We start from the raw sequence: 126,156 nt of genomic DNA on the forward strand, positions 1-126,156 counted from the left end.
CTTGCCTGATAAATTAAATTGCTTACACAAGTAGAATCAAATCCAGGTTTCTGGGTTATCCAGTGGAGCTCTTTTGCAATGCTGGTCTTAGGAGAGGGGTTGCAGAGATGTCTTAGCTCACACCCCAGAGCTAGTAAGACTGCAGGTGATTCAGACATTGAATTTTCCAACTTGGACATTTCTAGGTAACCCAGAGAGGATTCCCAAGGCAAGGATGGGTTTCTGCAGAAACAACCTTACACACTGCCCTCTCCAAAGCATAGCCGTGTTCAACAACATACGTACTCGCTGCCTTTGGCACACTCTACACAGCCTCCCTCCTCACTCACAGATGTCTCAGCAAATTACCTTGAATGAGCTGGAGCGGCCATCCTGGTGAATAAGAGAGTCCAAACTCAAGGACCTGGGAGTCCTTTTGCACGTCTAGCGTTGTGTGTCCCTGCTGGGGATACAGTGCAGATGCTGCAGGATAGCATCCCATGACCTCAAACAGCCTACAAGCACAAACCAAAAGCAGTGTAAAACCTACTTAAGACAGAGTTTGTGTAAGATTTCACTGTCCCCAATTCAGCAGCCAGCCTTGGCCTGCAGCCTCCTGCCCCCAGGTCAAGTGCCAGGGAGAAGTCAACACACAGGGTCCGGGGTGCTGAACTCAGAGCACAGGGACCTGAATTTCTTGCTGCCACCTGCTGTCCCCTGCCAGCAGGGCAGGCCCTGCTCAGCTCTCCCTGCCAGCACTGCCCCAGGGAGCCCCAGCCTGCACCTGGGGGAGCGAATAGCAGGACTCATTGCCCCCCCCGCCCCGAGCCCCTGCCCCCTGTGAAGCACTAAAGGGACCCAAAGCCTGGTTTGTCCACCCAGAGGCACTAACAGAGAAACCAAAGTAGTGACTTGTGTGTCCTAATTCTCCTGGTCACATGCTCCAAAAGTACAGTTGATGGAGTTGTCCCTGATTTTCCACCTGGCAGGAGGAAGCCTGCTGACTCCCACCTGCCGCAACCTGGGGCCATTTGCTCCCACTGGGAACCCAGAGGTTGTTTTGTGCATCTTCCATCCACAGCCCAAGAGGGGCTTGAGGACGAGCCAAGAGACATCCCAGGGGGACAACCCAGGCTGCCACTGCTGCAGTGAAAAGCCCTAAGGGCCAGTGGGAAAGGCCGTGCAAGTCCCCGCGCACTGCAGCACGAGCCAAGGCGAGACTGGCACAAAGGCAGCAGGAGCCAAAAGAGGCGTTTTATTTGCAATTCTTGAGCAACAGAGGCTGAGGAGATGCAGCATGTGCACAGCTGGGAAGAGATGGGGAGTAGGTAACACAGAAAGATCCATGTGGCCACTACAAGAGCAGTTCGAGCAACGCACAGAGAGCAACTTTATTGCTAGGCTAAAATTGTCCTTCTGATGTGTTTCCAAGGCCACTAAGATGGGACTTGCTCATATTTGCTCTATAGCTTTTTCTAGGAGAAAATTTAGCTTCTTACAACAGCAGTAGGATATGCAGGGACACTCAAGGAAGTTAAACTCAGTTTGGTGTTTCAAGGGGATTTGCTAACCGGCATCACGCCCCACTCACACATGCCTTTTCAGAGCTCAAGTGGCCTGTATTTGACTGCATTCAGCCTGGAACTGTGCCCACAAAGGGGCTTAATGCAGTTTCACCAATCCACTTTATAGCAGCACATTTACGTAATTCAGATTAACCTCATGCTATCCCCTGTGCAGAAAAGGTCCTGTTTTACACTGGTGTAAACTGGGGCTCAGCCAGCCTTGGCCGGGTGCGGTGCAGCAGAGGATCGCACTGCAGGCAGCCAGGAAAGACAAACACATCCGATTCATTTGCCAGGCCTCAGAGGACATGGGAGACGGGAAGCAATTCAGAGACAGCGTCCAGGTATGCATCCAGGTGGATGCTTACCAAGGGCTGCTCCTGACCAAGATTTGCCTGACAATCTCCAGGTCAGATTGTCTTCATTTCAGTGAATGCCACCCCAAGACCAGCCATTGCCAAAGCTCAATCCCACGCCGAGCACTTCTGAATGCAATGCTCTCCTTGCTCCAGCTGGCCTTCAGTGCCACATGAACACACCATCAAGAAGACAGTGTCAGACGTTCACCTTACAGCAAGTGACCCTTAGCCCTGGGAAGCAGTGGCCCACCTTCGCTGCTAGTTAGGACAGGCCAAGGGAGCTTCCTCCCTGCTAACTCAGCCCACCACCGGGAGAGAGGGAAGACAAGAGCTGCAGACACAGAGGAAATAATAATTAAAAAAATAAATAAAATCTATGCCTGCTACTTTGAGACAGCAAGTTTCCTGTTTCAATTGACAGAACAAATAAGTTGAGGAGTGGGTGCCAGGAAGCATTTCAGGTGACTAGGTGTCTGGTCCAGAGAGGCAAATCAGTTAAAATGCTGCAGAAGCCTGACAACAGCAGAGCTGCAGGTGCTTGGTCCTGAACAGGACCCACTCAGGACCCTGCTCGTTCCTCCATGGCAGGCTTTTGTATTTCAGATAAACACAGCAACCCAGGATTGCATCAGCCGGGCTGTGCCTGGCACAAAGGGAATTCCGGACTACACACGACCTAAAGCCATTTTTGCATCCTCTTTATTTAATATTGTATCTTTTATTTATAGGCAGAACCACAGGCCCTGAAAGGAACCAGGAGAGGGAAGAGAGGCAGAAGTCTGTTGGGAAAGGTCTGTAGAGAAGTAGTTGAAAAATGCCTTTGCGGCAATAGCTGCCCGATCCTTCACTGTCCTCACCTCCTCACTCTCACCAGATTCCTGGCAGAAACCAGTGTCTCCTGGCCCCACACAGCCCAGCAGGCAACACCTATGCACGGGCAGGTTATTCCCACAGCCTTGGCTCCACACAATGCAACAACCAGTCGAGTGACATTCCCCTGCAAAGTGCGGATTTGTGTGAGGACAAGGGCAGGCACGTTGGCTGTGCCTGTGAGGACCAATGCAATCCCCAAGGTCAAGCAAGCTGCATGGGTACACTGCAGGGGCAAGCTGCTCCATTTCACCACTTCACTAGTAAACCAGGAAGAATTGGCAAGAAAACAACAGGGAAGTCAAAGATCTCGGGCCTCATGCATTCATCATGTGCAAGCCAGGTGCACAAAGCTACCTTGTACCAAGCCCAAAGCTACCTAAATAGCATGAAAAAATTCCATTTTACAGCAATCAATCTACCAGACACCTGTCTATAAGAACTCAACCAACCTTGCTCTGAAAGCTTCTCTGCTTTACAGGCCAGCAGCACAGACATTTGTGGTTGTTCTGTTCTGCTGGCACGACCAGGAGCCAGAGGTATGCTTGTGTTTCTCTTGCTCCTTTGGTCAACTCCCTGTTAACAGAGCAGGTAAGAACAATATCTGCCAGGTGAACACGCCGTCAGCCTCTGCACCCACCGTTTCCTCAGACCTCAGCAGTGAAACTTGGTCTGTACTTGAAAAGGACACAAAGCACAATGCAGTGGTTATCGGCTTGGTCTCTATGTTGCATAGCCCTGGCTACAAAGCTGATTCAGGGTTATTGGCAGTCTGTTTTGCAAAAGGTAAATAGACTCCTCACTGAGCTGCAAGGACAAGTGTGGGCAAGTTTCTGAGCTACTAGCTAAATGAGGAGCTCTGGGCAATTTGTTTTTAGGGCTTTGCTGTGTCAGGGCAGACTCCCACCCTCCTTGGTTCAGGAGCTAACCTCCCAGCTGGCAGATCTAAGCGCAAACCTCATACACAACTCAAAGCAGGCACAGAAGAGGATGACACTGTTGGAACACTGATCTTCATGGTTTTTAATAGGAACCAGGCCAACACAGGGTACAGGCAGTCACAGAATGACTGGGGAAATGGGAATATCAGCACCTCGAGTAAAAGCTAGAAGCAGCCTAAGTGCTTGCAAAATGGCTTAAGAGCAGCTTCACATGGAAAGTTACTGCTTCTAAACCAGTTTAAAGACTAGCCCCTCTCAAACATTGGTCAGTTATGAGCAGCTTATTGGAGGTAGCCTGCCAAGGCTGTTGGGATGGCAGCATGCTACAAGAAAGAAGCAACTGTCCCCTTGGAACATAAAGCCTGACCCCACACACATACCGTAGATGAACTCATGCCATCAGGGTTTCTGAACTGCTCTGTCCTCAGTATGAAAGGAGGTTTATCCTTAGCCAGGCGTTCTCCAGAAAGGTCTACAAAGCAGAGTTCCTGGAAAGCTGAGTCTGTTTTCAGCAATCAGAAATGGAGGTTGTGCTGACAGTTTCAGGACAGGACCTACCAGTCATTCCTTCCTGCTAGTCTAAAAGAGTAATCAGATTAGCTTCTGTTGTCCCTGCATCCCCAAATATCCCTGCTCTACTTCTTAGGAAGTTTCAAAACGTGCAGAAAACAGAGAGATGAACAAGCTTTGTTTGGAAGCTTTGGGAGATAAAAAGGAAGAGCTCCATTTCTTTTTTTGCAATGACAGGGTCAGCAAAGATGCAGACGCTGGAGGTAATTACAGGGGCAGGTTGAAGCAACACTCAAACATAAATGGTGTGTTATAGCCTATGCTGGAGAAACCAAGAAGAGCAGGGTCACACTTAGCTGTGAACTTGGTATCCATATCCCGAAAGACGTGGGGAAGTATTGTCACCTTATGGGGGAGGTGGGGTGTGGGTTATTATTAGATGAAAGCTATAGCTGAAAAAAAAAGGAAGACTAGAGAGAGCTTTGAAGTAAGTCCTAATCTGAAATCCTGTGGTTAGTTCTCATTAAAAGGACACAAAAAGGAGGAACTAAAGGCACAAAAAGGATGCTTAAAAAGGTACAGACAAGTCTTTGTCTATATAGCAACAAAAAAAACCTCCACAGAATTACTGGGCAAGAGGAACATATTTAAGTATAACTAAAATATTCCAGTCTGAGCTCTGTCCTCAGAACTCGGGATTTTGTTTTGATTTAAAGCACCCCGCAAGAAGATAGGTAAGTGAGAATTAAAAGCTCAGCGAGTGGGATTCCCACCTTAAACTAGTGAAGTTTTAGGTTACCGTGTTTCAGACAGAAGCCATGCAGTAACTTCAAAAAAGATTACCCAGGTCACTGTCTGACCAGGCTATTTCTTAGACACTCTTCTGAAGCCTTTCAACAGGATGCTTATCTAAAGCACACTGATTTAATCTGATTTAGGAGTTCCACTGCTGTGGTTAACAGAAAATAGAAGCATAATCTATATTACATGCAAATCCGTGCCATTAAGTTTAAAACGGCCAGAAGTTTACACTTAGATGATAGAGGAAGCATCAACTAATACAAGTTGTGCTTCCTGAAATACCCAGTCTGCTGCATTAACAGCCTAAGTGACAGAAAAATCATGAGAGGAGAGTTTTCGCAAGAAAGCACTCCAGCTAGTAACTTCTGGGGGCTTATTTGACTACTACACACTTACATTTGAGTGGAGCACAAACATCTGCAATTTAGTTTTCTGACTAGCTTGAAGAAAGAGGAGACCATAAATGGAAAGAAGAAAAGGTGGCAAGAGAAAATAAACAAACAGGTAATGGCTTATGTAAAATTGAATAATTACATCCTGTATTCTGCAGCAACTGCCAACATCAGTCATCCCCCATGCTACAAGCCCATTTCAGTGTTTCGTTCTGAATACTACTACACTACCCCTGCCAGGACTAATTTGTATTCCTGGATCCTGGATGCTTTGGAAAAGAGGGTTAATTATCTTGCCTTTTTAATAGCTGCTGGCTCCCTGGCACATTCCCGCAGGAGTACTCATTCCCTTGCATGAAGACCCACTCAGTCTGCAGCTGCTCCATGATCACGAGAGAAGGAAAAAGTTAAATAAATCATGCCAGAAATTAAGACTTCACATCAGCAGCTGCAACAGTCAAGAGGAAGAGCGGAGAACCTATGTGAATTAATGTGTGGCTCCAGCCCAGAGAGCTGGCTATGAAAGGCCAGAACAGGAAGGCTTGGCACAGGACAGATAGCAAAGCCTTTTGAACACAAGAAAAAGGACTGAGGTTATTTCCTTTAGAGGGACATGGCCAAAGCACAGCACAAGTAATCTGGCTGCTTTAGGTTCCTCCACATCCTGTGGGAATTACAATCCTTGGAGAAAGAAATCTTCTATTTTTAACAGGGAAAAAGTATTACACATTAGGAGACTTAATGGAACACAAATATTTTGTTCTTTTAACTTGATGATACAACTGTCTAGAAATGGAAGCTCTTAATCCTTTATCAGATCAGATGCTTTAGCAGTAGAACCTGGGGGCCTCATCATCCCAAACCCTGAACAGCTATATCTTTCATCTTATTTTCATCTCAGACTATGCCCCCACCAGCTTTTGCAAGGAACCTGAATGGCATGCTAGAAAAACCACATTACCGCATCAGCACATCTGATCACCCCTCTCCACAAGTAAAATTTTAATGTTGCAACTGAAAAGATACTGTCTTACTACTCGCTTAGCATGCACAAGGTTTAACAAGTGAGGAAAAAAAAAATGGAAACCCCTTGTTTTACAGGTGACGAATGACGCCAAGTATTTCTCAACTCAGACTTCCCTGGTGAATACTACTAACATTTTTCACATTCCAGTCTACTCCCAGACCATTCCTTACAGAAGCAAAGGTAGGCTGGGAAGAGTCTAGATTAATTTAAAACATGTGGTCTTAACAATAAGAACAAAAATAGCACAGGCTAGAAGAAATGAAGGCAGTGAAAAACACCTCACTTCTAAGACAGGATGGCCTTAGGTGAGATCCCGCGTACCAGACCACTTCATCCAGCTGTGGTTTCATGTCCACCTCTCACCCTTGTCAGCCCCACAGTCCGGGAGAGAAATGCAGGTCTAGTGCACCGTGCTCACCCTTGTTCCTTAGTGCCTTCCTTCCAGAGCTCGCGCAGCACCACTTGTCCCTTGCTTAGATAGGATTCTCCATTCACTCTTGAATTTCACAACACATCAGGCCACACGACATACTTCTCCAGTGCTGTTATTCAGCAAGGCCTTTCTCACCGGACTTAGAGCAACACGACCTATGATACCGGACAGCACCACAGCATCAGCAGCTAACCAACACACGGGAAACACTCTGTGGAGCACCAGACTGCTTTTCCCTTTACACTTTTCCCTTTCTTCGGGACTGTTGCTCCCAGGGGACCCAAATCAACAAGGTTTGTTTCCTTGAAGCTGACACATTTTTGCCACGTATTCAGAGGACACTATCAGCTCTTCTATGACAACATGCCAGAGCATTGCTTGGTCATAGCGCCAGACACGCAAACTGATACATGAAACCACCACAAGGCAATTTTTACAGCAGGACTCTTAAGTTACCTTTTATACACCACATATGTGAAGGTGGGAGGCTCCCAACTGCAGCACAGCTGCATCTAGTCTAAGGTCAAAATCAGAACAGTAGTATTTTGTGCTTTAAGAACTCTTCACAGGAAGCTGAGCCCATAACTAGTGGTTTATTTTCCCAAGCCTTCTTGCACACTATTTCTGGCCAAAGCCATGCCAATGCAAACAAGATTATGTTTGAGACTACTACCAGCTCTGTAATTGCCAAAAGGGAATAAACCACTAGACTGGGTAGACATAAAAACCTGGAATAGCTAAAAAACCCACTAGTAGCTACAGATGTGAGAATACCAGGTATTTTCAAAAGAGGACACAAAAAAGTCCCAAGGATGTTTAGATGTTTAAACATATCCCAGAAGGGAGGGGGGGAGGGGGGGGATGTGAGCAAGCGTGTTCATGTTCCCAGACTTCAATGTATTATTTAACAGAAGAGACTGAATGTCTCCTGCTAAGCCATCATAATATTCAAACAAGTTCAAGCACTGTTCACAAGAAAACACACAGCAAGAAAAGGAGCAAGTTGCATTTAATTACAACAAAGAGGGTTTCAGCCAGTTACAAGCCAGCTTACCCCAAACATTATCCCTCACTAAAAGACAGACTTAGTGACACCATGTTAAGTTGTATCATTCCTTTCATAAAGCAGGACACCCAAACACTTCCTGAATGGTTTCTTTTAAATCTTTTCTTATATCACCCTAGCGATACACTCTATCTTGCTGTGGTGGTATAGAAAGTCAAAAAGCAACTATTCCCACTTCTTGCATATAAGGAGAAATAAATATAAACAAGGATTAGAGTGTCATGAGAGAAGACGAACAGATCTTCACCTCAATATATCATTTACCTCCAATGAAAGGTGATCAGTTAGAAAAAATAAACTTAAAAAAAACCCAACAAAAAACAGAAACAAAAAAAACAAAGAGTGGAACAGACATGAAGATGTGTGAATGGCAGCTGCTTACAAGCAGGAAATGTGCATAGCAATGTTCACTATTTTGCTTGTATGGCTTATGCAAAAGAGACAGAAAAAACTGCACTGAGAGACCTTAATAGTTTAATTTTAATCTAACAAGTATAGCAATACCACTGCCAAATGATAAGACAAACTTCACTCCCCTTGGAGCAACGAACTCTTCACCTGCCCCACTGTTCTGGCTCTATTCTAAAGAGCAAGATCACAGGTGAACACAGACCTCATTTGTAGAAGGAGAAGACCAACCTCATTCCTCCTGAGGACAAGCATCCATTCTTGTAGGCCCAAGAGAAGACATTATTTTCTTTTTACAGCAAAACACCAACAAGGAATCTTTCCTGTTCTCAACTTTTACATGAAGATGATGATTATCTTAAGGACAAAGAAGCCTGAACAATTTTTCGGTCTCCTCTCTTTTGTTCCCCACATGGCACAGGCTACTCATTTTGCATTTGGGACCTTCAACTGGTATCAAGTCCTCTCGGATACACCTGGAACTAGTCTGTCCTCTGATCTGGGCAGCCACAGGAAAGACGCCTTTCACCTGAACAACTTAGGCACTGAATGCTGTGATCCACTGAGGACACTGAAACATTAAAGTGCTTGCTTTTTTTTTTCTTTTTTAAAAACCTGAATGCTTTAAGGGTCACTAATCCTACATCCCAAACTGGACCAACAGATAACATACTATTTTTAATGCTCAACTACAAACAACTTGACTTCTGAAACTACATTAATACAAATAGCAATGCAAGTTATGACAGAAGAAACAGGTTTCCACAGAACATTCAAGTTGATGAAAGAGAAATGAATGACTGGGAGAGACCTTTTACAGTTAAAACACTAGGCAGCACAGAACATTTCACTAGTACCCAGGACTTCGGTTGGCAAGTAGCAAGATATGGCACATAGCCTTCTACGCTGGAGCTCTCTGGAAGCAATTTCTGGGGGAAAAGCACTGAGGCTGAAAGAGTATTAGAACCCCTAAAACGCAAGTCAGTTTGCCACCTACCAGAGAGGAGGCTAGTATTATTCCAAACCCGATGCAGAAAGAGCTGCCAAAGAGCAGCTGTCCTTCAGTTCCCAGTTCAGACATAATAGAAGCCTGATTTGAATACCTGAAATACTCATTACCTGAAGCATGAACAAAATGGAGGTAGACAGGGCAAAAATGAATCATTGTTGATGAGAAAACCTGAAGGACAGCTGACACATTTTCCCTTGTATGATATGGTGTATTTGCCTTGAAATGAAGAATGGGGAAAATCCAGTCTGTATTTAAAGACATGTGCAATGCCCACAGTCTGTAAACATACTGCAACATAATCTCTCAAGGACAAGCATACTGCACAAATAATCTTGCATAAAGGATGAATATGGATAAAATCTGCAAAGACAGAACAAAGAACTTGTACGATAAAATATCTGATAAAATAACTTCTCTCTGATCACTAAGAGCAGAACTAAAAGGAGCCCTGAACACTTTGCTGCAAATTCAGAAAGGGGAACAAACACAGAGCCTAGGACAACGGCTCCCAGACTTCCCTGCTTGGGTTCCCATTTCTGGGGGTTTAGCCCAAGAAAGACGCAACTCCAGCTCTAGAAAAGAGAACAGAGGTTTCAAAGTACTGGGACAAAACAAATCACCTTCCTCACAATGAAAGATTTCTCGCCTCATTAATTTCACATCATGTAATTAGTTACATTATCTGAATCCTACCTAAATTACCTCAGTTTAAGTGAGAAGCTAGCCAAGTCTATTCACGCTATGAATTCTTTCATGGTCATAACAGATGTATAAGATAAATCAGACAAAAGAAAACATCGAATTAACTGTCCAGGTATGAGAGAGTATGGTGGGGCTTGCTTTTTGTTTTAACTATTTTTACCACCGTGGTTTCTATGCGATCAATCTTCTCACATATCCAACTTTTACCATTTAGTATGTCATAACCACTATTTAAAAAAAAAAAGTCAAGAGGATATGTTAAACACCAAAGATTTAAGTTTAAATTATGGAAAATGAGGATGAACACATTGATACAGGCTTGCAATTTTAATTTTTAAAAGGCCCCTACGGTGGGACTAGCTAAGATGGCATCATGCTAATGCAAATGGAAAATAGTTTTTTAAAAAAAAAAAACAAAACCACTTTAAATAAGTATGAATTCACACCATACACGTGTACATACTTAATTTTCTACGTTAGCTTTGTTTGAACTGTAAATCAAGTCTATACTACTAAAAATTCGGTATGTGCAACATTAACCTGATTAAAGCATTTTATAAATACAAGCTTTTTAGTATTGCAACATACTTCACTACTTAACATACTGAAAAACAAGTTCTACATTTAAAATTCTGATGTAATAGTTCTATCTGCCAATTAAGACTACAAATGGAAAAATACTTGCTAATCTTTAACATTATTGAAAATGCAAATATATTTCATTTTTGGAAGAAAACAATCTTGTTTATACTACTGGTGCTTCTTTAGACATTTGAAGATACTACACTAACAAAATACAAACTTTGTAGTAAGCTTACAACACGTACTTCTCAGAGGCAAAAAGAAAAAATCTTTTGTATTTATGAAGGAACATCCATTTATTATAAAACAAGATAAAAGATATTAGAATTAAGTTGAAACAAGGCAACATTAGAACGACCACTTTAGAGCTTTGTGAACGAAGTGTAGTTTTAAACTTGCAAATCAAGGTGAACGTAGCTCTTAACATGCTGTCCTCTTCTCTATAAATGGGATGAAGTAGAGAAGCAAAGCTTCAAGGTATAAGGGTTGGAGCCATCTGTCAGGAGACAACATATAACATACTCAGGGCATTTTACTGAGCATAGCTCTCCCGCTGATCAAGATCACCCTGCATAATCTGACAAGTTTACGAATTCTGCAGATTTAAGGCTCACACCTCCCAGCCTACCCCCGCAGACAGCAGATGACCTGTAAGTAGGTGTTATTGATAAGTCTACCAGCATTTTTTAGACATAAAAACAAAGTGATGGATCTGGTCACAAGGGAACGTAGACGGAATTCCAAAAGTTGTACTATACACAAGAAAGACTTGACTATTATCGCTGCCCCTCTTCCTAGCTGAACTATTTATAAAAGTAGTATTTAACAGGCGATTTCAAAGACAAAAGGCATAGATATTTAAGGAAGTCAAGACTTAGAATGTGGCATTTCTATCAGAGACAGAGTGGCACTGGGCAGTATTTACACGTGTTTGAGAGAAGAACAGCAGGATGTCCAGCACACCCTTCAGGCTTCTCCAGAAAGCAAAGTATAAACCAACCCCCCTCTATTTGGGAAGGCTGCCAAGACTGAAGGATGGCAGCACACATTTGCCTCTCAGGTAATGGGAGATGTGTCCTCCTGGTTCAGCCAACCTCAGACAATCTTATTACAGCAAGTCTTAACCAGCAGTCCTTGTTTTAAAATACAGTCTTTTCCTGTGATAGCTATATTTGATTATACGCTAGGGTTTGCCTTTTTCATGTTGAAAGAGTAAGTTCTTCTGCTGTTATCACCTCTCCAAACTGAGATAAATCTGAAACTGTGCACAGTATGTTATCAATAGTATCTTAAAAAATATTCTGCCCTGGAAATAATCTCAGTCCATTATTGAGAATATGGACAAAAGCAGGGCGGGGTGGGGGAGTGGGATAGGAAAGATGTAAACTGTTAACACTTGACAGGGAGACAAATTCATAATAGTTTGGAGAAGGTAGTTTAAAATAATATCCAACACTGTGCTGGATTCAAAGTTATGTCTGTGAACACCCAGAAAAATTCCATTTAATCTAGTAAACTGTCTTAATTGTCCAGTGCAGATCTGTCTTATTGTGTACTTGTTTAGCAGGTGAACTCCTCCTCCATTCTTACTAGTTTGGAGCTAAACTCAGCTTGGCCTCACAATATCTGATTGAAAAGAGAACACACTACCGGAGCAGTTAATTCAGAGCAGTAAGCTGTGTAATTTAAAGAATCTTTTTCCCAAAGACATTGCAGATTTCTCTGCATTTATTGTGAAAGATGTAAAAAACTTCAGTAGGACATTATCTGTTAGGTTTGATTTTGATGACAGTGGCTTTTAATGCTTTTCCTGCCTGCCTTCTTTTTATCCCAAACCAATTTTTTCCCCATCTTTCCATAACTTCAAAGTTTCAGAACATATTTTGAGTTCTACAGGCTGACTCAAAAACTAAGAGAGAGCGTCATTTAGAAAATAATGGAACCTAAACTAGAAATTAAATACCATAATATATATAGTATTCGTATACTGTAATATATATATAGTACAGTATATGTGTGTATGTATACAAAATACAGCATATATACATATAATAAGAATGACACAGTTTTTAGCTGCAGACTGAGCTGCTGAAGCCTCACCTTTTACAAAGGCAATATCAACATGAAAGAAAACAAGAAAATTTATAGCAGTAAGATCAGTAAAATTGACTTACTTGGGACTCTTATCTGGTAGTGATTAAGTACAGTGAGAGCTTCCACTGCATCTGTCTTACATTCCCATTCCAACAGACCAGACAGTGTTTTGGCAGAAGCTGTCAAAATGAGAAATAAAAAAGGGAAGGAGGGGATCAGTAACATCTCCTGACAGCGTATGCTCTTATCAAAACTGGAATTCTAATAACTCCCGCAAACAGGTCAAAGTTTACTTACGTTTTGGATCAAACACTTTGTATTTAATAAAGCTGAGAACTTCATGATCCTCACATAACTGTCACAAAAATAAAATAAAAGGTAAAACTCCAGTAAAAATGCACATAAACACATTAGTAAAAATTCCAAGTTCCTGGAAGAGATACACAAAAAGGAAAATACTGACTCTTTAAGAAAGCTTCCAAGAATTTATGGCAAATTATTATTTTAAAAATATGTTTAGATTGGTAACTCCTTATAATACCATTCTATAGCATGCAAAACAAGGCTCCTATATCTGTGCTGTCCCACGATAAGTATGATTTTATACGCACAAAAATTGTTAAGGGTACTGATATCACTACTACCTCAAACAACATATTTAAATAAAAGCAAGTTCTTTTTGACATTCCCACTTCAATGCAGTAGCTCAGTTGTACATACAAGCACTCCACTCATCAATCAGAGTTAAACTGCAGACAGCTTGAAAAAAATATATTTTTATTGAACTGAAAAAGAACTCACTGAACTGTCATCAGTTTTACCACTGCCTCCACTTGTGAGGCCCAGTATTGCATGTTTTAAGTATCCAGACTTCACTTAGGACTCAACTGTGCAAACTGTTCCAGGTGCATGCTTTTCTCCATTCCAAAACATCCTAGCAGTCATTAGAGTAACGATCTCAGGGAGCCAGTAAATCTTTTGCGAATTGTAGTCCTAACTTTCCCTGTATTTGGCTTTGTGCGAGTATTTTCCCCTTCCTCCACAAAAAACGCATTAAGCTCCTCAACTTTATTTCCAAGATCTTGTTTCTCACAGAAAAAAAATTTAAAAAGAAAAAATGAGAGAGTAATGCCAGAATTGTGAAAACATAGCAGCTTCTATATACAGAGGCTACAAACCTATTTCAAAAACCAGTTCTCTTCCAGCCACTACGCTGTAACTATCCCAGTTATTTCTTTTTAAAAGTAGCACAGTGTAAAGCCAGGATGGAGCCCCAAAGCACTATATGTCACAGTCGTTCCAACTGCCTACCTTTACAAATGTTTCTTCAGTTACACACAAGGGAACATTATAATAATGCAGCACACAAGAGGGTGGTTGGATGATGTTCTTAGATGCTTGGCCAGCACTGGTGAAGCGATTATTCTTACTCATTGCAAAATCCTTGTAACTACTTGTGCCATCCTCCAGTTCAAATATCTGGCTTGGAACTACTGAATGCTGCTTGGAAACACTGGGATTTAAGGACATATATAGTTAAAGTTTCTTAAATAATTAAGACTTGCATACTTTGCACAGAGATTATTGATCTAACCATAACAGAGCTGACATTTCTTTACAACAATTTGAAACAGAAGGAGAACAAGATGGGCTGGATTTGACACCTTCCTTAAAAAAAAAAAAAAAAAATATATAGAAAGGATGGATAAAACACATTAGGGAATACAGTTTATTAACAGCCAATCCATGTAATGCCCATATGCTTTATTAATATAAATAATAAATAAAATTATAAATAGTAATAAAAAAATAATAGTTGCAAATTGGAAATCATAACTCCAACAATGATAACAGAACAATGGGATATTGTCTGTTTGCAACCTCATTCCACTGATAGACTACTAATCTGACAAAACATATTTACCAGACATTAAGTCTCTTTCCAAATAACTTGACATTGTTGAGATGTGTGACAGCTCTTTCCACAGCATACTCATCACCCATTTCAACCAGTGCCGTGCCTGGAATAGTCTTCATAAATTTCACCTAAGATAGATAAGGGAAAAAAATGACATTGCAACAAACAGCCCAACCAAGAGTTTTAGAAGTTATTAGGAAATATTTTTAGACCATCTCAGCCAGGCTTTTACCAAAATAATTAAAATGACTATAGTAGTTTCCAAGTTTCTAATTATGCCTTACCTTCTCAATGTTTCCATACAAGCAGAACAGGTTGAAGACCCTTGAACAGTTCATCTTTAGCTGATGCAACCCACTAACCATGACAACTGACCCAGAAGGATTTCCACCATGCATGTAAGAGGAGGATGCCTGGGGCAACGGATAAGCAACAAGTTCTGGAGTGTCCCGAGATCCCATTCGGTACCGGCTCGGCAAGGGCAACAGAGGACCATGTGACCCTAAAGAGATGAAAGACCATGCTTTCATATCTTTTGAAACAAGTTTCACTACTTAATCACGCATTAAAGCCCACATACGTAATGCATATTTAAGGGGGGGGGACACACACACAATGTTACAGCAGTTTCCATTTATTCTTTTTGTAATTAAAAAAAACCCAAAACCCAACAAAAAAAACCTTTCTATTCTCTTTAATGTTCCAAGCCTCTTCTTACTTTACCAGACAAGAAGGAAGGAGCTGTTTCATGGTATTGTTTTTACACACAAATGAAAAAAGGTATTTCAGTAATTATAAAAATAGTTATCTTCCCTGCACCATACAAAATATTTGAAAGAAGAAATATTTAAAATAAACCTTCAGCAATATTGCCATGTCTACTTAGAGAGCTACATGACATCAAGAAAGAATATTACAACATAGGGAAAAGAAACCAAAAGGAGTGAACTTTTAGCCAGAGGTCAGGAGAGGGGATGACACAGCTCTTTTCCAGAGACAAGAGATGAAGTCAGAAGACTGCCTTTCTACAGACAGCTCATGTGGAAGAAACAGGAATACTGAAACCCCTGCATTAATGCAAAATGAAGTTGTCCTATTTTCTACTACAGGTAAAGTGACAAGTTTCATTGAAATAAACAGTTTCTTTTTTTTTTTTTTTTTTTAAATGACGAGACATTACTAGTATGCAATACTTCTGTTTATAGAAAACATCAGTATTAAAGATCAAGGAGAGGATCCCTGTTCTTCTGAGACAAAAAAAATGTGAAATTCACATAAGCCAAGTATAAAAGGAACCTTTTGTCCTTTTTTTCCCCAGCAAAGAGCAGTAATGAGAGGGAGACAGTGGTATAGGAGGAGACAGCCACATTACTTAAAGTAGAAGGGTATATCAGAAAAATGAAAAAAGAACATCAGTGAATACAAAGTGGAACTTGGAAATTCTGGAGATTTGAAGAACCTTTGGAAAGAGTAGGTAGAAGGTCAACCTACATTGTAAAATATCATAAATATATTTGCGAAGAAAAAGGCAAGACAAATCACATTGCATCTGAGAGTTAAGAGAGTAAGTAACTAGAAAAGTCACATCTAACTGGGAACATGAGTTTCTCAGCCCTGAGGTCTTGGTCCAACACATGAAAGTGACAGCAGATCTTCATTTACAGATAGCACTGGTAACAATTGCAGCACTTTATAGCACTAATTCCAAAACATCATTCTTATACAGTCACGTAGCTATACCTTTTCAGAATTAGCTAAAATAGAAGAAACACAAAGCCCACAATTCACAGCTTTGCACGCAAGAACATCAAAGAGCTCTGTGTTGCATCAAACCATTGATCAAGCTATGTTTCTAGAAGAAAACTACTTTCCCAGTACAGGTGTCATTTTCCATCCATTGCTAGGGTGATGGCAACTGAAAGGAAACATTCTTCCAAGGAGTAAATTTGTAGAGCTGGATACTCTCCGTGAAAGGAAGAGGTACAGCAATAAATGCACATAGATTTCAGTGAATCACCAGCATTTTCAGAACGTGGACTGACAGCACCGCACGTACAGCACAATAGTGAACTACTCCTGCTGTAGGGGTCCACAGTTAGGCATTGATTGAATATTTAGAATTCCACATAACATGTAAAGAAATCATAACCACCTGTCATCCTATGTTACTTACCATAACCATCATGTCTAAATGATGATGGGTGCTCTCCCAAAATAGCTTGCCTCTGGCGGCCCTTCCCTCTGTCTAATATGTGGGAAGGGAAAGAAAACAGTTTAGTATGCACAACTATGCACTTGATTTCTCCAGTTAAGACACAAAGCTTCTAGTTAAGAAGCAAAAAAGTAATTTGAGTCCTTGTTAATTTTATAAGCGACTTCTCATTCATTATACATCTAAAACCACAAGCTGTAGCCCTGGGACACCAAAATTAAGACTGCCATCTGTATAACAAATTGCACTTAAGTTGATTGGGGGCAGTAGCCAATGAGGAGATGCAGACATTTAAAGTTTATGGAAATACCCAATAGTTTTCCTAAACAGACACCACACATTAGTATAGATAACACCATACAGCAGGATTTACCTATGTGTCTCTTAAAACAAATTTGAAATGCAGTACTTTTGAAAGACAGTACCTGAATCATAATATTAGCTTCAACAGCAACACATTTTCAAAGTGGGCTTCTTTCAAGAAGTTTCAGCATAAGCCAACAACAACCTGTATTACATGGTTTCATAATCAGTAAACAGAGAGCATTACATATGTGTACATATATATTTACAGAACACCTACTGATTTATGGGCGTGCTGAAAGGATTGTACATTATTGCATTATCAGCAGCACATAACAGTTCAATTGAAGAAAAACATCACTGAATAATGCACTTAAACAACGGTCAATCCTTTAAGAAAACCCAGTTCTCTAGGATATAAAGTTAAGCAAGGAGTCTACATTACTGGAGGAAAGCAGTGCATCACAGCCAAAGCTGTATTTGCTAATCAGATCCATGCTGCATGACAAAGAAAATCTAAACTTCCAGATTTCTTTGTGGTAAGCAACAATTGATTTCTCACAATTAAAAAAGCCACATTGAAAAGATGGGGCAAGGCATTTATCAGTTTACAACAGTTACCAGGAAATTTAAGTATGACTGCTGAAAATGGCAACTCCAGCCCAAGGCAGCTGGAGGTATTCCCCCTGAAAAACAGGAACTATTCGCATTAGACAATGCAACAGTGGGAGATGAAAACACGAGCCCTTTCTGCTCAGGATTTTGAGGACAGGTTCCAAGTCAGATATTTACTTTGGCAATAAAGCCTGAAGAGAGAACAGTGCTGAATGCCTTCAAATATGTAGAAGAAAGATTACTTCTGTCAAGTTTTGTTTTTCTCTTCCCTTTTCAGGGTAACAGCTCTGGTTCTTGGCTCTAGAAAGCAAATGGGCAGTCATATCAAGTATTTTGAGCATTTAAACTGTATGCAGTAATCATCTTTCAGAAAAATCAAGTTTATAATTCCAGTCTGTGGAGCTAAATCCTTTGAAACTTCACACAGTAAAGGACCATATTCTTCAAATAAAGAATTCTGGGAGAACAGTTTGACAAATATTTCCTCCTCGTGATGGTGTAGTCTGCTGCTCTCTCCTTGCCCCATACTTGTTCCTTCCTTGAACAAAGTCCCTCAATTGTGCCAGTACAAATACTTGTGCAAACGGGCACTGAAACATGAGAACTGATCTTTGTTAAAAATAATTCTGAAAGGAAACATTCTTTATAATCTAGTTTAAGTTTGGGGTTTGTTGTTTTTTGGTGTTGTTTTTAAAGCAGATGCCTGAGTCACTGCATATGCTGATACTACCACCAAAAGAAATGCTCCAAACTACAGTTTGAACTTCCTGGCTAAAAGCAAGAAGAATACTAGAAGTCAGGTGTTTTTTTTGGTTCAATCTAATGCAATATGTGTTCATAGCAGCAGGCACTTTTTAGGAAGTTTACTTAAGTGAAGAAATACTATGGGGAAGTCCGTAATTTGTTACCATAAAGAACTAAAACCAGTTCTTTAAAAAAAAAAAAACAACAAACAAAAACACATTAGCAAAATGCATTTCCTTCCTAAGATTGGGTGGGGGTGGAGTGTGAAATTCTGAAAGGATGTATTGGCATGCCTGTCCTCAGAATGAAATTCCTTTGGGCTAAGATCTTGTTTGCTGCAGTCAGATCCCTACAGTTTGGGTCACATTAAGTTCAAAAGCCAAACAACGCTGCTGCAAGAGTAAGTTGAAACACAAATACGAAAACTCTCTCTCTCTCTCTCAAAACCAAAAAAACCCCCATCCTAGATTATCTTATGGGCAAAATTGCTCTAGATGCCTGTTTTCTCAAGTACGTTTCAGTGTTCATTCAACAATTTATATTCCCATTTTCTAGATAAATGAATGTGGGCCACAGTAAATGAAAAATCATGCTATATACAATATAGCATGATATATAGATATATATAAAACACAAGTCTAATTCTTCTCCTCTTAAGGGTAGTAGAGTGATGTATAAAAAAAAATACAGACAGGCTGCCAATGTAACAAAAGGAAAAGAGAAGAGTAGGGTGAGAGTTCTTGAGAAAGACCAAGCCATACCTATCCTAAGTTTTTCATTTTCCACTGTTTTCTCTAGGTTGGGGAACATTTAGTTCATACAGCCATATCCATCTGCAGACCAATTATATGATGTAATTAGATGCACAATGTTACAAGTCAGCCTCCAAACACTGCAATGATCAAAATTAATCCTTCAGTTTTTTCAATTTCAAACCTTCAGATATTTTTCTTGCCCTTGAGCTTCTTCAAAATTCCTTTTATAACTCAGGAATTTGAGGAAAAAAATTGAATCCTGATACAAACAGTCATAATCTACAAGCTGTAACCAATACTGTAGCTCCCTTGTTAACTTTTTACAAGAACTTTATTTTGAAAATTCAAGCCCTAAGCTTTTAGTTGTACAACAGTTTCACAAGCCCAGCGTCTCTGCAGAATTACTTTGAAAGTGCATTATCACTTGAGACAGCCAAAGCCCTCGTTCTCATATATCCTTTGGTAAGTAGATACTCTACCTTGGACACATTGTCTTCACTTTTCTAACTTTACATTGCACACATTGTTGTACATAAGTTACTGAACACTGCACTCAATAGTTACAGATTTTTTTTTTTTTTTAAATAAACACTTTACAGGAATTAGGCTACACAGCAGTTTGTCTTTACATATATAGTCATAGTTTCCACTGACATGAGTTAAGCTCTGGTAATTTTTACAGCTGAGCACTTAAGAGACAGCATGCCTATACCAATTATGAGTCTCCCTATTTTAATACTTAAATATAACTGAGGGGACCTATCTGATATTGCACTGCTCAGTTCCAACTATCTACAGATAAAGATTGAATTTCCCTACTACTAGACAATATTTACACTGTTAAGACTGAATGCAACTCTCACATACAGCAAGTAATAAAAAGATTACAACGTCAATGATATCAACAAGAGAGGTTCTTAATTTTGGAGGTTCTCAATTTTTCAGTTGTAATTTTAAGGGAAATAAGACCAGCATACATACAAACTTGAACAGAATGGGTACAGTCTATCATGTTATTCATCCCATAGAAATCTGAAGTACTGAAAAGTGTCCTCCTTTAAAAACTTGTGGTGGTGGTGCATGCAGTATGCAGACAAGGTGAATTGCAAGTCTGAGTTTTTTCAGAGGGTTTTTTTGTCTGTTTGTTTGGTTTTTTTGCTGATGCCGATGTGGTGCATGATGAAGTGTAGAGTCAGCCTGCTGAAGTCCTCTATCCTTCTTAATGCCTCGTCCAACATAGGGGAAAAGAGTCCTTTCGAAGGAGAAGCAGTGTGCAAGTTTGTAGTTTGTAAGGAATAGTCTGTACCAGGTTTCCTCTCCTCCAAAGAGAGAGAGCTGCTTGGAGAAATGCAAGTCCTTGAGAACTGCGAAGGTGCTTGCAGGTGTGGGCTCCTTGTTGAACTAAGTGGCTCAAGCACACGGCAGTAGGGGGCACTAGGGCTCAGGGTTACTTTCCTGGCTTGTGAACACAGCCTTCAGCAGCACTGGCTTGCTTTGAAATGACTATTGCGATACAGCCTGACCACGTATAAAGGATTGTCATTAGTATAGTCAAACATCTACAGCGATAACATATGAAAACCTACCTCGTCGGCCCAGATATGGCTTAGTGTAGTCCCAACTATCGTTGTCGTTTCTAATGACATTAAGTCGAGTTGGCTGTTCAAATAAAGTAAAAGTGAAAAAGGTTGAGTCTTGATTATATATACTTTTCTAGTAAAATTAAAAAAGAAGGTCCAAGCATTACCCTTGCATATTCAATTTTTAGTGTGCAGCATCCTGCATAGATATCTGCTCCATTCAGTGCAGCCTTCGCCTTCTGGGCACAGAACACTGATTCAAACATACACATCATGTTAAGGATTTTTTTTCCCCAGGTGCCTCATTCATGTCCCTTTCTTCTGATATGGCTTTATTTTTGTAGCCTGCAAATACTTCACTATTGTATACCTTACAAGAACTCTATACAGACTTTAATATAAAATTAACAACAAGTATATATGGGTTCAACTTATGTTAAGCATCTGTTTTTGAGATGTAAGCAGCATATGATGAGACCATTCATAAATTAGTAAGTTCTTCAGTGTGGATTATATAGATGCACGCTTTGTTTATGCTCTAAGCTTATGCTGTTTGGAAGGGGATATTCTGGTGGATTTAGTAATTCTCATCAGAGGATGCAGAAAGTTACCAGCAAGCCTTGAGAATATTTGAAGGGGAAGTTTGAAGGGAAAGTTCAAGCTGCATCGTTTTGGAAGAGATTAGAGCTCGGGGGCGAGAAGGCGTGACTCAAGACAATGCATCCCTTCTCACAGCTTGCATTAGCTAGAGACTTGTGGGTAGGGTGAACATGAACTCAGTAGTTACTTTACAGCAAAAAGAACTAAGAAAGAGTACGCCCTGTTTAGCTCGTTAGCCAAATAAAACCACAGAACTAAGAGAGATACTTTGAATGAACAAATAATCATCTTGCATCAAAAAATACAAGCAGATTGCTTTAAATCCACTGCTCAAGGCAGATGCATGCACCAGGCTCCGATATGTAGGTTATTTCACATCCTCTACACACTCCAAGATCAGTTCTATGACGAGCAGAAAAATGTACCTGAGCCTTGGCTCATGGCAACCCGTGACCTCATACATATTCAATAACATACGGTGTCAGAAAGCCTGAACCTTGCAGCAGACCAGACACTTTGCACCATCCTTTGATATAATTTAGTGTAATTTTGGAAGTAGTCTGTATCAACAGCATATCTCTTGTGTTTTACCACATTCCTGGAGCCCAACTTCTTCCTAGGTGATGTAGGTTCACTGTGGAATTTAAGACTGGTAAAAGTTAAGCTTCCCAGACCTCTAAGAAATTGTTTGACACTGTCTAGAACTGTGGGAGCACATCCGCAAAAGTAATGGGTACTGCAAATAGCATTGAAATTTGAAAAAAATTTTTAACTTTTCAGACAAGGCTTGTCTTGAAGCTCACTTTTTTCCCCTCCCCCCCCAAACCGTTCACGTACGCTGCTGCATCACTTTGCTCACATTTGTGAATCTTCTTTCAATTGCTAGTTGGTTTTGTTTTTAATAAAAGGCATGTTGCAGAATTTAATTCAAATGACAGAAATACAGTAGATTCACAGTATGCGCAGGATCCTTCCCACAACTTCCCTGATCTTTCACAAGATGCAGAATAACCCCCAACTGTACAAGTCATCTGATCCAGACAACACTGCCTGCCACAAACTCGACACACTATCATACTAAGTCAAACTACTGTCTGTTAGCACATGCGGTTGAAGTCTTCTACACAGATAAACAAGCAATTAATTTGCTTTTATGGAAGTTAGGGTAATTCTTTTCACCTGGCAAATCATCAGTGCAGCCACCGGTTAAGTCATGTTACAGAACTGACCCACTAATAAAGCCTGCCACATAAGTAGCATCTGAAATCACAAAAGAATTTCTGAGATTTTGGTACAATTTTGTCCAGATAACAGCTCAGAAATGGAGGGTAATCAGTCTCCAGGAAGAGGGCTATCAGAGTTTTATAAACTAAGGCACAATCATATCAGACTTTGGACTTTGCAAACCACAGTAACACATTAACAACTCTGAACATTCATCCCATGTACAACTTAATGGTACAAATACAGTAAACAGTCGGATAACAGAGCAGGGAATTTCCTCAACACATGATAAACAGGTCAAGGAGGCCTAAGTTGGTCTCGTGCTTTATTTAAGTCAGAATAGTAAGACAAGCAGTATATATCAGAACTATTTTAGAAGAGTCTGAAGAAGTCAGACTGCACCTCTGCAATCCCTTACCCATTTCTTGAGTATCAACACAGGCAGAAGCCATGAAACTTTTGTGTATAACGCACTGTCAAATCTATGACATATTTCATGTCTGCAATTATTAGCCTTAGGGCCACCTATAAACATGGTTATCAAGACTATTGTTGACAATGTCATTTTCCTATAAAGATGAAATGTGTAAGTGCTATTTTGCCTTATAGACATATAGAAATTAGAAATTACCACGTCTTAGATAGAAATTAAAAAAAATAACTTGGTCTCAAAGTTACACAGTATTTTTCTGACATTCCCATGTTAAATCCCATCTGCAGTCAAGAATCTACAGAGAGAAAAAAAAATATCACACTCAAAAAGGATATTCAACCATAGCTTGTATTCCATTTCTCTTAAAGATAACAATGCGCTGAACTTTTCCAACAGGGTTGCACACAGTATACAAGACATCCTAAGGAAGAAGAAAAAAATACTGTAGTCAGATGTGAAATTTCAAACACTTTAGGTGCACAGAACGTTTTTTTGCATTGGCATTTAAATGCCAAAGAGCAAAGAAAAGGCTTGTTCACTTTTCATTTATAATTTTGCCTATACAATTTATACATTCATGATTAGCATTTTTATGGATTAATATAGTACAGGCAGTCAAATTTGAAAAACAGGAAAAAGCTTTTATAAGAAGTGCTCATGCAAACATTAGTTTAACAAGTATCTTCAACTGTGTTAAAACCCAGTAATTGCATCCATGGCTCAAGCTGTGCTTCCTTTTAAGCATGCACTGCAGTATTTTACCAAACCAAAGAGAGACAAAGTGATACTGTAGTTATAGCACATTTCATTTCATAAGAATCTAGCAGCTGAGGGTTTTTTTAATTGTTCATGTTCATTTTCAGAAGAGTAACCAGGGGTAGTCCATTATGTAAGCTTAGGTAGCTTAGCAAAAGGAGAATTTCAATTGTATTCACCTGAATGAAAGTCAGTGCAAGTGGTTGCTGTGCTTCTCCACTTAAGGCAGAGAAAACTTCTGACAGGAAACACTGGATTCATGCAAACTCATTGTTAACACTCTGCTTTCACCAGCATTTGTCTATATTACAAGGAACCAATAAAATTCAAGACCATCTTCAATGCTGCAGGGGAACCAAACAGTAAGGAGAAAAGCTCGCCTTACCACACATCAGGCCAGGCTTATGACGTGGTACTAGGAGTATCTCAAACAGTCAATTACACATAACAATTCAGACATCATGGTACCAGAAACTAGTCTCCAGCATGAATCCGGCCAAGAAAAATAAGTTTATTTTAGAGTGATTATACACCCATATTTAGAATTCCCAAGACTCAGGCTTGAGAACCTGAACAAACAGGAACTGCGATTTCTTGAAACAATTAACTTGTTAGATATGATCAAACACCTGAAAGCACATAAGCTTTCCTAGACAGGCAGTTTCATACCTAAACCTAACAGGCAAAGGCACCGACATCTCGATGAAACACTTTACCACAATCTGTTTTTCCCCTCCTTTCTTTATATCTAAACCAAATACTTCCAAAATGCTCATTCCAAGATCTTAGTGTACAGCCTCAGATTTATTTCGGGGACAAGAGGTAGAAGGGGGAAAGGAAGTACAGAATCATAAGATCATTTAGGTTGGAAAAGACCCTTAAGATCATCGAGTCCAACCGTTAACCTAACACTGCCAAGTCCACCACTAAACCATGTCCCTAAAGGAGGTATAGTATTTATTATTATGTTCTGCAGAATAGCAGAGCAATTGGGAGGCCGGGGGGGGGGGGGGGGGGGGGGGCATGCTGGATTTCTTAAAAACAAAACAAACACACCCCCACATACCCCCCCACCAAGAAACTAGAGAAAGAGGATATCTTATTGCTGGCTACGGCTGCAGTGGTGTAACTCCTGGCTTACATAAAGTACCATAAGCTTTAATATATGGCTATATTACCACTAAAAAAAACGAACAAAAAAAATCCCACAACAAACAAAAAATATTGTCCATGCTCAGGGGCCTTGTTCCAGACACCCCAGTGAGTGTTTTGCACATATAAATGAATGAAGCAGAGGAGACTGTCAACCTTAAGATTTTGAGAAGATGGACAGACATTTTTAGAAAGGATTGAAGTAGCCTGAACCCCTAAAAAATAAGATTTATGAGATCATTTATAGGTATATTTTCTATGCACACTCAATAGCACAAACAGATGCCCTCCATCTCCTCTTGTTTGGGAGAAGAGAGTCCTGAAAGCTTTCCAGCTCCAGATGACATTAATTTTCAGGGATATGACTTTCTTTCACAATTTGTCTCTCAAAAGATTTCTTCACATCCACTTAATGAAAAAAAAGTTGTCTTTCAAAATGTAAGCTCTACTCAAAACACCATCAGTGTCGTTAGCCAGCAGGCACACACACAGCTTGATTTTTTTTATTTTTTTTTTAAGTTGAGCTACTTTAGATTACCAAATTCATCGAGTGATTCAGAAGATATAGTAACGTGGGATATTTTAAATAAAAAATTAACACTAGCATTATATACGTACTAGAACATCATAAAATAGGAGGTGCAGCAACCGAATCTCGGAAGTTGATAGTTAAGTTTAAAGCATTTCAATTGCCAAGGCACATACCACACCTTCCTCATGCGCGTACAGAAGGTTTAGAAGGTGAGTGAAAACTAAGAGGCGACAGCAGAGGCACAGCTGAACAGACAGTAATGACTGCAGCAGCAGGGGTCACTTTGAGAAGGTCTGTCTGTTCTTACAGACAAATTTTTCTGTTCTTACAGACAAATCCTTGACAAAGTTCTGCCCACAGATAAGAAAACTGGGAAACAGAACTTCAAAGACCTAGATATGACACCTTAGGCAAAACTTTTTCAAAACACCACCCCCCCACCCATCACAAAGGGGTGGAAAGCAATTGGGAATTAAATACAGTTAAGGTGCCCTTCTTACCCTTCACTGCCACACCCCTCTAAAAACATTCTGCTAGGAAAGAAGCAGGTCACAATTGTAATGGAGGAAATAAGCTGCAGCAAAATTTTAGAACAATTTAGCTTCTTCCACAAGATGCCCTTGAGCAGACCAATTTCTCTGCAAAAACTGTATCTTGTTTTGAAAGAAAAGCTCTTAAGAACTATGGAACAGTTTATTGGAGTTATTCAGACTTGCCACTTAAAACTGGTTGCAATTTTTCATCTATTTTGTCTAACTATAGTTCAAATTTAAGGAGAGAAGTGTTGAAGAGGAAAAGGTGGTATTAGGCTTTGTGGTTTTGGGGATTTTTTTTTTGGGGGGGGAGGGGGGGGGGTGTTTTGTTTTAAGAATGCAGACTTTGCCTGAGGCATTCTTAAGTTAACCATTTCTTTAAGCCGTTGGCCAAGTGCAAAATTTTTCTTTTTCTCATCACATTCCCAGCTGTTGTGGGTACAATTGCTCTTCCCAGTTGCTGTGACTCTACTAGTCTATCTTCAACGATCTCTAACGCTTGCAAGTGATTTTGGAAATCTGTCTGCTTCTAGTGCTCATTAGTATACTCTAGACAAACAGTTGGGGGCAGCGGGAAGGAAGAGGCTGGGGGCGGGGGGGTGTGTGGGGGAATGTTGTTTGTTTTGTTTATTTTCAAAAAGGAGCTACTGTGCTAGAGGCTTCATCCTCAGAATTTCCATGAAACTCTCCTAGCCCAGAACAATGTTTCTGCTACCAGTTTCCTCAAGCATCTACATTCAGCTCAGCTGCTTATGCAAGCCAAATTTAAAATGCATGAAGGAAACGTAGTTTCCAAAATTTATATTATAGTCACATGCAAAGAATACTTTAACTTAGTCCGTGGATTTGTTCACACAGCTCAAAGCAGGTATATTTTTAAACACTGATGAAAAAGCAACTCATACCTTGCCATGCTTTTCTATAAAGAAAACTGACAGGAGAAAGAAAATTCATCATCCACTAATGAGTCAACAGGCAAAAACCTATCAATATTCACAAGCAAAAAGCATGATATGGAACTGACTGCTTATAGTTATTTCAGGAATACTAAGTTTCAATCAATTTGCTAACATAATACACGACACATTAAACAAAACTTAATACTTGCATTAAGTTATATGATTCCACACAACCCAAACACTTTGATTGATCCATACTATCCTATATAATTCCCTAAGAACAAGTAACTCATGCTCAGATCACAGTATTACAAGTCTGCTTAAAGCCGACTTTTTAAATTTTTCCTGAAATACTTCTGTGCAATTCAACGTGTACTATAAAATCTCTATGAAAAATATAAGCATTCAATGCATGAGAAAACATGCATTCTTAAACACTGGCAAAAAATATCTGTATCATTAAAAAAACATGGACGTGTGCCATAAATAGATGGCAATAAATTAGGATGCAACTGTATATATGGTATGACTTGAAATACTGAAAAGTAAAAATGTATCAGCCCAAATAAAAGTGAGGAAGATTCTGTCAAACTGGAGTTGATCATGAACAGATGAAGGTTTCAACTTTCCACAAAGGAGATACTTAAGAATGACGGACTGCAAAAAAATAACCTCTCCTACTGGAAAAAATAGTTGCTATTTAAACATACACCACTCAGAGACTAAACGCTAAATGACATCCCTGATGTTGTAGCAACACATTTGGAAATATTTCAGAAGCGTGTAGCAACTCAACATTTCAAAATCCTGACCACGGAAGCCTTCAAATGTATTGCAAAATACCTGTATGAGACTGAATCACCTCGAAAAACTTTTTTTTCCAGAACACGCATATTACTATGTGAAGATGGTGTAAAGCTTTGGTAAGTGAATTTAATTCCTGACTCAAATTAACAGTGTACAATTTTAACAAATAGTACACAATGGAAATAATGTAACAGAGATTGCTGCTCCTTCCCTTTTATTATTTTATTTAAAAAAAAGAAAAAAAGAAACATACCACCGTAATTGGGTAGAGAGGATTCTGAATTGACAACAGGAGAACTTTATTTCCACCAGATGGGTCATCAGTGTTCCCTGGCCGAGTAATCCTTTTACTTGTTGAGTAGTTGAAAAAGGCTTGCTGTCCAGCAATATATACAGGTTCATCTGCTGCAAACGTTACACATTTCTTTGCACTTTCTACGTTTTCAAACTCCACCAGAGCCTGGCGCTTAAATGGCATCATCATGACATAGCTGGTGAGAGAAACATTACAGTAAGTTTTCCTATATGCTTACTCAGAACAACTCCAAAGTCCTGTAACTGTCATATATGATATGTTTTTTTCTCAACAATTCCTAACAAGGACATAAGTGCTTCCCAAACCCAGTCAACACATTTCTTAAAGCATTTGCACAAAACAAAGAAATGCAGCTATAAGATCAATAAGTAATAAGCAGTTGTTTTCCTGAAAAAGTTTAATGCATAAAAACATTCAACCAATACAACAAACAGTTAATCATTCACTAACTTACTAGAACTACAATTAATATTAAAAAAAAAACTTGCTAAAGCTATTTATGAGGTAAAGGATCAAAGTAAATGCAATTATAAAACACATTCAAAATCTATGCATTAAACATCTTTGCTGTTGCTAAGAAATTTAAAATACTATTTTTCACACAAAACTACCTTAGAGGAAATAAACAGAAGTATTCTAGTTAACCAAATTCAGACACAGACAAACTCAAGAAGCTTTGTCAGCTGATTAAGTTTTTGAAAAGTAAAACTCTCAGACTAAAATGTACCTATTTGTATTCCTGAACAAGCTTGTGCTCACTTAATTTTATTTATTTATTTTAAGATACCGGTACAAGTATAATTCAGTAATTTGAACATTACGGCAGTGAAAAATGCTATTGTACTATTTATAAAACCCTATTTGACTTCAATACATGCATTTACTCAAAAAGAAATGCGTGTTTCCAAAAAGAAGCACTCAAAACTCAGAATAAGCTGGCTCTACCCATTCACCTTTGCTATTTCGTTCACAGATGAGGAATCTTTAGGCTATATGACCTTTGAAGGGGCTTACTCTGAAAAAACTATCTCATTCTGAAGGTCCTACCATATCACAAGCACTCCTCCCATATGAAACCACAGGAAATAGCATCATCTGCTCTGTAGATAAATAAATCCTTATTTTTGGTATATTCACTTATATCAAGACAACTACCCTCATGATGTTCTGCAATTCAGTTTAGCTACAGCTCATATTAAGGCCAGGACTAGCTGCACTACTGAAGTCTGACAGCAGACACTAGGGCATGCATACAGTGTAACTCTGCTTGACCGGACTTGCCATGTACAGAAACACAGAATCTTCACCCAGCTAGAAAATCTTTATGCTTTACTACTAAGTTCTGGATTTCAAATGGCTATCATAATGTATTTAAAGAGGTCCAACAGACTTTTAAATAATGCTCCCAACTTGTCCAGAGACATGACTTTATACTGCTTGACATACCATATGGTTCCAAACTTTTCAAGAGCTTCCACAAGATCTGCTTCCACAACTGATTCACACAGCCCTCGGACATGGACGACAGGAGAAACAGAGACTTTGTGATGACTTCCCCCGGCATCCTAGCAACAAAATGACATTTTAAAATTCAACACAGAACAAGGAATACTGCTATCATTAACCAAAATTAAATATTTGGCAGACACTACACTGGGTCCAGAAGCAGCCATCTAAATGTACAATCCAAACATATTTCAAATAATTTAACTTTTCTTTCCAGATTGCCAAGTTCAGTTGCTGAAGTCTACTTAAAATAAAATGCTTTGCAGATTTAATTAATGTGTTTGCACAGGCAAGAATTTTCTATATTAAAAAACAGCCTACTTAATACTCGGCTGAATTGCAGGAGGTCTTCCACCCTATTTGTTAAAAGCATTAAAAAAAAAAAAATTGATATGCACAATAGCTAAAATATTTCTGACACCCTTGCTGGTTTTTATGCCAATATTTGTTTGAGACAGTCTGGGGGGATAAAAAGCAAGAACAAACAAGGGCCATCAGTAAACTGAATGAAAATTTATTATTTTTCTAATGTATGCAGTGCTGTGCTCCACAATACAAGAAAATGCCAGCTCCGTACTATACTTGAAACAAACCCAATCTCCCTTCTAATTCTGAACACTTGTCATACGTGTTTTTAAAAACTCGCAATTTCTGTACATATGGGCATGCTCTCTCTTTTCACCCCAAGGCTGACTACCATTAACAGATTCAGCCATCGTACATTAGCACACAGAATTCCCACAATGAACATTTTTCAGAGCTACTGCTATGACTTCAGACAGTCTCGGTTCTGTGTGACTGAAGAATTCGGGTTGGAATCAGCTCATCTTTCCATGCAAAGCCCGGAGTAGGACTGAAATTTACCTTATATATTCTAAGACATGGAGGTAAAAAAAAGAATGAAACCACGTAAGCCAATAATGAGAGATAATCAAAGAAAGATTATAGATAATAAAGGGCACACTAAAATATACTGTAATTACCAGCACCCAAATTTCACGTGCGGAACAGCAGTGTAAAATTGATGTATTCAAATTTAGCAACTACATCAATGTGCTTGATTTAACAGATCAGGTCTTGTTGATTTTTCACTTTTTTTGTAAGAAATAGTATAGCATCTTTTGGAACTAGAGAAAGATTCTCATTTGTAGCACAAAGGAGCATTCAGCTCCAGTAATTAAGTAACCACAATGATTGCCACTACAGCTACAGACATTCCTCTCTTCTCTATCTGTTTGAACTACAGATTCAAGGAAAAAATACATCCCAGGTAACTACAAATTGAGTCTTGTGTGTTTAATTCCTGTGTTCCATACACAGCTCTCCCAAAACAACTACGTATTTTTTCTTTAAATTGAGGACTTAACCATTCTGTTTGAACAAAAAGCCAGCACTTCAGACTTCATCAGACACCAGAACATTCTGCTTAGCTTAGATTTTATTCATTTGCAGTACAAAAGCATTTTAAGTGGCAACACATTTCTTTGAAGAAGAGCTGTGACAATTGTGGGAAAACACCACTAGTGATATTTGCATAAGATACCATATATTCTGAATTAATCAGACGAGGTCTACAGCAGTAGCAGTGATCAAAGTAGTCATAAAAGGTTAATACTTTGAACTGCAAATACTTAGGCAATTGCTGAAGGAACAGAACTACACAGAGGTTTTTATTTTCAGCTTATATGTTCTTTACCCACATATACTTTTCAAAGCTGAAAGAAGCACTTAAGGAAACCTTTGAAAGAAAACTAACAATAATTACCAGTTTTTCCTGCAAAGTCTAGTACTCTAAGGTGTTAAGATAGCAGGCACCTTTACTTTATTTACAGTCTACAGAACAATCAGAAGTTATTAAATCAATTATTCATTACCCTGCACACTTGTTACTATATTAAGATCCCAGTTAATGCTAAGGGTATGCATTTTCTTTTGTTTTCTTTTCTTTAATGCATTCAAGAAATCTCACCTAAAAATATTTCTGCCTAATCAGATGGCAAATATAAGCAATGATTTTCTCACTGAAGTAAAGACTCACTACAAAGAGCTACCTTACTTAATTAGCACCCCCATACACCACGTCAAGCTTTTCAGAGCGTGGATCATAATGGAACGGTATTTCTCTCTCCTTCCCAGTTCAATCTTCTGTTATAGTTTCAGTTGTCATGCATATCCCTTTGTATTTTTATTTATTAGCAGTCCGTTTAAGCTTGCCTACTGAAGATATAAATCTTTCTAATAGTACAAACTCTCTCAAAAATTAGGACTTTTATACTTGCATCTTCAAATCCATTATACATGAGTTATATGCACGTATACAGGTGTCCACACTTCTGCAACTGGAATTTTTCTCAGAACCATCAGCAAATACAAATTTTGCTTTCTTTTGTAGTTAAAGCAATACTTGGCTTTCCAAGCCAAATTTCCTTCTCCCATAACACCATATAGAAAGCATCCTTTAGTAGGGTGTTGTAGAGTAGGAGATTTAGCAAGAATCAAAAGTCATAACACTGCTGCTGTTGTAGTAGCTTGTGCAGAAGCTCAGGAAGCATGGAATAAAAAAAAAAAATAATAAAAAAAAACAAACCACAAAACAGTGAAATCTTAATCACTTGCCATGAAATTAAGGACTTCTCTACATAGCATTGAAGAAACTAATTTATACAGATAAAACCATTGAGGTTATAAATGGCCAAATCAGAGGGCCTCTGCTTTACTCAAAATAGTTTCTAACCAGCAGCAGTGAACAGCAGCACAAGAACCGAGCATAAGTCAGTCCTGAGCCAGGAAGCCGCAAACTAACATTCACAGAGCATATTGGTGAAAGACATGAACATGTGCCACAGGCATATGCTTGAGTGCAAAAAAGTCTTCACGAAGGGCAGACATACATACTATTGTCAAACACGTTTTGCAGCTACCAAGCTGCAGTATCAAGCAAATCTAGAATGATCCTTGATTTCCTCTAAAAGAAGGAGATATAAAACCACTAGACCACATGAAAAATCCAATGTGTTCATAAGTGTAAAGCATCTCCACAGCTAAGGTCAGAACGTATACACAACTCATCCAACTGCTGCCGTAATTTCTTCCCAGAGATGAAAAATACAGAATTTTCACCAAGATTTTGCAGTCACTGTATCTCGAAAACTACACGTGCTACGTTTGGCACACAGACAAAGGTTACATCAAAGCATCTGCTCACATACAGATTAACCACCATCAGTATTTCTCTCCTTACAAAGGAGTCTTTGAGTAACTCCAACTCCCACGATGGCACAAAAGCCCCATGCAAAACTCCAACACAACACTTGCACTCCATCAAAGCAAGGAGAACAGATTAGCTGATGTTACTGCTGTACCCATATATCTATATATATATGGCTTAAGGGTTTTTGAAAGCTCAATAACAATTTCTTGAAAAATCATTAGCTGGACAGAAAATGCAATTATTAAATAGAGAATGGAAACAGACTTCCTTTCTAAGTGCTCAAGACCAGTAACAAAGACAGAAAAGATTTCCCTCAAGAAAGAAGCCAGGAACATTAAAATGCTTAACACTGAAACCGAGCTTCTGTAGAGAGCTGAGGCACGAAAGGAAGGGCTGACATAACCCAGCAGATGAAGCACAAACAAGATACTTCACATACATAAGACTGAAGCAGCTTCAAAGCACGGCTGTAGCATTTTAACATCCGTTCTTTGGTGACCTACATAGTTCTAGATAACATTTTAAATGTATCACTGGTTTCTTGTTAACAGATTACGATTTGCCATTCCAAAAAGGAAGAAAGTCATCATGGGCTCTAGGATGATGCCTCTCTTGTTCACCAATTCCAGATTGAGAATTTTTCACCAACTGTTTGCACATAAGTGTGTTCTTTATCCTTTCCCCAGACACTTTCCAGTCAGTGCATTCACCTTAGTTCTATTAGTTTGTACTACCTTTTTTTGGACCATCTGCTCCTTTACCGTTTCTCTGCTTACCTCCTCCATCTCTCTTTTCCTCCCTAGTGCAAAAGGATGGCACTCCTCCTTCATATTCTCTCCCCCAGGTACCTAAATATACTGTTATTTTATTTCTCACCTTTCAGATTATCTTATTCACTCTCAACTTTTTCCTCTCGCTGCATCCCTCTTAAATGCTCTGAAATTGCTTTTATAAATATGACAGAACTGGGGGGAAAGCCCGAAAAGGTTGCTTATTAGGTATGCAAGTGCCCAGAACTTCATTAATGCCTAACTATGGACTGATCTGCATCCCACTGCCTTGCAAGATGTCAAGGGCAGCTAAAACCACCACACTATAAAGACAAGGTGAAGGTACATAACACATTCCCCAATCATCTCAGCTCTGCCCACTGGGGATGGTCTGATGAGGAAAGGCTTTCATAAGCAGGTACGCAGCATTTTGTGCACACTCCTCAACTGCTAGTTGTACTGCATGACGATGGCATTACTTAGAATCATAGAATCGTTAAGGTTGGAAAAGACCCTTAAGATTGATTCCAATCGTTAACCTATCACTGCCAAGTCCACCACTAAACCACATCCTCAAGCACCTCAAGCTGTTTGCCCTGTTGTACCTCATGCCTGCTGATCACACCTGCCTGACCTGGGCAGTTCTGTCTCTTCCCTACAGAGGTACAGGAGATACCTCTCTCCATGCCACCTGGCATTCCTGTACCTTTGCAGTGACAGCAGTATTTCCAGTACACAGTGAAGTAAGACAGCGTCTCAGAAGAACTAAGTAAACAAGACAACGTTAAGGTTCCATGGCAATAGAAGAATATACCAGTTTTGTATATCCCTGGCTTTATTTTTTTGTTGTTGGTTGGTTGGTTTTGGGGGTTGGGGGTTATCCATGAGAAGGGGGTTAAAGTTAATCACAGCCCACATTCTCAAAGGCTACCTGGCAATTTAGTTTTGTTTTGGATGTGAAGTTTGGGGTATCGTTTCTCTTGTTTAATGCATACCTCCTCCTAGCACTCTCTACCTCTGTGTCCTTTCAATGATTACAACTGCTACAGAACGGAATACCCGCACTCTGGCCCCTTCTGCTAATTCTGAATCGGCCCTGAAGTGGTCAGGCAGTTGGACTAGATGATCGTTGTAGGTCCCTTCCAACTGAAATACTTTATTTTCCTCTCTGCTCAGCACAATCTGAACATCCCTTTAAAACAAACAACACCCCAAAACAAAACCCCACACAACACACAGCATCATCAGGAGATTCAACGTGAGGTGCTGGAAGAAGAACTAGCCTGAAGGTAACGGTTACTTTTTTTCATGGAGGACAAAGGAGGGAGGACGATTTACACTTACTCCATAACCGATTTCTGGGATGTACTTCATTTAAGAAACAGATATATCAGAATCATAGAATCATTAAGGTTGGAAAAGACCCTTAAGATCGAGTCCAACTGTCAACCTATCACTGCCAAGTCCATCTATACCATGTCTTCAAGCACCGTATCTATCCATTCTTTAAATACCTCCAGGGATGGAGACTCAACCACTTCCCTGGGCAGCCTGTTCCAATGCTTGACCACCCTCTCAGTGAAGAAGTTTTTCCTAATATCTAACCTAAACCTCCCCTGGCGCAGCTTGAGGCCGTTTCCTCTCATCCTATCACTCGTTACTAGGGAGAAGAGACCGACACATCGGTCATATGAAGTCATATGAACAAGTCACTGTGAAATAGGTCAAGATCTGAACTCATTGCCATCTAGACACAAAGCAACTGAGTTGCGAAGCGAGCTGCTTTCCATTTACCTCAAAGCAACACCGCTTCACATAGGAAATGACAGCAGAGTAGCTGAGAAGCTGCAAGTTCACATCCCTCTCTTACCTCGTGGTAGCTTGTAGTTATGTTTGTGTACTTAAGATACCACATCTCACTTCCCCAACTGTAAGAACGGGGATGATAGAACTTCCTTACTTCATAGAAATGTTTAAGAATAGGTATGTCAGAGACAGTGAGGCAGGTGGATGCTACAGAAAATACAGGTTGTATAAATACAACATTAATCAATGAAACTGAAATTTAAGGGAGGGAGGATGGAGCTGAAAGGCCCTCCAAACACCCTCAAACACAGCTCTTAGCCCACATTCTCCCAGTGTCCTGACCCTCTGCTACCCTGCAATTCTGACTCCTCTGCCAAAGTTTCACCACCACTCAACGCTGCCTCTGTAAAAGCCATTCTTCCAAATCATATTCTCCTCCACAGGATACCTCTGCAAGACCACTTCCTACTCCTCCCCCGGACAACATTCTGGTCTGTTCCTGGCTCTCCATGCTCCTCAGCCTTGAGATGAGCCACAAGGAAGATGGTACACCTCTGAGCTATAAGGGGTGTCCACGTGAGTGGGAAACACAGGAAAAAGAAGAGCAAAATAAATTTTGGGTTTCCCCATCTGGATCTCACGTGCAGACTTCTAGGCACCCATTTGAAAAAAAAAATGGAAACTTAGAGGCATGAAGGGCTTGTTCAGTCCAATGAAACGATCCCAGAGTAATGGGAAAACACCACAATAATAAATATAGCCCAGCAGGGAGACCACACCAACCCGCTAGCCGGGTGCTACCACAAAAGAGCTTATATACAAAGAAAGCATATAATCCATGAGTGTACAGTTCACCAATATTCTAGGACGCATGTTAGGGAAAAAATCCAACAGCGAGGCTACCAGATTTCTATCATTCTTTTTACCCCAGTCATCCGTTTTCCCATTTCTCCTTCTAACTTCCCATTCCCTATAGTTCCTCCTACTTCATCTTCACTTACTCTTTTTCTGTCCTCTTCTGAGCAACCCAGAATACTTACACTTCTTCCCTCCTCTCAGCCTACCTTCATCTTATGTCTTTGCCCTGAACCACATACAACTTCTATAAGCTAAGAACATTTCCCTGAAGAGAAATTAATAAATAAGTAAGTTTCCTGCACATTTTTTTTAATCTATTTGAGAGAAAAAAAAAAAAGTAACACTCACATTAACTAACTCTAATGAAGAGATGCTGGCATTTTGCTATTAAAAGCCCCAAATAACATTACTAACAAAAGTGCTCAGTCGTTCATTTTTCACATATCCACTTGATGTTATAGCTTATTCTTAAGAAACTAGTTTCATCTCTATTATTAAGACAACTTTGCCTCTCCAATAGTGGACCTGTGAATACAGCTTTGCCAATAAACGAGCAGCCAGTGACCACGCACCTCTTTGAGGCACACTGCAACTGACACAACAAGCTGCCTAAAAATCCTCATGTTCTTGACTTGCTACGCATTTGTTTCAGTTTCTTTACTCACAAGACTCAGCACATGTCACTCTTGAAATCCAAAATGCAGTTACAGACATACTCCGTGCTCTCATTAACTAAAGGGGCAGGGCAGTGTGTCCTGCACATTAACTGGGATAAACTGAGATACTGAGGTCAACATGAAGACAATCAGAGCCTGAACTCAGAATGAAGGAAAAAAAGAAAAAAGAACTAGTTGATTTCATAAAATACTGCAGAAAAGAGGAAAGGCAAGAGCAGTATCTTGTTCCTACTTGAAACTGCATGATAACCAGCTGTCCCACATGACAAAATTTCAGGCTAACTTTTCTAGCATATGGATTTCATTCAGAACTGGCCTTTAAGACAGAGCACATTGCTAATCCTTGACTGCGACAGAGGCGATGCTCTGTTACAAGAAACTGTAGAATTAAAATATTTCTCTCCAGAGATGTATCTTTGCTGCAGTTTATCGGGGAACTTTTGTACTAATTTAGCAGGCACCCTCTCCATCAAGAGGTTTAATGGACGGAGAGATGGCAACAGCAAACATTCTCTCATTAGCTTATCCCAGTGCTAAGCAAGTTCATTTTAACAAATCATGAAACAGAAGTATTCTAAATTTCAAGGTCTGCTGTTAAATCGGTTTTTTTTTCTTGATCTTGCTTTTTCAAGTAAGAAACAGAAAGAGCCATCAGGAAGAAAAACAGTTACAATCAGTTGGCTAAGAAATCAAAGACACACAAAAGTATTGTTAGCCCAAATTTATGGGTCAAGGACTATCTTGATACTTAGATACAATTTCATGAAGAATAAAAGGTACGAGGCAGAAAATTTAGTGAATCTGCCTGTTATTAGCATTGTTTGTGGGGGAGGGAAAAAGCAGAAATACAAGTGAATTTAAGCCTTATCACCGTATGCTGCCAGACACAAAGCTAGAACAGGATGATGAAAGAAACCCTCTGCCTCGCCTTCTTCCCCCGCTCTACGTTTCTATAGTTACACTCGGCAACAGGGCAAGCACAAAACTTGCAATGGCAATATCCCAAAAGGCAACACGCTGCCCACGGAACAGAGGCAATCTCAGAACTGCAAAATCCGCACCCCGTACGTCCATCCAGCAGGCTGCAAGCTCGGTGCCTCTCCCCAGGCAGCTGCGGCGAGAACCAACCCGCCGCGCACGCGGAGCCCGCCCGCCGCGGGGAGAGGGCCGCGGACGGGGCCCAGCCCGGCTCCCTCCCCGCCTTTCCCGCCCTCCCATCACGGGGAGGGGGGAGAAGCGCACCCCACCGGAAGCGCCTCCATGCCCGGGGAGCGGGCCAGCGGGCTCCGGCCTCGGGAAGGCCGCGTGGCCGGGCCGCCGCCCCCGCGGGAAGCCGCCTCCCGCCCGCCGCCCCCCGCCGGGGACACGAAGGCGGGGGAGTGTCCGGAGCCTCGCCCACGGGAGGGGGGGGCGGGCGGGCGGCTGGCAGGCCCCCTCCCCCCGCCGGCATCCCGAGGGGAGGCGCGCCCCCCCCCGGCGGCCGCCGCGTCCCTCACCCCGCCCGAGAAGCCCCCTCCGCGCGGCGCGGGGGGCTTGTCCCGCCGGCTCTCGCTCTCCTCCGCGCCGCTGTACTCGATCTCGCCTTCCTCGGCAGCGGCGCTGGGCTTCAGCCGCTTGGCCTGGCTCTCGTAGGCGCCGTCCTCCTCCTCCTCCTCCTCCTCGTACCGCTCTCCAGACGACGGCGACGACATGGCCGCGAGAGGGAAGAAGGAACGGCCCGGCTACCGGCGGGGGGAGGCGGCGAGGGAGCGGGGACGGAGCCCGGCGGCGGCGGCGAGCCCGAAAGATGCTCTGCGCTCCGTACCCCCGCACACACCCCTCCCCGCGCCGGGAGCGGGTCACGCCTACCCGCCGGCCACCGGCGCCACGATTGGCTCCGAGTCGGGGAGAGGGCGAAGACGCCGAGGCGATGGGCCAGCAGGCATGCCCATCGGGCGCCGCCGGCGCCGCGACTGGCCGGCGAGCGCGTCCGTCACCGCGCGGCGAGGCCGCCTCGGCACCGCCCCCTCCCTCCGCTGCCTCGCGCTTTGATGCCTGAGGGCTCGGGAAGGGGAAGGCGGCGGGCGCGCGGCGGCCGGACAGCGCAACGGCCGGCGGGGGCGCGCGCCCGCGGGAGGCCGCGCCAAGGGCCGCCGAGGGCCCGGCCCGGCGCCCCCAGTGGGAGCCTTTCCTCGCCCACCGCCTCCCCCCCACGGCCCCCAACTCCTTTGTCTCCTTCCCGGCGCCGCCGGCTGATAAAGGCGGCGGGGGAGCGCCGGGGCCCGCGGCCGCCAGGAGCGGCCGGTGCCCCGTCTCCCCGCTGTGAGCGGCCCGGCGCGCCGCGCTGCAGCCCTGAGTTGCCAAGGTCACAGAGCCCTCAGGGAGCCATGAGGCCGCTCCCGGGGCACCTCCTCGCGCACAGCCGTTACCTCCACACCCAGCCCTCAGCCCCCGGCCCACGAAGAGGAAGATGTGTGCTCGTTGCTGTGGGCTGACGGGGTCTGGTGTTCATAGGGTGAGAAACAACACCGCACTAAACATGCTCCCTACAAGCTGGATGGGCATGGAGAGCTGCCTGGACAGTTGTCTACGTCCCCCCAGGGCTCCCTTGCTGGCACTACCGTTTCTAACAGTGCCAATGCGTGCTCATAGGATTGCACTGCATTGCATACGGGTCTGTTTGCTGGCAATGCAAACAGTAGGTGGGTCTGCTCAGGGTTCTGTCTTCAGGGAGATGTTGCTGAAGGTGGCCCTTGGAGCCCATGCCTGTCTGCATAGAATCATAGAACAATCAAACAGCCCAAGCTGGAAGGGAGCTGGAAAGATCATCTGGTCCAGCCTTTCAGGGGAGGGAGCCTAGACGAGGCTATCTAGCACCCTGTCCAGTTGCATCTTGAAAACCTCCCACGATGGGGACTCTACCATGTCCCTGGGTTCCAGTGATTGGTTTTTCTCACTGTAAAAACACTCATGGTGCCCCTCATCTTCTCCATGTGGCTCCTTGTGAAAAGAGAGCCTCCATCCTCTTTGTAGCCACTCTTTAAGTACTGAAATACTGTGATGAGGGCCCCTCACCCTGAGTCTTCTCTCTCCAGGGAGGTAAGACCTAACTCCTTCAGTCTTTCCTCATACGGCAGGTTGCCCTGCCCTTTGATCATCTTCGTGGCCCTCCTTGGGACCCTCTCCAGTCTGTCCATGTCTTTCTTGAAATGTGGGGACCAGAACTGGACACAGTACTCCAGGTGCAGTCTGACAAGCTCTGAATAGAGTGAATAGAGTGGGATGATCATGTCTCTACCCCTGCTAGTAATACCCCTGTAGATGCAGCCCAGGATCTGATTTGCCTTCGTTGCTGCGGCAGCGCGCTGCTGATTCATGGTCAGCTTTTTGTCCACCAGGACCCCCAGGTGCCTTTCAGCAAGGCTGCTCCCCAGCCACACAGGTCCCAGCCTGTACTGGGCTCTTTGTGTCGTCCCACGGGCAGGACTTTGCACATGTCTTCATTAAACTTTATACTGTTCTTCCTAGCCCACTCTTCCAGCCTGTCCAGGTCTCTCCATATGATAGCTCTCCCTTCTCACGTGTCCACCTCACCATCGAGTTTACTGTCATCAGCAAACTTGGTGAAGGTGCTTTCAATCCCATCATCCAGATCATTTGTGAAGATGAACAGTGTGGGGCCCGGTGTCAATCCCTGGGGGACCCCACTTGTGACAGGCTACCCGCCTGAGTAAAAAACATTGATCACCACCCTCTGGGTGCAGCCTGTTAGCCAGTTTTCTACCCATCTTGCAGATCACCTATCCAATCTGAATCTTGCCAGTTTGTCCAGGAGAAGGCTTCCTCATGGATGGAGGCACAGAAAGAAGACTTTCAATGTTACAAGTGGCTTACAGAACTTTCTAGCTGAATTAGTTTCTGCTGCTGTGGCTGCCAAACCAAGGTTGATGTGGAGTGGAACCCTGCTGAAAGTAGGTCAATGGCGAATGGGTATAGGATTGTGGGAGTAATTGCTTCTTCAGTTGAGCGGCCAAATAAGAGGGAGGGAAGTAATTCAGAAGACAGCCAAAATAAATGTTATTATTTTCTTCTTGTTTTGGTGAGGGGGAAAAAAACCAAAACACCACACCTGTATCAAACAAAACATGTTGTTCAACCTGAAATGGTACTTGTAAGCTAGAAAAGAAAGCAAATGGTTTGCTGTTTAAACATTTTCTGTTACCCTGAAACCCAGTGGTAAAGGCGCTCCTTCAAGAAGTTGGGAGGAGGTTCAGTTTCCCATGCTGCCTGACATGATTTGAATCTGCATCTCTCAGGTAGCTCATCTAATCATCTCGTCTACAAACACATACGTTCAATTTAACTTAACTTGCTGTGTTTCTCACCTTCGTGTTTTCTCTTTGGTCTTTGTTTCTTAATTTATATTTTTCTTTCAGTATTTCTTATACTTGTATCTATTTTTCATTTTTAACAAAAATTCATTACAACTTTGAGAGCATACAGTCCACAGGGCTGAAGCTGTACATACATCTGTTGTAGGTTCAAATAGTCAGTGAGGAACATGCCATCTGTGAACATTAAACTTACTTTTCTCAGCAGTTGACTTTTTTCTAAATACACTACCAATATTTCTGCTATGGACATAAATGCTTACTTGCCAGATGAAGTTTCTAGTAAATTAGTTTTATGTGCTTAGAGCTCTGCGATTTTAGCAGACATTTACACCATACCACTGCAAAAAATAACAGCCTGAGAAATCACAGAACATACCAGAGTTGTAGTCAGAAAATGGCATTGAAATGCTGCAATAATTAGATTTCTGCAATAATTAAATTTTCTTTCCATTTCCAAGAAACAGAAAAGTTTCAGCATGCTTCTGTGCAGCATATGGACTCCAGTGCCACTTGGTAGCAGACCGCGCTTTGCTGACTTAATGTGGTATTTAATTATTCCACAGTGGAGATGTTAAGATATTTTTCATATTTAAGTTGTGGCGTTGAGGCTTCCTCACTAAGCTACTGTGAGCAGCATTGGAGCAGTCATTCTTCCTGTCTGTGCTTTGTGCATACGAAAGGAAGGAGGGAATATGGAAATACATCTCAGTTATGTAAGTTTGAAACTGAGCACCTGACTCAGCAGAAGGATTTCACTGTTATGTTGCTTGTCAGACCTGCTTCTTTGTATAAGAGAGAGAGAGATGAAAGGCGCTCATACTGCCTGAAATCATTCTTTTCATACAATTTTTATTACCTGGAGCTGATAAACAGAAGCCATGGTTTCAGTCCACTACCCTCCAATAAGAAAAGCAATTAGTGTTATTTACTTAGCACCGTGCAGTCAAGTACAACCACATAATTACATAAAGAGCAGAACAATGACATGAAGAAAAATCCCCAAACCCGTTAGAAATTTAAACCACCTAATTATGCACATAGTTTGGAAGGACATGTTGTTACCAGTACAATTTTCTCTCCTGTTCCTTTCCTGCCTTGGGTTTCTTACATCCTTTACTGTAATTTATATTACAATAAGCTATTAGCTCATTGTAGCGAGGAATGTTTCTTACCATGCTAACACATTACACTTCCAGTGCTAAGATCAGTGTATTTAGATACCATGGGAATGAAAGTAACAGCTAGAATAAAAATGGGAAAAGGTTTTAGTTCGCTTGGCCATAAGGGAAAAATAATTGGCATGAGTTGATCCAGTAATGACATTCATAGTGGGATGTTAACAAGAAGGTGATACCTAAAAATGGTCTGGATACGACTGTGAGGTGAAACTAGTCCTTTAGCCATCGCATATTACTGTGCTGAGATATTACAATAAGACCTGATCTACCCTTGTCGTCGAGTCAAAAAGAGGTGACATAAAAATGGTGACCCATTTTTACCGCAAGACCAGAGGTACCAAAGCATCCTATACTGGAGAGGTGCCAGCAGTGGGTGCATATAGCAACAAGTAAAAAATGGAAAGCACGAAGTGAGCATTCCCAGGTATACTTTCCAGTTTCCAGCCGTTTAGCAGTTTAAGGATCTTCTGAGTCAGAAGCCGCTTCCATACCTTTCTGTTTAATAGCCTTAAACTGGCTCTTTCCTAGTCTTTTTTTTTTTTTCCCCCATTTATGCTTTTCGCTTCCATAAAGGTTCTCCTGTAGTGATCAGTTCTCTGATGTCATTATATGTCTCCCCCCCAGGCTGCATGTTTTCACATGCACATTTGATGGAAACCAATGCCGGGGACCTTCCTGGAGCCTGAGGAGAATCGTAAGTAGACATGCAGCTTGTGGGGAAAATGTCAGCACATTTCTCGACACATCGACATGAGGGCTGTTAGCCACGGTTCCCCCCCTCTGGCATGTTGCGTCTGCTGCTGAGACAAGCTGTTGCAGCTGAGGGCGCGCAACTGCAGATTCCTCAGTCCAGGACTGAAACCAAGAAAATGCCATTTTGAAGGAAAAGTAATTCCACCACAGGGCTAAATCAGTATAAACGGAGAGCTCCACACAGCTTCTCTGCCACAGTACGATGCAGAAGGCGTGCCACAGGGGGATGCTGGCAGGGAAGGATGGGAGGAGCACGACCCCCTGAGCCCTACCAGTAAAGGTGCCTCACTGGCTCATATAAGCATACATTGGTGGTGAGGGAGGTTCTGCTGCGGCAGGGTTTCATTCTGCGGTTCTTGCTCAGCCAAAACTCAGCTGTTCTGACCAAGGCTGGGGTCTTGACTTGGAGGGGAGGGCAACAGCTCTTGGGAAGTTTTGCATTGCTGGAGTTTGCATGTCCAAAGCTTAAGGCCTCCCTTCCAACAACACTGATTAGTGTGGCTTGCCCACGTTAATCATTTTGACTCATCCCCTTTTATCAAAAACTCAGGAGCCCATGGACAGTCAGTGGAATCACAAAATTACATGTAGCATGTAGCATGCATGGTGAATGTGAAGTCTGGCATGTAGCAATATGAAGGAAGGTTACATTGCTGTTCGTTTTCTATAGCTGAGGCATGAATGTGCCGGTTTTTTGTTCCTTTTTTGAATTTAGTCTCAACAGCTTAAGAAATTAGTGCTCTGACCACGCTTCTGCTGGAAGCCACCACTACTTCAGCTGCAGAGGGATGGTGAAAACGCCAACATACCTGGACAAACTGAACTGGAAAATTTTTCTGAGTCCTTATTTTGTATTATTTTGATTTGGATTTATCCATGCTCTCCTCCAGGCTGGACAGCACTTGCAGCTACTTGCTACTCTTTTCAATCTACCAGCAGTTTATAGACCCTTACATTTGGGTACTCATTACAAAACTTCTGAAGCCAAAAACCAGAAGTACTAAGCACACAATACACTAGTTATTGTCAAGAGAAACTATGACTGCTCAGCATGTTTGACACTGGCTTGAATACCTAAATTGGTGTGCACTTGGGTCAATAAAGCACACCTCTACCACAGCTGTGGTAGAGGTCAGATCCACTGACCAGTAAGGACTTAAAATCATTGCCTTATGTAGCAGAATCACCAAGCCTTGCACTATTACCAACACTGTCAAAAGGATCACAAATATTGTGATATTTATTGTTTCTTAAAGTATCAGACTCCAAGTAACTCCAAGTTTAATTCTCTAAGTAAACTTAGAGAAGTTTACCTCTGTCTAGTCAATACTTCGGAAAAAAGGTTTTAATTCCTTTGATTGCATCTGAAAAACATGATTTTTAAATGCTCCCATGCCAGGGGCAGCCCAACTGTAGTCAGTTCAAGTACATGATCCATAAAATCTCACAAGAAAATCTCAGGTTTCTTTTGGATGTCCTGACACAAAGTTTTCATGTGTTTGAGTTTATTACCACTACTCTTCTGTATTTACAGAGTCAGTGCGCACACACACATGCACACACGCACACAGAATTTAAAAGCGATGCTGCTGCTTTCTTCTCAGACCAATGTAATACCAGGCAAGTCACTTAAACCAGTTGCTTACAATCACTCACTGTTTTTTCCTCATTTTCTTAAACCTGAGCTGACGACCTGAGAATTAATTCTCAGAACTGAGTGCAAAATAAAATTGCATTATCTGTGGCATCAGGCCTTAAGCATTTCAAATGGTCCCTTGAAAAGTATTAATACATCCAGCCAAAAGCTGTCTACCTATCAGTCCTCTACCTCTGCAGCAGACAGTACTACAGTAGTGGAAAATACTCAGAAGAAGACAAGTCATTCTTTTAGCAGCGGAAGAGCTGAGGAGCGTGCTCTGGGCACGGCCTGGGCTCCCTGCCTGAGTGGGAGGAAAGCGAGGACGGAGCACTTGCTCGCTACCTGGGCACAGCCTGTCCGGCGCACCAAGGGAGGCCGAGGCCCACGAGCAAATGAATCAATGGCTGTAAAGTTAAAGTCCTTATCACAGCAAATTAGGCATGAGGGGACAAAATCAGCCTGCATTTGCAACTTTCATCTTGGCATTTTCCATTATGTATGTTTTTGACTTTGCATGCTTAATTCTTTTTCTCTGTAATCTACAGCACGTGTGTTTTCCCTCTGTTAAAAGGATAAAAAGGCAACCTGATGGGTCATCCTGTGGTATTTTTCAGACCTGAGTACAGCAGAGGTACACCAGCAGACCAGAGCCGCTACACTTGTTTGCGCGAGTGCAGCCACAGCAGAGATAAAAGTCCCAGTGTCACAGCTCTTACCCAGGTATGGGGCCCCTGGGGGGGTAGGGGGTGGTGGTGTTTGTTTTCTTACCTTTATCGTTTGTTTGGTTACCAGCATTCTTTCTTGGATGGACAGCGTAACACATCTGTCTAGTCAGTACTTCCCCTCTCTGGTTCAGATCACCTTTCTCTGCATAAATACTAGACACCATTTGTTCTTTAAGACACTGTAAAGGCACTTTCACATCCCCATCCAGGGCTGGTTTTGCTTCTTCTGGGCTGTAGCATAAAATAACTACAGTTCTGAAATTTCTTCCTTTTGCAGGTGGGTTGCTGATCTGTCAGCAAGTCCAGAAGAGGTGGACAACTCCAGTGCCATATAAATGTGCCACACAGATGTGCCACACAGAGGTGCTTTGTTTGCATCTCAAAGCAGCCATTCCGCACCCCCTCTTGGCAGCTGGGCTAGCTTATCTCTGCAGGGCTCTGATGTAGGTGAAACGAGCAGCAGAGCCATGGCTGCCTTGCTGTCCTAGAAAACTACCTTTGCCCATGCCTAAAGTCAGTTCTGCAGCTGCTACACAGATCTCTGGTCCCATTAAATCAAGGACTTCGCGGTGTACCCGCAGTGCATTTGCGTGCCCTGTGCACAGCAAAGTGCTCTGAAAGAAACCCAGGCAGCTTCCTTGTCCTGCCTGGCTCAGGAAATGTGGACACAGAATTGTGAGGGGTGAGCAAGACATTGGGGTGTCCTAGTGTGCGGAGAGAAAAGAGGGCTGACCAACATGGCCTGCCAGGCTAAGAGACCCTGGCTACCTGTCAGTATAATGCTCTCAGGGCTGCTCAGACAAAATAATCCTGAGGCAGCTTCTCCTGCTGAGGAGGCAGACAACTTTCCCGTCCCGTGGACACAAATCATGCCCTTAGCCAGCTCTGACTCTTGCTTACAACCTGAACTGCCATCTGTGGGCATAGTTATCCAGACACCAGGACTGCCCTCCCTCTCTCAGAATAGCTGCTCAAAGAAAGAGATTTTGGAAGCGTTTTTTGTTCCTGAGTGTTGCATCCCCCAAGGAGGAACGGGTCACAGTTCTGGATTTATATTAGGCAACAGTTCCTGAAAATGAGCAGTGAAGCAGGGGTTGTTTCCCAGAATCACCATTTGGTAAGCACCTGTGAAGAAGAGCTACCAGAAAGGATATGCATTTCTAAAATAGAAATTTAATTGATGTTCTGTGGTTTGCATCTTGCTTTTTGATGGTGAAAACTTAACTGGAGCATAAGGCTCAGTGTCTAAGTGAGAGAATGTCTGAGAGCCAGGTGCTTTCCTACAAGTTATTGTATTTTATTTCTGATCTTCATCTCCTTTGTCTCTTTCCATCCAGGATGGAGCAGCGCCACTGGACTGCTTTGCTTGCTGTGACAGGAATGCAAATTGGTGATGGATTTTGAACTGACTGGTAAACAAGAATGTCTACAGGGTGAGACTGGGTGCAGTGCAGAGGATTCCCCACCCTCATGCTGGCTGGAGATGCTACCTCCCCAGAGCATGAACCAGCATCTTATAGCTGTCTTTGCTTGGGCTCCCAGAATGGTTTAATGTACATTGTACAGCACAAACACTTCGTAAGCTCAAAGCAGTTCTGCTTACTAACGTCCTTGTGCTGTATGTGGTACATGAGGATTAGTTTTATTGATTATCATTAAAATGTTTTCTCCGTTTATTTTTGCCCATTACAAAGAATGTTCTGCTGGCTAAAGCCAAATAAAACGTTTTGTACCATTTTACCTAGTTAGCTGCAATAGCCTTGATGTAAATCCTTTGTGATTTCCCTATAGCATAACTTTTGCCACCTTCACAGACTCCCCAAGCAGGGCACTAGCCCAAGGATTTTGACTGCAACAAAGGGGGTGAGTTCCCAAGTGTTGCTTCAATTGCTTTTACAAGGAGGAAAAAGAAAAAAAAAAATAATTCCCACTTTCACTTTGCCCTAACTGACAGCATCTAAACCTGTGTCAATTAAATGGCTGCTGCTGCTGCTGGCAGCCAAAGATGACAACATTGTGGTGGGGGTGGAGGAATCAGGCTCAGTGAATGCATGGTAGGTATCTATATGCAGTCAGCTTTCTCTTATGCCGTTGCAATACAATTCACCACCTGAGCTACTCCACGACTACTCCTTCGGCTGGCACACTCTCCCTGCCCGAGGAAATGTTGTTTATACAAAGAAGGTCTGTGGAGCATCATTTCTGACTCTTTAAGAGCTCCAGTGACTTGGCTAGGAAGTTGCACTTGATGAAGCATGTCCTTAGGGTGTCCTTGATACACTTCCTTGGGTGACAGACTTCATCTTTTCATACTCCACTTCACAGGATCATTCATGCATTGTCCAGCTGAGCCACACATTTAGACAGGCTACATACCATACATTGATGTAAGGTAAGTCATTTTAATATCTGTGAACCAGCTTTCAAGACTTTTTTTTCAACTTATGATGTCTGTGCTGAAGAAGAGTTGCTGCTGAGAAGAAATCATAATTATGCCAGCAAGAATACTTATCTAGCACAAACTAGTTCTCCAGTAGAGGAAGTTTTTTGCAGCCTGCCCTGAGTTTTTAACGTAGCTGCAGCTTTTGCTTTTAATATAACAAGGCTTCCTAAAGTACATGTTCTGAGTCATCAGCAGCTCATTACAAATGTCAAATATCAAATAATTAATAACAAAATTTACTTCCCAAATTAACCCAAAGAAAAATCTAGTGGTCCAGAAATACTCTCATTAATTATTCTTTAGACCAGTACTGCCCATCCTAGAAATCAAAAGTCACGAATTAGCCCTGTCCTGCTCCCTCCAAACCATGGCTTAAAAATCAGAAGTAATTTTTTTGTGGTTAAAGCAGTCTGAATTATTTTGTTTCCCTTGTGGTAACTTGAGACTGTATCTCATACTTGGATCGTGGTTTTAATTATGATTTTAAGTCCCCATGACAGCTGCAGATTTCCTGTTTAAGGAAAACCAAGATTCTCCCACACCTGTCTCAGTTTTGGGTGAAGAAAGAAATTTTATTACTTTGCTAAAACTGCAGGTGTTGGCGACAGTGAATACAGGTGGTATGTTTCTAAGACAGACAATAATCTATAGAATCAGATAATACATTGGATTGATTGTGAAATTTTATCTTTATATGCCTTTTGATTTACTTTTTTGTTTCTTAAAGCTTCTTGCCAGAGAAATATTTTTTTTTTCCCTTGCATTTATGATTTTGCATCTCAAATATTGTTTCTACTGGAGTGCTTCAGTGACAAGTTTAAGATTTTGGTACACCACAATCCACCAGGGCTAAAAATGCAGCCAAATTTTCTGATACAATAGCAGAAAACTTAGCCCAAGAGCCTTATAAAATGGCCATAGAAAATTCTCAGTTAAAAAAATTGAAACATCACAAGTTTAATACAGAACAGACATTTTAAATGTTCTCATAGCTGAAGCCTGAACAATTGGACTGTTACGAATTAAAAGTTTGGCTCTCTAATCGTAAAAAAAAAAAAAGAAAAAAAGAAAATAAAGAGCCATGAGTCCTTGCAATGAAGCATTTCCAGGTTTCCAGTATAATTTTTTTCAGGGGTTTCCTTGATGAAGTCTATCATCCTGTCTTACCCTGGGTTTTCCCTGATCTTTAGGCGTTATCCTTAGAGGCACTACACAAGTAATCTACATCCACACTGTGAGGGGAAGAGGGCCTGGGAGCACCAAAACCATGTCCTCTTGACTTCCAGCCAGCCAGCCTGGTGTCAGCCGCGGGCTGGGCACGGCGTGTCTGCCCCGGGCTAGAGGGACAGGCGGGCAGGCTGAGCCCCTTGCCCAGCGTGCACAGGCTCTCCCTGCCTCCACGGGGCTCCGGGGAATACGCGCAAGCGCAGGGGCCGTGGCTTGGTTGTCAGAGAAGTCCTGGACTGCCGTTCACTGCAAGGCCAGCATCACCCTTGTCTTTCTAGGGCTATCCCTCCATAAAAAAGTCACCTGGCTTTAGTTGTACCAGTGTTGTTAGATACAAGCCTCACATAGAAACATGCAGGCATGCCAAAGGGTGCTCTATCCAGCATTGCCTGGGGAGAAGGGGGATGCCCATATAACTCCCTGCTAGGCTGCTTTAACTCTGTTGGGAAAGCATTACACTTGATCAGCAAAGCTGTGTAGGCACAAAACCTGTGTGTATGCTATGCCTAAATTTGGAGGGGTGGGGTCTGCACATCTACATGTATGAAATAAGTTCTTATCACCTGCTGCCTGTGAGCCAAGCACAGCCCCCTCACATCCGAAGGCCCTGTTTTGTCCTGTGGTTTCCCCAAACACCCTCCCTCCCTGCATCTTTGTATGTTGCTGTTACTCAAACAGGAACTGTTTGTGTTCGCAGCCTTTAGCAGATGATGCAGTTCTTTTATCTCCCTTTGGCATCTCCCTGCCAGTTGCCGATGCGGCCGTGTACACATCTGAGAGCGAATTTTCTAGGACAGCACTGTGAGGCAAAACACTTTCCCTATTTGTTTTCTCTCTCCTTTCATCCTAGCTCCTCCTGCCCCCTTCTCTGAGCCCCTTTTTATATCCTCCTCCCCTTTTGCTGGTCTTTGTCTGCAAAACCAAACTGGTACTTGTTGCTCGTGCTGGACCCTATGTCAGTCAACCCCTGTGAGTCATGAATCTGAGCTGCAGTGACCCTGCAGCTCCTTCCTGATGCAAGAGGGTAATCGGTCTGATTATTTCTTATGCCACTTGCCCCTGCCTCTTTTAGAATCATAGAATTATAGAATCGTCAAGGTTGGAAAAGACCCTTAAGATCATCGAGTCCAACCGTTAACCTAGCACTGCCAAGTCCATCTATACCATGTCTTCCTTGGCAGATACCAGAAGTGCCGTGCCCACCTGCCTGCAAGCTGCACAAAATCCCTGGCTCATCAGGCCAGGAGCCCAAAATGACTTAAGGAGCTTCCCGTTAGGTGCCTCTTTCACGACCACGCAGAGCCACGAGCACGGGGAAATGCTGGCAAGTGCTTCCGCACAATGCCCTTTCAAGCAAAAGTCGCACAGCCCACAGGACTGCAATTTAAAATGTCACTCAGAAATGTTCTGTGCCTGCAGATGGAGGGGGAGCTGGTGTCTGCCAGCTGTAGGATTGCTCTGTTTTGAGACCCCTTACCTTCTCCAGAGCTGCAGGTCCATACAGCAACTACTTCACCAGTGAAAAAAATGTTGAATGATGCAGAGCTGTCCTCCTTGTCACGTTCCTTGACTTGCTTAGGTGCTTTTGAAACGCCTGTGAGCCCCCCACCCATTCCTTTGTAGGGCCGCCAGCACTGAAAAACAGTCTCAGCATGACCCTCAGTCCCTTTCCTACCAGTTTTCAGTAACAAAATGGAAACCAAATCTGAATCTTCACCCCATCAGAAACCTCAGCCGCAAGGCTGTCCTACCATTTCATATGCTGCTTTTATTTTTGAACCTTTCGACCTGTCACACATCCTCTACAAAGGTTAAATTCAAAATTAGCTGCACGAGCATAGAAAGGAAAGTCTGTCTCTCAGCGTACATTAGAGCATAGTCCCCAGCCCCCTCCAAAACAAAATGGAAGTGTCTCTGGTTCAAGGCAGCCTACACAACAGTGAGCTGCAGGAGCTGTAAGCTATTATTTTAGCTCCCAAGGAAAGTAATTACTATAGCAACCAACACATCCGAATGGCTCTTTGGCTGCTACTGAGACAAAAACAACTTGCGCACAAAGGCACATCTGAAACGTGCTGTGTAAAGTGTTCTCGGGTAGCCGTGTTTTTTGAAGAGCTTTATAAAACGTGTGTAACTGGCTCCTGATAAATGACTACCAGAATAACAGCAAGCAATTGTACGGTGCCATGATCCTAAAATAACCTAATCAATGGCTCAGTATATTTGCCCGTGAAGAGATGAAGCAAAAAAAGTGCAGGCTCCATTTTAAGCCTGTCTGCTGGGAAGTACCCAGCAGAGCTGAAGATACATTCAATAAACAGACGATAAAATGGTGGGGGAAACGTCTCCCCTTTTGATCTGTGTACCGATGCAAACTCCCTGCAGGCTTTAGTGCCAGCTTGTCCCCTTGGGCTTACATGAAGTTGTTGGAAAAAGGGGATTTAGTTACAGCCTTGTAATGCTGGAGGGTGTAACAAGTGATGTCTGCGTTCTTTTCTGTGTCTGTGCAGCAACCAGCCCTGACAGATCCCATCTCCAGCTGCAGTGCTGGGTACATTACTGTTGCTAGCCATGAATAAGGAAGCTTCTTGGGCAACAGCAAAATGTGATCATTGGCCATTGCTTAAGTATTACAGCATTTGGAGTGTCTGTCACCTTCAAATCAGAATGCCGCTGGTGTAATAACAGCTTGATCGTTTGTGGACTCTGCGTGCAAAGCTGCACCGTTTCACGGTGCTGAGACAAACAGCTTAAGTTCCCTAAAACAAGAGATCTGGTCCAAGCAACCTGGCCCAGGAGTACTGTCCAAAGATTCCCCACAGGGCAGACATGTCACCTACCTCAAGGAGGGTGAGTGGCATTAACGTCACACTCCTGCTCCGTTACACAAGGCAGCTCTGCTGAAAATGGGGGTTACTGATCTGGGTAACTCAGAACAGAGTTGGATCCTGTAAGTGAGCACAACACGTCCCTTCACAAACCTGAATTGCCTTTTAAGATTTTTTTTTCATCAGTTGGGTCCTAAAGTCTTGCTCTGGGTCCAGAATAAACTGAAAATCACAGCTGGGTTTAAAATAAAGACAAAATTAAGGAAGGAAGTGTAGTGATGTAATTTATTACAGAAGTGCCTTAGGACCAACCAAAAAAGGATGTTGTCATAGCAGGTACTGCACAACAGAGAGTTTTGGTTGACTGAAGCCTTTTAAGCAAAGTCACTTTATTTTGGATTAAAGAAAAACATCTGAAAAAAGCACAAAAATGAAGTATCCATAAGAAAATAGCACAAGCATGTGTAAAATCTGATGCCTCGCTTCTGCCTTGCAAAACAGTGGCTGCCCCGCAGGCATCTGGAATTTCCAAGCTGCTGATCCCAGGGAAATAAATTCTTCTCTGTAATTTTTCTCATAACAAGTTTATTTTCTGACAGTAGTTGACAGTGCATTAAATGGCTCCCTCTCAAAAAAAAAAAACAAAACAAAACTGTTCTTTTTCACAGTGTGCCTTTTTCTTAGCTTTTTGGTGGGGGAAAGATAGGACCATTCACTCACAGGCCGACTTCCCAGTTCGCCTCGGCTACTAAAAAGAAATGTCTTGCCTGGTTTAGAGGAGCTGGGGCCAGGCTTCTGGGCAGCACATAACTTGTTGTCATGCCATGTCTCTGCTATACCTGCAGGGTCACTGGCTATGATAGAGCAGATAAATTCTTGTTCCTCACAAACATTTTGGGTTTTGGGTTGCAAAAGGCTGCTGCAATACCTTTTTGGTGACAGCGAGGGGAGATACGGAGAAGAGAGGTAGTGCACTGCCCTGCTACTTGTGCAGAGCCGCAAGGCAGAGAAGTGAAACCGAAGTCTTGGAGATGTGCAGCAAGCTTTTCTGAACACTCACCAGCTGTGGAAGTGCCCTGCTGCCAATGTCAGGCATGTTCAGGCCCGGTACTGCGGTTTTCTTCTGGGAAGAAAGATGAGAAAAATGCAAGGAGCTTGCATTTGACCCTCACTGTAAGCAAAACTCAGTGCCACAGTGAGTAAGACCTGAAACAAACTCTCTCTAAACAACAGGAACGACCAAAAAGAAAATCCATTGTAGTGAGATGCTGAATGCGACGCACTTGCATCCTGCCTCTTCCCCTTGTCTACCTCCCTCATTCGCCAGAGGTAGAATGGGTAGGACACACGCAAAGGTGAACTGTATGAAATCCTCTAGGTAATGAAGCAGGACTCTTGGAAAGACCTTGCTCAAATCCCAAAGCTGACGCTGCTCCACTGCCCTTACTGTTTCGTGCAAGATTCAGCCTTGTGCAAGACCTTTTCTCTGTCAGCTTGAAAACTGGATGGATGGTTCATGAACAGATTTGTCTGTGGTATTGCTTTTTGCACCCACAGAGTCTTAGATGTCACTGGGGCTTGAGTGATCTTGCATCTGTGAAGGTATGTGAGAAAATTAAAGAGTGTGCATGACTATTATATCAGACAAAGAGTTGGATCTGGACCTTCTCTGGTGTGAATCAGAGAAGTAAATCAAAATGGCAGCTCCTGTTGTGTTAAAAAAACACACCTTAATGAAAACCTGTCTTTGCGAAGCAGAAATGCTTTCTGTGTCTGGAGAAGCATGTTTAACGAGGGGTGTTGAGGGAGCCAAGGTGCTAAGGAGTGAGCTTCTGGGAATGCTTTGCATTCATGAAGTGAAAACACTTCACTGCCAGTGAAAACATTAATGAATTGGCTATAAATGCAGCTGCCCTCTCTTCCACCTGCCAGGAGCCTTCCTCGCTCCAAACACAGCCTGTGCTGCTCCCTGGCCCGTTTCAAAGAGGACGTGGTATTGATGAGCAGTAAAAAGCACGTTTACTTGCAGTGTTGTTTTCAGATAGAGAGCACCAGTTGTGAAGGTGCAGAAGGAAACGCAGAAAGAGCCGTTTGTGTTACACTGCAAACGCGAGGCCGTTGTTAACAAATAAGTGCAGGTTTCAAAACCACCTCGGCTCAGCTCCGAGCCGGAGGTTTTGTTTCTGTGTTGGCTTGGAACCTGTAGTTTGTCTTGCCTAAAGGTGATTGCTGTGTTTGAAATGAATATTTAGCAACCCCTGGTTGATTGAGGTTTTTTTGGTGGCAGTTCTTGGAATTATTGGTTCTTTGAACAAATTCTGAAAACGGGCCCTCATAAAAATATATCAAATTGTAGTGAAGTTGTTCTGCCTTGCACTTGAGGCTTGCCAAGAGATGTCAAAAATGCGCATACACATTACTTAAATGCTGCTAGGGTTTTCCCGCAGACTGAAATTGCCTGCAAAGACCTGAGACAGACAGGAGTAGTCAGTATTTCAAAAGATGATGATTTTTAATGGAGCCCGGGTCAGGGCCACGTTAACTTTGAGAGTAACACCTAGCCAGCAAACGCCCTGAGCTCCGTCAGCAGGGGCTAGACCTGCCGTGTGCCTCTTGTGGAGGGGCTGAGGAGGGGGGCTAAAGCGGGAAAACAGCACTTGGTCACGTCGCACTTGGCCAGGGCCCCGAAAGCTGCGGCGGCGCGATGGGAGCGGGGGGGAAGAGCTGGCGGCGGGGATGCTCCGTCCCCCGAAAGCCCGAAGGCGCGGGCCGGCCGCCGCACCGCCGGCCCCGGCAGCACAAGCCTCGGCACCCACGCAGCCCTGCTCGCCCTCTTCGCCATCCCTCCCCCCCCCCCCCCCCCCTCCGCCGCCTCCAGCCCACCGCAGCCCGGCGCCGCTCCCCGCTCCACCGCCGCCCTCCGCGGCTGCGCGGCCGCCGGGCCGGGCCGGGCCGGGCTGGGCCGGGCCGGGCCGGGCCGGGGGGGGGCCGCCGGTGGCCGGCGTAACTCCGCCCAGCGCCGGCGGGCCGCCGCGGGGCGTTCAGGGCCGCTCCCTGCAGCCCTGTTTGCTTTGCTGCCGGCCGCCCTTGCTTCCCCCTGAGCGCCGTTCCCGGGCCGGGCCGCGGCTGCTGGCGGCGGCGCCGGGCGCCGGGTTTGGGGAGCGATGGCAGAAGTGAAGAGGGAGGCGTGCGGGCAGGTGCCCCGGGAGCAGGGAGGAGGGGCGGTGGAAAAGTTCGTCTTGAAGTCAGACAGCGTGAAAGTGGAGATCCTGTCCTTAGGGTGCATAATCGCCGCTCTGGAGACGAAGGGCAGGGACGGGGAGTTTTCAGATGTTGTCCTAGGCTTTGACACTTTGGAAGGTGGGTCTAAATCTGTTTCTTTTAAAACAAAAGCGGTCAGGCGATCTAACCGGCGTTTTCTGGTTTATTGCCACGCTGCACGGTCTGCTTCTAAGGGTCCCCTCCAAATCGTGGGCTGAATAAATACAACTCCTGCTGCCTGTCCTGGGCTCAGTGGTGGATGGGGAACGGGGACGCTGCTGGCTGCAGGCTGCAGGGTCTTTTCTGCAAATCTGCAAAGCGTACAAGAGCCCGTCAGGCTTTTTTAATCGGAGATGTGCGTGACTAGCGAGCTGTGTGCCCTGTGAAACACCAGGGCTGCGGTCACCTGTTTAGTACTGGGGGGAAGCAGAGAGAGACACCTCGGGCACCCATCCCGTCCCAGTCCTTATGGTTAACCGCACGCTGTTTTTCCGTCCAGGTTACACAAGGAAGCACCCCTTCTTCGGCGCCGTCGTGGGGCGTGTCGCCAACAGGATTGCGAAGGGGAGGTTCAGCGTGGACGGGAAGGAGTATCAGCTGTTCTGCAACAACGGGCCCAACAGCCTGCACGGAGGAGCCCGGGGGTTTGACAAGGTGAAAATCAGGCCGGCTGGTACCGGTGCTCGGCACACAGCCTGTGAGGTTGTGGCAAGAGGATATGATGTCTTCACTCCTGACCCTGTAGGGTTTTCTGGTGGTTATTGAGTTGAATCAGCTCCCAGAAAGTGCTGCGAGTGCAGGACCGGGAGGAAGTGAGACACTGTGAGCTGCTGGGTGGGCTTGTCTTTGCCTGGGTGGCTTAGCAGGGCTTACTTACATCATTCTTGGATGCTATGCAGAGGGTTGCTGGGCTTCTGCGTTACTGCAGCCCTGAGGCCTCGTGAGCCCGGTTCTGACAGGGCTGTCCTGGGGTGAGGTGCTGCTCCTGCGGAGCCTGGGTTGGGACGTGGCGGTGAGGACCCAGCCTCGTGCACGATGGAGGCTCCCGAGGCGCCAGCCACACTGCCCCAGAGTGGGTGCTGTAGTTGTCCCAGTCCCCAAAGAAAGTTTCCTGGGGAACAGTGATCCATGCAGACTCATTTGCGCCTGTGGTTTCAGGGCTGTTAGCTGCCCATAGCTCCTCCCAGAGTCATAAGGTCCTGGGTTTGCAGAAACTGAATATCATTGCTGCTTGCTTTTGGCAGCACGCCCAAGTGCGGGGAGAGCAGGGTGGGTGGTGCGGCAGGTTCAGTGCGGTTATTGCATTACCCCCTTCAGTGCCGTTTTCATCCCAGTGACGGCGTACCCCGGGCTCTTGCTCTGACTCACAGCAGCTAGATCAGGCCTGCAAAATGCCCCAGCATCGCTGTGTCCCCTCCCCAGCCCTTTCCTGAGACCTCCTGAGATAAAATAACCTTTCCCTGGCACCAGGGCACTCAGCCCTTCCTGTCTTCTCCTATCGTCAGCTGCTGCTGAAGTCCAGATACCACCTGTGCGCTACAAGTGGTAAGAGCAGTAGAGCATCTCCTCTCTTGGAAGCCTTGCTGATAACCCTGCCGATTGCATAGCAGGCTCAGAAGTCTCTGCTTTCCTGAAGCCTTGGGCTTTGTCGGATCAAATGCGTTTGTAACCAGCAAGTAGGTGATCCACTGTTTCCCCAGAGAAATGCATGTGAATGTGCTGGTGCAGCTGCTTTCCTGGGTTAATGTTTTGTTTTGCGAAAGGACGTCCAGGCTGATGGGGCAAAAGTCAGAGTGGAAAAAAGCTCACTTCTGGACAGCGCAGTGTGAGCTGGCATCAGGATCAAATGTCCCTCAGTAGTCTTAGAAAAAAGGGAGCACTGGGGTGACTTGGCTGTTGTACCCCCAAAGAGGACCATTGGGTTTAAAGTTTCTTTGTACACCCTGACCCCCTGTGAGCTGGAGCTAAAAACATGCACTCCTTTGCACCTGGGGCTTCCAGGCTGTCTTCTGCAGGTGGTTGATGTGGTCTCTTCTCCTGCCTCTTCCCCTTGTTTGCTGAAGGCATGCCAACTTGGTGGGGACAAGGCGGCAACACCTCCCAGCCAGGGCTTTGTGTCCTCCGGTCCGCGGGGCATGCTCGGGCACCTGCTCAAGACGCCCTCCAGCTGGGTAGTGGTCACTGTGCAGAGACCTGTGGTCAGTCCTAACAAAAACAAGACACGCTGGCTCTTGGCTGTGACTGTCTTGGCCATCTTGTCAGTTTTTCCTGATCTTGCAGACGTCGGTGTTGCGGTCAGCGTGTGGTCTGATGACAAGGAAGCTTGCAGCCATGCTTATGTTGTGGCAATATCTGACCATGCTGCTGGGGGACTGGGGAACTTTAGAAAATAACCCTCTTAGCTTTAACAAATAGTGATATCTGTATGCTTACTGGCATTTAGTAGATTTTTCTTTGAAGAGCTTAAATAGAAACTTATATATAAAACCACAGCGTCCCACAGCAGTGGGAGCTGCAGTCGAACTGCACTCGCTGCTCTGCAGCGTGGTTGTCACATTTGGCACCCTCAGCTCCTGTGTCTGCTGAAAATGTTGGCTTTTGACAAGCGCCTCGGGTTTGTAATCTCTGCATAGGACATGAAAGGGGCCATGTCAAAAGCGTTATCTGGCCCCTGCCCCTAGATCTGTCCTCTTTGATTAGACAGTAGCTATTCCTTAGGTAGATGCAAAGCTCCAGAGACTGGGCACCTCGCCTCTTGTCACACATCCGTCCTGCTAGGGGCTGAGACATCTGCTTAGCATCAGGTCCACGGCCAGGGTCAAAGAGGCTGTCCGGGCAATTAAATTTACAGTATGCTGGCTTGCTTTGCTCGCCAGCAGGTTTGGCTCCAGGCAGAGCCCTGGTCTCTGGCAGGGGCAAGAAACAGAGAGGTCCCAGTTCTCTGGATCAGCACTGACGTGTGGATGTATCTGGCAATACATCTGGTACTATTTCACCCAACCGCAGCCCCTGAGCAGGAGCTCCCAGCGTGTATTTACATTGTCCTGGAAGCCAGCCCTCAGTTAGCTGAGGGAAGGGCGGTGGCTTATTGAGGTGATGTTGCACACCAGGAGATCCATGGGAGGGGGAATAAGTCCAGCTGCGGGGCAAAAATCAAATGCATGGACCCTCTTAGGCATGGAGTAACACAGGCTGGGACAGACCCCTGTCAGCGCAAACTGCCTCGTTTGGCTGCTCATCGGAAAACTTGTTCTCTGCTGATGGCCCTGGCTGACCAAGAGCAGGCTGGTGCTTGTGTTTTCTCCCACTTCCCTTTTTCAACAAGGGGATGTTGTTTTTTAGTCCTTCATAGGGAGAAAAAGATTGTTTGGGCTTTTTTTTTTTTTTCTTCCTTCTAGGAGTAAGAGCAGGAAAGATGATTAAAAAACCTTTTGTTTCAGTGCATCATTCCTTGAGTACCTTTTGTCCCTGGGTTCAGCCCAGCCTGGGGCAGGAGAGAAGGACACCGTGTTTCCCCTGACTGTCCCATCGATGGCACACTCCTTGCAGGTTCTCTGGAGCCCCCAGGTCCTCCCGAACGGTGTCTGCTTCTTCCGGCTCAGCCCCGACGGTGAGGAAGGCTACCCTGGTGACCTGAAAGTCTGGGTGACCTACACGCTCAGTGGCGGGGAGCTGGCCATCAACTATCGAGCCCAGACCAGCAAGACGACACCCATCAGCCTGACAAACCATGCGTACTTCAACCTTGCAGGGCAGGTAAGCACGGGGAGATGAACCCTGTGGAGGGACACTGTGCAGGGGAAGAAAGCCTGGGGATCCATGGGATGATCCATGGGCTTCCCATGGGATCATTGGGACCAACATGCTGGTCTGGGGGCACAGCATGCTTCTGGGGGCACGGCGATGGGGGTTGTCTCTATGCATTATGGGCTGCACGCAGCCTATGAGCTGGGACAGGACTAAATCACGTAGACCTCAACTGAGGATGCGTTATCCCAGTGTGTCGTGAACAGAGACATCCCGTCATGAATATTAACTCTCCTTTTGTGTGTAACTGGGGAGTTGCAGTCTCTCCTGGTCCCCTTGGGAAGATTACAGAGGAGGTGCAGAACTGGCGTGCCCTAGTGATGGACTGGCATTTCTTAGCTGTCTTCTGTTGGCGCTTCTGAGACAACGTACTGAACCCTTGCGTGGGTGGCGCAGCTGAGATCAGGGCCTGTAGTGCCAGACAGAGTCAGCGCAGCACCAAAATACCCAGGTCAAAATGGGGAGGAGAAACATCATGGAAAGGGGATGCGATGCCGACAAGGTTGCAGAGCGGGGCAGTAGCGGGGTGCAGAGGGCTCCCACACACCAGGGTCCAGGGTCCTGCCAACCAGACGGGCACTGTATTACAGCTGTGTTTTAGTCTCACCCTGTTTATAACTGGGCTTGGAGGAAAAGGATCTGGGAAATAAAATGTTGCTGGGCAGAGCAGTAGGATGGGACAGTGCAGTCACACTTGGACGTGAGACAAAGACCCTTAAAAGTGTTAGTGAGAGACATCCCAGCCCCTCCATGCAGGAGGTCTGCTCAGGCTGTTGCCCTAATAATGGCTGTGCAGTTGTTGGTTTACCTTCTGTTTGTCCTCCCAGCGGTACAGTAATATCAACACCTACAGCATGCAACTCAGGCGTGTTTCCAGAGGAACCTTTGGGCATGAAATTGCTGCTCAGATTAGGCAGTGATGTGCAGGCTCAGCTTTGATCCTGCTCCCCTTCCAGCCCAGCAGGGTCCCTGCCAGCATCCCCAAGGCTGTGGGAGAGGAAGAGGAGTGCAAAGCCCCGCGCTGCAGAAGATGAGCCAGGATGATGGGTTGTGCTTCCCGACACTTGCTTCCTTCCCCTTTTGCTCACTGCTGTGTGCTCAGCAACCAGCATGTTTTGGCTAGTCGATCTGCAGGGTAGTAGTACTTAGTGAGGTACAAGTTCAGACTGATAGTCTCAGCTTTGCAGGATTTACAGCTCCTCGGTCCCATGCAGGTGTTTGTCTGTGCTGCTGCCTTTGTCCTGTGCCCAGGGTCAAGGTGGGATGATGGCCAGGAGGTCCCCCAGGCACTACCAGATCAGCTGTAGCACCACCGTGGGCAGTCACTTCCTGGGTGTGCTTAGGGCTGCTCAAATGGTGGAAGGATCACAGCAGGAATCCCAGTATTTCCCATCCTCCTGCAGGGCTCACGGGATATCTACGACCACGAGATTTCTATTGAAGCAGATTCCTACCTGCCTGTGGACGACACCAAGATCCCTACTGGTGGGTGGTGCGACACTCGCGGCACATGGTGGAGACGGTTTTACAGATGAGTGTTTGTGGGTATCGGGCAACAGCACTGCCCGGCAAGGGGGGACACATCAGGACCCAGGGGACCCCAGGCACAGCAGGACCCTTGCCCATAAGCACTGTCCCATAGCACCTGAGCAGAGTGGGCAGAGCCAGGTGCTGGTAATGGGGTCCATCACCAGCCCCAAACCTGGAGAGAGTGGGGACCAGGGTCTGTCCGGGGGGTGCAGGCAGGAGCCCCAGGAAATGGGGCCAGAGGCTGCAACGTGGGTCCAAGGGGCCCATCCAGGAGACAAGCTACCTATGGCACAGGACCAAAACATGTCCCTCCAGACCTGCTTGGCCAGCATTTCCCTGAAGGCCACTCCATTGTTCCCAGGGCCAGTGGGGCCACCAGAGAGGGTCACTTAGCACTTTGAGAGCTGGGATCGGCCTGGGGTTTGCCTGGTTTGCTTCCTCCAGCAGTGTTCGGCTTTATCATACTTCTCTATTGGGATTTTCCACTTGATGTCAAAGTCTTACTTCCATGAATCTTATTTCCGTAAGATCAGCCCATGCTCAAAGTCCACAGAAAGCAGGAGAATTCACTTCTTAAGCCTCAGTGAAATGTGGGAGATGCAAGCAGCATGCTCCAGGCACAGGGCCGCTGTCGATAAGTGCGATGGCACACCAGGACATGGTCAGACTCCTTGATCTGGAGGGCAGCTCCCAGGCCCAGTGCTGAGCTCTAGAGCTGCTGGGATCTCTGGTGCTTGGGAGCCCAGCACTGTCCTTCCCTGCAAGAGCGGAGCCATCAGTCAGTGCCCTCATCGGGACGGGAGGGCTGGCGTTACTGGCTGGAAGGCTGAAGACACAAAACCAACACTTTTCTTTCCTGTCTTTAATGTCCTGCATGGCTAAGAGAGTTAAGAAAGGCCAGTTAAGAAAAACAGCGTGTTTTGCATGCTGAGCAGGTTAATTAAACAAAGGTGGTTTTGCTGCTGTCTCCAGCCTTAGCGAGGAGAAGCAAGCTGGCAGCCTCTTGCACCCGGTCTTGATTCAGGGGGTAAAAAGGAGAAAACAGGGCTTTCTAGATTTCTTTTTTTTTTTCCCCCCACCACTTCCACTCTGTTCCTCCCCATAAACAATCGAGCTGCTCCGTTAAATAATCTGAACAAGCTGGGACAGGGAACACGTTCGCCATACCCACAGGAGAGCCAGCACTTGGCGTGCACTCGGCAATGGTCCCGCTGCTAACAAGGGGGCACCTTGCTTTGGGTGGCTTGATGCCAACCCTCCCATCATGCTGCTCCAACACCCATTTTTCATTTAGCCTAAGTGACTGCGCTGAGTTGCAGTAAGAATTGATCAAATTGCAAAATGAATCTGATACCGAGTTTTATTGTTTTTAAGAATAAAAAGCATTATTTACAAAAAAAAAGCTGCATTTGGCTTAGTTTTTGAAAAATGTAAAATAGATTAAAATAATAAAAAAAAACAGACTTCTAGATTTGCTCCTAAATGGTGGCTTTTCATCCAGCCCAACTGGCTTAGAGGAGTGGAGGCCGTCGGAGTGCAGATGCTGAGCCGTGGCAGGCGAGGGTGCCGTGCCGGAGGTCTCTGGAGGACAGAGTAGTGAGAGGAGCACCAAGCAGCCGGCCTGGGGCACAACTGCTGGGAAGTCTGTGCTCCTGCGTGCAGCTAGCATCAACAGAAGAGAAACTGAGTGTGGGGCAGGATGTGTGCCTAAGGGCTGCATGAGCCTGCGGGGCCGTTTCTGGTAAGCGTAGGCTCTGCTGGAAATGGCAGGGTTGTTTCCCTGATGCTCTTGCAGGGCTGCTTTGCTGAGTGCACCTTCTGACTTCAGGAGGCAGAGGAAGAGAGGCTTTAAAAAGCAAAAAATAGAAAGCAAGAAAGCTTTTTAGCGCAAGTGTCTGCTAAAACCAAAGTTACGTCTGCGTTCATGAACAAAAACCGCTGTGCGTGCATGCTTCAGCCTGCGCCTGGAGGAGTGGGTCTCGCAGTCCAGGCGGCTTTTGCTCAGCTTAGTGTGTCATGCATGGGCTCAAGCTGGGGGAGAGCTTAAGGCTGTACCAAACCCACTGCCCTGCTTCTCCCCACTGCTTTCGCCATGGAACTGTTTCACATCTTAATTGCGGCGGCTTGCTGCACCTGCTCTTTCCAGTTCCCTCTTGTTGTTTTGGGTAAATGTAGCCTGTGAAGCTGATAAAACCATGTATAGTCTTAGCCCTGGGGTGAAGACAAGATTTGTGCAACTATTAAAGACAGATCCCTTGCATGCAATGGCTGCTGTATTTTATGCAAGTGCCTAAATCAAAATGGTTTATTTTTCTTTGAAGGTGTTTTTCTGCCCCACAGCTGAATTCAGTAAATGTGCTACTTTTAGATAGGATCAGAAGCCACAGACATGTGCTGTTTGTCAGGTGGAGGCTGATGTTTCTCAAGGTTTGCAGAGTGGAACTGGTGCAGAGCTGCAGCCGAGCTGGGCGCGCGACTGCAGCGAGCAGAGCACAGCACACGGGGCTGGCAGCGGGGCCGGGATGCCCGCGCGCCCCCATCCCCAGCACTGGAAGCTGCCTGCTGACCCTTGGAAACCTCTCCCTTTAGAGAGGGGTAGGAAAATGTGAATTTAGGGAAAAATCCCTTCCCCTGCCCTCCGTCTGTCACCTCCCCCATGCAAAACGCCTTGCCTTTGGGTTGGGATGGCTGTGTTTTGCACTGTGTTTAGTATGTCTTAGGGTTGTTCTCACTGCAAGAGCTTTATCACAGGATGCTGCATCCCCACATCAGGCCATAAAAAAAGACTTGAGAGAAAATGCTGGTATTATGGTCTTAAACCTTTTTTTTGCCCTGAAACAAAGCCCTGAGGCAGGAGGGGACTGGCCCCAGTGTACAGCCCGTATTCACCATCCTGGCAGGTGGGCCACCTTCATGGCTATCTCACGGGTGTTTGTTCAGGGATCTGGGAGGATTCATGTATTTAGAGAGAGAGAGAGAGATAGTATATGTATATAAATCTTATGCATATATAAATATTAATAGCTAATAAGTTTTGGTTTTATATTAATTAGCTTGTATAGTTACATATACAAGCCCCCCCTCTTGTTTTCTGGCTCCTTGGCTTTGCTTTGTCCCAGCTAAGCACAGCAGTGTCCCCCGGGGGCTGCCAGCTCTGCTGGGGGACAAGGTGGTGATGTCCCAGCCCGGGTCACAGTGGCTACAAGGCAAGCTTGCTCGAAGTGGGGCACCACAACGAGACAAGGATCACAAACAGCTTAAAACCCTCAGCTCACCAAAGCGAGGGTTCTCAACCCTGCGCAGGGGCCAGTGCCACGGGTGTTTGCTGGCGTGTGGGTGAGTGGCTGACACTGCTGTTCTCTTTGCGCAGGGGAGGTGGCCTCTGTGCAGGGCACCGGCTTCGATCTCCGGCAGCCCATCGAGCTGGGGAAGCACTTGCGGAAGTTTCACCTGGACGGCTTTGACCACAACTTCTGCCTGCAGCAGGCACAGACTCGACGCCTCGTGGCCAGGTAGGCTGGGACCCTGGCAGGGGTCCCCCATCCCTGGAGCTGCGGGGCGCCTATTCGGCCAGCCCCTTGGCATCCTCCACCTGCATCTCCCCAGGGCTCGCCACCCGCCCACTGGCAGGTCCATGGAGGTTCACACCACCCAGCCTGGCATCCAGTTTTACACCGGGAACAACCTGGATGGCTCCCTGAAGGGCAAAGGTGCTGTTGCGTACCCCAAGCACTCAGCTTTCTGCCTGGAAACCCAGAACTGGCCCGACGCCGTCAACCAGGTGAACCATCCCCCACCCCTGGGAGCTGCTCGGGTCCTGAGGCAGGGGACCGTGTCAACTGCCTCCCATGTCTCTGGGGCGTTAAATACATGAACGGAGTCTGTTTGACGAGGGGACGCTTTGTAGACACCAGAACTGAGGTGGGCACAGGTCACAGCATCCTGCAGGATTAGGCAGGGGTCAGCCAGCGCAGCAGGGACCAGCCCCGCGCAGCCCAGCTTCCTAAGGGTGCAGGGTCTAGAGCAGAAGACCCCATCGGGGCCTTGCCACATGCTCCCCACAGGGCCCGAGTTCAGCCAGGGGGAGGACTTGCCCACTCAGCCAGCTGGCAAGTAATGGGTGGTTAAACGCTGCCGTTGGGAATGCCGGGGGGAGCCATGGGAAACCGCCCCAGGAAGGCCGAGGGGACTCGGCCGTGCCCTCATGACCCTTTCTGGTCCCGCGGCGTGGGCTCGCAATCACTGACTCCCTGACGCGCTGCTGTCTCTCCCCAGCCCCACTTCCCCAACGCCCTGCTCCGGCCGGGCGAGGAGTACAACCACACCACGTGGCTCGTGTTCAGCGCCGCGTAATGAAAGGGGATGCTGACTCCTACCACCGAGAAGGGTAAGTGCCTCTAGCAGGTTAGCCAGAAATCCTGCCACGTGCCGAACGGCGCTTTCAAACTACCCTGGGTGATGCATGGCATTTGGGAACTTTTTTCCTGGTCTGTGGTTTTTACCCGTGGTTTCTGCTGGCTTTAACTCCTGTCACCACCTCTGCCGCTATCTGGTCTGTGCAAAGCTCTCACCCTCTGTTCAGCCTCACCCTGGGCATTAGGTTTTGTTTTGCAGTAAGAATGCACTGAAAACACCTCGTTTAGGGACATGGCATGTCACAGCTCAAACTACAGCAGGGGAATATCTGGTAATACCCATGTGGAGCATGTGGGAAGGCTGATAAAGGTGTAGTTGTTCATTACAACATCAGCAAAGTGCTCTGAGCTGCGCTGGCTTCTGCTCTCCCCCCGCCACTTGACCTGCCCCACAGCCCGGTGTCAGCTCTTCGAAGGGTGCCCTGCCTTCCCATGCCGGAGCCGCCAGGTCTGACGGGAGCACTGCGATGGCACGGGTACGCAGCGGTCATGCAGAATAGCTTTGCGGAGGATGGTGTGCCAGGATTATCTCAGCTGGCCGCCCTGGCTCCTCTGGCTTAACTCCTATTTGGCAGCCAGCAGCGATAGCTGCGAAAGAACACCTTACGTGCTATGCCTTGGCTGCTGAAGTGAAACGGGTGCATCCATCGATAGTCCCGAATATACAACTGCAGGAGGAAAACCGTCACATTAATGGTTGTGTTTCCACGTGAAATATGTATCGTCCCCCAAACCCTGTAACAGGGGCCTGTCTGATGAAAACCTCCACATTTCTGAGGTTTCATAAAAAATTGGCAGAAGCCGGGGGATGGCAGTGCCATTGTGTTAGGGAGCTGGCACCCCTCTCTCCGGGAACACAGGGGTAGCCAGCCCTTGGGCCGGGCACCCCGTGCGAGGCACCGCAGCCTGGCTCCCACCTTGCCCTGAGTGCACGCGTGTGCACAGTGGTCGCATGTTAGGTGGCTGCAGTTCATGCTGTGCACGGGCTGGTATCATTTGGAGAATAAAGCCCAGCTGATCCAAGCTCAGGAAACGCAAGGTTGCGAACCAGGGGCGGAAGCACCATCACCCCTGTGAGAGAGGGGCTTGCCCACCGCGCTGGAGACCTGGGGTTCCCCTCCCCTTGCCCCCCGCCGGGCTGCACAGGGCGCGCACACCCCGCCAGAGGAGCGGGGCCCAGGGTCACAGCAGCAGCGGTCGCACGAACACACGCCCCTGTCCGGGCATCTTTTCCAAGAGCTCGCAAACACTGTACAGAATTTTTGGTGAAATCCTACCAAACTCGGGTGCGAGCTGGAGCTGCGCAGCCCGCTCCAAGGATGACGACTGGAGCGGCGGGAGGCAGCACGGCCACCCTCGATTTTGCTCACCACGGCTGCACAGAAGCGCGGACGCCGGATTCGCCACTGCTCCCTCTCTGCGCCTCAGAAGCGCTGGCTGTCCTTCCTGGTGGCCACAGCCGCGGGCAGGGCCGCCCGCGCAGGTTCTCCCTGCTCCGCCTGGGTTTAGAGGAACCCCGGCGCCCTGCAGAAACCCAGGCTCCTCGGCTCCGTCTTCCACGGTGTCTCTGGGTACTGAAAAACAGGTACCACTACAGCTGTCGTGTTAGTCTGCAGGTTTATTGTGGAGTAGGTTTGCCTGAAGAGTACAGAAGAGAAAAAAGCGGATCGAGTTCCAGAGCAGCGGCGTGCGGTGCCTCCCGCCAGGCGCGCTATGAACCGGGCGGGGTAAACGCTGCAAACGCGGGTCGCAGGCCTTGGGCGTTTCTGCTGAATCACGGCAGGGCAACGTGTGCCACCCCCGCTCTCCCGCTGGGTGCAGTGGAACTGAGTGGATTTTCCCAGAACATCGCTCCTTGCGCCCGGCAGCCGAAACGCCGATCCCCGTCGCCGAGCACAGCGGGAGCGTCCAGGCGGGCGCCAAGCACGACAGCCAGGACCAGGCACAAAGGCCAGACGATGCTGCAGCACGACGGCGTGTTCAGCATCTGGGCTATTCACTCACGCACCGAGAAAGCTCCACGAAGTCACTGTTAACAGGAAACCCGTTTTTTTGAAAATCATGGGTTACCCAAGGTGTGACTCAAGTTAATCTTGCAATTTTTTTTTTCATTTAAGAAGCTCTGCTGTAGTTTACACATTGGAAGCAAACTGCCATGACAGATTTCATAAGAAGCCCAAATAGGCCTCATTTTGCATTTCAGTGCTTGTTTACTGCGAAACTGGCCTTTATTTCTGCTAGATATCCCATTGCTTTTTTCCCCTCCACCTACCAGTTTGTTTGTTCACAGTCTAACATTGTTTCCAGCCTTTTGCTGTGATCTGTCAACAAAGTGCCGTACCATGCAATTCTCAACTACAGAATGAGGACACAGTTTGACATACCTAGACACAAATAATTAATCGTGCAGGTGTGTATTTGCTGTAAGAAATTAGCTGAATTCAACAAAATTGTCTCCAGGATCTGGGCTGCTTTAAAACCAGACCAGTTTCTGTGAAGCACGTTAGAATTCCTGAGGTCGCTGCGAGAATCTTTCGCTTCAAGGAGGAAAGTTTGAGCGAGCTACAGAAAGGCTAATAACAGCTTGCTTCTGCCTCTCAAACGCGTTTTCCTAAGGTCCTTCAGAAAGTAGGTCAGACAACCTTATGTCTTCCCTCAAAAAAGGAAAACATGCCTTGAGACATTTTAGGAAGTTTTTTCTATATTAATAGCCTAAAGAACTAAGAAAATGCAACAAGCGAAAGTAGCAATCGTCAAATTATTAATGATTTGTTTGATTAGGTTTAGAGGTTTCTGCAGATGTTATTGGTTTAAAAGATGTCAGTGTTTTGAATAAAAGCTCATCCTTAAATTTCTGGGCATCTGGTATCACAACTAGTCAAGCACCAGAGAGTAAGCTTTGCAGAATAATAAGTTTAGGTGGAAAAATGAATGCCTGCTAAAGATCTACAGGAATAAAAAGGGCATATGCAAATTTTTAGCCATCTGCAGACAGAGATGGATTTTAAATTCCATTTCAAAGAAAGCAGAAACTGATCCTTTCACCAAAGACCATTCAACAATAAATGTGAAAAGTGACTAGTTTGAGAAGACACCGATATTAGTCATTCCCATTTTAGACATTTTTCATCCACATTACATGGCACACAGCTAAAATTACCCAAATGTTAACAGAAGCAGCAGGGTTACTACAGAGAAGTTTTAGTTAAAAATACACATTTTATTTCAATGTGCCAATAAAAAAGTCCCACATTTTCATATCACAGGAAGTTAATTCATACAATAAAAAGAGACCTGTGCTAGTCTATTGGTGTGACTAACTCAGAAGACCCAGATCATGCCAAATTTTAGTTGATATACTCTTCTATCTACATTCTTACATTTACAAAGACACCACAAAATCCCTTATAATAATGTAAGCAAAATAACTTTCTTCCTAAAAGATTAACTTCATAACTTTAATCCATTCTTTCAGGACTTGCACTTCTTTGAGGGCTTCCTGATGGTGAACGACTGAAAGGAAAAAAAATCCAGAGTTAACATTTCAGCAGTCATTCGGGATTCACAAATACAGGAAAAAGCAACAGGAGGATACCTAGACTACCGCAGCACCCTTTAAGCACTGTTTTTTAATAAAATAACCAATCACTATTGACAAAGTTAATGGGTTGATGATTTAATGTTAAGAGATTTTTTTTTTTTTACTTTCACATTTTTGCATTTCTCTACTGTTATTTTTATAATACAACTTAAATGTGAACATTGTAAAGTCATCTAAAGGGCACTACTGATAGCGACCTTCATGGAGGCAGGATCGTTCTTCACTGTTCTGATACAGCAGCTTGTCAAAACCTATTATGGTGATCACTCAGCATTTATGAGCATTTATTCAAGTCCCTTGTGATTGTTTGTGAGGTTAGACTGCATACAGCCATGTTTTTAAATGAAGCAAACCTAAGTGTAGAAATTCTGTAAGTATATTAAAAAAAGAAACAACTTGCAGGGCAGAAGGATCACCAAGGCAAGGGAGACATCGTGGCAGGCCTACAGCTATTCCTACTAGGATATATCCCCTCCCTGCAAATCCTGAACACTGAAGTTGTAATAATGAACTGTTAAAGAATTCAAACTAGGGGAAAAAAACGCTGCTGATCCCGTCACTACGCATATATGCATACACTCACACAGAATTATTTACAAACTTATTGGGGAAAAATATTATCTGAGTAATAGCAGTAAAAATAACAGGCTCGATCTCCCATTCCTGACTGCTATGCCAGGTTACTCCACTCTTATCTTCCCCAATCTCACGGTAACTTTTAATGAGACCCAGAGCTGTTTCCCACATTTACTCTGTGCTTTAAGCTCACCGGTAGAAAGTCTCTGTGCAATAAAACTGGTAGTGAACTGAAATGAACACAGGAGCAGACAAAGGCGTGACGTAACATTGCTACGTAACCAGTATCCCAAGGAACTACTACCACATATATATTGCCATATGTAAAACCACAATCACAACGTCATTTCTGTGGAAGAGATCTCGGCAAAATACCTTTCCAGTATTTTCCTACAAGCAGCAGTCAAACTCCTCAGCAGAGATCACTGCAGATACTAAAATGCCAGCTCTATGGAGTCTACGTTATTAGTAGGGAGATCAACGTACCTTCTCTTTGGAGATGGTGATCGGGACTTTGACCGACTGTCAAAACAGAATATCATCAATGCAGCTTAAAGGTCAAATGGAACTTTTATATTCAAAAAAAATAAGCATCTTAGACAGCAATGGAATTATTATGGCAATCTAGCCAGAAGCTCTTTAAAACAGGAAAGTTTTCCAATCAACTTTTACTCTGACAGGGATTCTCAATTTATTTAGCATGGAGATTAATTGTAAGCAACTGTCTTCAGTAGAGAAAACAGGAAAACAAGGGGTAGTACTGAGGTGAGGCTTTGAGAAAATACACATCATCACAGATTCCTGCTGGTTTATCAACAGCATTAATAAAGCTGAAGTCCTTTATCTGATGGATAGAAAAATTTAACAGAACTGAGCACAAAGACACAAAAAAATCAGTACTACGTTGGAAACTGCAAAGAGTTAATGAAAACAAAGAGATGGGTAAGGAACATATTCCAAATAGCTGAAGAGAAAATTTTATAATCTCAGTTGTATCGCAAACAGATTAGCTGCGCACCCATGTTTGGGGGATTTTTTTCTAAAGGACCAGACTCTGTTAATCATGCAAACCCACTACTGAATTCTAGATACTACTGCAGGCTTTATCCCTGTACGCTTACCTCTTAGCCGGTGAGCCAGATTTTGACCTGCCATGAGACCTAGACCTACAAGAAGAAAAAACACAGCTCAGCAGGGAAGCTGGTAGTGTGCACGTTCCCATATTCGAGACACACTACATGTGTAAGAACGGTCATGTTGAACAGACAGAATCCTACAAGATTCCAGGGCTTTTCCTGCTAAGGTTCAAAAGAAAGCTTTTTAAATGGATGCTGCATGTGTTGCTCCGTACTTTGGTCCCTGGGTGATGACTGGTGTTTGCTGATGCAGGTAGCAGGAATACACGAACAATCCAAATCCCGACCAGTATTTTCACAAAGCCAATAAAAAGCCATGCTCTCAACTTGCAAGTTTTATTAGGCTTGAGTGACATCCACCACTATAGTTGAAACTGGCTCCAGGCAGAACGCTCCTACAAGCATCTTCCCTTCAGTGCACTTCATCTTATATATGCACTTGCTCAAAATATTTTTTTAAATCTGCCTTTGTGAAAAGACCGTCAAAAACATCAGTCGTTGAGATAAGACTGCTGCACCATACGAACACTAATACTGCCTAAAAGAATAACTGAAATTTTTAGGTTCCCAAAGGAAGTGTTCTACTTTCCACATCCAAGGCTTTCCACAACAACTTCCAGATGTACGCTTTGACACTGTCAAACCAGCAAACATCATGGAACACTTGTTCAGTCTGTCTTCCTTACGAATCAAGAGCCTGTCTCTGGGTGCTACGCATTCCTTTGATTCTTCTGTAAAGAAACCACCTTTCAATTGCCTTGTGTGGAAGTTTAACAGTGACTTCATTAGAGTTACGCCCCAGTGTTTTGCCACTTCTCTGTACTTGCACGTCTGCAATTCCCTCTGCCCCGGTCACTTAATCTCTACTTACAGTGAAAGATGTCACACAATAGAAATTTCACTAAAAGCATCCTTTACACTGCAGAAAACCATCCTAGTACTAAAAAAAGAAAACAATGGTGGTAAAATCAAGATGTTTTTCTCTTTGAGAGCGCGTTGACTGTCGCTGTTTTCTGCTCATCACTGACAGTGAACAGTGATGAGCCATGATTAAGTCACGTTGGAACAACTGGTATTAAGATTCAACATATTTTAGCAACAGGTAGAGAAAGCGTACCTGACCAGAGAAAGGCATTGCTCTACTGCCTCAGGGAATTCCCCTTCTCTTTTTACTAGCTTCTGCACTGTTTGTGTGAGTTTCTGCTGTTAACTAAGCCATCTTCTGGTCTTCATCTCTCCATTCTCTATAAACTGCTGTCATTGCTTGCTGTTCCACCCTCACAAAATGCCACCACCACCACCTTTCAGCACTGAATCTCCCATTTTCAGCTGTGGGCTTTTCCACTTACTGCCTTCAGCTAAAGCTTCCCTTTATTTTTTGTGTTTCTTTATGGTTGACTATTATGTTATTTACTTCAAAGAGCAGCCATCAAACCAGAACAGTAGGCCTGGGAATGGGCTGGGGAAAGAGCAGTACCATCTCCTTCAGAGCAGAACTTCAGTTTACTCTTGTTCTCCTATGACAGCTCGCCGAGGACTTCCAAGCAACCTACGTCAGCCACGCTGCCTGGACAAGGCTGCACAAAGCACAAGCTGCGTTCACTTACTACGCAACCATTAAACTACAGCTTAAGAAAATGAAAGACATCCTGTGTTCCTTTAAGATTTGATCGTCAATCTTACGGCACATTTGTCCGTACAAAATAATTCTGACAGGTGTTTATCTCAAATTTAATTCAGCTCCTGCAGGCTGACACTTTGTTATTCAACAGAGCTGGAAACAGCTGTAACACTCACAGCACTAGCAAGCCCTTCGAGACTTGCCTGGCTATATTTGACACACTACTGGAAGGGCATCCTGATTTCTCTGACAAATAAGGGGAAGAATCCACAATCTCGTGTGCGCTACACAAAGAAAAAAAATGTTCAGATTAATTCTAAATTTGTTTGCTATGTTAGCTCCTAATGCAACCTGATCAAAACAGTACTTGTGATGACTATCAGGACCTGGATACCAGCGATAGGTAAAATAATAAGAGAAAGAACAATCTTCTGCACTGCTTTTTAAAACTATAGGCCCCTGAGTTGGTGGAGAGAAAAAACAGAGCTTTTCCTGAAAATGTTAACAGTTGTTAGAAAGCCTCAAAAGACTTTTAAGCAACTTTTACTAAGTATCTGCAGTCACGGAAGAGATCTTACCTGCTTCGGGGCCATGTAACAGATCTGGATCTAGATCTGGATCTTGATCTAGACCTGAGATTCAAATAAAAAATTAAGGCAAATTAAAAAAAAAAAAAAAAAAATCAAAGAAGTCAACTCAACCAGAAGTGATGACAATTACAGAACTACTTGGATTAATGTCTACATGTTGAACTTAAAACCTATATCATCATTAAAAAAACCTACATCATCATTAGATATTTTAGACATCATAATTCATCTCAGGATATGCAGTTGTGTAAGGTCTCAAAACTAATTGTATTACCATGCCTGTAAATTCAACTAGGATTATCAGAAACTTTTAAAGCATGCTAAAGCCTGATTTCTAGAGGTTAACACCCTTCTGAAGTCTGCTATCCAATACCTTTTTGAATCCCCTAACTAAAATGAAAAACAACAACAAAAACAAAGCACGCAACCTATTAAAAATTACTACCAATTACCTTGATCTCTTCAAAGAGCCCGATCGGGACCGACGGGGAGACACAGACCTAGACCTACGAGGAGAAACGGACCGCGACCTACGATAGGAAGCCGACCTGGACCTGCAAAGAAGTCAATTAGAAAGTTGCACAACTGTAGCTTTTTCTAAGCAAAAGAAGCAAATAGGAATAAAAGACAAAACTTAAGCACACCTCCTACCGCGACTCCGACTGCGTGACCGAGAATACCTTCTTCCTCGGGACCTTGAACGGGATCTCGACCGGGACCTGGTTTTAGGTTAGAGAAAACAGGTATCAGGAAACAGCTGCAGCAATCGGTGCACGTGAGGCCCTGCTGAAGTCAAAACTTTCAGACAACTAAAGAACTAGCATCTGTCAGTTGGAAAACTCTCTGGGCCTACTCATCTTGAGCATTTTACTACCTAGAAAAATGTTAAAAGCTGAATTACATTGCAGAATTACATTAGAATAGAAAACACTGTAATGCGTATTTAAAATAAACCTTGCAAGTTTGCAGGTCGACCCTCTTTGGCCCAAGGTCTAGCAGATCTAGACGATCTAGAAGTATCTATAGCCGATCGCTGCATCTAGGTGTTCTCTTCAATCTAACGACGATCAAACTGACAGCCCAATGAGCCAGGGTGAGGCTTGATTGACGCAAGAAGATTTTTCTAGGTGGGAATGTGGTCAATCTGGTGTTCCTCTTTCTAAACCGGAGGGGGGCCCCAATTGAAAGCCAAATTTACTGTTACGGCGATCACCGTCTCAAATTTTCTGCCCTTAAAGAATAAGGTGAAGCTACGTGTAGATGGCTCGAGGGGATCTGGCCTCTTATGCTGATCACCTCAAGGTCTAGGAGGATCTTAAGTGTCGGATTTGCAAGGCGCCTCAGCATGAAATCTTAAGGCTCGTGACATTCTGAATCAAGGCGACTGACTCAAACGAAGAAACCTGAAAGGTTTTGACCAGGTTGATTATTAAGATATTAACATTTGATAGAAATAGCAACAAATTGTAATATACACCTATACATTTATTCTAGCGTTAAAGTTTAAAGAAAACTGGCGTAACATTCTGTTCTTTGCTAACAAGAGCTACACAAAAGTGAACTGGCGAAGCAACCCAGCCACTCTGGCCCCACACGTACCTGCTCCTCCTTCGGCGACTATAGCGGTGACAATCATAAGCATAGTGGCCTTTCTCACCACACTCATAGCATCTGTCGTTAGGGTCAAAGGGGCGCCGCGCAGGAGGCCTGTCGTAACGGGAGCGACGAGGCATCCCTGTCGACACTTCCACTCTAACCCTGGAGCCACATATCACCCTGCAACAAGCCCACGATGGCTCTAAGTTAATTGTTACCGTTTACGGCAGAACTACAAAAAGGAGACGAATCAGAGAGAAAACTCCAATTCTCTCCCTGGTCTTAAGACCGGCTGCAGCTCCTGCAAACATGTGAAATGCACACGTACTTCCCATCCAGTCCACGGACAGCATCTTCAGCATCCCTCGGGTCTTCAAACTCCACGAAGGCGAACCCCGGCGGGTTCCTCGCGATCCACACGGTTCTCAGGGGCCCGTAGTAGCTGAAGGCTCTCTCCAGCTCGCCTTTGCCCGCGCCCGTGCCCAGGTTCCCCACGTACACCTTGGTCTCTGCTGGGACCGAAGCCGGTGTCAGGGCCGGAGCAAGAGCGGGCTCACGCGGCGCGCGGAAGCGGCGTCCCCGCCCCGCCCCCCTCGGGCGCCGCCATCTTGTTCGCGCGGCCCGCTCCCGCCTTCTACCACGAGCAGCGGCACGCGCGGGCGCATCCCCTCCCCCACGGCCCCTGACGCAAAATGGCGGCGGCGGCGACAACGGCAGCAACGGCCGCCTCGCCTTCCTTCCCCCTCACCGACTGCCGGCCGCTCCGCTCCCCGCGGTAACCAAACCTCTTCCGCAAACCTCCCTCGCCCTCCCCTCCGCGCAGCCGCCCGCCACTCGCGACGCCCCGGGAACTCACCGCCTCCATAGCGGCCGTAACGCGACATCCTAACGGCTCCGCCAACCGCCGCGCCGCGCGCACGCGCCGCCGCCCGCGCCTGCCCCCTGCCCTCCCCTCCCTCCTCCCCCAGGCGGCGCGGGGCTGCGGCGGGAGGCAGCGCGCATGCGCGCGGGGAGGGGCGCGCGGGGGTGGGTGGCGCGCGCCAGGGGGCAGGGCGGGCAGCGGGGCGCCGGTTGCCGGGGCGACGGCGGGGAGCGGCCGATGGCGCCTGAGGGGGACGGGGAGGGGCAGCGCCGGAGGCAGCGCCGGGGGGGCTCCTGCGCCCGCCGCGGCCCCGGGGCCCGCCCGGTCCCCGCTGCGCCACCGGGGAGCTTCCGGCAGCGGCGGGGCCCCGTGGGGAGCGAAAGGGAAGCGCCGTTCCCCCGGGCCCGCCGCCGCCGCCGGGGCGGGGGGAAGCGCTTCGGCCCTGTGCCGATCCTCCCGGAAGGGCGCCGTAGGCTGGGGAAGGCGGTGCAGCAGTACCAGCAGAGCTGTTCGCACCAGAAAAGCGGCTTCTGTCTCCCGAAGTGCCTCTTTGCGACTTGATCTGCGCCAGGAGCTTGCGCTAGTACAGCTAGTTGAGTTGGGAGGGTTGCACCTCTTTGTGACCGTGAGTAAGGCTAAATTTACGGTGGGAGAGCTGTAGTAACTGCCCACGGTAGCGACCTGTATCTACTAGATATGGCTTAGGTGACAGGCTAAAAGAATGCTGACGGGCTTCGTGATTCAGAACAAATAACTACACTGGCAACAATGGAGAAAAAAAATCAGTAGGGACTGAGACTAGCAAGAATTAAAACCGAAGATGTTTGGAGTATTTTGCTCAAAAGGGACTTTGAGCAAACCGCCCTGCAGCCTGTGATCCAGAAGGGGACCCGTTAGGAAGCTATTTAGACCGTAAGCAACGAAAATGTGTTACGCATATAAATACGTAAAAACAAACCACAATTCATTCTTTCCACCACTTTTCTTTCAAACAGAAGCTAAGATTTCTCGTTGTGTTGCTTGCTCTTATAGTGAAAACAATTAGATTTGCTAATCCCTGCTTTGTAATAAGCGAACTGTAACTCTGGAAGAAAACAGTAGCTGAATACAGTGGCATAAGCCATTCATAAATAATCCCCGTAGCACTGTGGAAGTTGAATTGAAGCTTCGCAGGGAAAAAAAAAAGAAATTCCCTCCTTAAGCCTGCAAAATAAGACTATCTCATTTTATACCCTTGATATTTTTTTCTGTTGCGCTCACAAAATCATCACGTGCGTGCTTTCACTTAAATTACTGAAATGATGGCAGCTTGTTTGCGTCATCCATCGGAAGCTTTTCATTAGTAGCGTTAAAACAGAGCAGCTTTCGGGGAGGGGGGGGGAAGAAATGAAGTTTCTCACTTTCACGGCTGTACAGGGAAGCTCGGAAAGACAACTCAAAACCAGGGAGCAAAAATACCTTGTTTCTGTGCACACGCAGTATGCAGCCATACCTGTTTATGCGCGCAGGTTGCTCGAGGAGGCTGGCGCGGCGGGTTTGCGTGCTGGCGTCAGCAGCCTCCCAGCGCGCACCAGCAGGAGCATCGGCAAGGCCAACCTCACCCGAGCGAGGCACGACACCAGGTGCATTTACGCGCTACACGCGCCGCCTCCTTGTTTTGCAATCTGGACTCATGTATATAAACCTATATATAATGTATATGCACACCCGTGTTTATAGAGCGCCGCAGATCTGAGCGTTTCCCTGCCTCGGAAGCCGCAAATTTGGTGCTTTAACCCCGCCGAAGCGTGGCGGGGGCGGGCGCTCGGCCGCCGCAGGAAGCGGCGGGCCGGGAGGGCGCGGGGGGGCCGGGCCGGGGCCAGCTCCCGCTGCCGGGCGGCCTCGGGCAGGGTCGGGAACCGAGCGGCCACCGAGTCGGTGAGCGGGGATGGGGGCGCGGGGCCGGGGGGGAGCCGGGGCGCTGCCCCCGCCGAGCCGGGCCGTTCTCCCCGCCGGGCCCTGCGGGGGTGCGGGCAGCGCCAGGGAGCCTGGCGGGAACAAAGGAGGGAGCCCCCTCCAGCCCGTTCTCCTCCCTGCACTGCCCCCGTCTCTCTCCAGCCCCTTTCGCGGAGGGATACTGGGGTGGAGACAAACGCTTGCCTGGCCCCAGGCTGCGACAGGGGTGGCTTTGCTGTCCCGACCAGTAGCGCAACTGGTGCGGGGAAAAGAGGGGAACAGCACTTGCTGCTCGCCTTACGGCAGGGGATGAGGATAGAGCCGGGATCCGGGTGGGTAACGCTCACGCACAGGCAGTGGAAGGGCTTGGACACGAGGGATGTGCCAGTACACAGAGCAAAGGCGGTGAACTTCTGCCCTCAAGGGACAGGGATCCCGAAGGTTTTGTAAGAGGGCAGAGCAATAAATGGAATGTTTAACGCAGTGGGAAAGTGTTAAGTTAGCAGAACAGTGATTTTTGGGACTTCACTGTGTGCCTTTAAAAACAAGTGGGAAATTACAGAACTGCAGCAATATGCAAACCACTTGTGTGAATATTTGCCTTTAAAAAAAGCAAATCCTGCTTAAGACGAATGGAAGATCACTACCTGGAGGCAAACTCAGTTCCGATGTGAAGGGCAAAGCAAAAGGATTCATTGCTTCTGGTAATTGCTCTGGCTATTTTCTAGGTTCTGGATGTAGGAAATATGAATGATTGGCAGAAGAAAAGCCCTCTAGACTGGGAAACATATGTGAACAAGATGGTGAAAGTTGCTGCAATTGAGAAACATGAATATGAAGGATGGGTTTTAACAGTTGATCCAGTTTCTGCCACGTAAGTACCAAAGAGAAAGTAAGTAAGTAAGTATTAAGAGAAAACAAATTTTTCAGGAAGAGACAAGATCCCAAAACTGAAGCAAACTTATTTGGAGCGAAAACTGTGTGTTGGGGCTGTGTCCTGTTTTTTTAATTGGCAAGGCCTAAGAGGAAGCAATATTGTAGTTGATGAGGCCCGTTCACTTTAATCTCATTCAAAGGACTGATAAGTTTGGGGAATGGATAATATCTGGATTCATGCTGACTTTATTGTGGACCTGAGGGTAGTACTTTACATGATATCCACGTATTTAGGACTACTTTTAATAACATATGAAGCCCTGCTTCACAAAGAGAGCAGGAATGCAAGAATGTTTTTAATGCTTTAGGTGTTGAAATCCGTATCCTCTGTCCAGAGTTCTCACATCGATGCCCTGCTTTCCCCTCCAGCCAGACACCCATGAGGGTGTAGTGGCTGCTTTGGAGAGGAAGCCGGGAAAATCAGCAAGGGCATTGGACAGAAAGTGGTACCACAGGTCTCTATTACCTCAAGTGAGTAACTTGAAAACAGGGTTTGAAAGGCAGAACACACCAGGGAATAGGCAGAAATTTGGCTCCTTGCTGCCACAGCCTTTTCGTACCTTTTTGGTTGTGAGCTTGTCCCACATGAGTACAAGATGGAGGCTAGAAACAAAACCATCCAGCTTCTGATGTATTTCAGAAGAACTGGTTGTTGCTTCAACTCTGGAGTAGTTCCAATACTCTAATCTCCTCTTGGAGTTGCTTATTATTTTGGTAGGAAGGGTGTGCACAGCTGTGAGTGATTCTGGGGATGGCCCAGGCTAAAATCAAGGCATATTTCATTGCACATTTCCCAAAAAGTCATTGCTTCCACTAATGGTGGCAACAGTAGATGAGCAAAGTGCTGGCATCAAATTCTGGAATTTTTCTTCCCACAAGAGGAATAAAATGGTTTCTGATCCTCTTCATTGATATATGGGGAAAAAGATCTTAGAAAGAGAACAATCTGCCTTCCTACCTGTATTTTACGACTTTGGGGATGTAAATGCCCTTGGGAAAAGACCAGGCTGCTACAACATGAGCCTGAAGCTGCTGTGGTGTGTTCCCATTGTAATACTCAAGCTATAGTTTTCAGTTAAGAAACTAGCAACACTCATTTTAAAAAAGATACATTATTCTTTTAGTAATGATCAATAATTAAATATAACAATTTGTCATTAAAAGGTTCTGATGTTGTTAGCTGCCACCATTGCCTTCAGCATTCAAAGTGCTGAATGTATCCAGGTATCATTGTTTTTCAGTGTTGGAAGACTTAAGGTTCTTCAGCGAGGCTGGCAATGCTGCACAAAAATACTGAGATTCCCAGCCCTGATTTGAATGTATACTTTGCTTTTTTTAGAGTAACATTCTGATTGATAGTATCTAGAGTAGTTTCAGTTTCAGGGCCAGAAGTTACACGCAAAGCCCCAAATATTAAAATACGTTTTCAGTATTTTAAGGGTATAGCAGCGTGCTTTTCAAGAAGAATGCTGGGTACTCGATATTGCCTAAATATCTGGGTGACGCTGATGAGCACTCATCTCCAAGAATCTTGGCCTGTGTTTCTCCGTCTTCAGTTAAGTACAGTGACTCATACATCCTTCTTTCCTTGGCAGTATTGTCCTTGCAACGTTCCTGGAGAATGAAAAAGTGTCCATATCAGTTGTCTTGGGCCACGCTGTCCAGGAGGTCGAAATACTGAAAGAAGGGGACGACGAAATGAAGCAACGGCTTTCTTGCATATTTGCACCTGAAGAAGGCAAAGCCTACAGCCCAGAGGAACTTGAAAAGAGGAAGAACGACTTGAAGACTTGGCTAGAAACAAACCACATCCCCGTAACGGAGCAAGGTGAAGCGGGGAGAACGCTATGCGTGGCGGGGGTGTTAACTATTGACCCGCCGTACGGCCCAGAAGAGTGCAGCAGCTCCAATGAGATTATTCTGTCGCGGGTTCAAGGCTTGATACAGGGCTATCTTGAAAAACAACAGTGATGCCTGCTGTTTAAAGCAGTTGTCTTCAGGAGTGGGTCTACCCGCCCTATTTTAGGAACTGTCCTGGGTATCAATATTCACTATTTGCAAAAATGCTGGGTTTAGGTACTTTTGTCTGATTTTTCTATGTTAAGAAAGGGATAAAACAAGCAGTATAAACTAAAAGCACGAAGCATTTTCCATGCACTATTTTTTTATTAAAAGCAAGCCATTGGGTAATGATGATGCATTAAACCGATACATCAGTTTAACACTATTAAGCTGATATATCAGTTTAATAAGTATTTTTTGTAACAGTGTTGTGAAAGATTATATATGATAAATTTCAACTGTGTTTTCCTCTGCCTTTGAAATTAAATTAATTATCTAGTGGTGTAGGCATAGTTATTTGAACTGCTTACTTGATTTTTTTTTTTTCCCCCCCAAGAAAGAGAATTGTGACACTTGGGCTTCCCAAAGCAGGTGAAAAAATTGTAATTGTTCAGAAACTTTTTTTTTTTTTAATCCCACAACTGTTTTCTGGTTTTAGAACATGAATTATAATGTAGATCCAAGTTTGTAGAATTCCTAGGGAAAGTTAGCAGGTAAATAGCGGGTTTTAAAAACATTTCCTATCTACATTTGTTCTTTTAGAGCAGCAGTGATTGGAAGATCTTTGTTCCTTAGACAGAGAATCTCTTGCAATTCAGTGAGTTTGTGTTTCTTAATGCTTTGCTTCTATGGCAACACACTATGCAAGACTCATTATGTGGTCGTTCCTGAGATTATTCATCCAGTCAGGAGCCTTTAGAGCCCTCATTTATCTCTTAGTGTATTGATTTGTTCCATCTTATTATGAGATAGCACCAAAACACACGTTAGTGTGCTCAAACGCATTTGAAAAAGTCTGTCTAACCCTTGTTAATAAAAGGCCCCCCTCATTCCTGCTGTGGTTCATTTAAAACTGCTTCGGATTGGTCAGGTTCATGTTGATTTTTCTTAAAAATCCTCTACTGCACGTATGCTCCTGTGTGTGCCTCCCTGAAAAGGCTGGTACGTGCCAACGCTTCAGTGGCCTGTCCGGCTGAGGGGACCGACCGGTGCCTGAACGGCGGGGCGCCCGAGGGGAGCTGGGAGGTCGCCGGCGACAGAGCTAGCGTCAGGTCAAACTCCGCTCAAGAGATTTAAGGACAGCCTGAGAAGGCCTCCTTGGGAGGAGGGTCGCGGCTCGTAGACTCCTTCACCTCCAGTCTCAGCGGGGCCCGAAGCTGAGCTACCGGCCTCACGCGAGGGGCAATGACCGGAACAAGCGGTTCCCGTCTCTGCTCCCTCTCCGCACCACCGCGCTGCGGGCACGAGCTCGGCCGAGGGGCGGCTGTCTGTGCCCGAGGGGCCTCGCTGGCGACGCGGGCCGCGGGGAGGCACCTGGCTGCGGCCACGACGGACGTGGGGCCGGCGCCGCGGGCGTGACCCGCCTCCCCGCTGGGACCCGCCGCTCCCCGCTCGGCCCCGCGCCGCAGTGCGCAGGCGCGCCCGCCCGCCACCGCTCTCGCGAGACCGGCCCGCGCCCGAGGAGCGGGAGCGGGATCGTCCCGCCCCGCGTTGCCAAGCGACCAGGGCCCCGCCCCCCCGTGCGGCCGTCGGGGCGCGGCGCGCAGTCGCAGCGGCGGCTCCCTCTATATAAGGGTCGCTGGCGGGGCTCGGCCTGCAGCCGGGAAGATGTCGCGCTACGGGCGTTACGGTAGGGGGGACGGGGAGCCGGGGGCAGTGGGGGGCGGGTGGGGGCTGAGCTGGGGCTGGCGGCGTCCTTCGCGCGGCGCTGAGGCTGGGAGAAGGTGGCCGTTGCTTCGGGCTGTGAGAGAAGATGGGGCCGAGGAGGGTCGGGCCGGCGGGGCCGGCGGAGAGCGGGCCCCGATGAGGGCGGGGGGAGGGAAAGCGCGGCAGCGGCGGGAGCGCACCAAGATGGAGGCGGTGTCAAAGATGGCGGCGCCTGCGGGGGGGGGGGGGGGGAGGGGCGGCGGCGGTGCCGCGCGCGCGGCCTCGTGTCCAGCCGCGCCTGCGCGCTGCGGCCGGTGCGCGGGGCCGGGCGGGGGCCCTGACGCCGCGTCCCTCCCGGCAGAGACCAAGGTGTACGTGGGGAACCTGGGCACGGGCGCGGGCAAAGGCGAGCTGGAGAGAGCCTTCAGCTACTACGGGCCCCTGAGAACCGTGTGGATCGCGAGGAACCCGCCGGGGTTCGCCTTCGTGGAGTTTGAAGACCCGAGGGATGCTGAAGACGCTGTGCTCGGCCTCGACGGGAAGTATGTGCATGCCTAAAACTTCTGTGACTGCTCTGGCTGCAGTTTCTGACCTCCTCAGCCTGCACCAGTTATCGATATCCATTCTGTGTGTAATGAGCACAGAGGAGAAAAGTGTTCCTGTAATTAATACATACAATGTCTTGCAGGATAATATGTGGCTCCAGGGTTAGAGTGGAAGTGTCGACAGGGATGCCTCGTCGCTCCCGTTACGACAGGCCTCCTGCGCGGCGCCCCTTTGACCCTAACGACAGATGCTATGAGTGTGGTGAGAAAGGCCACTATGCTTATGATTGTCACCGCTATAGTCGCCGAAGGAGGAGCAGGTATGTGTGGGGCCAGAGTGGCTGGGTTGCTTCGCCAGTTCACTTTTGTGTAGCTCTTGTTGGAGAGAATGTTACACCAGTTTTAACTTAATGTTGTAAGTCAACAGGTGTATATCACAATTTTTTTTTTTTTGCTAATACATATAAAATGTTAATATCTTAATAATCAACCTGGTCAAAACCTTTCAGGTTTCTTCGTTTGAGTCAGTCGCCTTGATTCAGAATGTCACGAGCCTTAAGATTTCATGCTGAGGCGCCTTGCAAATCCGACACTTAAGATCCTCCTAGACCTTGAGGTGATCAGCATAAGAGGCCAGATCCCCTCGAGCCATCTACACGTAGCTTCACCTTATTCTTTAAGGGCAGAAAATTTGAGACGGTGATCGCCGTAACAGTAAATTTGGCTTTCAATTGGGGCCCCCCTCCGGTTTAGAAAGAGGAACACCAGATTGACCACATTCCCACCTAGAAAAATCTTCTTGCGTCAATCAAGCCTCACCCTGGCTCATTGGGCTGTCAGTTTGATCGTCGTTAGATTGAAGAGAACACCTAGATGCAGCGATCGGCTATAGATACTTCTAGATCGTCTAGATCTGCTAGACCTTGGGCCAAAGAGGGTCGACCTGCAAACTTGCAAGGTTTATTTTAAATACGCATTACAGTGTTTTCTATTCTAATGTAATTCTGCAATGTAATTCAGCTTTTAACATTTTTCTAGGTAGTAAAATGCTCAAGATGAGTAGGCCCAGAGAGTTTTCCAACTGACAGATGCTAGTGGTGTGTTTTTGTTGGTTTGGTTTGTTTTTTTTTTTTTTTTCTTTTTTTTTTTTTTTTTTCTTAGTTGTCTGAAATCAGTTTTGACTTCAGCAGGGCCTCACGTGCACCGATTGCTGCAGCTGTTTCCTGATACCTGTTTTCTCTAACCTAAAACCAGGTCCCGGTCGAGATCCCGTTCAAGGTCCCGAGGAAGAAGGTATTCTCGGTCACGCAGTCGGAGTCGCGGTAGGAGGTAGGGTTCTGGCTGTTGTGTTTTCATTCTTATTCCTCCCTCTAGTCCACTCCTTTCTGTAGTCCTTGAGAAAAGTACTTTGCAGTAATCTTGGTTGTTTTTTCCCTTTGTTTTGTAGATCAAGGTCAGCTTCCTACCGCAGGTCCAGGTCAATCTCTCCTCGTAGGTATAGATCATTTTCACCCCGCAGATCTCGGTCTGGTTCTTTAAGGAGATCAAGGTATGTGTTTTCTACTAAGCCTACAACATTGTTGAAGTGTTGGTGTTAACATTAAGTTTATATTTTGCAGTCCGCGTGTTTGCAGGAACCTTCGTGGTGTTAAATCCCCGAGAGCTAATCTGAATGCTTTATTTGATGTTAAAAACTTAAGCATATAATTTTGGAACTGCTGTTCCTGAGCTTTTTTTATACTGTACCAAAGTTACAGCCTTGATCTATGGTTAAGGTTTTCTACTTCAGCTTCAAGGATACAGGGAGTAATTATGCTTAGTTGGCTAGGGCGGTGGGATTTCTGATGTGGATGGTAGTACTGGTCAAGTGTACTACAGCTTTCTAATAATAAAAGTTACTTTCACAAAAGCAATAGTTCAACAAAATTCTCTGAAGTCAGTATCGTAAAAGTGAAAGAATGCTATCTTAGCTGTATGAATCATGTAGTAGTAGTTGAGCTTTCACTGCTTTTTTTTTCTCTAGATCTAGGTCCAGGTCACGCTCAAGGTCCCGGTCTGTTGTATGGCCTCGAAGCAGGTAAGATACTTGTTTTAATTCAAACCAATAATAGTTCTGGGGGGGGTTTGGGTGTGGGTGTTTTGGTTTGGGTTTGGTTTTTTTTTTCCCCTTCACCAGGGGAGTTCGGCTGGAAGGGTTAGAAGGTTGTGCAGCATAGCAATATTCACACTTAATGTTAATTTATGCCTTTTCACAGACTAAAGTAGTGATTGATTTCTTGTAATAAACATGAGTTTGTTTTGGTCTGTGGCTACTATATATAGTCCATGTATATGTAGCCATAAACAAAGCATATATATATATATATATGATTTAAGATCTGTGGAGAGAAGTTTTGAAAACTAGTTAATCCTACGCATGTAGAGAGTGCTTGACCTTGTGTCCTGCAGGAAATGCTGCTTAGGTTTTTCTTGGCATGTTTTTTTTTGTAAATCCCAAATGCTGGGGGAGGATGTGTGTGGAAAAAAGCAATGAGAAGGTCGCCACTGTTGACTGAACTCTTGCTTACAGCTTTTCAGCTTTGTCAGTTCCAGTTCTGAGAGTTAGATCAAATTAAATCGCTGTAGTGCTAAGAACTACATTACATGGGATAGGATGCTTGGCTTCAGAGGTTTGGAGGGCTGAATGAACAGGACCATGTGTCCTAACGCCACAGGTAGTGTTTTGAAGGACTTACCTGACGTGTAGCCCTGGTTTTGTGGATGTGGATGTTTTCCATGCTGAAGTGGAAGTTGACCAAAATGGGCATAGAGTGCTCCTGCATTATTTTCCTTCATGCTAAGTCTTTGTTGGAAGAACGGTGAAGGAGTAGGATAAAAATGTGCTGGGACATGAGAGCTGATAAGTGGGAAGAAGTTGTCTTCTGTTTTGCATTAGAATGGGGGAAGAGAAATGTTTTTTAGGCGTCTGCCTGCTACTTTAGGACTTGCACATTGAGCCTTTAAGGGGATGATGATGATTATTGCTAGAGCAGTCCTGACTTATTACTCATGCAGGCCTGTAATGCAGGAGATTACAAGCCAGGCTCAAATTGCATGCTGCTACTGTGGAAGAGTGGATACTGCTGATGTTGCTTGGAGACTTGTAGTTCTGGGACAGTCGTGTTCCTGCATGAAAGACTTGATACTTGTATTGAAATTTCTGAGGAATGCAGACTTTGCGTAGGTCTGCAATTGCAGTGGTGGAAGTGGTAGTTCGGGACTGGAGTTATGTGAAAACTCCAGCCGGTGCTGGTCCTCTGCTCATACAGCAAAACTAGTACGTAGCCGGTGCTGATTCTAGAGCTTTTGGTCTGCAGTCCTGCTTTGTTGCTGTGCCTCTTGGAAGGAGGATTTGCCAGCAGTTCTTGTAGTAAGATGATGCTCTTGTGTGCAGCCTTACTCTGTTTCTTACCAAAGGAAATCATGCTCGTGCTACAAAATACAAATTCTGGGTAGTTGTGAGGAACTCCATCCTCTGTAACTGTGATACAGTAACAAAATTAACTGGTTATAGTGTTAGGAACTGTGACAGAGGATGGCTCAGCATAGTGACCAGGAAGGTTTCAAAGCAGCGGCACGTAACACTCTAACTTCTGCCAACAGTGTCCACATATTATTTCTGTAAGTTAATACGCCAGCTAAAGGTGAATCTTGATTACCCTTTAAAAACAGTTCTGAGCAGAAATAGAATAAAAGTTTTCTTACTGTCTTGGCCAAGTCTATTAAACAACTGACTGTCTTGAACACTGGGCTTTCTGATGTTCAGTAATACCACATGCCTGAATTCTGACTCTCTAGGGGGACAAATATTTTCTAAGTAACAGCAAATACTTGAGCTGGTAAAGTAACACGATAAATGTGGGAGGAAAATCTCACTGTTTGAGTGGATTTTAATTCATAAGATGAACTGGGAATAGTTTAGTAACCAGATATGGAAAGCTGAAATGCTGTTTTCATTGGGATAACTGATGGAAAAGCTATATTATACTTGAATAAAAGCAGCATTGGGAACTTGATCTGAAGAATGCATCAGCTCTTCAGCACACATGCTTACCTGTGGCTGATCCCAGGCTCTTAGCGTGCTATTCAGGGATTTTCTAAGATGACACTTGATACGATTCTTCCCTTTACGGAAGGGATACTTGCAGGTGGGGAGAAAGTCTGGGAGCCTGGTACAAGGTCTTCTGTTCTGTGGAAGTGGTAGCTGGAGCTTTGCTGGGGAGCTTCTTGTGCTTGTACTCCTGTCTTCTGATAAGTGGGGTCTCTGGAATAAGAGCTAAAGGATTCTCCTGCAATGTCACGAGAAAAGCCTGCAGCACCAGAGCCTTCCTCTCTGGGTTGTGATGCTATGTAGTATGAATTTGCTGTTGCTGGTTTAGCTAACTTTCATTGTATGTGCGTGCCACTGGCTGCTTTGCTGAGCTTTATTTTTCTCCTGTTGTAGGTCTGGGTCCCATGGTAGATCTAAATCTGGCTTACCTGCTAAAAGGTGAGCGTATAAATACAAGTAGCACTCAGTATTTTTTTTTTTCATGATTCAAAATCTCTGCTTGGACCAGTATTTCAGTTGCATGTGGAAGAGTGGGTTGTTTTTTTTTGTTTGTGTTTGGGTTTTTTGGGTTTTTTTAGTAACTGATTTTAAAGTATTTTTCATACATTATTTTTATGTATTTTTTTAATAGCTGATTTTTGTGGGACAGTAGGCACTTCTTCCAGAAGGATTGTGGATACAGGTTTTTGCTTAACTCAAGATTGTGACAAAAAAGTATTTTTGACAGGATTTGGGGCATATCTTTCCCCACCTTTGTTCTCAACTGTCTGTAGTTCTCAGTCTTCCTGACTTTCCTCTACTTGATTCACTGCTCCTGCTTTGCAGGATTACTGTGATCATTTTATAGCTGCTTTGAAGCTGTGTGTTGCTCTTTTCCTGAGGGCTCCAGCTTTCAGCATTTTTCCTTCTCAACTGCAGCTTCTTGCTTAAAGTAATTGGGTGTACTTGCTATCAGCAGCATTAAGGGTGATGTTGTTAAATACGTTAAAAGACATCAAACTTCTACTGTTTTAAAATGGTGAAAAGTGGTTACTGAGTGTATACAAGTTTACCACATTGTTTTTTGGTGGTTGTTTTTTTTAACAGTCGCTCAAAGTCCAGATCACCATCTCCAAAGAGAAGGTAGGAATATCTCAAAATTGGAGTATGCCGTACAGTTACATAGAACTAGTGTCCGGAGTGGTTTGCTATAGAAGTTACCTTGTGCAAGGATAAAAGCTTAAAAGTTTTTTACTCGGCTTAATTTGTGAACTATGAAAAGATGGATTGTTATGGGCTTTCAGAACTTCATGATAATAACTCTAAGGTAACCTACTTTTAATGAAATTTTAAAGGACAACAGAAAATGTGGGCAAATGAGAATCAGCTATCCCAAAGTTCCTGAGGAATTTAGAATGTGGGGAAGAAGTGAGTCATGTAAGGTATGGAGCAAACCATGAATACATAGTAGGCTTAAATTCCTGCTGGTGGCTCCTCACAGCTGGCTCTCACTCAGTCGCACAGCTTCCAAGTTTTGCTATGCACTGTGAAGTAAGAAGCAAGTTTTCCTATGTAACCAGAGAAGTATGTGGTAGTCTGAGAGAGTGCCTCATGGCTGGCCCTAAACTGGAACCGTGTAGGTTATGGCAGAGTAAGAATTCCTCTGCACAGCTGGAGCGTAGGCTCCAAGGTACTTTCTGAGAAGGCTGGATGTCTCACCTAACTGTCGCAGCTGACAACTCTTATTTTGCTTGCTCTTTTCAAGTTTAAAGCAGTTGTTACTTATAAAGGTGTAAAATACAATACTTTTCTCATTATTCATGAACTGTAAACGAAAACAGTGTGGGAAACCTGGGGTAGCATGCACAGTTTTTGTTGTGTTTGCTGTAGGAGTTCCTTTTAATCTTTTTCTTTCCCTTTCAGTCACTCACCATCAGGAAGCCCTTGAAGGAGTGCAAGTCCTGACAGAATGGATTCAAATTTAAAAAGTTTAAGAAGAAAATTTATTTTGTTTACATTATTATAAGGGATTTTGTGGTGTCTTTATAAATGTAAGGGCTTAGTCCTAGAAGGCTGTTTCTATTGACTAACAATTGGCATGAATCTGGATCTTTTAAAAGTCTTATTAGTAGACTAATGCAAAACTCTTTTGTTGTGTTAACGTTCTGTGATCTGGAAATGTTGGGCTTTTTTTATTGGCGCATTGAAATAAACTGTGCATTTCTAACTAAGAAATATTTTGTGATAACCCTGCTGTTTCTGTTACTATTCGTGTAGCTGAAGCAGGTCGTGTGCCACTGTGGTGAAAAGCAGTAGGTGGGCTGTTAGAGGCACTTGTGAATTAAGCACAGTGCAGCAGCCCGTCGGCAGTGGTGTGCCTGTTGTAGGAGTTCATTCCTGCAGAGCACCAGTTAGAGTGAAGGATTACCAGTACCAGCTGTCGTTCTTACTGTTTGGTCTTGAGTGTTATGGTGATCTGTACCTTGTGTTTTTATTTGCACCTCCTCAAAGCTCAGTGAAGCTGAAAACCTGGCTGGAGGTGCTTGTACACTTGATGATTTGACTTACAAAAATGACTACAAAGGGCATTAACAGATGGAAAACCCAAGGAATGTGTGAAAACTGGTCTGTCTGTCCTGTTGATTAAAGGACCAGTGAACTTCTCACCTGAAGGTATTTGGAATACTTCTGGAATGTAAGCTACTGAAGTAAATATTTTTAGAAATCTTGTTTTATGTCCTGGTTGTCCAAACAGAACTACTTCTTTGTGATACTTATGATAAATTGGCAGTTCTGGTGCAGAAGATAATATATTTAGATACTCTTTTTAGGAAATTGCGGCTTTTCTTACAGATTGAAGGTGACAGGCAGAACCTGCAGGTCATGTGTAAGTAGCAGTACATTGTGGGGATCAAGAGCTCATGTTACGCCTATCTATCTGACCTGGTCAGCCTGGGCACATCTTCTCCTTTGGCAGTAAAGCGTAACCCAGGGACTCGCTGCTGTCCTGATCAGTTGTTGCTTTGGGAAACTGGACCGCAGCTGCCTGCGTACACATGGTCCCCATCTCACTGCAGACAGGTTCCTGAAGGATTTAGTATAAGTATGATAAACTAGTGCAAGGTATCTGCCCGTTTGATTTGTCTTTGCAGCTGATAATGGCTACTTTCAGACTAGTTGTTAGGAAATCGGAGTGCCAGATGATTTTGACTTAAAAGTCTTATAGTATGTTCTGGCATATATTGCTGCATCTGACTGGCCAGTGAGAAAAGATAATTCTCTTGGGGCGTCTAATTTGTCAGCAGGGGGTTGATACTCTACTGTTAGGGTAGAGCACTGCAGCTGTGCAGGGGCACCCCACCCCAGGTTTTCATATGAACTTTCGTCATTGTTGCTTTACCAGATGTCCAGGTATTAAAAGACTGATAATGGGCCCCTATACATGACTTCACAAAGACTCTTCCTGTGTCCTGCAGCATGCGTTTGTCTCGTCTCTCCTCTCCTGTCCTCCCTCTTCCCCCTGTTTGTACATTTTAGTGGATTGGTGCTCGGTAGGATAAGTGACTTTCCTTGCTGATGATGCTGCAATTAATACTTTGTTATAACCATAGTCCATAATAAGCTGCAGAAGAGGGAGCTGGAAGCAACAGCATTAAACTAGGGCATCCCAAAAGCCATTGCTACACCCTGCTGCGGGGAGTATTTATTGGGTTCCCTGCCCCATTGCATTTACAGCATCAATGGTAAAAATACCCCATGCAACAGTGCTTTTAAATGGGGGGTAGCTGCTGCTTTTTTTACCTCTGTACTGCTGGAGCAAGCTGAGTCCACAATAAACCTGTAGACTAAAACTCTTCTAGTGATACCTTTCTTTTTCAGTCTTTCCGCTCTATTGGAGTGTTACAAGAAAGGGTAGGTTGGGACTGCATCCATGTGCTTGGGGGTGGAGGTGGAGGGCTGGAAGGAGGGTTACTGGAGCAAGCTTTGGTCAGCAGCAGGAGGGAGGCAGCTCCCATGGGGGAGCTGCTGCTGGAGGTGGGGGTGGCCCTTCTCATGCCTCACAGGGAGGCCCGTGGTCATTAATAGCACTGCTGTGGCCTTCGGTGCTTGTCCTCTGTATTTAATGCAGGTCTCATCTTGTTGGAGACAGTTCCGGCTGTACTGTGGAGGGCTTGCAGCGTGCTGCTGGGGAGCACCAGTTCCGCCTCTGCTGTTCCCCTCGTGGGGCTGGACTGGCTTTTCCTGTCTCAGTCATTTTGTAGTAGTTTATGCCTCTACTCATAAGGGGAAATGGAGCTGTTGCATGGACTGGCGGCACTGGTTTTGGGGGCTGAACATATCTGCTGAAGGAGGCAAGTAATAAAACCACTGTGCCCAGTCCATGAAGCCAGGTTAGCGCGCAGCAGTCCCTGGGAAGTCGGCCTGGTTTGGCAGTGGACGGGGCACTATTACATAAAGTAACAGGTGGCTGTGCAGGGATGTGCTCACAGTTCAGCATCCACTGGCGTCTTTTGATTGTATCCATTGACTTGTGCTTTGTTCCCTTCCCAGTCTTGCCCATTCTGCCACCGAGGCAAGGCACGAGGACATTTCACAAGTCCTCCCTCCAGCAGGGTGGATGCTACATCATCGCTGTCCTTACCCTCACCTTCACTTCAGGTAGCTCAGGTGGAATTTAGTCTGTATTTCAGGGAAGAGTCATACAGACCCTGCTTGAGCACTAGTTTCCATTCAAAACACAGCACTCCCCCGATGGTTGAGAAGTCATTTATTCAAGAGGATCCCACTTTGAAAGTGTATGGAAGTCTGAGGTGAAAAATTGAATCTGTTCCTATTTCACTCCACAGCCAGCCTGAACAGAAACAGTATTTGCTTACCCTTCCTGGCATGGCGGCCAGGCACACACAGAAGCAACACCATGTATCCAACAGTCCCGCTTCACACAGAGCTAATGGCTGACAAAACACTCTGTAGGCATCTGCAGTGCTTTAATACCCTGCCCCGGGATTCCTAGGCCTTAACAGCTCTTCACTAAACCTCAGAAAAAGAACCCAAGCGTCCAGGTGTGCAGTTATAGGAGAATGGGGCTGCTGTTGACCAACGTTAAGCCATGGGAGCAGTTCAGCATGCCTGCAGAGATCATTCTGCTGCACTGGTATGTTGGGCTTGGTACTCCGGTCTTCCTCATGCAAGGGTGTGGTGCCGTGAAACTGCTTCTACAAACACTCAAGTGTGTTTTTTTTGAAAAATCAAACTACTCCGCAAATGATGCGCCTCTGCTTGTCATTCCGCAGCCTGAAGGCTGTTTCTAGGCAGGGCTGGTGGCAGAGGCAGCGTTTACTCTGGTTTTACTGTTACAGATGACAGCAAAGTTATTTCACTTAAGGCACTTGCTATTATTTGCAATTGCTGGTACGTCAAGCAGCTCAGCTGTAGCAATGCTCAGCACTGCAATTAAGCAATGGTGAAGGGACGAAGGAATCGTTCATTATTACTGTGGCATTTTGCCACACTCTTCTGTAGCAGTCCACGCCCCAGAGCAGGAGCTTGGCTAAAAGTGGGACTTTCTTCCAGCTGTGCAGGGTGGCAGGAGGACCACCCCCTACCAGAGGAGCAATACCACCCACCCAAGGATCCATACAGCAGTCCATCTCATCTGTTTTACTTTTTCACAGTGCAGGGGGTGCTGGAAAAGCCTGGCTTTCAGGGGAGATGGCCAGGCACTCCTGCAGTTTTACACTGTAACCAGAACAGCCTGCGCTGATCCAACATGTTACTCCAACAGATGCAGTAGAGTCTCCTTGCCAGAGGATGCTCTCTAAATCCATTTCAGAACCCCTTGATGTGAATCAAAAGGTGCTTACCTTTTTAAGGGCTTCAGGGTGAACCATAAGCAAACCAATCCCTGGTCAGCCAAGACTATCTCAGTAAAGTCTTGGCCAAAATGTAGAAGTGAGTTTAAACCAATTTGGGAGCAGCTTATGCTGTCGCATGCTGCCTCCAGACATTACTATTACAAGAAGCAGTTAGGCAGCAGGTATTTTTGTGACCGGAAAACACTATAGCCAGTGTATAGCCTCATGAAAAAACACTACTTTCTGACTTGGAGGTTTCTGTTCCTCCTGGGAGCTTTGCCATTTACCTACTTCCCAGAGTGTACTGTAAGCCACCTTACTTTCAACAAGCAAGCTCTCTGCAAACAAACAAACAAAAAAACCCCAAAAAACAAAAAAAACTGTCAATAGTAGAGTTGCCAACTTGGTCTTCCAGAGATCAGCGCCATGGTTTGGGACAACAAATACATCATCAAGACACTGATGTTACTTGGTCTGTTCTCAGGCAGTAGCAGAAAGTCTTTATAGAAAGCTGTTCTCATGTTACTGCGTGGTCACAAGCTTTACAATCATACCGATGATCCGCGATCCACGGGGGCACATGCATAAATCCATGCTGGGATTCTTGATTTTATCCTGCAGCAGCTGGTCTAGTTCACAGCGCAGCTCTTTCACCAGCTCAGCCACCTAACGTGCATGGCAAAACACAGAGGCGAGCGTAAGGCTCGTGAAATGCATCTGCAGTCTAAACACAAGCACAGCTCTGCAGCATTCCCAGGATTATCCTTCCTTTTCCTTACCTGGTGAGAGGCAGCCACAAACCGTATCCACCCATCATCAAGAGAAATGACAAATTCTCCCTTCTGCAGCTGCATGTGAACCTGCCCGCCTCCAAGCAGGACCAGCGGGTACACCGACACCATACTGCAGTCTCGAATGAACACGCGGCTGGTCTTGATTTTCTCGTGATACACCAGGTAGGGGCTCTCGAAGTGCCTAGTCTGGAACACGTACACAACGGCCTCGTTAAAGCGCCACATCTCTTCCTACCTGCTCAGGCGAAGGGCCGGCCTGCCTCTTCCTCACAGGCCTCCCCGCCTCTTCTACGGCTGCAAAGGACAGCAAATGCGCCTAAAATGCACCTGCCTGACCGACAGGCTCTCTCTGATGCACAAGAGCTGCCAATAACTTTGCCGGTTATCCCCTTGCTCCTTCCTGCTTTGCAGTGAGCATGTGAGACATCGGCTAATTCATCAGTGTTGCCTCAAGGCCCCCATTTCATGCTGAGGACATTTTCATGTGCGCCTTTGTTATGCTCTTTCAAAGCAAGAGTGACGAACAATTCATAACCCAAATACGTGGTTAATGACTAAAAAAACCCACTTTTTTAAAGCAAGTAATTTATATCCTGGAAAAGCAATGAATCATCAAATATGGAGAGAGACTTCATGAGACAAGTATTACTATATATCATGGCAGAGAGAGAGGAGCTCTAAGAATTAGCTATTAAGCTGGAAAGGAAATTAATTTCAGAGTTTGAGGATTCATGAAGAAACAAACCAGAGTATGTCCCTGACTTATTTACCAATAAATACTATTTCAGCTGAAGAGACAAAGCCTGGGCAGGGGCAGTGGGGAGGTGTCATCTACATGTTTGCAGGTACTAGGCACGTGCATGCAATCTCAGTCAATGCTGAGGAAAAGCCAGGGGAGCACTGCAACTGCAACATCTTTGTGTGCAGCTTTGCAGATGCAGCTTAAGAAAATAGGAACTGGGGGAGTTACTGCACCTGCTAATTCCACTCCAGAGGCTGGATGGAGTTCAACTGTGTGCCCGAGAGGACACTCCAACTCAGGAACGCACCATTATTTACAACTCTAACAGGAGACTGTTCAATCATGAAGATTTTTTTTTAAACATCAATAGGGACCCTCACCGTAATCTCAACTGCTCAAGCAAAGGTGATTTCTTCTATTAAAAAAAAAAAAAGAGCATGCTTTGCAGAAAAAAAGATTCCTGACCTGATAATTCACAGATGAAGGGTGAATGTGAACATAACCATCATTTTTGGTGACAAACTTCAGCTCTTCTGCTTTTGGTTGCATTTTGACTGCTCCTGTACTGGTCTTCTGGTATTTGCCCTCTGGCTTTTTCACCTGTATGGTAAGATAAAAAGTTATAAAAATCTGAAGTATCAGAAAACCTTTTTAACTTATGTTTTAATTTTATCAAAACCAGAAATTCTCAAGTAGTAACGTGTCAGATCACTAGAGACAGATACTACAGTCTGGGTGCTGTCTAACCCTGACTGTTGATTTGTAACCTCGGCTTTCTAAAAAGCTGTAATTAAAGTAGCTTCTTAAGAACATTTGCTGCTGGCTTCTGCGTGACGCCAAAATCAGCCTGTAGGAACAGTAGCAGTCTCAAGCAATACAGATGGGAGCTCAGCTGCCTGGCTGTAACATGATAAGCAGCAAGCTTTGGCAACCTAAGCCAGGCTCAAGGCTGCCACAGTCAGCCCAGACTGAAAGCAGGCCATGTAGATGTGCTAGACAGCAGAAGGAAAAATGAAAAGGCATTCTTTTACCTGGACAACATTGGGATACAGTGCAGCACACAGCATAGCTGAGATCAGCTTGATGTTCTCTGCATTCGAATTTGCCTGTGAAATTAATGCATGCGTTGTTAGGTATTCTACAGGTAAGACTATAAAGGTACAGCCCTGCTTCTGGAACGACTGAATTCCTGAAACCGGTTTACTTTTATAGCTGCACTGCTGCACTTATAGGGGTGGCCCAGTTACTGCTCCTAAGGTCTCAGGCTAGACCCGCGCTGTGCTCCCCCCACTATCAATGGCGCAAATTGGCCGCCAACGATCTTGATGCAGTTAGTGCCAAACCTAATTGTTCCCTAATGCCTGGCTACAAAGTGGCTTGCCCCTGACAGAAAGCAAGCCCAAGTTGTCCCAATGCACAGTGAGACCCTACAACTACCAAATCCTTGTCACCTCATCACGTAGCCCTAGATCTGTGGCTCCAGAGGTATTGCTTTCTGAAGATTGTCCGCAATGCTGAAGTATTTCACTGCCTGCTCTGTAACGTAATTCTGTCCCTGAAATAAGGTTGGCACTAATCCCAACATTCAGGCCAGGTCATGAGCCAGACCCGCTCCTTTCCACCACTTGCTCACTTCTAACGTGTCGTCTGCAGTGTTTCACTGTCTCAAAGGAGCAGGTTTCAGCTCACTTCCACATCTGGGCCTGTTCTTCCTGGGCACGTAAGGCCTCATGCAATCAAGGCTAGTACCAGCACGTACGATGTACAGGGAGGACGAACAGAGCAGGTAGGAGGTGACGGTTGCCACTGTGAGAGTACAAAGCCAGGCTGTGGCAAGAAGCCCACCCAGTCTAGAGCCCACCTGGCACCCAGGCCAAATAAAAAACTGCAACATCATTTTGGAGCACTGAAATGCTGTGAATTACCTCTTCTCCTGTGGCATCCAACACGCCATCGCCTCCTTGGGACCACTTCTTCTCAATGTCCCTGGCTCTTAATCCCTCCTTCACAAAGCCAATGTCAGAAAGCAGTTCTGTGAATTGCCGTTTCAGACTGGCAATTTCCTACAAACAGACAAAGGGCCGTGATGGGTGCCGGACAGAGCGAGGGGAGCCTTCACCAGTTGCTTATTTTCATCACTAGGACTCTGCCAGTGCCTCAGTCCCTGTGCAAGGCCACAAAAACGGACTTACCTGAAGAACTCTTCCTGACAGAAAGTTCTCCCTGCAGTAGTTGTAGCTTGCCTGAGAGCCCTCTTTGATACTTAAACGCCATCCCTAATTGGGAGGATGGGAGGAAACCTTTAATAAAATATTTCAGCTTGAATTTCAAGCACATCACAAACCTCTGAGAGAGGCTACTGAATTTCAGCTCACCTTATAGGCCTGGAGAAGAGCCAGGTAGTCGCTGTTTCCTACTGCAAACTCCAACTTCTTTTTGTTTGCTTCTTCCCTTTTATCCCATGGTGACACCTAGATAGGCAGTAACAGATTAAGCGTGTTCTTCCCCTCACAACTTAGACAAGCCATTGCAAGAGCTGCATGGCACGTAATTTTTGGTATTTTCACAGCAGCTCACAGGTCAGAATGCAAGTTTTCTCCATGGGTAACAAAATAGGAGACATTCAAAAATGCCTAGTCAACAGCAGAGCACCTAAGCCCATTGCCCTATCTAACCACAAGAGATCCCAAGGTAAATTTGTGATTGACCAGCTCACAGAAAATATTTCATTTTGGGCAGACCTCTCTGCAGCTGCAGAATGCCAAGATCCGTGAAAAACACCATCTGACAAATCTTAGCAAGTTAGTGGAGATGAAGCTCAAATGAGAATGCCTATAATATAGAAGAGCACAGCAAGCCTAAAATCCACTTGGGTTTGAGAGGTAGAGAAGGCAATAGTAACTCGGGACATTCAAAAAGCTGAATATAAGTTATTCTGTATCAACATATAGAAACTTATAGCGCTTGAAGTCAAAATGCTGTAGAAAATGCCCAGTAAGCCTATGGAAAACAACATGCAATTAAATAACTAGAACAATCTATTTCCAATTCTTTCACAACTATCCTCAATGCAAACTATTTGCACTACTAACGATAGCAACCAAAACTTCAAGAAAGTCTGACTTTTCATGCAAGTTTGTGCATTAACGACAGTAAGAGCACCTGTAAGTACAGCAGCTGGTTCAAAAGACCAAAGTGAAAGTGAAAACACAAACTGAGATCCAAATGGAACTCTGCACTGACAGCTCAGACATGTCAACTTCATCATTATCACTGTTTCATAATTATTTCTAACTGTTTCTTATATTACCATTCATTTTCAATTTTTACACCAAATTTCGCCAAAATAGACTGGCTGTACTTCTTAGTTCAAATTAAAACTAATATCTACTCTGTTTCTACTGTTCACTCATAATATAAATAACATTCTTGTCGCTGCTGCATGGTTTTGGTCTTCTGCTTATAACTGGACTTTTTTAATGAGCACAGCATTAACATATAAACAATGTAGGCTAAAGAAGAGAATTACAATACTCAAGTGTAGTATGCTGCAAGTTACAACAGCATTTTGCTGCTGCATGAAAACACCGCTTTCAAAGCAGGATACACAGTTAAGAATACTTACAAAAGGTGACTTAAAGGCCAGGCTGGCTGCTATAGTTAGTGCAGGATCCAGGCAGCGGAAGATGGTGCCAAACAGCATTAGCTTGCCAATCCTGACATCAACAGGCAGAGAAGCCAAGTGATATCCCAGAGGGGTGAGCTTTTCATCTGGAGTTAACGCTCCCAAGTCTTGTAGCCGCAGCTTTGATGCTCGCAAAGACTCAGTTCTAGGGGGCTCAATTAGTCGTGATAAGACAGAGTGAAGACTCTGTGCAGAAAACATCTCCAGAATCTTAATTCTTAAGGAGGGAAAAAAAATTTAAAAATAAAAAAGAAAGAAAGAAAGAAAAAAAGCAGCTTAGTTCTATACACAGGACAAAAAAAGCAAGCTTTTTATAAAGACAAACCAAAAAACCAACAGAAAACATGCTTCAAGAACATGCTCCCTAGAAGAGCACCTGTAACGCAAATTTCAAGTCAGGAAGCGATGTGAAATAATAGCTGGGGGGCAGCGTACCTCATCCAGCCTCACAGAGTCCATAAGAACAGATTCCTATTTAGCACATGGGTTTAAAATAAAGTTTTTACTGTAAAAAAATAATTTGTGTTGTTTTGTTTCCTTTTTGTACAAAGAGGTGTACAGTGTGCAGCAGGGATGGGGGGGGGCTCTTCATTTAGTCTTTGCATGATCGTGGTGCTTGATCCAGGTTGTGGCTTTACTGCGGTATGCTGCACAGAAACACCGCAGGAGAGTTTACAGCGTGAAGGGACAAACATCTACCATAGGTCTGGAGTACAGGAATGCAACTGTCTTCTCTGGTGATGAGAGATCTGAGAGACATATCTTTTTCCCCAGATCAGATGAGAGCTAAGGAATGTGAAGGAGGACAAGGAGAATTGGTGGAGGGTATGATTAGGGGGGGCTCTGGATGCAGAGGCAATGTGATAGTAAGATCAAAGAGCTTTAGATGTCCAGAGCAAGTTTCTTGGTTTCACGATGTGTGAGAAAACACTGAGGAAACTAAACACCTTCATAATGACATTCCAGGCAACACAAGAACAGCAGCTCACCTTAGACAAAGCTGCTCCAAGGGCACTCTTTGTATTTCTGGTAACTGCTGTTTTATAAGCTGATGGTTATAGTGATGGCTACTGAAAAGATGAAAGCAGACGCCTGAGGCTACACGGCCTGCTCGCCCTTTCCTTTGCAGAGCGTTGGCCTTGGACACAAATGTGTCTTCCAGACTTTCCATTCCTTTGCTTGGGTCGTATCTACAGGAGAGCAAGAAACAGGCTTATATTCACGAGTGCAGAGTGAACAGGCTGGAGGTCAAGCAGGCAGCTGCTGCCAACTTCTGTATGGACACAGTTCCCACCCCTGCAGCTGGATCTGAGTCTGAATCTAGACTGGCTTCCTCCACCTTGCAGCAGCTTTCTGCAGATCAAGTTCCTTCAAGTTTTTCCCAGCTCTTTGGAAAGCTAAAGTATGCAGCTTAAGGCATGGAGCAGTTTCCCAGATCACAAAGCCCTGAGGAATGAATACCAGTACCTTTTCTCTTTCATTTTTCCAGAATCAATCACATAGACCACATCATCAATGGTGACAGATGTTTCTGCAATGTTTGTAGAGATGATGATTTTGATAACTCCTGCAGGAGGCCTGAGGAACACAGACTGCTGCTCTTCACTGGACAGTGAAGAATGAAGCGGATAAACAACACACCTGGAAGGACAATATGACAGCATGCTCAGTGCATCTCCAGCCTTTTCCATCTTGGGAACAATCTGCCTGCACACACTTTTGCCTCACTAGTACTAGACACTGCCCACAGCCATTCATAGCAATACAAAGCCAGTAAACCTCTCTGCTATATCACCTTTAAGACACAGAATCACAGAATCATTTAGGTTGGCAAAGACCTTGAAGATCATCAAGTCCAACCGTTAACCTATCACTGCCAAGTCCACCACTAAACCACGTCCCTAAGCACCACATCTACCCATCTTTTAAACACCTCCAGGGATGGGGACTCAGCCACTTCCCTGGGCAGCCTGTGCCAGTGCCTGACTGCCCTTGCAGTGAAGAAATTTTTCCTACTATCCAATCTAACCCTCCCCTGGCGCAACTTGAGGCCGTTTCCTCTCGTCCTATTGCTTGTTACTGGGGAGAAGAGACCGACCCCCACCTCGCTACAGCCTCCTTTCAGGTAGTTGTAGAGAGCAATAAGGTCTCCCCTGAGCCTCCTTTTCTCCAGACTAAACAACCCCAGCTCCCTCAGCTGCTCCTCACAAGACTTGTGCTCCAGACCCTTCACCAGCTTCGTTGCCCTCCTCTGGACATGCGCCAGCACCTCGATGTCCTTCTTGTAGTGAGGGGCCCAAAACTGAACACAGCACTCGAGGTGCAGCCTCACCAGTGCCGAGTACAAAGGGACAATCACCTCCCTGGTCCTGCTGGCCACACTATTTCTGATACATGTTCTAAGGGAAGGTGGAGAAGTTTACAGAAGGGACAGGTCTCAGAATAGAGTTGAGCAAAAATTCTGCCTCTTTTGAAGAGTCTAGAATCTGCCATTTATAATGCCAGACTGGAAGAAATCACTCCAGCTAACCTTGCCATGGGCATCTGTGTAAGAACTGTTTAGTCAAGGAGATCCAATTACATCTCCATGTAACAATCTAAGGCCGAATGCAACCACAACTGAACGTGTCTCAGCAAACATTCTGAAACAGAACAAGGGCCGAGGTGAAGTTTTCAGCAGTCCACTGATCAGGTAGAGCACAAAATGGAGAACACTCATCACTAGGATCTCTGAGAACTTCAACAACTAACCTTCCTGAGGAGAAAAAACAAAAAGACCAAGCCAACAAGACAGTAGAAAAGGAATTACCCTGACTGCAGTCAAGACCTTCATATCACAAGCTGTTTCACACATTTAGTAACCTTTATTTGACCCGGGATAAAAGCAGGCTTTGTGCAGGAAGCTACTCTTTATTTATGGGTAAAGACTGATTTGGAGCTTTTCTGCCTTACCTCTTGCTGTGCCTGTTATTAAAAAGAGCATTAGACTGGAGCTGCTCATAAAGCATCTTGATTTCTGCTAGACCAGGCAAAAATATCAACACAGCACCTATATACGTAGATTTAAAAAAAAAAAAATTAAAAAAATCACTCAACAGAAAGGACAGCATGGTATTTTATCAATGTGCAGAAGGCCCAAGTCAAAACTCCAGCTCTGTTTTGCAATTATTGTACAAAAAACGCACAGGCTGCAACGGTCCCTCACCAAAGACTTTCCAAAAAAGACAATTCTCTCACCTTCGCCATCCCATGTAGATCAGGGGCTTTGTTACTCAGCTAGAACTTTATTTTTTAAAAAATAGTCAGTAACTACAGAAACTTCTTCATGCAAAACATTAGCTTTGGGCTGTCTATAAGCACAGAGCCTCCATGAATCTACTTTTGTTTATCTCTCAAGGACAATGAAATTACCTGGGGGGTATGAATGTCTGCCAGCAACTATCCACTCCAACAAGGCTTCAATTAGTTCCAGATTAACTTTGTCCAAGTCCATGACAGACATTGTTTTCAACACTGTCTTGTTAACCCCTGGGGAGAAAGAAATAAAACACATAGTAAGTCCATCTCTTGTAAAAAACATCTGCTGGATACATTGAACCAGCCTGGCTGCACAACCAACCACACCTTGGTTTAAACAGCATCTGGCTTAGACCAGACAGAGGTAGCTCAGTAAGTGACTCAATGTGTCACATTCCCCCTTCCATGCTCTTCCCTTCCTTTCTCATGCATTACTGGGGCTCACGCCTGCTGCATGCACAGCCTAGACCAGGATTCATCTACTAGCAGAACGATATACACACATACTAATGGTAAGAGGAGCTGAGAGCCTTCATAAGACCACTTACCCAGGACTACCTTCTCAAGCTCTCCCTTCCAGTGTTTCTTACACCAACTCAAAAAGACACTCAGATTCTGTTATTCTTCTGAAATGGGAACTGTCTAGCAGGAATCTGAAGCAATGGCTCTCAATACCACTGTGGACCTCACCATAAGGGTGCACAGGGAGGAACTCTTCAGGACTCAGCACAAGGAGGATTTTGATGATGACAGAGTGGGAAGTTCATGGAAAGGTCTGCCTCTCTTATTAAGCCATTCACAGAGTGACTTAATTTCTCAAGGAAGGCTTGTCATGCTGAAGTGACCTCCTTGAAGTGGGCAGATACATGCTGTGTTTTAAGTAAAGCTGCTCCAGCAAGAACAGATACAGAGAAGAAAGTGGCATTAAGAAGGCATCTGAAAAGGGATGGGAACAGATAGTAGCTGAAAACTGTCCATTTTCAAATGCTACGAACTGTTTTCAGCCAAGATGTTTGTTCTAGTTTAAGAGAACAATGGGTTATCTTTTTTTTTTTTTTTTAAGCTGGCAGGAGGTTTCTGATCTCATTTAGAAGTAGTGACCTCTTAACTTCACAAGTACAAAACTCTCAATTATATACATGCATTCAACATACAATATTACATGCTAACATACCATGTTGGCTGGCAAATGTCATATGCCAATTTCTTAGATTTAAGAAGGAGCTCACCTTTATATCGTGTAAGGAGCTGCTTCAGAGTTAATTTTTGGTCTGGGTCTGAATCTCTGACAACTGTGTCAGTGCTTTCCAGAATGCCAGCACGTCTCAGGTCCTCCTCTACTTCTTCAAATGCAGTTCTTTTGTGTCTTTCATTCTGTTTGTTTTCTTGCTTTGTCTTGCGCCTGTAGGGACTACTGTCCTCTAAAACATACCTGACCAGCAGAAGAACATTTAGTGGCATGGAAAGAAGCCTAACAGTCTCCTTCTAATAATTAGCTACAGAGATAGAGTATCAAAAGTATTTTTATATAAATCTGAGAGGAACTTTGTATAAGTGGGTTGCAAAGCCATAGACAGTCAAGGTGTCCTTCCATACTGGGATGTTAGTCTTTTAAAAGCTGTGATGTGAAAGACTGGGACTGCAAACTTGATCTTGACAGCTAAGTGGACAGCTCAGAGCAACAATCCACAAGTAATTTACAATAGCTGATCAATTTACTGTCTGGAATATCTGAGCTGCTGTGACTCTCCAGTAACTACAAATGGCAACAGGAACCTGGTACCTGAGCCGCAAGGTAGGGCTTACAAAACCAAACTGTTCAGCACCCTGCATTTTTCACCTTCAGTGCTGAAATCTACCTTCAAATTTCTTTTGCTTGCCAAAGTCTAGCCACTATTGAAACAAGTAAAGCACAAGCACTAACAAACTCTTCATGGCAAAGCTCACCTTTTCTTGAGTACTTATGTGGTATATAATGTAGACAGGCTTGTTTTGGCATGAGATCCTAGACCCCGCTGCAGTATAAGAAGTATGGTTTAAAGTCAGTGCTTTAGAAGAACTCTAAGACTGCAGGTGATGGGGGAGATTTGAGAGGATTTAATTTTTAAGTCTAGGCACAGAACTACTGCAGTCTCAAGGTCAATAGTGCAACCTCAAGGGCCAAATACATCCGAGAATGTTTGGCAATTTCATACCTTGTCATTGCAATCACATCTTCCAGAAAAAACTGATCCACAGGAAACGTTCGACCTAAAAGGAAACATGAGAATAAATCTACATGCCACACAACGTGCAGAAAAGAGGAAAAAGACAGAAGCTGGTTATCATTTCACACAGGTTATTATGTCATACACTGGCTTCACAGCTCTCACCTATACCGCACTCTTCAACACAATTTCTGTCTAGGACAAACAGTGGATGTTTTCCAAGCATGGTTTGGTAATGTGCACTTACAGAGTCAGAGAAGGGCTGACAGACTTATGGGAACATATCCATGAGGCCAACGTGTTTCTGTCATGCTCCATGTAGTAACTTAGCAATTTAAAAGGCACATTTGGCTAAATGTGTACACATCCAGCTGGATCCTCTCACTGCTTCTTTTTCACAAGGACAGAGAAGAGTCTTCAGCTGTGGTGAAACTAGCTCAGGGAACCATGTCATGCATGTCATGTCATTTTTGTCTTTTGGGGAAGGAAATTCTGCTGGTATAGAGACAGCACAAAACCAGGCTCCATTTCCAGGTCTTCTCTCTCCTAAATCTCATTGGTCTTTCCTTCTAAGCCCTTGGAATCATAGTTCTTGTATAAATCCTCATCTTGCCACTTTACAAATTAGCCCCTTGCACTTGTATTGAGGAACACTTCGCAAGCAGAAATACCGAAAACAAACCCCTAAAACAATGAATGTGACAAGATAATAAAAATGAATAGTTTTCACCTGGTATGTTAATAATTGGACAGGAGTGAAAGTATTGAGAAAAAAGCTCTGCATTCAAGGTGGCACTCATTAGTATAATGCGTAGGTCTGGCCTCTGAACCATTATATCCTTCAAAACGAGCAGCAAGAAGTCACTGAAGAAAACAAACAAAAAGACACCTGAATTTCTTCAGTGTTAACTTTCAGAGTCTCTTTTTTTCTCCCCATTCTGTCCACCTTCCTGGTGTTTTCAATAGCACAGCAATACCATCACAGAAGCATGAGCTTATCAGAATGGCTGGAGGCTAATAATGCAGTAAATTAATGGAAGGCAAACTGCTTACTTTTTGGTTGTCACTTACTAGAGTGTCAGGATTACTTGGCGAATTCATTTAAGCAATAAAAAGCTCTAGCTACCTTATAAACTAATTACATTAATGACAACACAAGAACATTAGATAACAAATTAACTCAAAGTAGCAGATGAGTCCCTTTTTGCTCCTCTTCCTCACTGGAAGAGTTATTCAAACTTACCCACTCTTCCCTGCTCACTGTATTCTTCCCTACATATTTATAGCTTTTGTGACATGCCTACAAGACTGGCTTGAAGTGATTTTAGATGAGGAGGAAGAAGAATCCTTGAGAGATACAAGCCCTTTTATGAGGCTAAAACATAATCTGAGCTGTAGAATAACAGGTCACAGTCAAAGCCTCCTGGAAATCCACTGCATTGCAGTGTTTCACAAGGAAAACATCAAAGAAAAGGATCCTCGCCCCTTAGTTTACAGAGATACTGACAGACATTATCTTTTGCCTGGCATCAGCAGGTAAGTGGGGTAAAACTGCAGGAGACTGGAGCAGGATAGGATGAGACTGTCTAGAACTAGTAAAATCTATAGACTGGAAGAAAACATGAGCACTTGTCCCTTGCAGGTGCTCTGCTGAAGCCTGCATCAGGAGAAATAATTCCCAAAAGGGCATATGAAGAATTAGGGTATTTGGTAAATGCCGAAACAAGGGAAAAATAAGAACCAGACAACTGTGGTTAAAAAGTTAGTTAACCCTCCAGCCCCATTCACAACCTCTTTTCAACACCACTGCAATGTGATGGCAAATTGGAGGCACAGAAATTTAAGAGAGACATGCTTTCTTTGCAAGCTGCTGCAACACGATTTCCTACTGCTCAAAGACAAAAACCTAAACCCAGACTCCTTCCACCATCCCACGTGACCGCCACAGGATTAACAAGTCTGACTTCAGTTACTTGCACCTGAGTCACCTTTATCCTTCTGACTATGTTTCTTCATTTTGCTTATGGGATAAGAGATTATTTACCTTTCTTCTGTTCTTTCGTGAACTTCATCAACAATAACATGTGTGATTCCCTGCAAAGTCAGATCTCCTTCCAGCCTTCTCAAGAGCACACCAGTAGTGCAGTACAAGAGTCTGGTAGCTGAGGACTTGAACAGTAAGACAAAGCATTCAGTTGACTTTGTGCAACTTAACATAGTGCAAAGAGAATAGGTGTTGCTGTAAAGCATTTGGTTTCAGCTGAGTGCCAGGTTTGACAGAAAGGGAACAAGCAATCCCTGCTGGAGACAGGCTGAATGTTTTTTCTTTCTTGATTAAAACTTAAGAGCATCTGCTTCTTACCAACGGGCACTGCTAACTATAAGGAGTAAACAAAAAATCCAAACTGTTTTTCCTGTGGAAGTTGCTTTCTGATAAACAACTCAGATCTCTGTCCCTAGAAAGATTTAGTGAATCTCTTTTTTTAACATAGTTCTTGGAAAAAGCCATCAGCTGCAACATAGACAAAATTTCACTTCCAAGACAGCAGTTTGAATTCAACCCCCGCCTCTGGCTGACTGAAGCTGCTCCCTTCAGTCTCCACTTGGGAGACAAATGGAAATGGAGACAAGTGGAAATGAAGTCAGTACCCTTCCAGAGGAGAGAAGTATAACTCATACTCTCAGACCCCTTCACCCATCTCAACAGAAAGTAAAACAATACAAGACATAGTACTGCACTCTCATTCTGTGGACTGTGCAACTTGAGATGAAATAAAATACAGAATATATTTCATAATATAAAATAAAATATAGGTGATACAGACTTACTTATCTCACTATATGGCAGATATAGGGCAGAGATTCTGTATGCTAGAGAAGCACTAAGCACATTTTAATAGAACTAAATGAAAACCAACAAGCAAAGCATATATACCTTTACACTTTCTAGACGGATCTGATATCCAACAGTGAGTCCAATCCTTTCTGTTCTTTCTTTAGCTACACGTTCAGCCACAGAAATGGCAGAGATCCTGCGAGGTTGAGTGCAGATGATGTTTGCAACTCTACTTGGAGATCCTTGCAATGAAGCATCCAAAATAAACTGAGGAATCTGAGTGGTTTTCCCACATCTGCATGACAAAATCAGGAATTAAAAAAAAAAAAAAAAAACAAAAAACAAAACATAAACCCAACATCTTCCATCCATGTAAATTAAGATAACTGCATTCCACTTGAAATTTGCTTTGTTTCATTAGTGTCATCCTTCACATGAAGTTCACCTAGGACTGCTGTCAGTGGTCACAGATAGATCATGTCCCTAATCTTTTCAGAACATGGATACACATTTCACATTTTTCTGTGTATACTTTGATACATAAAGTCTGTATGTGCAATCACACTCTTACCCTGTCATGCCGCTCACAACAAGAACTTGGTGGCTCTTCAGCAAATCAAGAATAGTTTCTCTCTCCTGCCATGCAGGGAGCTTCTGTCTTTCATACAACATGGACTGGAAGTGCCTAGAAGACTGATGCACAAAAACAGACAGCATGGCAGTAAGAACACTGCTGGAATGCAACAGAACTATTTGAAACAGCAGCCTGTGGCTTAAGTATTTATTTCGTCTAAAGTAAGCATGAAAACATATTATGTTCTGTACATTATACCTTTTTCAGCCGAAATTGCGTGCAGATTTTAACATTTTCGTTATACAGAGACTTTGCCTGCACATCATACTTTTTGGAAAGCTTTTTCTTGAGGTTCACGTAACTCTCATTCTCCACAACAACTTGTTCAGGCTCCTGCTCCTCCTCCTCTTCTGCCACCTCCTCTTCTTCCTGAGGCTCTGATACTGCTGAGGCTTGAGACAGAGAATGTACAGTTAGGTATTCTTGTTACTAAGGAACAGGACCTCATCAGCACTGCAGAAAAGAGACACGTTCCAGGAGCATTCTCAACAAAGAACCTTGTTTGACTGGAGCTGAGGGCCTGCAGGACTGTTTTTGACGTGCATTTAGTCCTACACTACCAGCAAACCTCCCCTCACCCCATCAAACCAACCACAATTTCTCCAGCTCCAACCCACTTGTCAGTACCCCTGCACCAGCTGTGCTCTGCAACACCGTGGTCTGGTGGCCACATGATGAACCAGACTGGTATGGCGTTTGCCTTCCTGAACGTTTTTGATGTGTCTCAGCTCCCCTCTCCAATTCACCACACGACCACTGCTATGGAGCACAAGACTGTGATGGCAGCACCAGCTTAAATTACTTAAAACTACACTGTAACATTAAGTATTAAGCCACCGCTAAGTACTTTTAAACCAAGGCTGAAACTGGACCAGGCACTTTGGTGCCTACTGCCTATCAATTGAAGTGGGATTTGCTCAAACAGTAAGCCAGCCCTTGAAAGTTTTAAGGCTACATTTATCTAAACAAGGTATTTTATAACAGAAGGAAGATTTTATAACAGAAGGAAGATTATTTGGAATCTCTGATTTAAATTTCTGGAACAAAGCTGTCTTTCTGTGGGGCTGTTAAAAAAACAGAATAATTTGTTTTACTGTAACAAAAAAAATAGGCTGTCACTATTTAGGTGCTCTAAAACATGATGCAGTTGGTCTTGAAAACTCTCTTGAAGAAGTTTGCCTTAGATAAAACAAGTTTTGAAATTGAGAGCTTGAAGGTCATCTACGCCACAGAGTTGCTGTCACCCTGCCATAAGTGACACAGTCCCAACTCTCCCCATGTGAAATCAATCTAGTTGCACTTGCATGTAAAAAAAAGGATGATTCCTTGAACAACATTCTAGAACCGCTTGCAACAGTTACTTAGCCTTAAATCCACCTTTACAAAATTAATTTTGAGGAGGTGCTGGTAATATTAATTAAAAAAAAAGATGTTTCTGAATTGATGAGTAGCAGATGCACCAAAACTTGCAAACAACCTTCCCCATAACCTCCCAAGCACACTTCTCTGGTCAATTTTAGTGAGCTCACACCACATCTCTCAATGGCTTTTTATTGATTGTGTGGGAATAGGCATTGTTCACTCTGCCAACCCAAGCTCATTAGCTCTGTGGTCCTTTAACTCAGTTCTTGCCAGCAGAAAACCTCTCTGCTGCAGCTTTATAATGGAAGGGACTTCCTGAGGCACAGACAGATTATGGGTCTGGCTCACCACATGACCTTAATCTCCAAAACCAGCTTTGGAACAGATGCCTGAAATGGCTCTTTGCCTTCTCTTTTTCTTTTCTCTTTTTTTTTTTTTTTTTAATCTTTTTGACTGTTCTTAGCCCAGAAACCGTAGAGGGAAATTTGGTGTACCTTCAGACATTCGATTTGAACCAGATGTACTCTCTGTCTGTAGCTTTACCGAAGGTGTTGCCAGCTGGGACATAGGAGGAACACTAAACTTGTGGTGAGTATTTTTAAGTAACTCGCTTATTTCAGATTCATCTTCTAAGCAAGTCACTAAGGTGTACACCACTGGTTCATTAGACTCTGCAGCTACCAAGGCCTTTCCAAAGAGGAATTCAGCAATGTGTAAACGACAAGCAAGAGGTAGATTGTCATCGGTGGAATAAAATGCCATAAGAGGTGCCTGGAGCGGATACTTGTTTTCTTCAGGAAATCTTACTTCAAGTTCATATACAGGACCATCACTGTTAGGTCGGAGATGAGCATCATCTACAGAGTTCCTGGCTGCTTTTAGTGGGTGGTTTGGAGGAAATTCATGTCCAAATCTGCATTTTGAACCAAACCTGCAGCCTCCTTGGAGATAAAATTTACATATTTCCTTTGAAGTCTGCTTTGCTGTGTCCCTAGTACAACTACCCTTTTGTTTAGATTTGCTGAGTCTGTCTGCTAGGTACTCCAATTCCAAACTAAAAGTCCAAACACGGTTTTGAATTCTTTCTACAAATTTGTCTCCATAGATTGACCGGAGGGCAAAAGCCTCTTCTTGTCTCTGTTCTAAACATTCTTCTTGACTGGCTTCAGCAGCCGTTGCAGAAACCTGCATCTTCTCTCCATATCTTTCGGTAAAGCACTGCAATAGCAAATACTCCAATGATGCCCCAATATTACCATTGCAGGATCTCAATACTCTCCTACAACGCTCACTGTCAAAACCATACCTGCAACAAAACAGAGACAACATGGCAATGAGTGATAGAGACTTTTATGAAGCAAAATAACCACAGATCTGCTTGATTTGGCTTACAGTAAGGAAGCATGTATGGCATGAGATACTATTACTACTTTTGGGGGAAAAAAACCCACACCAAAATATTTATGCTATTTTAAATGACAGCGGCAGGCAGTAATTCAGTGTCTGTGAATGCTAGTCTGTTGTTTATAAGGTGACAAATCAGTTCATGTGGCAACTATCTCACACCTCAGAATGTAACACATAAGATCTACAGGATTAGATTTCGCAGTTGAACTACCTGCAGTAAACTCTTCAGAAAAAGCTGAGTCCTTCACATATAAAACACTCTCAAACAAAGCAAAAATAGTTAATAAATGCTCATATCTGAGCAAAATGGATGAAGAACACTTACAAGGTTTTTAAACATTAGCTACCTGGAAGAAACATACATATAACAGCAATGCTCCCTGAGCTTTCCCAATATCCATTTCATTGTCTTGGAGAAAGAACTGAAAACTTCACCGAAAAAAGGTTGGAGTGATTTATTTTCTTAAAACCATTATTTTAAATTCATCTAGTTGAGGATTAAATTTGTAGGAGATACAAACTCGTCCATTCTGCACACAAAACTTCCCTGGAGTGAAGAGGAAGTCCAAGCACTGAGGGCTTACAGTATAGAGACTAATGATTTGATTTACCTTCTCAGGATACATATTATTCACTGAAAAGCATCACCTGGAGAGTTTGTTCACAGCAAACGAAGACACTTCACTTTCCACAATTCTGTGCTCAGCTGGCTCAGCAGACGACCTTGGTATTATATCAGAAACTTCCTGATCTGTTGACCAGCACTGTTCATCATCAAGGTAATCAGGTTCGTCATCATCTTCACCAGAACCAGCTACTCTGATAAAAAGAGTTATCAAATTAAAATGAAACAAAATTATACCATTGAGTAGTCACAAAACTCTGTCTCTGCAGTTTTAAATCCTCCATTTAAATGGAGGATTCTGCTACCCCTTTCCCAGAGTTAACAGCGTAGAAGAACAAAGCAGACTCAAAACCACAGGATTTGAGATCAACTTAAAAGTTATGGGGAAAGAGAATATTGTTTTCGTTTCTAATAGTGTGCCTGTTAAAGCATGGTCATCTAGAAGAGCTAGAAGTAGTGCCTCCGTTTAAACTAACTCTGATTCAGGAGCCAGCTCCTGCCCTTGAAGCTCTTGAAGAAGTTCTTTCACTCTTCTCTGATTCTCCGATGTCATGTGTATGGTCTGCAGAGGCATTCTTGCTTCAGGTCTCTGTTTCGTTTGCCCTCCTCTTCTGGCAGGGGCATTTGATCTAAAAATTAAAACAGAACATAACAATGACTTCTTTGCCTGGCTCAGATGATCTTGACTGAATTGGGATGTTAGGACCCAACCCTGTAATTCAAAACAGGAAAACAAAAAAAAGACAAGTCCATCACCTACGGATTATTCAGTTGGGTTCATTCTTACGTGACCAGGATGTGTGTGTCTATATCTGTGTGCACACACACATGCATATATGTATTTTATCCTATGTCAAATCCAAAGTGATTTAATAAACACTTTGCTAGGTAAAGCTGTTCTCAGACTACAGTACAACGACGTATTTCTAAGCTAGATTGGTCAGAATACATTCAGCATACTAAATTCACTCTAAATTGCTTATTTTCCATGGCCCAGCTTCTGCTTTGTAATACACAAAAATGAATATCCTGTGTTTATTAGTGTTTTCTGATCAAAGACGTTCTGAAATTGCTTTATGACCAAAGAAGAAATTCAGAGGTTCTAATCTTTTAAAAAAAAAAAAAAAACAAAACTTTCCTAGCTATAAAATGTTAAAAAATGTTAATCAAAAAAGACATGTAAAAACTGCTTCATACTGAAACAGCTTCATCACCCCTTCACTCTTCTGTGTATTTGAAGATGTCTAAAAACCAGCCCCAAAGTATCCCAAACATCTCTATGCCAAACCCCTCCAAATTAACAGAAAGATTGGGATTCCAGCCTTGGATCCTCGAAGAGACAAAAATCATCTCCATCGTCCCAGATTTTGGTCGAACATTTCCTATTTCCACCAAGTTTAGACTTGTTTGAATGGCCACTGCTGCCGCCTCCTCCTCTTCCTCCTCCTCTTCCACTGCCTCCTCTCCCTCTTCCTCCTCCTCTGTTGGGCTTTCCTCTTTTCCTCCCTGCTGAACTCATGTTCTCTTGCTGAGGAAGAGAAAAAAAAAAAATAGCCCTCAGTTATAAAGATGATTTAGCACGTTTCAAATGTCCAGGCACACATTACGTTATTTGTTTTTCCACGTGACAAGAGAAGATACCCTCTCAAACTGCAGTTAATTATCTCTATGTTTGTGTATTTGTATGCACCTGAAGCAAAGCACATTCTTCCAGAACGCTGTTAAACAAGTTCTGTGGTTTTAGGAAATAAAAGTAATATTCCTCACAGCTGTTCAATCAAAAACTGCAGGATCTCTGGCAAAAGGATGAGCCTACCAGCAGTGCTGCCTAGCCTGGGAGCTCCAGTTCTGCCACTCTGATGGAATTTTCTTGGATACGGGAACTCAAAGGACAAACCTTCAGGGGAACTTTCACAGCAGAAAGCAGCCTGTGCCCTGCCAGTTTTCAACTCGGGAGCTTGCAGGGCTGAGAGTAAAAGGTCAAAGGGGAGCTGAAGCCAAAGACACAGTTTGTTTCCACATTAACCTGCTCCTGACCGATTCCCTTCTGCAAGGAGCTGCCCAGATGGCTGAGCGCTCTGTGGAGCCTGGGCAGGGGAGTGACTAGGGACCTGTCTTGGAAAACAGAAGCCCTCCTCTCCTTCTCACAGCTCTGACTCAAGCAGCCCGTTAGCATTAAGCAGTTGTCAGTGACAGAATGGCCCAGCATCCTGCTCCTGCAAAGGAAAAGCTATCGCGGGGACAGGGGAGCAGCTGTGGACAGGCTGGCAGGAGCTCGCTACCTCGATCTTTGCACTGGTACCCCAGAGCCAGGACAAGAACTGATGTGGCCACGCATGGGTACCAGCCCGAACGAGGGCTTGGAGAGCAGCAACAGTTTGGGGCTTGGGAAGAAGCAAACCTCTCTTTTTGTGGCAGTTCTCCCCACTGGAGCTCCGCCAGGACTGGACAGGATTTAACAGACAAAGCTGACCCCACTCGGAGCAGCCGGGCGTGAGGGGGGGTGAGGGCGGCAGCCGGCCCCAGACGCCCGCAGCCGGCCCCGAGGACGCTGCGCACGGGGTCCCTCCCCGCCTCCCCCCGCCGCACGCAGCCCCGGCACAGAACAGCTCCGCTCCCCGGGGCCGCGGGCTCCCCTGCCGCCTCCCCAGCACACCTCCTGGGGCGGCCGGTCACCAGCGCCCCACGCCCGGCCATCCCCAGACCTCCTCTCCGGGCCCTGCCCCTCCCTCACCGCAGGCTCCCCGTCCCCTCCTCCCGCCCGTGCTCCCGGGACCCCATCCCCCGCCCACCCCCTCCCCTCAGCCTCCTTCACGGCCCCCCCTTCCCCGCTCTCCCCGGCGCCATCACGCCCTCCCGGGGACTCTCCCGCCGCCCTCCACACCCCCGGGCCGCCCCTGCCTCCCCCGCACCGCACCGCTCCGCTCCGCTCCGCTCCGCGCCGGCCCGCCGCGGCGCCCCCTCACCCGGAAGCGCCCGCCTTCCCCTTCCGGGCCGCCGGTCTCCCTAGCAACGGCGGACACTTCCTCCTGGCAACCGTGGGCGGCAGCGCTGTCTCCCCGCGCCCCTCACACGGTGCCCCGCCGAGAGGACCGAGCGCCTCCCGATGAAGAATCGCCCCCTCAAGCAGCACACTGATAATTACGTGCCGTTTCAAGCTGCTGTGTATTTGAATATATATTTGTGTACATATATTCGAATTTCAGCCAGCAGTTGCAACAGTGACACTGGTTCTTTCTCAACAGATGCTGCAGTTTTTAAAGTGTCTTTCGTATTCCCAAATAACGACAACTATGGTAAGAAAAATCTTGGTAGGTGCTAATTCCTTTTGCAAAACTGAGTGTATGGGATTAAAACGGAGGAAACCCGTACCAGTCTCAGGGCGAGGGTTACGTTAAAGTGAGAAGTGACCCCGAAGCTGCGCGGCGGAGGTGGGGAGGCCCCGCCGCAGATCCCCGGCCCCCTGCGCACGCAGCGTCACCCATGACGGCTGCCCTGGATCACATCCATCGAGTCTTGAATATCTCCACGGACAGACTCCACAAGCCCTCCGGGCAACCTGTGCCAGGTTGGAGTTTAAAGCAAAAAATTATATCAGCAAAAATGGGCTATTACCCAAGTAACACGCTGCTTTGGCTGTGTAAGAACACCTCCCAGACACACAGAAGCTGCTGTGGGGGTGTTTCCTCAGGGTCCTCCTGCAGAGAGCCACAGCCACCCCCCTGATGGTCCATTGGGGTCTGCTCTGCCCCACAGCAGCTCCCCACCGCCCCCACAGTGGGGCTCAGTGGTGGTGGAAGAACGGGTAACAGGACTGCTGCTGGCTCGCACTCTGTGCGTGGCACCCAAAGGTGCCTGCTCCAGCGGGGCTCGCGTGCTCCAAGGGCCCATCTCAGGGAGCAGCATGTCCACAGGAGATGGAGAGTCAGCTCTGGGAGAAACAGCTCTGTGCAACAGAAGAAATGCATGGCACGATCTCATAGGTTTTTGCCTCTCAGATGCTCTCTGTCTTGAAGAGAAAATACCTGTTTTCCACCACTCTCATTTTCTAAAGGGGGAGTGCAAAAGGACACCTGAGGGTGTGCTTGAGAGGAGTGGTTATGGAGTCCACACCGGTGCCAACAGAACTATGTACGTCAGCAGCTGGAAAAATGACAAGGTAATTTTAAGTATTCCTTCATTTTAAACTTCCTGTGGATTTGGAATGGAGTATGTCTCACTATATCCACCCTTAAAAAGACACAGAAAGGAAAGTCATAACCCGAGAAGGATCAGACCAGCGCTGCAGGCTCTTCTTTGACCTGGGAATCTTGTCAACAGCCCAGTCTGAAGATTTGAGACACTTGGGGTCCTTGGATGTCCTTCTGCCTCCTGAGGCTCCTGCAAACACACTGGTCCTTGCTGGAGGCAGGCCCTGGTGAAACACCTGGGCAGTGTGGCACCGGTGCTGCCCAGCGCAGCCCAGCCACCATGAAAGCCCTGCATGAATGGGCTGTGCCACAGGGATGGGCACGGCCCTCCTGCACGTGTATCCCACACCACACACGCATCCCACAGTGAACCAGGGGAGCTCTGGCCATCGACACATACACCATTGTTTGGCTGCCCTTGGCTACTGAGTTCCCCAGGACTGAATTAGTAAGTATAGAAAAATCGCTTATTTTGTTGATGCTGGAGGGGAGACAGTCCTTGAAACAAGACAAATAAGGAATTTGCAATTAGGAAGCAGCATCTTGTGGCTTTATTAGATCTGGTCTGGCCTTTTTTTCAGTCTCTTACAAAAATATTGGTGCAATGATAAGAATTAAAATTATGGCACAGAAGTGCTTTACAGCACAGATTTAAATCCCCAGGCCTGGCTTAGTGGCCTAGGCTGAACAAATTAAAGACTTGCTCTGCCTTGATCCACAGAAATAAATTCCAGAAAATTTCTCAGGCTGTCAGGGTAGATGAGTTATTTGCAGGGCTGGGGAGAGCAGTTCCGTGCTGCATAGATTGTTAAGATCCTCTGAGACTACCAGCAGAGGAGGGGTTTATTGGACACTGTGGCTGGCCAAACACTTCTAAGCTCTTACCTGAAATCCTTGTAGAAGCAGAAACCTGTCTAAATCTGAAAGAACAGTCACTTTCCTCTCCATTATCATAGCTGAATATGATGGCAGACTCAAAGGCAGCAATGTGAAAGGACTTCGTAATGAAAGGAAGTAATACTGTAAGCATAAACATTAATGATTTTCTTTATCCTGCATTTCTCATTAAATGAAGATGAATGGTACTGGAAGGCTAGAACATCCTTCTGGGACAGTTTATGAAGGTGAGTTCAAAGACAACATGTCTCATGGGGCTGGAACCGACACATTTCCAAATGGAGCAAAGAACATTGAACCATTCACTGAAAACAAGTATGCTTGAAGGGGAAGAGTCGTGTAGTCTTTTCTATTAGTTTTGATTTCATAAACTGTAAAATCCAAATAAAATTCATCCAGCATGAGAGTAGGTTTCTTTTGCTACCAGTGGAACTTGCACTGGGTATCTGAGATTGCTGATCCCAGTGGTATCCTTTTCGCGAGATCAGTCAACAGTCTGTGATTCATTCCCAGTCGGAAGTTTTCAAGATGGTTATTCCACCCACCCGCTTTTTCTTACCAAGTCTCTGGGCTTAGGCAGAGTTCAGAGAAAATGAACAGTTCAGACCCCTTTCAGAGCTGTTGTTTCAAGCTGTCTGCCTACAGATGCATGCAGAAATACAGCGCTGATTTGCGCTGATAGTTTGCAAAGTTTGTGTTGACTTATTTTTTGAGGTACACATTTCAGAGAGATGGGAAAACGTGGAGGTTTATTTTCATCACTCAGAATAAAATATTTTAGTGCCACTCATATAAACATCAGCCAAGTTAATTTCTTTTGAATAAGGGTGTGTGTTTTGAATTGCTAAGATACCACCTTTTTCTAAAACAAGAACTTGATATCCACTTCATAATCCACAAAGCAGATTTAATAAGAAAATTAACCTTAAAAAATTACATGAGAACATTCATGTTTATTCTCCTTAAATGACTTCCCTGTCAAATTTGCTAGGTCTGATTTAGGTTTAATTTTTCTTTAAGTACCTCCCCAGTCCGGTATCTGAAATAAATCTAAAATATATGTTTGTTAATATGTGGTCTTTCATCAGAAAAAAAGCTCTGCCTTGCCCTGCTGACCAAAAATAATAGCAACAATAGTACTCGAACGATGACCAATTCTGTTCTTAAATGATCAGACACCAAATGAAATATGTGTTACAGAGTGTACCTGGATATAAAATGGGAATCTGTATGACAAACTCAAACATTCGGGGAAAAATTAAAGACATTTATTTCAATGCTTTAGAATAGATTGAGTTAAGTTACACCTCTGTTACAGTGGCATGTTAAAAGCTCCTACAGAGCTTCTGTCTTTTGCTGTCATATGAAAGGACAGACGTGAATTCTGCATGAAGTCTAAACCTGTGAGTACTCATCATTTCAGTGAGGGCATTCAGCAGTAGATCACGTGTGTAGCTTTACAGGCATTTTCTCTCAACAATCTTAGGGTGATGCCTGTACTCTCTCGTGAAAATATAGTCCATCACAAAGGGGCCAGCGCAGTGCCTGTCACTAGTAGCTGATCTGTAGAGAAAACCAGCTGGTTCTGATTTGAACTTGTGATTTCAACTAACTAAAATGCAAAGATCCAATCTTTGCCAGCCACTGCCGTTTTCACCAGGGAATTAAGACTTCTCCTTTTTGACACTGGTTTGTGACTGTTAATACACGCCACTCCCTGACAGCCCAATGCCGGCTATTTTGCCAAGTTTCAGGATTGCCAGCTTCCACCTACTCACACGAGATAGGTGTCAGTTCACCAAATCACTGCGGCTTTCATGAGAGAACATAAATAGGCAGCACCATAGCAACTTGCTGTCACTGCTAGGTGGCTTCATTTTGTAAGGGAAACGAATCTCCAGTAATTGCTTTTAAAAGTTATTTTCCCCTCATTTGCAAGGGATGCTGATGCATAGACATTTCTTTTTTATAGCAGTTTTCAAGTATAATGAAGAGCTTGATCACAGCTTTCAAAAATCAGCAGAAATACGTGGCTTATGAGGACTGAATTCATATGGCAGTTACTTTTTTTTCCCGCAGGAGGCTGTAAATCCTTGCACTTTGTCATAACAGCATGTAGCAGGATGGGGAAAGGGCAGGAGAGGATGGGTTTTTACAGGAAGAAGATCACACAGCAACTGGCTGCATACACTTACACATCTTTAAGATGTCCCTAATGAAAGTCAGGCTAAACTTCATAGGACAATGCCTGGTAACTTCAAATCATGACTGGGACTATGAAGTTTTTCCTGTAGAGGCTACATGCTGGGAGGATGTTAGTATAAGTATAGTTTTGAAAAGAAAGAAATATGTTCCTTGGCTGTCTAACCTGTGTGCTTTGTAGGTCAAAATTTTTGCAGGCTTTTTTTTACTTTTTACAAAACTTTTACATGCGGGAGAAAGTTAAGGCACTTACACTACACTGGGAAGGTTCCGATTCCTGGCAATTTGTCTATCTGGGTAGTGCACACATCACCGTGCTGCCACAAACTGATTGCGTTCTTAACAGGCTGGATTTATGTCATTACAGGATGGAAGGTGAAGGAGATGTTATAGATGAAAATGGAGCGGAGTGGCACATTTCATGTCTCGGCAGCAGTGGGACTGAAGCAGAAGTTGAAAACGTAGCTATTTGGCACAGGTTAAAGGCAGCTCTCTGGTTGCATTCTGGGTTCAACATCTGTGACCAGTTTTCAACAGGCATTGATTTCTTCATGTATTTATTAAAAATAACCCCTGCGGATGCATGTTAAAATTGAGTTATTTTTCTTTTCAGACTGATCACCTGAAGTCTCCTAAGTGAAAACCTTGAAGAAATGAAGTTGGATAGGGTGAATTTATAAGTGGAGCCGTGGATGACTAGAATTCTTTTATTTTAACTTGCCCTAGGAATATCTTTCTCCGTGAGTTTCGAAAAAACCTGTCATCAACAAATGAAGCCTAATTTATGCTTAACTTTTGTAACTTTCCCCAGAAAACAAACCTTGCCACCCACAGAAGCTTTCGCGAACACAGTGCTCCTATGATCACGTTTACCCTAAGCCAGGTGTTGCATACTGGGGTCAGGGCAGAGAGCAAGTGCAGCTGTAACGTGGTAGTTACTTCCTCACAGGTCAAGGCCATAAACCCCAGGCCCGGTACCAGGCTGCTCAAGGACAGCCCTCCGCCATGCACCAAACTGCTCTTCTCCAGGAAGGAAAGTAGACGGGAGAGCGCACAGGGGAGACGGATCGTTGCCACTGTCCTATCGGGAAGTCTAATGCAATGAAAAATCTATTATTTCTATTTTTGTTGGCATTTGGTCATTAAAGGTCTCTGCACTATGAATCTAAATACTTGGCTTTACAAAGCAGAAAAACTGCTTTCTAGTTTAAAAAAAAAACAACATAACATACCAGTGCTGTCAGGAAAAAATGTGTGTTCAGTCTTTGCTTGCCAGATATTTAATGGAGTTTTAGTAAATACCTGTCCTTGCCTCCATTTGCAGACACAATGTACAAATGCTGTTCTTCAGATGTGCCTTCAAGTACTCAGTTTTGCTAGGATTCGTAAAAATCTTGGGCCCTGTGGTTTCTTAGCAAAATGAACAGCACATTATCAGCAGACTGAAACATACTGGGCCATCTGAAACAAAGCAGCTCATGGATCATTTGGCAATGTAATACCTTTCAGCCCTTTTTCTTAAAGTTGCTTGTAGGAAAATCTCTATTTGAAATGTTTAGTTCGTAGATTCCTGTAGCTAAATGTTTTTCTTTATTAATTAAAAAAAAAAATCTTTCCTAGCTTGAGCTGTTTGTTGAATTCACAGGTATCTCTGACCCACCAAAAATGTACTTTCCAGCAAACTCCTTCAGAATTATTTCATTTTGTTCAATTTTGTTGTTTTTTCCTCCTATGTAGCCAGCTAAATAGCCAGCTCCAAGAAGAAATACAGCATCTTCTGTCCCTAGTCCTTGACTTCAGAGGTAGCAGCATCTCACACAGAGCTTCTGTTAATCTACGAGCCTGTCCTTTCAGCTCCTTTACTGCGACTCCACATCACCACATTTATCTGTGCTGCACAGCAATTATACTGTGTGGTTTTACATTTCAGGTTTTCTGCCTGAAGGGTATCTATCTTTGTCGCAGATCTTTGTCTTGCAGGTTTCAGAAATTAGTCTGCCTTTTGTTACTGTTCCTCCTCCTTTATGTCTCCCTGCTCTTACGCTTCAGAGTAACTCACTGGAGTGGCTCAAACCTTTTCCTGACACCCCTGGCCTTGGGCTACCTGCATTCTCCCCACGCTTTCTCGATGCCCTTTGGAGCAAAAAGCCCTGCAGGACCTTAGTGAAGAAATGGAGCAGGCGTGGAGGGCTGCTGCCTCCCACTCTCCTACCTCCCTCCAAGCCCTTATTTATTTTTACTCAAAGGAAATTTTTCATGATCTAACAAGCAACAGAAAACACGCAAATGCTGGTGGTGGCTGCTCCCCTGCCCTGGCTAGTTTGGCAACCTTGCTCTTGGGCCCAGAATGAAGGAAGGGGAGCCCTCTTGGCCCTGGCATCCCTTGTGAGGCCACGCACAGCAGGAGACTGAGGGTGTCAAGGAAGGGGAGCCCTCTTGGCCCTGGCATCCCTCGTGAGGCCACGCACGGCAGGAGACTGAGGGTGTCAGAGAAAGCGGGGAGGAGCTGGTCCCGTCTTCCTGTCCCCAGCTGCAGGCTGCCTCGCTCGGGTGCCGCAGGAGGTACTTAAGAGCCTCCGAGCTCGGCGAAGTAGCAGAGACCACATCAGCAGCCGGCTCTGACCACACGGCCCCCTCTGCCCGTCACTTCACAAGGCTTCTCGCCCTCCCTTCGCAGCAGCGTGCAATTCTAATTAAAAAGGAAAAAAGTCGGTATCAACTTCTGCCAAGCGCACAGTCCTGGTTTTTGCATGGGGATGCAAGGATGTGACCTGAAGATTACATAATTAGAAGGCATTTGTTATGCTTGCGTTTCAAATCAGTGATTAGCATGTGACAGTCCCATCCTGGGAAACGTCAAGCCACCATTGCTCTCCTCTCTCTCTCCTTTCCTGCACAGTGCTAATTCCCAACTCTGGCAACTGCCAGTGCTGAAGGATCTTCAACTAGCCTGAGGTAAGTTTAAAATGTACTCGGCATGGGATGAAGAGTGGGATTAATAATACCATTTTTCATATTATTGGAAAAAGCTAGAGGTGTAGCTATTTAATGTTGCATGTGCAAGCACATAAAAATGGTATTTAAAGTGTTTTGCATCTTCAGTGCCCGCAGTTATTTCCAGCTGATTTCTTCTAAGACTGTGTATGGAGATCTAGCTTCTTAGCGTGCTGGAGAATCCTGCGAGGCTGCATTTATAGAAAGGTCTCTAAAACACCAGGTTAAAAACACCTTTTTTGTTCTTACCATGCAAGAGCTAAATTGAAGTATCATGCTGAATTGAAGTATTTGAATGACAACTGCATTAGAGTTAGCTGGAGACAAAGCGTGAGAGTAAATCACTGATTTTTTGCTCTCTTTAGAGGACTGGGGGTTGTTCTCCAAGTGGGATGTTTAAAACAGGCAGCAATCTCAGCCGGCAGGAGATAGTCATCAGGAATATCCCAAGCATTTATTTAGGAAAATTGTGGATGTTTAACAACCAAAGCAGCAAAAGTGCACGTGGCTTCCCCTGCACTGTTACCCATGTCACGATTTCAGAAGCAGAATGGGACAGAAAGCCAAACAAATAGTAACCGCTGTCCATCAAGGCTAGGCTGTAAATGCTTTACTGTTTGCATGCTGATGCTCGGGACATTCGGTCGGTCTTTTTAAGCAGCGATCCTCTGTGCAGTTGTGCCGCTCCATGTAGGGGAGCACTGGAAGGGCGAGCGTGGTCACACAAAGGCAGCGCAGGCTGCGGGACCTGCCTCCCCTCCCTCCCTCCCGCACAGCTTCGTGCCGGAATCCCACCCCTGCGCTGCCGCGGGGGCACCTCGCTCCGGCCTTCGACCCTGAGACTGTGGCACAGCTAAAGAAGGCAACCCACTGGGACCTCCCTGCCCATCCACACCTTCTCCCTTGGGGATCCCGTGGGAAGTGGGTGCCGGCTCAGGCTCTGTTAACTTTCACGCGCTGCCCGCTCTGCTCTGGGGTGGCTGCGGCGCTAGCTGCCCGTGCAAGGCACCAGGGCAGTATTCTTTGCTGGACACCAGTGGCGAGGATCATGGCAGAGGTGGCACGCAGCTTTGGTTCTTGGGCTCGGCAGATTTGGCTGCTGGAGGGAAGACAGGGAAAATACTTACTTTTGCCCTGAAACTATTCTCTGAGCTTTGCTCTGGAGATGTCATTCTGGCTTGATGAGAGCTGCAGGAGGGTAAATGAGTTTTAATGCTCAGCTCTGAAGAAACAAGCACATCTTTGCTGTTTCTTGTTCCTAGAGCAGGGGGGCCACGGGCTTGGGTTGCAGGCCAAGACAGTCTGCTGATGGCTTCATGTGACTGGGTGTTGAGCCTGTCCAGTGGGGAGCTTGCAGAGGAACAATAACATCGCCTTGTTGATGAGGAAACTACCCTGTGGTGAGCTGGCATGTCAGGCAAACCTTGGATTTGCTGTGGGTGGAGGCCTGACGATGGTTTAGGAAAGCAGCCTCATGGAGGGCTTGCTCTCAGGGCTGATGTGCGCAGGCATTCATGGATGTGCATATGGGAAGGGGTTAAGGGTGTGGGGCTTGCTCAGTACTGAGAAAAAAAGGTGAAGGGGGAAACTGTCTTGCAGCTTTTAACTGCCTCAAGGGGGCTGTAAAGCAGATGGAGTCCAGATTCCTCCCAGAGGTGCACAGTGAAAGGCAATGGGCGCAAGCTGCAGCAAAGGGAAGCCCTGACTGGATGCAAGGAAAAATATTCTTCCCCAGGGTACTGGAGGGCCCAGGGAGGCTGCGAAGACTCCAGTGTGGGAAATATTCAGACTCGATCTGGACACAGCCCTGAGGAACCTGATCTAGTTTGGAGTTAGCCTTGATTTGAGCAGGAGGTTGGACTAGAGACATACAAGTGTTTCCACTCAGCTAGACTCTGCCATGAACTTATGACTTGTTCACTGCCAGCAGAGGCAGGATTTGACCAAGCAGCCCACAGCCAGGGTCTTAGGGCCAAATGTCAGTCCTATTTTCCAACTCCTTGCACCCTTTAGGCACGAGCCAGACACCGTTCAGCCAACTCGGGCCGACTGAAACCCTTGTCCCAAGCGAGGACAGTGTTAACAGCTTCCCTACCCGGCAGTCAGGGGGAAGAGAGGACAAGCATTTGCTCCAAACCATGGTGAGGTGCACTTTTTGTTTGTTTTAGTGATGAGGAAGGACTGACTAGTTTTGTTCTGTATATTTGGCAATTCTGAGGAACCAGGGACAGGCAGGCAATGTTATATATTCACGGAGTCCAGCAGTGAGCCCTAAATGCTGGAAAGTAGCCAATGTAATGCAATTATTTAATATAACAAAGAACCGAGGGGTGACTCAGGAAATTGCAGGCTGCTGCTAGAGGACACACGAAAGACAGTTACTCTGGTAAAACAGGGAAGATTTTCTGGACCCACTTAACCAAGGTCAACCTACTTTGCAGTGCGGTCATATAGCAGAGCTCCTTGTGGTGTCTGGAGCAGGAGGGGATGGCGGCATCCCCGGTGTCCCAGTTTCAAAGCCTCACTCCTGAGCTCTACAGAGGACAGAGACTGTGCTGAAACATTGTCCTTGTCTGCATGAGTGCAATGTGGAAGCTCCTCAGTTAAATCTCCATGCTGTACAGGTATTGTTTTGAGTTCCCTCTAGAAGGAAAAATTACTTCTGATACCAGGAAACCACAGCGTTTTTACAACCCGAGAGATAAGATACAATGCCAAAGGGCTCCCTTCCAGCCCTATGTGGCCCTGAGCTGAAAGTGCATGAGAACAGGCGATAGGTAACAGGGCAATGACACATCCTCATATGAGCCCTTCTTCTACAAGTATTACTTCTCTCTCATTAAAACCTCATGTAGGTTATTTTTCTCCATAGCAGACAAACCTCCTTCTTTGTACTGGACCCAAGACGTTTCATGTCATCACCTGTAGCATGGCAGAGGGGGAAATGCCCTCCTGTGAGCTTCTCCTCTTAGGTGAGAAGAGGAGACACAACAACTCATGACAACTGCAGGTTTCCATGTGTTAGTGGAGGGTAGCCACAGATGCTCTTCGTGTTGCATCCTTCCCGCTGCATCATCGTCTGTGAGACCGATGGCATAGCCCCGGTGATGTGCTGGGCAGGGGGACCTGCCAAAGTGGGACCTAGACAGAGACACGAGCATTTTGAGGTCTCAGATGCCTGGGAGGAGCTGGTGTATGAGTGGAAGTAGAGAGCACTGGCTGGAACCAAATTATGCTTTAATTCTGGGTTTTCCTCACCTTGGATGCCTGCCACTGCAACCCATTTATGCATCATTTCCTCATGCATTACAGTCTGCAGACTCCCCCCTTTAAAGCTGTGCAGCACTATGCGTTAGAGATTCTCATTTTTGCGTGCTCCCACAATAAATGTTCTTGGTACCGGCAGGATATGGTTAACCTGCCTTGCGAAGGCCAGAGGTATGACTGTCACGTTGTCACTGGAGATTCAGGGATCTCCAGAATAATTCAGCAAGTGGATAATAAAATTATAAAATCTTTATGACAGGCTATACAGCTAGTGCATTTAATAGTATATTAACTAATTCCATACTAATTGGTGTTTGTTAATTATTATTATTAATATTTAACAATTATATACTGCTATATTGCTATAACTGGCATGGTAAAACATTAATAATCTAAAAGCAGAACGGGTAAAAACATGTACATGTTTTTGTTAAAAAGAAAAAAAAATTTAATGAATTTCCAGCAAAAAGCTGTTTTCATTGTTTTCAGTGAAAATGTTTATCACAGAGGAGGTTTATGTTTCTTTCATATCTGTTTTGCCTTTCCTATTCCTTTTCCCCCAACATTGCACAAACAATTCTGAATTTTGAAACCAGTTCTCAGTGTTAAACAAGCTGGTCCCAGTTCAACAGCCCAATAACAAAAGCCTCAGGAATTTGCTATGGCATTGACTAGTCTAAACTGGGAGCAAAGCTGAACAACTTTGCTACTAAACAAGCTGCTACTGAAGTTGAAGTTAAAAGTCTGTTTTGCTCAGAGACCCAAACTTAAGTACCTTCTCCTCAAAGCTACTAACGGGGAGGTTTAGCTACTTTAAAAACAATTGCATATTTATGTGTTTTGGAAGCAAATAACATTCTTGCCATTCTTTGGAATACCTATCAGAAAAAGAAATCTTTTTTTTTTTTTCCTTCCTGCTAAAGAGGGCTGGAGCACACAGCATAGGAGGAGAGGCTGAGGGAGTTGGGTTTGTTCAGCTTGGGGAAGGGAAAGCTGGGGGGTCCTACAGCCATCTGCAACCACCTAACGGGGGTTATAGACCAGACAGTCAGGCTCTTCTCACAGACACAATGAAAGGATAAGTTGCCATGGGCACAAGCTGCAACAAGGGAAACCTTGACTGGCCATAAGGAAAAAATTCTTCCCCGTGGGAGCAGTGCAGACCTGGGACAGGCCCAGAAAGGTTGAGAAGTCTCCAGCCTGCGAGATACTCAGACTTTGACTAGATGGGGCCCTGAGCAATCTGATCTAGCTTTGGGGTTAGCCTTGCTTTGAGTCAGACAACTCCAGAGGTCCCTGCCCATCTAAACTCTACCATGAGCCTAAGAGTCTTCAGAACAAAAAAAAAAACTTTTACACTATCAGCAGATAGAAAACAGATGTAGTAAACTATTACATTTATCTCACTGTAACCAGGTATCCACCCAGAAGCTTTCCCAGCCTGTTTGTACAAAGCCCACATCCAAAGTCCCTCCAGCTTTGCTCAGGTTTTCTACATGCATCACCAAAGGATTCTCTGTCCTGAGAAGACAATGGATCTTCTTAGGAGGAGATCTCATAAGCAGCTCTCTTACAAATAAGAAGTTTATCCTTTCATTAATCCTCAATCTCAAGAAGATGCTAAACCCCAAGTCCCTCCAGCACTGTGCTGGAAGCCTTTCAGTCCACATCATACCCCCAGCAAGAGAGTGGCTGGGTATGCTGACGGCTGTGCCGCTCCCAGCCTGAGCACAAGAGGCATCCCTCGCCACAGCTCACAAATGCTCAGCATCGCTCCCATCTCGGGGGCCCCGATGGTGCCACCACCCTCCTCCTTTGGGAGTCCCGCAGTGGAAAGCTGTCAGGTCAAAAGTGTGTGGCCCCCGAGTTACACTGCTGACTGCAGCAGAGGCAACTGCTTCTGCAGCGATTTCCTAAAGCCACCCAGGGCTCTTGCATCCTTTGCATCTCTCCCATCTATTTAATGTTATGTGCCTTTCTCTGTGCCTGCTTCCCTGAAAGCATCACCCCAGGCTCCTCCGAACCACCACAGCCCTCCTGGCAGAGCTGTGTCAGCAGAGCTCTGTGCTGTAATTACACTGGCCCCTCCAATCCCATTAGCAAAGCTAACGATAACTCACATCAGCCTTGGGCATATCTATGTCAAACAGGAATGGAGGTGGGAGGTTATTCTAGACTCCTAAATCCCATCTAGTTTCCTAGTATGGCTGGACAAAAGCAGACTTGAATTAAACCCTGGGGAGAGGAAGCGTGGATGTGGGGCAGTGCCCATGCTGATAAGAGAAGTGGGAGCTGGTGCAATCCATTTTTCTGGGGCTCTGCCTGCGTCATTAATCAGGCATTACCTTAAGACTGTTCCCAAGGTCCTAACCCCATTACTGGACTGATGAGGTGCTTTACCAAGGGAGTGACTTGGGCACGGCATCATGCTCTGGTGGCCCCAGTTTCCAGAGAGGCTGCAGCTCTACACATCGAGGTGCCTTGCAGCACTCCTGTGCCTCCAAAAGCCAGGGAGACAACTGACAGAGAAGGCAGGCATGGCAGTACAAGTGCCTCCGAAAGTGCTGGCAGGATTGTGCAGCAGCATTGTGAAGGCAATATCTCTGTGGCCCAAACACAAGTTTGGAGGACATTTTGGGTGATTAGTTGCATAGCAAAAAGCTGGTTCTTTGATGCAGAGCACCCGTGCAAGACAGTCATGTGCCATTCAAAATACATCTCATTTTGCTTCTGTGTTCATACAAGAAGCATCTTACTGAGAAAATAGTCTCTGTAGGATTACATAGTACCTCTTAATCACCCATCCACGTAAGCACAAATGGCCTTGGGCTGGGAGGGAAGTGTTTGTACTTGCACCCAC

At 45.0% G+C, this 126,156-nt stretch overlaps 7 protein-coding genes across 20 annotated transcripts; 4 read left to right on the forward strand and 3 right to left on the reverse strand.

Moving 5' to 3' along the window:
* Positions 1-10,891: 10,891 nt before the first annotated feature.
* On the reverse strand, positions 10,892-38,743 carry HNRNPLL (heterogeneous nuclear ribonucleoprotein L like). Its single transcript, XM_082305820.1, has 13 exons — positions 38,445-38,743; positions 29,567-29,685; positions 28,058-28,295; positions 23,461-23,546; positions 21,036-21,132; positions 20,875-20,947; positions 16,833-16,904; positions 14,944-15,161; positions 14,666-14,787; positions 14,053-14,254; positions 13,039-13,096; positions 12,822-12,920; positions 10,892-11,143 (listed from the first exon to the last, which is right to left on the reverse strand). Exons 1-13 carry the CDS (start codon positions 38,637-38,639, stop codon positions 11,088-11,090), a joined length of 1,635 nt encoding a protein of 544 aa, XP_082161946.1. The 5' UTR covers positions 38,640-38,743; the 3' UTR covers positions 10,892-11,087.
* A 16,446-nt stretch (positions 38,744-55,189) lies between these two features.
* On the forward strand, positions 55,190-69,781 carry GALM (galactose mutarotase). Its single transcript, XM_082306095.1, has 8 exons — positions 55,190-55,474; positions 55,875-56,029; positions 58,925-59,131; positions 60,586-60,667; positions 64,083-64,224; positions 64,319-64,493; positions 64,988-65,099; positions 68,603-69,781. Exons 1-7 carry the CDS (start codon positions 55,279-55,281, stop codon positions 65,063-65,065), a joined length of 1,035 nt encoding a protein of 344 aa, XP_082162221.1. The 5' UTR covers positions 55,190-55,278; the 3' UTR covers positions 65,066-65,099; positions 68,603-69,781.
* On the reverse strand, positions 66,782-75,210 carry SRSF7 (serine and arginine rich splicing factor 7). Of its 2 annotated transcripts, none has more exons than XM_082306096.1 (9): positions 75,104-75,210; positions 74,576-74,759; positions 74,251-74,427; positions 73,296-73,370; positions 73,104-73,205; positions 72,640-72,693; positions 70,426-70,470; positions 69,791-69,826; positions 66,782-68,640 (listed from the first exon to the last, which is right to left on the reverse strand). In XM_082306096.1, exons 1-9 carry the CDS (start codon positions 75,129-75,131, stop codon positions 68,586-68,588), a joined length of 756 nt encoding a protein of 251 aa, XP_082162222.1. In that variant the 5' UTR covers positions 75,132-75,210; the 3' UTR covers positions 66,782-68,585. The 2 variants fall into 2 exon arrangements, with proteins under 2 accessions (XP_082162222.1, XP_082162223.1); XM_082306097.1 differs by having other exon boundaries at positions 66,783-68,640; positions 74,576-74,756.
* On the forward strand, positions 74,819-80,871 carry GEMIN6 (gem nuclear organelle associated protein 6). Of its 6 annotated transcripts, none has more exons than XM_082306103.1 (4): positions 74,819-75,022; positions 76,618-76,731; positions 77,773-77,918; positions 79,576-80,871. In XM_082306103.1, exons 3-4 carry the CDS (start codon positions 77,791-77,793, stop codon positions 79,949-79,951), a joined length of 504 nt encoding a protein of 167 aa, XP_082162229.1. In that variant the 5' UTR covers positions 74,819-75,022; positions 76,618-76,731; positions 77,773-77,790; the 3' UTR covers positions 79,952-80,871. The 6 variants fall into 6 exon arrangements, with proteins under 6 accessions (XP_082162229.1, XP_082162226.1, XP_082162228.1 ...); XM_082306102.1 differs by lacking the exon at positions 74,819-75,022 and adding an exon at positions 75,427-75,734; XM_082306098.1 differs by lacking the exon at positions 74,819-75,022 and adding an exon at positions 75,600-76,021.
* Positions 80,872-81,551: 680 nt separating this feature from the next.
* Positions 81,552-92,063, forward strand: LOC309588394 (serine/arginine-rich splicing factor 7-like). Of its 7 annotated transcripts, none has more exons than XM_082307643.1 (9): positions 81,552-81,671; positions 82,050-82,230; positions 82,377-82,553; positions 83,488-83,562; positions 83,681-83,782; positions 84,257-84,310; positions 86,717-86,761; positions 87,410-87,445; positions 88,226-90,118. In XM_082307643.1, the coding sequence occupies exons 1-9, from the start codon at positions 81,650-81,652 to the stop codon at positions 88,248-88,250; spliced, it is 717 nt and encodes a 238-aa protein (XP_082163769.1). In that variant the 5' UTR covers positions 81,552-81,649; the 3' UTR covers positions 88,251-90,118. The 7 variants fall into 7 exon arrangements, with proteins under 7 accessions (XP_082163769.1, XP_082163770.1, XP_082163772.1 ...); XM_082307644.1 differs by lacking the exon at positions 88,226-90,118 and adding an exon at positions 87,658-88,219; XM_082307646.1 differs by lacking the exon at positions 86,717-86,761 and having other exon boundaries at positions 88,226-90,117.
* Positions 92,064-92,671: 608 nt separating this feature from the next.
* Positions 92,672-111,265, reverse strand: DHX57 (DExH-box helicase 57; the record flags this gene model as incomplete). Of its 2 annotated transcripts, XM_082307640.1 has the most annotated exons (23): positions 92,672-92,823; positions 92,937-93,137; positions 94,159-94,293; positions 94,725-94,799; positions 95,619-95,756; positions 95,886-95,969; positions 96,069-96,164; positions 97,319-97,595; positions 98,368-98,568; positions 98,846-99,019; positions 100,331-100,427; positions 100,790-100,906; positions 101,905-102,107; positions 102,871-102,925; positions 103,613-103,746; positions 104,927-105,051; positions 105,818-106,013; positions 106,290-106,411; positions 106,551-106,744; positions 108,209-109,020; positions 109,770-109,940; positions 110,223-110,375; positions 111,069-111,265. In XM_082307640.1, 23 exons carry the CDS (start codon positions 111,263-111,265, stop codon positions 92,680-92,682), a joined length of 4,101 nt encoding a protein of 1,366 aa, XP_082163766.1. In that variant the 3' UTR covers positions 92,672-92,679. The 2 variants fall into 2 exon arrangements, 1 of the variants encoding a protein (XP_082163766.1); XR_014227752.1 differs by lacking the exons at positions 92,672-92,823; positions 92,937-93,137; positions 94,159-94,293 and having other exon boundaries at positions 94,774-94,799; positions 95,145-95,756.
* Positions 111,266-113,229: 1,964 nt separating this feature from the next.
* On the forward strand, positions 113,230-117,675 carry MORN2 (MORN repeat containing 2; the record flags this gene model as incomplete). The annotated part of the gene is made up of 5 exons (XM_082307329.1): positions 113,230-113,314; positions 113,763-113,905; positions 115,012-115,148; positions 117,403-117,496; positions 117,649-117,675. 5 exons carry the CDS (start codon positions 113,230-113,232, stop codon positions 117,673-117,675), a joined length of 486 nt encoding a protein of 161 aa, XP_082163455.1.
* Positions 117,676-126,156: the final 8,481 nt, after the last annotated feature.

This window comes from Platalea leucorodia, assembly GCF_965183815.1.
Source record: "Platalea leucorodia genome assembly, chromosome: 3".
Taxonomy (NCBI): domain Eukaryota; kingdom Metazoa; phylum Chordata; class Aves; order Pelecaniformes; family Threskiornithidae; genus Platalea; species Platalea leucorodia.

Bases quoted from the DNA above. Each gene is read 5' to 3' on its own strand.
- HNRNPLL (XM_082305820.1), bottom strand. From the start codon at position 38,639: ATGTCGTCGCCGTCGTCTGGAGAGCGGTACGAGGAGGAGGAGGAGGAG. The intron at 20,948-21,035 runs GTAATGCTTGGA...TTATTTGAACAG, and splicing joins TAAAAATTGAATATGCAAGG to CCAACTCGACTTAATGTCAT. The intron at 11,144-12,821 runs GTAAGTCAATTT...GTCTCCTGACAG, and splicing joins CTACCAGATAAGAGTCCCAA to ATGGCTCCAACCCTTATACC.
- GALM (XM_082306095.1), top strand. From the start codon at position 55,279: ATGGCAGAAGTGAAGAGGGAGGCGTGCGGGCAGGTGCCCCGGGAGCAG. The intron at 59,132-60,585 runs GTAAGCACGGGG...ATCCTCCTGCAG, and splicing joins ACTTCAACCTTGCAGGGCAG to GGCTCACGGGATATCTACGA. The intron at 64,225-64,318 runs GTAGGCTGGGAC...GCATCTCCCCAG, and splicing joins ACTCGACGCCTCGTGGCCAG to GGCTCGCCACCCGCCCACTG.
- SRSF7 (XM_082306096.1), bottom strand. From the start codon at position 75,131: ATGTCGCGTTACGGCCGCTATGGAGGCG. The intron at 74,760-75,103 runs GTGAGTTCCCGG...CTTCGGTCCCAG, and splicing joins TTACGGCCGCTATGGAGGCG to CAGAGACCAAGGTGTACGTG. The intron at 68,641-69,790 runs GTACGTTGATCT...TTTTCCTTTCAG, and splicing joins TCACCATCTCCAAAGAGAAG to TCGTTCACCATCAGGAAGCC.
- GEMIN6 (XM_082306103.1), top strand. From the start codon at position 77,791: ATGAATGATTGGCAGAAGAAAAGCCCTCTAGACTGGGAAACATATGTG. The intron at 77,919-79,575 runs GTAAGTACCAAA...TTTCCTTGGCAG, and splicing joins GTTGATCCAGTTTCTGCCAC to TATTGTCCTTGCAACGTTCC.
- LOC309588394 (XM_082307641.1), top strand. From the start codon at position 81,650: ATGTCGCGCTACGGGCGTTACG. The intron at 82,554-83,487 runs GTATGTGTGGGG...ACCTAAAACCAG, and splicing joins AGTCGCCGAAGGAGGAGCAG to GTCCCGGTCGAGATCCCGTT. The intron at 83,783-84,256 runs GTATGTGTTTTC...TTTTTTCTCTAG, and splicing joins GGTTCTTTAAGGAGATCAAG to ATCTAGGTCCAGGTCACGCT.